The 144,179-nt window shown below is 46.2% G+C and overlaps 2 protein-coding genes across 2 annotated transcripts; one reads left to right on the plus strand and one right to left on the minus strand.

Moving 5' to 3' along the window:
- Nucleotides 1-356: 356 nt before the first annotated feature.
- PTGFRN (prostaglandin F2 receptor inhibitor) lies at nt 357-83,998 on the minus strand. Its single transcript, XM_032360602.1, has 9 exons — nt 83,587-83,998; nt 44,534-44,902; nt 40,455-40,868; nt 35,529-35,909; nt 22,992-23,417; nt 17,790-18,209; nt 9,765-9,872; nt 5,273-5,578; nt 357-3,754 (listed from the first exon to the last, which is right to left on the minus strand). Exons 1-9 carry the CDS (start codon nt 83,981-83,983, stop codon nt 3,588-3,590), a joined length of 2,988 nt encoding a protein of 995 aa, XP_032216493.1. The 5' UTR covers nt 83,984-83,998; the 3' UTR covers nt 357-3,587.
- Nucleotides 73,371-74,245, plus strand: LOC116600552 (ferritin light chain). The gene has a single exon (XM_032360604.1). The coding sequence runs from the start codon at nt 73,577-73,579 to the stop codon at nt 74,102-74,104; it is 528 nt and encodes a 175-aa protein (XP_032216495.1). The 5' UTR covers nt 73,371-73,576; the 3' UTR covers nt 74,105-74,245.
- Nucleotides 83,999-144,179: the final 60,181 nt, after the last annotated feature.

Raw genomic sequence — 144,179 nt, forward strand, 5'->3', positions numbered from 1 at the left:
GACCCCGGCCCACAGCTTTCTGCTCGGCAGGGATCCAATGCGGCTCCTGTTAAATCCACTCAGGGAGAACCTCCAGCGTGATGCCAGCATTCAGAGAGCCTGCAGATGTCCCCTGGAATTCAGCCATGGTCCCTCACGCAGAGGAGAAGAAAGGGCAAGGAGACCAAGATCAAGTTCCTCACACAATTTCAATTTAAATTAAACTTCCTTTAATGAAATAAAAAACAGATGGTGCATTGCATAATATTTGTGGTCACAGTATAAAACAATACAATTAGTTCATATAACATCGGATATGGACAAAAATACACAAGACCCTTTCTTTGTCTACGCGAAATCCGGCAGATCCTTATGTGCCACGCTAAGAAAGACAGAAAGTCACCTTTTTTTTTTTTTTTTTTTAATCTTAGTGATCTGCACACAATATTTATCACTGAGAATTTGTTCCAACAGCAGAGGAGAACTTACCCAAATTCTAGTTCCCTTCTTCCTCTGCTGTCCTCGGTGAAGCTAAAAAAAGAAAAAGTTTTCTGAAAGTAGCAAGTTGTGTAGTATTGCTTATTATTCCTGCCAAAAAGGCTCAGTCTTTGGCTCACAGATGTCAGTGACAAAATCATGGCTGCAGACGGTCTGCAAAGCAAGAAGCAAGAGCCACGGGGGAAAACAGACAAGGGTCTGGGTGGCAGGGGCGTCCTTTGCCAGGATCTTAGGGGAAATGCCACATGGGTGGGGAGGGGAAAAATACACAAATAAATAAATTTCTAAATTAAGATTTAAATCCAGTTGGTGAATCAAGAGTTCCACCGTCCCATGAAAAAAATCTGAAAAGTTGTTAAAAAGTCAGAGTTTGCTTTTTTTGCTTTTTTTTTTTTTTTAAAGCGAAAAGTGTATGTAAACATTACAAAGTAAACAATTTAAAGTAATTTCAAGGCTTCTATCTGAACATAGCTTAGGCTCTTTCTGGGGGTATTTTTGTGATTAGGAAAAAAAAACAACAACCCAAAATTTTTAAAAGTTTCTTTTTGTTAAGAAGTGCAATCTCATCCATGTGAATTGTGGCTAGGTTCTTCCATTCCTACGAGTGCTTCTGGCAGGAACAACTTCCAGAAGAGCACTTTGTGGGGAGCCCTATTTGGTACAGTGATAGAGTGTATCTAAGACTTTAAAAAGGACACACATTCCAGGCCCTGGGATCTTCTTCCTCCTCTGGACCAGCCCCTCCAGGCGACTTGCTGTTGGACCCGATGATCAGAGGACGGGGTTGGGGGCCGTGCCTGAACAACCCCAGCCTTGAGCTACAAGGTCAGTTTGAAAGGAGAAGGTAGAGTGCATGAGCACAGATTACTTCTCCTCCTGCCAAGTGTCTGCTGTGGCCCATCGATGGTCTCACATCGACCTGGGGCCACCTGGTCACATGCACGGCTAGGTACCCTTTCCTCTACCAACGAGGGCTTACACTACAATAATCCTGAACCTTCTTATAGGACTGATAACTGTGTGGGCTCAAAGGGCACTGGTGTCACTAACATAGCACCTGTGAATAAGTGTTCTCTCTTTAATTCCCGTATATACAATCACCTGTGACCCACCTCCTCTGACTTCGCATAGGCAAGAAATGACAGGTGGACAAGACCCGAACCTAGCGCTGTCAAGGCCTCCCCCTCTTTCTCTGGCCGTCTGTGCTCTGGTGGGGCAGATGCTGGGCCTGGAGTGCATCTGTGCCATTACTCTTAGCACAGTGTCCACCATGAGGGGTCCCCTAGGTGGACAGAACCAAAAGGGGAAGCTGGGTGGTGATCTGCACCTCCCCCCTTCCTGGGGTGGGGGGAGGGGAGACTTGGTGACAAGGACAGAATGGATTTCGGGCAGCACAGTGAGGGAAGGGGAGGGGGACGATGGTGAGCTGGGATGGGGGCGTGGGGGAGTGTGGCTCGTCCGGCCCATTGTGACAAAGAGCCACACATGAATGGCCATCATTTTGTATGACTTTATTGCTCAAAACAAACGAATCTTTTTTCCCTTGGGAAGACAGAGCAGTGTTAGACCCGTCAGAGCCGGGACAAAAGCAGAGAGGATTGCAATGCGGGCCGTGAGTCACCAGTGGGCCTCAGAAAACCCCACTGGGATGCTTCTGAGAGGCCAGTGCTGTGCAGGGGCAGAGGCCTTGGGGAGCGGAGGATCTCTTTTGGTCGGTGTCCTACTCCTGGTACGAGCAATCGGGCAAAACAGATTGCTCTCAGATCTACTTTGTAGGCTGTTCACACAGCAGTAAATTGCTGGTTTCCTCCGTGCTCCTAACAGGAAAGCAAACCTATCACAAAGCATACCCTTCCTCGCTAACCCCCTGCAGGGGATCTTACAAAGACTTGAAGGACTGAAAAGGTCATGGAAAATGCATGGTTTTCTTCCAGGTAATTTCTGATTCTGTGAAGGCAGACAGTCTTGCAAACAGCAACACACCTTCACGTGAAGGAGCCCAAGCAGCCCGTGAAGGACATGGGGCATCTGTGGGGGCCACAGGCGGTCCCTGGGTGGCCAAGGCCTCTGCCGCCCACAAAGGGCGGGAAGGGGGGACAGGGACGGCTCCCTCTCTCCGGACAAAGCCCTGGCACCACCACCCCGCCCGGCACGAGCTGCGGACATCTAATTCCCAGGACCCTGTTCCACTCTCCCTGGGGCCCCCTGAGGCACAGTGGCCTCGGAACCACTGCAGTGAGTGCCTCCTTCCCTCGTTCCCCAACCTCCCCCCCTCCTTGAGGACCTCCTTACTGCCCTGGACAGAGGTGGCTGTGTATTTTTCTTCATATTCATACTCATTCTTAAGGCTAAGGTGGCAAGATAAGGTGCTTGGTGGAGAGCCAAATTCTAGATTCCAGGGCCATGCCAGGGCCATGTCAGCACGCTCGCATAAAAGCAAATACCAAAGAAATGGAAAGGGGGCAGAGAAGCATTAAAAATGTTAAAAAATTAAAAAAGAAAGAAAAAAAAAGGAAAGCATTTGGGCTCAGTAAGAAGTTACATACTGCAAGTTTAGATTTCAAATGTCGTCTAAACCCCTGAAAATCCGGGGTGGGTAGGGTGGTAACAGCCACCAGTCAGCCTTCTGCACAGGCCCGTGTGGGGCAGAGGGCGGCGTTGGCAGCGCTCCGAACACAGGCCCCCCACGTGGAAGCTGGCTCCCGGCGGGCGACTCCGTCCTCCACCCGCCCCAAGACCAAGAACTCTGAGAGCCATCAACCTTCCTCCCCGCAACCCCTCGAAACCAAACAGACGAACACACACAGGTCAGAGATCTATAAACCGGCAGGAGAAAAAAATTAGACGAAAGGGGTAACCATTAAAAAGCCGCAGCTGGGAAAACACACACGCGATTGTTCTACCAGAAAGTGCCGTGGGGAGAAGAGCCGTGTGCTGGTAAACGCGTCCGCGCTCAGGACTGGACATGCAGAGAAGAGAGCGCGCCAGGTCCCACCTGAGATTAGAGAGGACTGGGTTTGAGTGTCACACACTGCACGTGAAAAGCCTGCTGTCCTCTTCCCGCCCCGAGGGCTCCGACGCCGGGCCGGCGGCCGCTCCCTGGCCGGGCCCTAGTCCATCTCCATGGACATGAGCCGGCGGCGCTCACGCCTCGTCTCCTGGACCTCCTTCTTGCAGCACCAGTGCGAGCTGCAGTACCCGATGAGGCAGGACAGGAGCCCGATGACGGTGGACAGGCCCACGCCGATCAGCAGCGGGTACTTGAAGGCATTCAGCACTGGGAGGGACGGAGCAAGGGGATGCGAGGTCAGTGGTGCTGGAGGCAGACACCAGAAGCCCACTGCCTGCCCCCCTCCCTCCCCACAGGACAGGTAACCACCCCCCAAATACCCACCCCCCAGGGGACTCAGGCTCCATCCAGCACTTAGCACAGTGCTCTAGGAGACGGAAGCACCCTTATCTATGCACAAAGTGAACAGATCACACCCCACCCAGATCTGTGGGGAAGAAACAAAAAACCAGGAAAAAGAATTCATTTGATGTCTTTGAATGTCAACTTGCTTTTTAGGGTTTTGGCAGGAGATGGATTTTTAAAAGTCAGGATAAGGGCATCGCGCATACAGCAGCAGATGAAGCCTTAAAAAAAGTTCATAAATCAATTCTCTGCATCAAATAACTGAAGTGTACTCGGGGAGCTATTTTAAGTAACACTACAGTAAATTCTCTAGCAAAGTGAATAATCGCTCCCTTGTTTGGGAATCTGGGTTTTCGTACGGAGCTACTCCATGCGAGGAATTTCTAAGATGCAAACAGGGTCTAAGCGATGAAGTTTCAGGAAGGCACAGACACCGTACAGATCGCGTGCATTCAAATCCCAAGTCTCTTCTCCCAGACGCACCAGCCCTCCTTGGGCGGATGCTGGCGCGCCGACGGCTGCCTGACATTTCACGCGGCTCTCGGAGCACCTTTCGGAGCACCTTTCGGAGCACCTTTCGGAGCAGCCCGACGCGAGACGGCGACCCCATTGTATGAGAGAGGAGACGAGGGACCACAGAAGTGGCGTCACCTGCGGACGAGCTGGGTTCGATTCCAGCCTCCCCCACGCTGACAGCCCATCAGGGAAACACACTCTAAGGCCCCTCCCAACCCTCGGAGGCGCTGGGGCTTTAACGCTCTCCATGGAATTTCCCTGTTAACTTGGACTCTGACGCTTTTCACAGAGAAGACCGGTTTCTTGCTAGCCAAGGAACAGCTGGCCCCACTCTGGGATGTTTGGGGAACAGAGGGGTGGGAAGGGGGCCCTCTGACAACTGAGTTAGAATGAGTCTGGTGGCAAAGCCCCCCTCCCATCTCTGGGGTTTGGAGAAAACCCCGTCTATGCTAATGACAGCAGGTGGAGCCTCTCTCGTCCAAGAAGCAAAACTAGGAGGACAGGAGGGGCAGGAAGCCACTCACTGCCTCCGCTGGGGACCTGAACCCACTCTCTTGATGATGTTCTCTGCCTCTGCCTGGCAGAATCCAGGCCAACCCTCTGACAAGGAAAGTGGGTTTGCAAAGAATTTAGAGAAAGCATCAGAAATCTCTCTGGGAAGTCTCAAAATCATTTCCCAGGGGTGCCTCCTGTGGGCGATATCACAGCTGGGGAAACAGCACGGCCTGTGTGTGCTCCCTTGGGGTCCAGGTCCGGGCCAGGTCTAGAGCAAGCAGGCTGTGTGGTGGCATGGTCTCAGATAGTGGCCACCTGATCCCATGAGCTGCGGCCCAGCCCAGAGATTTCGCTGCATATCATTCTTACCATCCATCTTCACAGTTACAAAGATGGGCTTGGAGTAGATCTCAGCCTCCTTCTGCCAGGAACCCGTCGGGGACTTGACCCACGGAGTCACAGAGCAGTAGTAGTTGCCAAAGTCCTGATCCTCAGAGCCATGAACTTGCAGCAAGAATTCGAGCACGCTCACACGCTCCAGGCTGAGCTCGCTCTTCCCGTCTCTCTCCGCCGTGGTCACGATCCCCTTCCGATCGAGAGCAGACAGGAGGACGGGAGCCTTGTCCAGACCGAAGGAGTGCACCGCAAACCAGGACACATCAAAGGCCATGTCGTCTGTGGATGACAGACCAAGCCGGAACCCTGGGTCAGTGCAACCGGCAGAAATCGCACGTGTGGCTAACACACGCATCACATCACTGGGGGCCAGCATGGCTCACCATGCCTTAGGCCAGGCCAGCCCCACGATGAAGGTACTGCCACACTCCCCACCATGGTGGGGCCCAACACCTCTTCCAGGTCACAGAGCCAGAAGCAGCACAACATGCAGCTTCACCCAGGGACTGAAGCTCCAGAGTCCTCCCTCTTAACCACGCTGCCACCATCACCCAACCTAAGACACACCCAAAACCATCTCCCGCAAGGAACACAGGACATAAAGGGCCTAGGTGGTGACAATCCCAAAGCAGGGTCCTCTGACATGTCAGGCAGAAGAGCCCAAGACTCTACATTAGGACACTAATGTAGTCAAGAATGAAAAGTACATGGAGTGAACCAGACAAAATTTAGAGTCATAGCAGTTTAGGGGTTTCTTATTTGTTTTGGGGTCTTGGGTTTTTGTTTGTTTGTTTGTTTTTTAAAGATTTTATTTACTTACTTATCGGAGAGAGAGAGAGAATGAGTGCGCACAAGCAGGGGGAGCAGCAGAGGGAGAGGAAGAAGCAGGCTTCCCGCCGAGCAGGGAGCCCAATACAGGGCTACATCCCAAGACCCTAGGATCACGACCTGAGCCAAAGGCAGATGCTTAACTGACTGAGCCACCCAGGAGCCCCAACAGTTTGGGTTTTATTGTTCATTGTGTTTTTTCCCCTGCAGATGTGCTTAAGTTCAAAACAAGAGGAAAACACGTCCAGCTGAGAAAGTGGAACACCGTTAACAGCCCCAGAAAGGAGGCTGCTGCCTCTCAAAGGACTCTGCGAAGTTAAGGTTCTAACAGCTTCAAACAAATGAACACGGGCACAGGAGGGGCAGACTCTGGCGCATGAAGACGGAGGACACGCCGTAAGCCCCTGACCTCTTCTCTCAGCCATTCCCTGCCACGGTGGGCCTGGGGCGCGTTCAGCAGGCAAGGGAGCACGGCAAGGCCACACACACTTTCTATCTTACATTCACCTGATAAGGCTTTTTATATAAATGTTAAATGATACCATTTTTGTCACACAAAAAGTAATATTTATTCAGTTTGTGAAAATACACTAACAACCTCAAAATCACTATACACCCTCACACCCTCAGGGTGTGCTGCCTTCACGGGCAGGGGCTGCGTGGATCCGGAAGGCAAGAAGTCACAACTGTGTCGCCAATACTCAGGCGCAGAGTCCAGCCCCAGTCCTGCCAGGTGTCATGGAGCTGTGGTCAGTCTGCAGGGCCAGGCTAGCGCGCTAGACTCCTGGCACCAGCCCCTGCTGGCCGTGTGGCCTGGACGAGTGACTTGATGCTCTGTGACGTAGTGTCCTCAGCTGGAAAAGGAATACTAACACCTTCGCCCATGGTGAAGTGAGTCATCTCTGCGAAATGCTTAGAACCACACATGCCTGGCGCACAGCGCTCACTGTCTGCCCACCACGAGCATCCTTATCTCCACACTACAACACACCCAGTCCATGACGCTGACAGGGAGAGCCTTCCCGCCAGCAGCAGAGGTTCCTGGTGCCTCGAACATTCTCACACCCCTACCCTCTTCCAGAGGACTGGCTTCCATGGATGGGAGGCACTTCCCGAGATTAAGAAACACCCCTGCTCCCCAACCATCTGGACTGTGTGCAGCGACTGGGGAATGGTGGGGATCTAAAAGCCCAGTGCCTTACCTCCCGGAGGCTGTCCTCTGCGGTGCCACCGACGCTCCAGAGCTCCCCGGGGGAGTCAGACTTGCTCTGAATTCACATCTTTGCCTGGCTTCTTTCCCTGCTCTGTCTCGACTCCCTCACTCCCTGGGAGCACATCATCAATTAACCACCTGCACGCTTGTTTCAGGCTTTGCTTCTGGAGAACCTGACCTAAGACACGGCCTCTAAAGGGCAGTGATATGCCCTGTCCCTCCCCTCTCAGCACAGGAGTGCCCTGGCGCTCGGCCCACTTGCACGGTATGCCCTTTCCAAAAGAGATTTCCTTCACAGCCCAGCAGGTGCGTGAGGAAAAACTAAATTACAGCGTGTGCTTCATTATTCAGAATCTTCTACCCACATAGTCCAAGAGGGCAAAGTTCTGGAAAACTGTGATCTGCATGATAACAGCCACCTATACCTTCTGTAATCACCCAGGAGGAAGACTTTTATATTAAGGCCCAAACCGGTGACCCATTAATTTACCAAGAAAGAACATGTAAATGATTTATTTTTGTATATACCATCCATGAGATTCAAGGGTAAACATGGTTCCAGTTTTTGAACACGATTCCCTCCCCCGTTTTCTGGCAGCCTCTTCTACTCTCACTTTCGTTTTCTCTTCCTAACCCCACTCTGTGTCCCCGATCCTCCACACCCCAGCATCCTCAAGACCTGAGCTACCTGGGTACCTTTTACCCTTAAGAACACAGCTCACCAGTGGGTGGCTTGGATGGATGGATTCCTTCTCCTTTTCTTCTACCTTCTCTTCCCTACCTCTGTAGCTCAGCCATGTTTGGGTTCCCTGACAGAGCCAGTTTGGGACCCATCAGCTCATGCAGGGCTCAGCAGCCTACATCCCGCAGGGCAAATCCAGCCCACCAGCTATGTGTGTCAAAAAAGGTTCATGGAGGGGTGCCTGGGTGGCTCAGTGGGTTAAAGCCTCTGCCTTCAGCTCAGGTCATGATCCCAGCGTCCTGGGATCGAGTCCTGCATCGGGCTCTCTCCTCAGCAGGGAGCCTGCTTCTTCCTCTCTCTCTGCCTGTCTCTCTGCCTACTTGTGATCTCTGTCTGTCAAATACATAAATAAAATCTTTAAAAAAATAAAAATTAAAAAAAAAAAAAAAAGACTTCATGGGAACACGGTCAAGCCCATTTGCTTACATCCTGTCTATGGCTACTTTCACACCAACAGCCACAAAGCCGAGTAGTTGCTGTGGAGACCATCTGGCCCATGAGGCCAAGACATCCTACTGGAGTAACTGCCAACCCAGAACTAGTTACTACCTACACCTCTGATCCGAGGTCCCTAAGAAGCTGGATCTCAGCTGGTGGCCACCTGGGCCTTTGTTCCTTGACGCCAGCTCTACCCAGTCCCCTACTCATGCTGTCCACTCTGGTTTCACTGCGGGCCGTCCTCACTTTGCTTACAACCTGCCCTTGCTACAGAATGAACACCCGCTTCCGCTTTCCACCCCAGGGCCACAGGCCCAGTGGTCTCTGCACAGAATGCTGAGACTTTCGTATACTTTGGCCTTTGCAAGGTGCTGATCGGTGGGAGGCCCGGGCTCTGCCCATGCTGGGGTGGGCAGTACGAAGACACCCAAGGACAAAGCATATGGGAGAGAGTGCAGGTCCCACGCAGCAGATCAGGTTCTCAACGGTCTCATTAGGAGAAGGCAGCAGTGGGTACTGTCCTGCTCGGCAACAGACACCTTATGTGCCTTCAATGTCTTTTCAAACCCCAAGGGTCTACAAGCGAGGTGGGGACACCAACTGGTCACTGAAGAAAAGGTGTAAGATTGACAGCCCAGGGCTCTTAGGCATCCTATGGGCAATGCTAACATTTTTTGCAAAGAAAAGGTCCACAAAGATTTCCCAAGAATTTAAACTACCAAAGTACCATCTGGTCACTTGCTGCTCGTTTACTCTGCTCCATCCTTCACCAGAGAGTTAACACCATCTGATAGTATATTACATGAGGATTGCTTTTTTGTTTATCTCCTTAACCAGGCTGCGAGCTCCACGATATAGGGCGTCTGGCCCCTCCTCTAGAACAGTGCCTGTTACTAGAAGCAGCTCAATAAATACCTGAATGAATCAAGGCTTAAAAGACAAACTAACGGAGCTGGACCCTGCTGATAGGTTTCAAACCAGCCTGAACTTGAATCAGCCCTGGAAGAGGCCTTGGACAACTATGATTCCAATACCTGGATGGGTTTCCAAATCATCTAACAGACAGAGGCGTTCATCAGCAAGGATTTACTCAACACCTACTGAGTACCAGGTACAGAGCGGGGCAGTTCGGGGATTCGCACCATCTAATCCGTGACCTCGGCGTCCGGGTCACACAGTGGGGATGACACGAGAGGCATTTACAGAAAGTGACATGGGCAAGGGGAGAAGACAGAGCGAAATACCTGGATCCAGGGCCGCTCCTTCAACAGTGATGATACAAAACAATTTGATCAGATCTCCCCGGATGACTGACGGTGTGTCTGAGTGCACGGAGGCATTAAACACTGGCCCTGGAAGAGAGTGAGAGCCCCTCATTATTTCCGCTCACGCTTCTGTTTCAATTCCACTCCTGGCGCTCTCATGAGCAACTGTGGGCGGCCCCCCTTCCTTGGACCTGGGCGAGATGGTGTTCTCAGGCTGCTTTTCTTCTCTTCAGAGAGACAAGTGTGTCAGGCACAGCCAAATGAGCAATCACCTGAATTACACCCACAACAGAACTCTTTGTTTCTGGCTTTTCCTTTACCCCTTCTCTGATGACAACCATGGACCCCTTGGAAGGCCACCCCTGCCTGCTGCCTGGGTGCCGCTTCTGGTTCTGTGTGGTTCACTTCCAGACCGAGGTGGCAGGAGAGCAAAAGGCATGGGACTGAACCAGTGACACTTCTGGCCCCAACGGAGTGAGAGGCCTCACTGTGCTGTGGACAGGGGCTCTGCCACTGGGAGGCTGAAATGCAGTCAGGAGACAGACATGCCAACCATGACAACATTCTGTAGGGGACAGTGGGAGCACCAGAGGCCCGGCTCCAATCTGTCAGGGGAAACCGAGGCAGCACGGGTTTTGCTTCAAAACACTACCCAGACTCACACACCTGCCCCGAACATCCCCTTGATATTCAGTTCGTTTTAAAAAACACTCTTTCGGGGCACCTGGCTGGCTCAGTGGGTTAAAGCCTCTGCCTTCGGCTCAGGTCATGATCTCAGGGTCTTGGGATCAAGCCCCGCATCGGGCTCTCTGCTCAGGGGGGAGCCCGCTTCCCCCTCTCTCTCTCTGCCTGCCTCTCTGCCTACTTGTGATCTCTGTCTGTCAAATAAATAAATAAATATATAGATCTTTAAAAAAAATAAAAATAAAAAATAAAAAAGGCTCTTTCCTTCTTCCAGAGACCAAAGATGTGTCTACCCAAACTAAGCTAACTATGCAAGGCAGAGATGTTCCCACTGTTTTGAGTTGTGAGCACAAAAATGAGCAACAAAATAGGAAGTATAAAGATCAAACACACAGAGAGAATTTAGTGCCAGAATTTAATAATATTTACCATACAGTCTGCTGGATGCATTTGACTGTGGGTACGATTATTATTATGCTATTTGATGATGGAGCATAAATAAGTAAATTTATTAAATTTTTTAAAAAGTATGCCTTGGATGGAAGGAATCTAGCTCCTATCCCCTTCTTAGAGAGAGGGGCTACGTACTACCTTCCTTTTTTTTTTCTTTTCTTTTTTTTTTTAAAGATTTTATTTGTTCATTTCACAGACAGAGATCACAAGTAGGCAGAGGCAGGCAGAGAGAGAGGGGGAAGCAGGCTCCCTGCCAAGCAGAGAGCCCGATGCAGGGCTTGATCCCAGGACCCTGGGATCATGACCTGAGCCGAAGGCAGAGGCTTTAACCCATTGAGCCACCCAGGCGCCCAACCTTTTTTTTTTCTTAAAAAACCTTTTACTCCTCAGTTTCAGGCGACAGCATCGCATAGCTTTAAGTCAACCCAATCCTAAGAGCCCGAAATTTACCTTATCCTAACAAGAACAGGCAAACCTGTAGAAGGTTCCAGAATACCAGTGCCATGGGATGCTCCTTGGGTTCCCCGGGAAGCAGAAAGAGATGGCCCTGGACACTGATTCTGAGACTCATTAGATGCTAACAACACAAGTATTACTACCTTTTAAATCAGATCACCAAGAAGGAAAAATAAGTGGACTTTAACATACACAAAAATGACTAAGAAAGTGTGTAAAAGGTCATGCAAACCAATGAGGCAAAGAGCTAGAAAGGCTGTGTTTTTACTTCACTGTGAGCGGTAAGATGAACTCATCGGACTCTTTCCTCAAACCAAGAGTGGGAGCAGTTGGTGTTCTGCTGGGAGAAAGGCAAACGGTGAATGGAGGAGATGGCAACCTAGGGAGGTGGGGCAGCCCTGAGCAGGTTGTGGTGAGAGTTCAGACTAACCAGAGAGCAGCAGAAGGGCACCAACTCCGGGCACAGGGGAGAACGTAACAGGACGGTGGTCACAGAGCAAGGGGGAAAGGAAGGAAAACAGAGGAGACAAGGAAACCTGACCTACTTGTGGGTAGCCTGCCCTTCAATCAACCCCTCTCCCAGCCACAGTTCCCACAGGTCCTGACTACCCTGGATTTGCTCTGCTTATTGGAGTGAGGTGGGACAGGATTAAGCCAGTGGCTCTGACTTGGCCCAGCGTTCATGACTGCGGAGCACTTCATACCACATATGGCCACCTGGGAGCACAGGCCAGTAGCGACCCAGGTGAGCAACAAGGACCATGTTTTTTTTTCTTACTAAAAATTTTGCAGTCATAAACAGAGCTACACCAACAGGTTTCTTCCAAGCGTTCGAGAGCCCTTCTAAGACCCCACAAAATGATAAAACATAAGGACCCTTATAATGGATTTAGGTTCCTAAATTTGAAACAGCACACAAAGACTTACCAATTTGGACACATTTCACTTTCTTTTCTTTATATTTCCAAAGAAAACCCCAAATGCCTTCTAGGTCACAAATTATGGTTCTCATTTCCCCTAGTAGCTGTGGCTGTAGGAACAAGAGAGCATCTATGCTATGGCTTGCCATGTGGACATGGGTCTGGGAAAAGGCCGTCGCTGTAAAATATTCACAGCAGTGGATTTCCTTCTAATGAAATCAATAACTCACTGTTAATGTGGGTCATTATCCCAGGCTTGGAAATATTTTTATTATGGTCAATTTCTGTGTTAATGCTCTTTTTGTGAGGGAATTTATCTGGTTAACTTCATGGATGACAGACTACGGCACAGAGAATTTAAGTGAACCAGAGTCACTAGATGTCCCCCGATTCCTAGCCTCTGGAGAATAGGTGGACCACATTCAGCTTTCTAAATACAAATGTTGACAGAACATGTTCTAACTCCAGCCCCTAAAAAGGGCTGTAAACAGCAGTCCTCTTGTGAGAGCCAAAATTGCAGACCATCTGCATGACCATCAATAGGGTTAAATGACTGACTAAATTCTAGGAGGTGTAGTCATTACAATTATTTACCTAGAATTTGTTTTAACACAAAAACTACTGATCTTAGAAGGTTAAAGAGGGGAAAGCAGGTCACAAAATTGTATAGACAGCCTGATCTCACAGCCATGAAGAAAACATGCACGGGAAGATTTCTAGGAACAAAAACAACACAAATGAACAGTGTCCGGTAGGTTATGGCTAATTCTTTTCCTTCTTTCTACTCTACCATATTTTCAAGCTTTTATCCATTAAGGAGAAAAACTTTGTTCTTATTCTTCTTTAAAGGCCAACACCCTGAACACCATAACATTTTATTTGTATTTTCCCCCAACACTTTGGGTCAGTGAAATTCGTGACTCAGCTGCGCTCCTTTGGAAACACGGTCTGCATACCAAGAGGCAAGCACCCCAATACCGGGGGAAAGAGAGGCAGACACCAGGAAGGACCTCTCTGTTATGGGTATCTTATGGTGCTGTTGCTGATTTTTAGGAAGTGAAGACTTTTCAGTATCAAGTCAGTATTTGCTGGGAGCCATTCAGGGCGAGTGGATCGGACAGCCACTTCTAATGAAACTGTGAACTGACCACGACAACTCCGTGGACTAAAGAAAATAAAAAAACTCAGCCAGTCTATTCAACCTGGAAGCTCTAGTCATTTTATCTGTTATGCAGAGATGTAAAGAATTGAGAAACAGACTCAATGCCCATTCCTCACCCGGAAATACAAAAGATTTTATGTCTCCCCTGTTTCCCATAACAGTTCTAGCGAAACATCAAATAACAAATGTAAAACAAGATGGAATAAACTCCTACAGAGAATAAAACAGTGACACAAATAAAAGACAAAAACCCCATAATCATCTAACTCTCAAAAGACACAGACAAAGCATTTAACAACATCCAACATCTCTTCATGGTGAAAACACTCAACAAACCAGTAAGGAAGGGAAACTTCCCCAGCTCAATAAAGGGCATCTATGGAAAAAAATAAAAATCCAAAAAACCAGTTACAATGATTTTTAATGGGAAAAGGTGGAAAACCTTCCCCATAAGATTAGGAACAAGACAAGGATGTCCACTTATGCCACCACTATTCTACATATTACTAGAGGTGCCAGCCAGGGCAATTAGGCAAGAAAAAGAATTAGAAGGTATTCACTCTAGAAAGGAAAAAGTAAAATTGTCTTTATTCACAGATGTCATTTTATTATATTTAAAACACCCTAAGGAATCAACCAAAAAACAATTAAAACTAATAGTAAGTCCAGCAAGGTTGCAGAATCCAACATCAATATATAAAAATCAGCTGTGCTTCTATATATTTGCAAAGAACAAACGGAACAGGAGACTGAGAACAATTCCATTTACAGCAACAACAAAAAGTAAAATACTTAGGAGAAATTTAATGAAAGAAGTTCAAGATTTGTGCACGGACAACTACCAAACACCACTCACAGAAATTAAAGAAGACCCAACTAAACAGAAAGATGTTCCATGTTGACACATTAGAAGGCAATACTGTGAAACGGCAATACTCTCTAAACTGATCTACAGATTCAACACAATTCCTAGCAAAGCTCCAGTGGTCATCTTTGCAGAAATCAATGGGTGATCCTAAAATTCATACAGAAATGCAAGGGACCCAGCATAGCCAAGACAATTTCGAAAAAGAACAAAGTTGGAACTCTCATACTTGCTGATTTCAAAATTTACTACAAAGCTACAGTAATCAATCAAATGTGGTCCTGGTATAGGAAAAGACATACAGAGCAATGTAACAAAACTGTGAGTCTATAAAAATCCTTACATTCATGGTTAAAGGATTCTTGACAAGTGTGCCAAGACAAGTCAAGGGGGAAGGAAGAGGCTGGGCCACAAATGGTTGACTAGAAGAACCAATGGGTGTTCACATGCGAAAGAACAAAGCTAAATTCCCATCCTCTGCTACACACAATAATCAGGGCACCTGGGTTGCTCAGTGGGTTAAGTGTCTGCCTTCAGCTCAGGTCATGATCCCAGGGTCCTGGGATCGAGCCTCATGTCAGGCTCCCTGCTCAGCAGGGAGATCTCCCTCGGCCCTTACCCACCCTCTCCCCATGTTCATGGACTCTTCTCTCTCTGTCTCAAATAAATAAAATCTTAAAAAAAAAAATTAACTAGAATGGGTCATAGCACTAAAAGTAAGAGCTGAAAACTATAAAGTTCCTTAGAAGAAAACAGAGGCATAAATCTTCACAACCTGTGATCAGGCAATGGTTTCTTAGCTAAGACAGCAAAAACACAAGCAACAAAAAGAAAAATAAACTGGACTTCATCAAAATTACAAGCTTGAGTGCTTCACGGGACACCATGAGTAAAGTGAAAAAACTACCCACAGAGTGGGAGAAGATATTTTTAAACCATGTGTCTGTTAATGGGCTTGTATCCAGACTCTCTGAAAAACTTGACTACTCAACAATGAAAAAGATGAATAACACAATTTAAAAATGGGCCAACAATCTGTATAGACATTTCTCCACAGAAGATACACATACGAACAACAGCCACATGAAAAGATGCTCAACATCAATAGTCATTAGGAAAATGAAAACTAAAACCACAATAAAATACAACTTCACACCCACCGGGTCGCCTATGATAAAAAAGATGGAGAATAACAGGGTTAGTGAGGATGTGGCACACTTAGAAGCCTCACACATTGCTGGTGGGAATATAAAAGGGGGTAGCTGCTTTTGAACACAGTTTGGCAGTTCCTCAGACTTAAACAGAGCTCGTATGAACCAGCGTCACTCTTGGCTGAGAAATGAACTCTGATGTCCACCCCCAAGACTTGTACACTAATGTTTATGTCAGCATTATTGACCGCAGCCACGAGGGTGGAAACAACCTCATGTCCGTCAGCACATGAATGGATAAACAAAATGTGGTCCATCCGCACCACAGATACTGCTCAGCCATAAAAAAGAACAGAGTACTGACACGTGCCATCACTTGGATGGACCTAGAAAACGGTACAACAGATAGAAGAAGCCAGCCAGAAAGTCCGCATATATGGTTCAATTTATGTGAAACATCCAGAAGAGACAAATCTCCAGCGACAGAAAGATTAGTGGTTGCCAGAGGCTAGGGATGGGAAGGCAGTACTAATGGGTACAGAGTTTCTTTCTGGAGTGGTTAAAACCTCGGGGATAAGATCGTGGTAATGGCTGCACGACTCTGTGAATATACTAAAAGCTACTCAATTGTACGCTTGACATGGGTGAATTTTATATGTTAACTATAATTCAATAAAGCCATTATTAAAAAACAAATAAGCGGATACACAATAAAAGAAACCTGTGCTTTCTCTGCTCTTTCCAAATCTAAGGGTTTAAATCTCTAGTATTTTTTCCTTATTCAGCTAAATGTTAACAGACTTAGAGCATGCTAGAAGATATTGAAGTTTATATTAATACAAAATAATAATAAAAACTTCAATGGAAAAAATACACTTTAAGGTCTAGTTTACCTGTACTCTAAAAAGTAACCACGTAATTCAACAAATATCTTGTATTCATTATGCTGATTCAATGAATACCTGCATTTTTACAAGTGATTATAAATTTACATAGTCAGAAACTTCTAATTGGAATCCATGGCAGATTTAGTGAAAACATTCATTATTAAGCTCATAAATGATGATCCTTCACCTTGATAGCCTAGATAAAATTGAGGGATCAAAAACTTCTATCTACCTGCTGAAACACACACACACAGATTGCTTCAGAGGAGTTTCATGAATTACACCGACAAAGAAGAAATATTTCTATTTAAGAATATGTATCCATACCATTAAAAAAAGTTGACCTTTCTGTCTTATGGCATAAAAATGTTTTACTTAGCCAAAAACAAAATCAATTAAGAATAGACATAAAAATGCCCGTTTTAATTAACCTTGCCATACATGACCACCACCAGGAACTAGACGTAACAAGCTGGTTGACAGATATATTCAACCATACTAGCACAGCTCTGGCAACTCGACTAATTGACGGGAAATCTTTTTCCAGTCCTAAAGCAAGATGAGGCACAGGGATGGGATGCTCAACCCCTGTGTGGAAATACCACTTTGTAAGTCAGGCCAAAAGTAGTGCCCATCACCTTCAGTCCTAGGGACCCCTGATGAACTTGGCTTGAACCTTGCACGTGCAGCAAATCATGTAACCCCTGTGGAGGTGCAGCGCCCTTTTCTCTTTATTTATACTCCACAGTGTTCTCTAAAGAAGCTAAATTGCTGAGTTTTGGTTCATCTATTAAAAAAAGGTTATGAGGGTAGTATGTGCATACAAAAATTTGTACAGAAGAGCTCCTAATGGTCCAAGAAGTGGAAACACCCAAATGGCCATTGTTTATCCAAACAAAATGTAGTGTCCCCACACCGTGGAGTACTATTTGGTCATAGAAAGGAATGAAGTACTGATACATGTTATAACACAGACGATCCTTGAAAACACTGTACAACAATTAAGAATAAAGACCAAGAGAGAAAGAAAGAAAGAAAATGATGGGTTACAGTGACAGAAGACAGACGTGAGGACCACGTATTACATTCCATGAATGCAATGTAAAATCTCCACCACAGGCACGCTGACAGAGACAGAGAGTAGATAAGTGGTTGCTGGAGGGCTGGGAATTGAAGGGTGTCAGCTAAAGGAGACAGGATTTCTTCGGGGGAAAACGAAAATGTTCTACAAATCAAATGTGGTGATGGTTTGCACAACTCTGTGAATATACCGGAAGCCACTGAATGATACCCTTGTAATGAGTAAACTGCATGGCTTGTGAATTACATCTCACAAAGAAAGCTGTTTAAGAGAAACGAAGCCACTGGCTCAAACTCCTAGGGTCACGTTCTAGTTCAGTCTGTGTTCAACAGGATCCCCGCTCACCTGCAGTTTGGAAGTCAATCTCAATAGGATTGGAGAGACTGGTGGCTGCTTCTCGCCACAGGCTGCCCCTGACAGGAGACCAGGCTGTCACCATGCAGCGGTACAGCCCTGCGTCGGAGACCTGAGTCTGGTACATTCGGTATCGAAATTCATCTTCCTGCACTTTCTCTAACACGACGCCATCCACCCGTGACGCATCTGTCCAATTCTCCAGCTTCACCACAGAATCCTGGTCCAGGGAGATGATGTACTTGGTTTCATTGGGACTAGAGAGGTCCCCCACAGGCTTCTCCGCGGTGATGAGAACAGAGTAGCGTGGTGATTTAATATTCTTGGAAGACACTTTGCAAGTCATCTCAAATGTATTTCCTGCGGCAAAGAAAGGCTTCGGCTGCCTTGCCTTCACCACGAGCACAGAATCTGGAAGGAAGTACCAGAAAGAGGTGATTCCCAACAGGACTAGTGAAAATGGATATGCATCTGAAAGCACAATGACACGGAAATTGGAATTTATTTGCAAATTGCCGCACAATAGCACTTAAGAAAATCTGGAGACTCAGAAAGAAAATCATGTGTATCTGTAAGCAGGCTACAAACCACCCCGCTGGATGAAGCAGAACAGTCTGAAATGATTTAATGGGTGTGAAAGAATCCGGCAGACTGCTGGGATCCTTAAGGATGTGAGGCAGGACTCATGGTTCATGACTAGGAGGAGATGCGCCAGAACCCAACTCCCAAGTCCGGCCCTAGACCATGCCAAGACCTCTCCCTGATGTTCTGCTGGGGAAAGTGCAGGGAAAGTCTGCTTGGAAGATCAGGGGAGGGAGATATGGGTTCTTTCTGTTAAATCTATATGACAGTCACAATACAGAACAGATTGTGGGTCAGGGGAATGGAACACACACCTGTCCATCAATGATTTCCACAGAGAGGACATTTTAACATTTTGAGCACGTGTCCATGGCTACGTTAACTTTAGGTTTAAGTATGTTACCTCCGCTTCTCTGTGAAAAAAGAAATCGCTAAGCATATACAGATTAAAAGCCATCTATATTCTAATGGCTCACTGTCAGGCACTTGGAAGGTACTTAAATATTTGTTGAATGGATGAATAAATGAATTAAACACAGGCTTTTTATCCCTTAATAAGATTATTAATTCTATAATCTGTCTCATTATAAAACAAAATTTTTACATTAGGTTTGGTAGGAATAGCTGTTCTGCCAAACCTATTAAGCAGAACATGTATGTCGGAGTGTCTCTCCATGCTCACGGATGCCTGAGGTTCCACTGAGCCCCCTACATTCTTTCCTGATTCTCCTGTGAGTTTGGTAATCCATCCAGTCACTGAACAAGTACTAAGTGAGAGCCTCCCGTATTCCAGGCACTGGGAATGCCACAGTAAACAAAGCATACAGAAGTCTCTCCCTTTATATGCTAGCGAAGGAAGATGAACACAACAGGGAACAAAAATGGCAGGGTTAGATGGTGATATGCTTGAGAGAATAAAGCAGGGAAAGAGGAGAAAAAGAATGTGTGTGTGTGGGCAGGGAGAGACATCATAATTTTACACAGAGTGGCCAGGGATGGCATCCCTTGTGAGGCATCAAGGAGCTGCGAAGGTGAGGGAACGAGCCCTGTACCCATGTGGGGAACAACTATCTAGGCAGAGGGAAGAAGGGGCAGGAAGCCGAAAGGCAGAGGTCTGCCCAGCATGCTGGAGGCACCATGGGCAAGGCGGAGGGGCTGAAGAGGAGTGAGCATGGGGGAAAGCTATGCATGCGGTCAGAAGATAAGGGGAGCTAGATGCCCCAGGGCATGCAAGGCTACCAAGAGGACCCTGGGTTTTGCTTTGAGTGAGATGCAAAGTCTTTGAAGGTTAGGGCAGAGGAGTTTCATCATCTGACATCCCGCCATGTGCATGGGCGGGAGCAAGAACAGTGAGGAGGGCGGTGATGTAATCCAGGCAGGAGGAGGTGGTGGCTGGCTAACAGGGAAGCGTGGCAGGGGCAAGACTCTGAGTCCCCGGAAGGAAGAGGAATTGAGGATGAATGTTTTGGGCTGAACCAGTACAATGAAGGTGCCAGAGAAGGCCAAAAGGAGACCAGAAGCGCCATTCTGAACGGGAGTTGGAGAAGCCCGTTAGACAAGCAGAGGTGTCAACGAGGCAACAGAGTGCTGAATCTGGCATTCTGCGAAGGAGTCTGGGTTAGAAATATACATTTGGGAGTTCCGGGTGTGTAGGCAGTGTTTCAATTCATGAGGTTAGAAGACATCACCAAGAGAGGGAAGTCAACTAGAGAGGAAGTCCGACAACTATGTCTTGAGGCAGTCCCAAGTCTCAGGCTCAGGAAATGAAAGATCCAGCAAAGAACATGGAGAAGGAGTTGCTGTGAGGTGGGAGGAAAGCTCGGGGAAGGGGCGCCCCACAGCCAAGGTATTTCTGGGAGGAGGGAACGACCACCTGCACTAAATCCCGCTAAGTAAGATAATGAACCACGGGATTTTGCAGGATGTCAGTCACTACTGATTAACACCGGGACCAGGGGCGGAAGTCTGGTCAGAAGCAGGCGCCAGAAAGAAAGGAAGAGAGAAAGTGAAGACGCTAAGTATAGACAAATCAAACACTTTGGCTATAAAAGGAAAGAGCGAGCAACGGCTGGGGGCAAATGGCTTTGGGGAAGTGAAGACAGAGGGAGAAGTAAAGTGAAAATTACTTTACAAAATACAAAAGCAGGAACAGGTGTTTAGAGGCCAACAGGAAAGGTCCAGAGAAGACAGGAAAATTGATGACATAAGAGAGACAGGCCTCGTGCTCGACCAGTGAGAGGGCCTGGCCTTTACTAGGACACAGGCTGCGGGAAACCCTGTAGAAATTCTCTTTAGGGAGAGAGAACCCAGGACCAACAGCTGAGGGTAAGGCTGGGAGAGAAGGTTTTCAGTCCAGGAAGGTGGTATGCAATAATCGTTTTGGAGAGCAGGGAAGTAAAACAGATTATGGAAATGCAGAATGACTGCCAGGCAGCCACAAGAACCCATTGACAGAAACAATCACAGACTTAAAGTGAAGCCAGTCAACACGTTTAAATGTTTTTATCCAACTACAAATGTAGGTAGGCAGGTAGCAGAAGGTTGGCTTTGGACGGCCTTGTGGTCTGGCCAGAGTGTAATGCAAAATTAAGTGGGGCAAGGGAGACCGGGGTGCTGGGGGTTGTTATGGCCAGGAATCTAAGCGGCATGATTGCCTGTCTAGTCCTCTCTTCCACCCCTGGACATAATCTAAGAATGGAAGAGGGTGCTAAAATGACACGGGAACGGTGCCTGGGTGGCTCGGTCATTAACTGTCTGCCTTCGGCTGGTAGGTCATGATCCCAGGGTCCTGAGACTGAGTCTTACATCAGGATCGCTGCTTGGTGGGAAGCCTGCTTCTCTCTCTCCCACTCCCCCTGCTTGTGTTCCCTCTCACTGTGTCTCCCTGTGTCAAATAAATAAATAAAATAAGTCTTTAAGAAAGAAAAGAAATGACACGGGGCAGCAGGCACAGACTGGACTGCCCTGGACAGCTGGTCCAGCTACATGAGAGAGAAATGGAGGCCAACACAAGGCGGTAGGGTTCATGGTGGGCTGCAGGGGTGACGCTGGAGGCGTACAGGAGTGATCTAGAAAAACAGACGGTATGTTTAGAGAAGAGGATTCATGGAATTGAGAGCATGGAGGGCTTTCAGCTGTCACAACTGATATGGTCTACTATAGGGTGTGAGACGGGAGAAAATGACCAAACCAGAGGGAAGACAAGATGACTCAAGCGGAGGATGGGGGACCAAGAAGGAGACGTTGATCTTCACCAGGGTTCCCAGCACCGGCTGCTCGGGAGAACTGGCTTAAAACTTCCAAAGCCCGGGGACGTCTGGATGGCTCAGTCAGGTAAGCGTCCAAATTTTAGTTTCTGCTCAGGTCACGATCTCAGGATCGTGGGATAGAGCCTCGCACAGGGATCCACACTTGGCTGGAGTCTGCTGGAGATTCTCTCCCCCCACCCGCCCTGTTCCTCTCCCCATCTGAGTGACCTGCTCACTCACTCACAGACACACATACATGCGTATGTCCATAAAATGTTAAAAAGAAAAAAATCCCAACGCCCAAAGCTGTATACACCCTCAGACCAACTAAGAAAGACCCTCTGGTGGGACTCAAGCTTCAGTGTTTTTTTTAAAGCTCCTCAGATAATCATGAGGTGCACGGTCCGAATGTGGGCCAGCATTGTGCGTGGAGAGAAGCTACGAGTCAGCGAGAGCACCAGAGAGCACGGCTGTGACACAGAAGTTAACCACTTCCCCGAGGGAATGAGGAGGACCCAGGAGTCCAGTGAGTGGAGAGGGGCACGAGCTGATGAACAGGTCCTGCTGTATGAGGAGAGTGGGAAGGAAACCCCTCCGCTCAGGAGACCCCAGGGCCAACAGTGGCCTCAGCGGGGGAGCGAGGTTGGTCATGTTTACTGTGGGAAAGAGCAAGGAAGGTTCCAAGCTGAGTGTCAGGCAACAGGAGATTCTGCTGAGTCCCAGAGAGCCCTGTTTGGGGTTGGGGACAAGGAGAGGGTGGCAATGAGTCAACTGAGGCATGTCAAGGGGCATGTGGTACTTCACATCCAGGGGCTCAAGGGGGACCTAGGAGGCCTGGGCTTCCTGTCGTGCTGGACTTAACAAGTCTGATGTCCCAACACAGTGCTCCGAGGATCAAGAGGAGATATAGCAAAGAAACCGTTTCCCTTGAGTTCTTATCACCCCTCTCCAGAAACAATTTTTCTGACGGGGTGACCAGCACCTCAGGGGTATGTGCAATAGTCTGGGCCCCCCAGCCTTACCCCCTACCCCCCGTTTGTGGCACTGCACTCAGCAGGAACTCCCAGACATGAACACACCCCCAAGGCCCAAGAGCACCCGGCAGAGCAACAGTGACAAGGGCTGTGGGCACCGTCAAGACGATCGTCTAGCAGCCACCAAGCACCAGCTCTCTCCCTGGGACTGAGCCTTCACTGGCGTCAGCATCTCAAAGGGGTTCATGCTGTTTTTACAGCAGTAGTCACCTGAGCTCGCATTTTCTTGGATTCCTAGCAGGGAGACCCAGCATATAAAACCACACAGTGGGGCGACGTGGGCCACAACAAAAACCCCGAACCTCAGCCAACAAGAATATAGCGCCCACCTTCAGATGCCCAAAATATGGTGACGGGTTTGGAGAAGACATCTTTGCTCTTCACCCAGCTGTCGTTACGCTGTCTGGTCCACGCAGACACAACACAGTAATAATTGCCTCTGTCTTCCTCTGTAGTCCTTTGGATTCGGAAACTGAACGTGTCCGTGTGCTCCTTAGAAAAAATGAAGTCTCCGTCCTGGGCGCGCTGCTTGCTCCGGTCCCCATACTTGAGTGTCCAGTCCCCGTTCATGACCGCCAGGAGCTCGCTGGCCACCACGTCGTCACTGCGCCGGTTCACCCTGTAGTACCAGGACACGGTGAAGCGGACGCTGGCCTCCGAGCTCTTCACGTCCACTATCCGGCACTCCAGCTCCGTGAGGTCATCTGAAAACTCAGGGACTTTCGAAGCGTTCAGGTACACTTGGTAGTCTGGTTCTGAATGAGAGAGGTGCCAGGATTAAAACAAAACAAAACAAAAACCCCAAAAATCAGACAGCAGCACACTAAGAATGAGCAGAAGGAACAAGGCAAGCGCTACTCTTGTCCAGACAATCAAATGCCTGTCCTACTAACTACAGCGATGGAATCGGAAGTCTTCACCCTGGATAGGAAGGTTCCAGGAGGAGTCTGTTATGGAAAAACTCATACAACACGGCACCACCGTGGTCCCCAGGACACCTTCCAAGGCCAAAGCCAAATATCTGCAATCCGAGTCTGGTCCTTTCCATAGGGTTGGGAGCTGCCGTCAGTGACCCTGGGGGTTAGTCCTCTGAGAAGGATCTAAGATGCTCAGTGCTCACACTCCACCAAGGTTTTGCGTAGAATGCCAAGCAGAGCCCACAGACCTTCAAAGCCACCTGCTGGGGCAGCACAGGAAAACCCCATCCCAGAGTACATACCAGCACTTGAGGCCAGTCCCCACCCAGTGGTATGCAATAATCGTTTTGGAGAACAGGGAAGTAAACAGATTATGGAAATGATCTGAGCTCCCGGCATCCCTGGCCAGGCTCCAAAGGCAAGGCCCTCGGGTCATCATTCCCCTTGCCAATTCTCATTCTCACCTTCCTGGTCCTCTGACTTTTTCGGCTCAGTCTGTGCTCAGTGGTCAATAAACAGCCATCCTCACACTCCCAAGATGACATCTCTTCGCGGCCACACGTAACCCTCTCACACAATTCTCCAACCCTGAAGCTGGCTCCCGCGGATGCCGGCTCCAGTAAAGCCCGCTCTCTTAGGACCACCCCACTCCCCTGGCTAGGACAAATTCTGACAGCGGTGCAAGGAAAGCCAGCCCTCTCCTGGCGTGCTCTGCCGCCGTCGCAGCCTGCTTCTCTTCACTCGTGTGGAAACCCCTTCTTCCTCTGACATTCCCTGCACCTCTTTCATCCGTTTTGGGGACTCTACATTTCTGTCTTCGCAGACCCCTAGGCCTTCCTCCATGCTTGCCAAGAACTGGTGCTGGAACCTCTCTGTCGCCTTCCTCCCTCTGTCCCCACCCCCTCCCCAGGTCATGACCTGAGGAACTCCAGCCCCCATACCGTGTTACACCACTGTGGTCACCTATCAGCAGTGGCCTTCTCCTCTTGACCACCCTGCAAACTTCTACTCATTCTTCGATGTAACCTCCTCTGGGGTCCCCTCCTAGGTCCCCAGAGCACGGCCCCCTTTCTCCATGCTCCCACAAGCCGTGGAGGGACACTTGGTCAGCAGCAGCCCCTCCCTGTTTTTACAAGTCGGGTCCCCAAGCTGCAAATACACAGTCTTGTATGCAGTAGGCACTCGGTCAGTGTGTGCTGCCTGGCTTTTAGGGAAAGCTACATTTTTCTCTTGCAGCACATGGCCTACTAGAACATGATTTCTCCCTGAACAGAACTTTCCATCTGCCACCACTATCTTTATTCCCAACCCCTCAACCAGTTTTGTTTTATTTAACATTGCTTTTATTTATGACTCATTTGGATTATAAACTGCTGAGGTCAAGGAACGGTTCTTTTGTGATTTACGCTTCTAATAAAATGTGTAACATCGTGACTTCTCTAAGAATGATTCAGTGGCCAGGAAATGGAGAGAACTCAAAATCCGAACTCCTTCAAATGTCGTCCTCAAGAGCATTTAGTGCCCCGAGGGTGGTCCGCGCGGCATACATGATAGTCAAATCAGCGGCCAGGAGCCCGCAGAGTCATGAGGTGGACACTGTGCAGGGACACCACGCACTGCTGGAATGTCTCCCTGCCTTCTCCCTCAGCAGGTGAGCATGCCAAGGCTGTACAGCTCAGGGGTGTCCTGCCTCCTGGCCAGAGGGCTAGCACTCCACACTGCTTCTGAGGTGACACCGTCTACGGGATAAATACCACCGAAATGCCTTGACGCCATCACGTGCAGAAGACAAGGTGCTCCCCGTGACCCCACATCTCAGGCTTTAGACCCTTCTCTCCTGGAGAGCAACCCAAGGGCAGGCAGGACACCCAGGTTCCTCCCACGTGGCAGGGACAGCCCCGTGGGCTGGCTGTGCATGGGGCACAATGGCACCCCTCCATCAGGGCTGGCCGGGGATGCCACACCATCCCAGGAGCTCAGGACACAGCGGCGGCTCCCGCTGCCACTCACGGAGCCCACCTCCCGTGCGGAGCATCATACGGAGACCCTTCCCGTGCTCCTGTTACCCTGAATGACAACCCGAAGCCGTGAAGAGCAGTGGTGAAGAGCCAGGGACCTGGAGCCAGACTGTTGGGATCCCGCTCAGCCAACCACTTGCTGTGTACTCAGGCACATTCCCTCACCTCTCTGGTGCGTCACTTGTAAAAACAGAGGGAGTAACAGTAACCAGCTCACAATGCGGCTGTGAGGATTAGGAGTCAAAACATACAGGGGTGCCCAGCCGGCTCAGTCAGGAGACTATGTGCCTCTTCATCTTGGGGCTGTAAGTTTGAGCCCCATGCTGGGTGTAGAGATTACTCAAAAAGAAAGTACTTACACATGAAAGTGCTTAAACTAGTGCCTGATACATGTCCATATGTGTATATTCACACACATATATACACACATACATAGGTACCTCTGAACTGCTGTTCACCACCCGAAGCTTGGGAGAGTCAGTCACATGCTCATACAGCTCAAAAGTGGCAAATCTGAACCCAGTGCCATGCGTCTCCTATCACCTTTCAAGCATAGCTGCACCTCACAGATGGGCCAAGCTCCCTGTCTCCTGAATTCCTTATTTTCTCCCACCACTGACTGGCTCATGACCTGGAGCAACACAGAATGCCATGACTGGCAGTGACAGGTTTGTGGTCTGCCAACAGGGATTGGACCCAGGAAGACCACGCCCCAGAGGCCATCCTCTCAGCCTGGATGACGAGCACCATCCAAATGGCCAGGAGGCAACCTACGAGATTTCCCTTCTGTCTCATCGGTCACCAGCTCTTAGGAAGAAACCCCTCGGTCCTTCAGGGTTTACTTCCTTTCCCTGAGCATAATCCTCTGAAGTGGCAGTTTGAAAATTAAGGCTGTCCAAGTTAGCAAAAAAGATGGTAGAGAAGCGGTGACCTCAGTGGTCAGACCATGGGACACACGGAGGAGGCGGGCAAACCAGCTCCCGCACCATCCACCTGAGCAACTCTCTCCCTCTCCTCCTATACCCTGGCCTGGAAACACCCAGGGTGCACTCCCTGGACCAGAACCCAGATGCTCCCCTCGGTTCTTCCTTAGGCTCAGACCCTAACACAGGCACAGAGTGGGCTTCTAGGCATCTCGGTTTCATGCTTCCTTGGCATCACCAGCACAACTGTACCCTAATCCCCTCGCTCCCCACCTGCCTCTGCCAATGCACATGTGCATGCACACACATGTGTGCAGGTATACAAACATGTGCACACATCCACACATGTATGCACATACACGTGCAGGTATACACACGAGCACATGCACGCATGCACACATGCATGTGCGCATATACACACGTGCACACATTCAGACTCGTACATGCATGCACACGTGCGTAATTCACTCATTCGTACATGCATGCACCCATGTGCACGTATACACGCGAGCACACATTCACACACTCATACATGCATGCATGCGCACACAAGCACATATTCCTACACAGGCACACTGGTTCACACACGCACACACACATACACACACACACAAGCACACATCCATACACACGCACACAGCTGACTCCCACTCCAAACAGACATGGCCAACTCCTCCTCCTAACTCCTCAGCCACTGTTCCTGCTGCCACACCCAGCACTCACTCTGGTGGTCACTTCTGCTAGAAATGTGTGCCATCCCCAACTCTCCACTCTGAGGGTCCCTAGCTCTCACACAGCTCCCACTCCGAGACTTGTGCACAGGAGATGATTTATAAATAATCAGTGAACAGAAGTGGGGACTTCATGAACACCGTCCTCATCTGGGCTCTCTTTGCCTCCAGCCAAGACGATGATAACCGCCCAACACAAATCTAGGCAGACACAGTTATCAGGTCACCTGCACAATAAACCTCCCGTGGCTTTTCTTCCCACCTCCTGAGTAAGAACACACTCCCCAGTCTGGCCCACAAAGTGCTCCTCAGTGTGAGTCTAACTCATCCGCCCAGCCTCACCGCCTCCTGCCTTCTGATACATACTCTACGCCCCACTGAGACCACAGCTCTCACCATTCCCTCACCACCCCTATGGTTCCTGGTTTTCTGCCTCCCTTCCCGCTGTTCCTTCTGCCTCAGCACCTGGGACACCCGCCCAGTTCATTGCTGAACAGAAGACTGAACAGACTCTCCCATTCTACTCCAGCCTCTCTTCCTCCAAGTGAGTCCGTTTAAACCCTATGGTTCCAAATACAGAGAAAGGTGAGCGCAGCGGGGTCATGGTGTATGCGCCTCTAGTGATAGGAACCACAGCTTGGCAGGAGAGGAGAAGCGCTTCGCTGACTGATGTCTTATTTTCTGTTCAGTCAGTATAGACTGAATCCCAGGCCCCCCAAAGGGAGGATTTTTGTTTGTTTGTTTGCCTTAATGCAAAGGCAAACAAGGATCAGTGGGTTCTTGGCTTGGGAACTCATAACGCATAGGTTCCAGGGATTTAAAGGATGTTCGAAGGTCATCTGGACCACCCACCAGCCTTCCAGGTCGACTTTGGTCTTGTACTGCTGGAGAAGCTGTGGCTCCACTATGTCCCAATGGCAGGAGTACAGGGGGGTTCTTCTTTGGTTTTTGTTTTACTGCACGTGTAGACATTTTCCCTTATTGTTGTTTTACAATTTTAAAGATTCTGTTTGGAAACTGTGCCTGTTCCTTGAAATCCATCAGGCACAGACGTCACTATAGGATATAGTGTTTCCTACTTAACGGAGAATGCCTGCTTCGAATTTACCTGTCATTATCTCTACTGTGTGCTCAACAAATCTTCACTCTACCACCCACCTGGCTTCCTGCTCTTTAAGGATTTTATCTGAATGCTGCCTTGAACTTTGATGATTATTGTATATGTGTCTTGTGGACCTTCTATAGGACTCTTCCTGGGGTCAGTGATCCCCTACTTAAGTCATCTGTATGTGCTATGCCTGCAATGCCTTATACGTAAAAGACATTAACACGCTTGCTGAATTGGAGTAAATTTAATATTTTGCATAAAAATGCTCATTTTTGGCATAAGCATTTCATCACTACTGATTACCGCTATATCCTGCTTGATCTCATCAAGAAATCAGCTAAGAATGCAATGGTGGTTAGATTCAAAAAATGCTTATCAGTTAAGGATGCATACTAAAGTACTTAATGTCCAAATGACATGTGTCTGGGATATGCTTTAAATTCTTCCAGAAGAAGAAAAAAGAAAATATGGTGTGTGTGTGTGTGTGTGTGTGTGCGCGCGCGTGCGCGTGCCCACGTGTTTGTGTGTGTCTGCAGGAGGGAGGAGAGATGAAATAAGATTCACAGAACACTGGTAATGATTGAAGCTGGTGCTTCTTTCTACTTCTGTGTTAGTTTTTTTTTTTTTTTAATTTATATTCCAAAAAGTAAAAAACAAAACAAAACAAAAACCAAAACACAAACAACTCACCCACATTGCAAGCCCTTTCACAGAATACTGAGACCAGTCTAACCATGACATCATCATTTCTACTCTTAGAAATAAGGGTCTACTCCCTAATCTGGCTCCAGGATGCTGTCTGCTTATATATATGCCACCTCCTGAAGCTACAGCCTCCAACACTACAGCCCTCTCCCCACACCCTGCCCAAAGAAAGACTTGGTTTTTCTAATACGGGTCATCACATTCCCATGTTACAACTTTCAAAAACAGTGTAAAGCTGTCAGAATCCTTGGCTAATTTTGTAAAGCAGATACTTTGTGCCTACTGTGTGCAGAGACCTGCACTGGAGATTTTCACATAGATTGCCTCCTTCTTCTCTGACAATAATTCCACAAGGATGGTATTAGCACCACCCCTGTTTGACAATGACAGTTACAGCAGCTGGCATTGACTTGGGGGCTTCCTACATGCCAGGGGCCGTGCTGTACACTTTCCTTCCTTCTCACTTAACCACCATTTGACAGAGGCACCTGGGTGGCTCAGTCAGTTAAGCGTCTGGATTTGGCTCAGGTCACAATCCCAGTGTCCTGGGATCGAGTCCCGCATCCGGCTCCTTGCTCAGTAGGCAGCCTGCTTCTCCCTCTACCTGCTGCTCCCCCTGCTTGTGCTCATTCTCTCTCTGACAAATAAATAAAATCTTAAAAACAAACAAAACAACAACAACAAAACCAACCTTATGACACAGGTATGATTTTCATGTACATTTCTTAAATGGGGGAAAAAAAAACAACAACAAAGCAAAACAAAAACCCAGAGGTGTCAGGTCGGAAGCCTAGCATCTTGCACAGCGCATGTGAGCAGAATGATGGCGTGGGTCCCACCAGCACCAAACTGCACAACCCCCTTACATACCCAGTTATTAACGCTTTCTCAAAGCCGACTCCATCCCAGAAGGCGAGAGTGGTAATCACAGCCGAGGCACTAATCCTGAACTGTGTAGAACAGGGCCCTGTTCTAACACCCGCTTTGAAGCTTCGTTAACTTGGGAGAGCTCATCAGAGGAGCAGGCTGCATGCCCAACTTAGAGGAAACCAGGAGAGGGCGGGCCCTTGTCTCTGCTGATCCCAGTTCTACTCTCTTGAACCAGGCGGGTACGCTCCATAGCTGAGCAAGTGGACTTGCTGTCAGAGTTGCTACTCTCATCATTTGTTGAACAATTAAGTGTTCTCTCCAGCTTAAACAGACAAGGCTATAAAAGCCTGTTGTTTGGGGGAGACACTTTTCCCCACCTGAGTTGAGCCTTTCTTATGAGGTTGTTTTCAGCATTCACCATTTCGGAGGAAACAGCAGTATCATTCGGACAACCCTAGTGCAGTTCTCTCTTCATCCTCACTCAGTGCTCCCAGAGGAGGAGGAGTGAATTCCCAGGTCTGGGAGCAGGGGCAGAAACGGGGCTGGGTGTGGTCAGCCCAGCCCCTTCTCCTTGGGAGCAGCTGCTTCCAGAACACACACCCCTAGTCCCTCCATGCCTTGAGACAGACTTGCATGTCTTAGTTAGGTAAGAACTTGGGTGCAGAAGGATATGCTACATACTGACCCTGCCTTCCCCCAAACGCCAATGTCATTATCACCACCCTGCGAAAGTACAGAGACTAAAGTACAGAGACCTCGGGTGCCAGACACTGTGCTAAGCACTTCATATGCATTCTCCCATGGAACCAAGGAAACCAAAGCAACACACCCAAGCTAACACGCCCAGAAAGCAGTAGGCCAGGACCCCAGGACTTGCCCACTGCTACTCTGCCTTCCGAGATAACTGCGGACAGAGAGTTGATAAGAGCTGCCGGTAAGGTTCTGCAGATCTGAACCTTATCTCCTATGGATGGCACAGGACTCTGAAGTCTCTACCAAGTACTGAGCAGATTAGCAGCTCCTTTTAAAGAAAAATAATTACCTTCCTCACTGGTACACTGCTGGAAGAGGGGACAGTCCTCTAGTGGGGAAGAATGCAAATCAGGTTCTTAAGACTAAAAAGCCCAACTCAGCTCTGCCTCCTCCTGCTCCTGTAGCTGAAACCCTGGAACGCCCTCCAATTAACACCACAGAAGCCTGGTACTTTGGGCAGAGAGCTCAACCATAAACTGATTAGTATCCAACTCGTGCCAAAGACTCATTTGAGACATCTGATTGCAGAGAGAGATGGCCTACTATGCAGATTAGGTAGCCCTGCCTCCTTAGATTCTCTAGTTTTAGCCCTAGACTAAATTGGATCGACACAATGCAACGTTTGTCCTCCATGGTAACTCAGCTTCTTACAGAAACTCCTTCACACACTCAAGATTTACGCCCTCAGCTTTTATAGAGAGTGGATATGAGAAACGTCCATTTAAACAATCACTCAGAGCCTTTCATAAAAGAACAGTTGAAAGCACTGTCCATTATGTTACCCAATGCCCTTAAATAAAAAAAGTGCATGATAAATTCGGTGCCAACACAAAGTTTGGCTCTCCCGGTTTCCTTCATCAGAGGTGAACCGCGCAACCACGTTTCTCTTTGCCCCAACTCTTCAGAGCTTCCAAGACAAATTCAGTGCTCCAGTGGGGCTAACTAAACGCACCCCAGCCACCTTGCGATATCTCCTCTTTGATTTGGTTTTATCCCCTTTGATCTTGATTTTATTTTTATGTCTCTTACTTTAAATCGGTCTTCATTTTGCAAGCCAACTGAATTTTTTTTTTTCCTCCTGCAAAAGTAGGACATAAATCCTAGTAAAAGAAGCTTTTTCTTACCCTCTACAAAACCGACACCGTCATCCCAGCTGCTGCAAGTGCTCTTGGACTCGCTGGACCCGTGTGTGTCGCTGCCCTGATCTCTGTCTGGTTAACACGATGGAACGTATGAGAAGACCCCAATTAGCTTCGGCTCCCTCATCTGTTCTCTGCACCAACCCCAAGCAAATAAGGACAAGAAAGCCTCCTCTGGGGCTTTGAGGACTCTATGCTCTAGCATTTCAGGAATAAAGTTGATTCCCAAAGCCAAAATGTTTCCACACAAGAGGACAACACTTGGGACAGGCTTGACGTTGGGGCATCATTTTCTAAGTCACTATAAACATTTCTTATGAAATAAAAGAAACAAGCATTCACCATTTGGTATATTCTATTTTCCAAAGACATCTGCAGTTCTGTTTCCAATCCCTCATGCCCTTTTGCTGTGTGACCTTGCCACTCTCTCATTAAGAGATGGGATGGGGTCTCCCTCTGTGTCCCTGAACTTGGGCAGACACTGTGATGGCTCAGACCTGTAGAAAACAGCCAAAGTAACACTGTGCCAGACCCCGGGACAGCTTTCAGCTGGCTGGGCACTTCTACTTCCTGCCTCTTGGAAGCCAGTCACCACCTAAGAAGTGTGACTGTTCTGAGCACAGCATGCTGGGAGAAGCCCAAACCATGTGGAAAGGGCCCGAATGACATGCCATGTGGAGAAGGGGAGAGGGCGGTGGACATGGCATCATGCATCATGAGAATGCCATCCGGAAGAGGATCCCCAGCCGTCCCTGTGTGCCTGAGAGAGGAACCCTGTTGAGTCCTTCCCTAAATCCTGACTGTCAAAATCATAAGCAAAATAAAAATCAGTGGTTTTCAGATGGGAATAGGGGCAGTACCTCACTCATAAGGTTATTGTGGGGATCAGATATTTAACATGTGTGCAGCCCTTAGTCCAGGGCCCAGTGTACAGCAAATGTTTGATAAGCAGTAATTATGATTTTTAATCTATCAAGCAGCAAAACTGAAAGTTCTGGATAACACCTGCACAGGAAACCAACTTCCTCCAGAACTCTTTTGTGCCAACATCCCATAATCACATCAGGTAAGATGACCAAATAAGCAGAGTCCTTGGTCGGTCATCTGTCTTCCTGTCTCTTTCGGAAACTTCTCAGTCACCTCCAACAGGCCCCAAGACGCAGGCGGTAATGTACCCACATACATGTGTATCTGGAGACAATCATGTGGCATCAGGCCAGGCCCACCCATCTTGGCACAGAATTCAGACCGGAGGTCCTGGAGAAAGGTCAGCTGCTGGACTCACGCCCCACTCACCTCCTGAACAAGTGTCTGAGCAGCTGTACAGTGTGAGGCGCGGGGAAGGAGGAGGAAATTTAAGAGGAAGAAAGAAAAACGCGGGCAGTTTCTCTACCGCTTCTACGCCCAGGAGGCTTACCCAGGTGCAAACATCTCTGCACAGTCTGTAAGTTGAATGTGATTGCTTTCTCTGCAGTTCTCATCTTCCTATGCACACACTTGCACACTATCCAGGTTTATCTACCCATTCAGCCAACATTTACCGTGCACAACAGCCGTGCAAGGTGTGGGTTCTGCGCCCCTTCCAGCGGCCAAGGTAAAACCCGCTGCGGACTTTCGCGACAGGGGTGATGGCACTCCACAGGAAAACCAGCAACTGGGTCCTCAGGATCATAATGGAGCCTTTCCCCACAATTTAGTCCCTTTATGTCTTCTCACTCTCTGAAGAACAGAGCCACCAACAAATTCTTTCCGTTGAAAAGAGCCCCATTCCCTCCCGGAGCAACCCTTCCGCTTTCTGACAGTCCCCGCGTCTCCCCCGGGCGACGCCGGGATCAGTGCACCAGCACTTCAAAGAGGCCCTCACCCTGGAGTGCAGGCAGCGCTTTCTTAAAAAAAAAAAAAAAAATCCACGGGAGCTGTGATTCTATGTTGGGGGCTGGGGGCGGGGAGGGGGTACCGGGAGCCGGCGCTGGGATTTGACGGCACCGCACAATGCACCGAGCATCAGAGCCGAGAGACAAATTCAGCTCCAGAGATGAAAAATCTTCTTTCGGTGCTGACAACATCTGTTTTATTTTGAAGGTTGCTAAGGAGAGTTCTAGCTGGGCCAGCATTGTTCCAGTTCAGTACTCCATAGCGAGACTCTCGCACAGGGTTCAGACGGCGGGAATAAAAGCTCACCAGATAAATCCTGCTCCCTTTACTGTGCAGATAGCAAAAAATCACTTTGCTACCAGGGATGATTAACACCCTGCCTGGGCTCACTCGGAATTGGCCATACCTTCTGCTCACTCTCTTTTTCCTCCTCTTCTCCCTGCCCCCTGTCCCCACACTTGCCAACTCCCCCTCTCTGCCAAATAAAGGCTCATTAGGAAGAAACAGACAGCGAAAGGGCCACTAACCCAGGAGTTTATGATGCAGGAATGAGGAAGAGTGACCTGAGAGACGGGGGCGGGGGTCATGGTGGGAGGACACTCAGCACCAGATGATGGAGGAAATGATTTCCTGGCCTTTAAAGGTCTGGGTTACCTACTAACGTCAGAGCGTTGCCAAATACCCACATCGGGGCTCAGAACAGCCACGGGATAGCAGAGAGGTCAAGCTCAAAACAGAGGAGTCTCCACCTTTGTAATGGCGTGGGAGGTGAAGCACCCCATTCTCCACTCACCCCTATCCTGCTTAAGCTTACCAGCAAGTCATTATAAGACAATAGCAGAAACTATGAGCGCCTGGGTGGCTCAGTGGGTTAAGCCTCTGCCTTTGGCCCAGGTCATGATCTCAGGGTCCTGGGATTGAGTCCCGCATCAGGCTCTCTGCTCAGCAGGGAGCCTGCTTCCTCCTCTCTCTCTCTCTGCCTACCTCTCTGCCTACTTGTGATCTCTCTCTGTCAAATAAATAAATAAAATCCTTAAAAAAAAAAAAAAAAAAAAGACAGTAACAGAAATTAGAAAGTTGGGCGTGAAGGGCAAGCACTTAGGAAAATAAGGGCCAGGGAAGATGAGAATAAAAGAAAGGCACGATAGTTTCACATATAGACCAAGTTGTTCTAAAGTGAGGGCCGCAGGAGCCAACAGCTGAGAGCCGCTCTGCTCCCCCAACTGGGGACTCGCAGATGACTGAAGGAGCCCACCACGCCAGCCTGGGGTGGCAGGAAGGCCTTTCCATTTAACTGGTATCTGCATATAAAATCATTTTGGGATTCCAGGGCCCTCAGGAAAAAAAAAAAAAAAAAAAGAAAAAAACAACAACAAACCACCAAAAACACCACATTCTGTTTACTGAAGGAATTCTCTTTTCTGTTCTGGGCTCTAGGAAAGCACCAGCTCCTGCCAGAGAGCACCTCAGAGTCTAGGAAAAGGAAAGGAAGAATGGAAGTGTTCTCACTCCAACAAAGATCCATTTCAAAGAACCATTCAGCAGGGCCGACCCTGCAAATCTTGACAACAAAAGGAAACTATATCCTCTCAAATGAGGGCATTGAGACAACTGAGTCCACATTATCTAAACATTTCCCTTGCCTGCCAGATTCTATTTCAGCCTGCTTTGCTCTCTCCCCACCCCCCGCCCCCCAAGCTTGGGATCTCTCCAGGCTGAAGCATGCTTGTCCTGATGTAAAGAAGACCAAGATGATGCAAAAAGGCGCAGTGCCCAGAGGAGGGAGGAAAGCCCCAGAGGCTAAGAGCCATCTTCCCAGCCACTCACCTAGCCAGGTCACATCCACGCTGGCCGGGGCAGACCTGGCCTCTGCCACCTTGTGCCAGCTCCTGTTGTGTCCGGGTGCCCAGAGTGCCACGTGGCAGAAATAGTAGCCGGAGTTTTCTTTGCTAACATCTCGGACCAGTAAATGGTAGGAGCGTGCATCCGCATGGCTCAAAGCAATGTGGGGAGAGCTGTGCACCAGGGAATCCCGGTCCAGCCGTGCCAACACGGGCGAGCCAGGCAAGATGCTGTCGGGGGACCTGCTGAAGTACCACGTGACCTCGGGTCGGACATCATCTGCTCGGTCTGTTGTGATGTTGCAGGTCAGATCCAGTTCCTTTCCCTCGGCCACAGACACACTCCTGGCCACAGCCGCTCGCAGAACTTGAAGAAAAAAAAAATACATCTAGAGCATCTGGGTTACGTTTGCCCCTCCCCTCCTTTAGATTATCTCCTTCTATGTTCTTATTTATGGCATTAGAGTTAGAAGGCTTTGTGCAATTCTAAGTGCTTGAGAAATATTTACTGAATAAATTAAGGAAATTATAACACATTTCTTTTCATTCCATGGAAATACTAACAGCAGCAAATGCTTACATACACTTACTAAATGCCAGGCACTGCTCTAGAGTGCCTTGGAAATGTTAACCTTCAAAACAACCCTAGGAGTTAAGTACGATTATTATCTTCATGTTACTGATAAGGAAACTGAAGCACAGAGAAGCTAAGTAACTTGCCCAAGGTCACACAGGTAATACAGAGGAGGGATTCAGAGGATGTATGCAGAGCAGGGATTCAAACATAGGCTCTCTGCCTCCAGGGACTCAGCTCAGGACTGTTAAACATTTGTTTGAGAAGAAGTCAGAACATCACAAACTAGCATTATATTTTTTCTCCATGTGTACGGTTAAGCCTTGGGTGATTTTAAGGAGAAAGGACAGCTCAGTGCTGACTGGCATGGGGGTTGCAGGGGTTGGGGGTTGAAGGCTGGACTGCAGGAGGTGAGGGTGAAACCATCTTCTGGGTAAAGAGGAGAAAATCCTAAACAGAAGGACCAGGAGGATGAAACCAGACAATATGCTTTATGAGTCAAGCCTTCAAAGTGCAATGTAATGGAATAAATGAGAAGCATCATTTATTCCATTAGACATACCCACCTTAAAGCCAAACATCAAGCAGATATTCTAAAACCAAACCACAATGACTTTCGGGTTATCCATGCCCCTGCCTTCTTGCAAGAGTGTGGATAATTAAAAGTAGACTATATTTAGAGGAAGCATTGAAGTATTTGGTGTTACAGTCTCAAGGCAGATCTGGTTTCAGCATTCCCCTGTCAAAGCTTTTTACATGGAAACATTTTACTTTATTCAAGTGTTTGTTGTTGTTGTTTTTTTAAAGAAGTTGAACATCTGTAATCAGAGTAGAAAAACATTCAATTCGTGGTAATGCTCTGGGAACTACTGCTTAGATGAGAAATAGCTAACACCTCCCAGGGGATTCGAGTGGAAGCACAGCCCTGGTCTTCCAAAACTGGCTCAGCAACAAAGGCTGGTGCCTGGCTCAGAAAAGGCCCAACCCCAAAGCCCATGCCCTTTGGAGCAAGTTGCTTTCATAGGAGTATTTCCAAAGCCCGACAACATCTCCAACACGCATTTCAGGCCAAGGTCAAGATCCACCTTGACGAAGACAGAAAATCAGATGGGTACAGTATTATAAAAGATAATTTAAAAGTCTGATTTCTCACCTATACCCACCCTCCAAATTCTTCCTCCTCCTCCACCCCTTAAAAGGGCCCAAAAGGAACTTGAGGGCCTCTTGTGAGAGTAGTCAGTATGGAAACTGCTGCTCTGAGCCTGCCCTGGGGTTCAAACCGCCCCACGAGCATTGCTTGTGATCAGAGACTCTGGAATCCTGCTGGAGTCCCTGTGTGCCGGCTAGAGGTAAAAGAAGGCTCAGGAGGGAAGCAGGTTGAATGAAGAAGGGGTAAAGACACAGCTGTGGACTGCATGTATGGAGAAAATGGATTCTTAGCTTGAGGAGTATCGGCAGAAATGTCTCTTCAACTGAATAGTTCACTCTATAATCGTCTCTCTGCAAATTGCTAAAAAGCTTGCCACAGCACTAACCATTGCTCCCAAATGTTCTGGACTGGGGGGCAATTCACAGCTGGGAGAGAGGATAGAGGGGAAAATAAAAAGAATAATTTCTAAGGACTCGTAATACAAGGGGAGACCCTGGACAAAGCCTATAGTGGGTTAGCTTTCTCAGGTTGGGTCAAACTGAAGCCATAAATAGACACCAAGATCTGCATGAAGCAGACCACTCCTAACATGAGGGGAGCGGATTACTGCTACATCCACCACACAGCCCCAAGTTTAAGTAGCTCTGGGCTGTTCATCATAACAAGACAGTAAGAGTATTTAAGAAGCTAGCTGTGGTTAGTGCAGGTATTGACAAAAAGAGAGAGGCCAGCAATCCAGGGTGGTGGTTCTTAACCTGGGGTCCAAGAAGATAATTTAGGAAGTCTGTGACTTGGGTGAGAAAAAAAAAAATCTAATCTTTGTTTTTACTAATCTCTACCTGAAACACAGGATCTCCTCTCATGATGAAACTAAGCAACAAATCACTATAGTATTATCTGTCCCTGGGACTTCAGCCCCATAGAAGTAAGGGAAATTTTCAAATCTCATTGCAAGTAATTGCAGTTATCTTCAAATATCATGTGCACTCATTGCTACTTGGGAATTACAGTGGTTTGTTAAGCCTGCCAGTCTGTATTATTTAATCCATTAATAAAGCATAATATTACTATGTAACAAATTTGTCTTAAAATACTTCAGTAACTATTTCAATAGAATCACTTTCCTTTGTCATCTTATGTACATTTTTAATGAATTAAAACATGTGGGTTGGGCCGCTGCCTTCAGCTGGGGTCATGATCTCAGAGTCCTGGGATCGAGTCCCGCATCGGGCTCTCTGCTCGGCGGAGAGCCTGCTTCCCTCTCTCTCTCTCTGCCTGCCTCTCCATCTACTTGTGATTTCTCTCTGTCAAATAAATAAATAAAATCTTTAAAAAAAAAACAATGTTAATTCCGAGAAGGGTTCTGCGGGCTTCAAAGCTGTCAAAGAGGTCCATGGCAACAAAATGGTTATGAAGCCCAGGCTCAGGAGAGAGCCAGATGTTATTACATGCCTAAGAGGTTCAGTTTCCGACTCTTACACTCGATATTATGGGTTTTGTGGCTTGTCTGAAATAAAAAATACCTTTACAATTAAAATTACGCAGAAGAAGATAACTTGTTGCAAATCTGAACCTCTTAATCATTCTGTCCCTAGGGAATAGTTGTGTGATGCAAACTGAATACCCTGGTTTCTTAGGACAGATTGCAGGCAGATCACATCCTTAAAGGAAGGTGACCTGAGTCCACTTAGAAAGTGAGCACCTGGGGGCACCTGGCTGGCTCAGTGGGTTAAGCTTCTGCCTTTGGCTCAGGTCATGATCTCAGGGTCCTGGGATTGAGCCCCACATTGGGCTCTCTGCTCAGTGGGGAGCTTGCTCCCCCAACCCCGCCCCCACCTGCCTCTCTGCCTGCTTGTGATTTCTCTCTGTCAAATAAATAAAATCTTTAAAAATAAAAATCTTAAAAAGAAAGAAAGAAAGAAAGAATGAATAAGGAAAAGAAAGAAAGTGATTTCTGCAGCCACTGTAAGACTGACCAAGATGGGTAGCTCCTTTCCTCCGCAAGAGCACCTCCCACCTCACTGATGGCCACAGTCGCTCAGGAACCTTAGTCCTGCTTTTTACCAAACCCAATTCCTGTGCAGTGATACAAATGCAGAGTAAAGTGCCCAGGACCATGCTGCCTACAGGGGAAAAATACTCCCCGTGAGGACTGTCTCCTGCTTTCCATCCCATCCAAGCAACAGAGAGGCCACACATTCACATTGACACTCAGAAAAGGAGTCTGCCCAAGGTCCTCCCAGTTTACAAAGCAGGAGGCGGCAGCAACAGATCTGAAGATGTTAGCCTCCCAGAAAACCTAGGACAGCCATCCATCTACAGCAATGACCTCATCCTGAGATAGTCTCTTTATACTGTTTCTGCCAAAGCCCAAGGCTCTACGGGGCCCAGGAACGTTTCTCAAGCACCTCTGACCCCACGGCCCAGACAGAGCTGATTACCCAGTAGTTTCTTTACCAATACTTGTTGGACACTGAATCAGTAATAGCTTACTTTTGATGGGTTTTTTTAAATGTATCTTGTATTTTCTTACTTTCTAGGAGGAGTAGGAAAGTACATTATGTGTTTTTTTCAAAAACAAAGGCTGGTTCCAAGTGAGAGGACAGAGAACTTCTCACAGGGAGACCCCAGGGCTGGAGGCACACTCCTGGGGAATGTGTCATACACAGCCCGAGAAGAGGCCCAGGCCTAGAGAAGTCTCACCTAGCTGGGACCGCACAGCTAGAGGATCTACAGTACACCAGACGTCGGGTGGTGAGCCAGATGCACTCCAACAGTTGTGCAAAAGAGCCAAGCCAGAAATTCGGGAAACACCCAAATAAGATAAAACCAAAACAAAATAAAGAGAGCAGAGTGGGGGCAGCTCGGCCCCAAAGTCTCACGAACACCAGATCAGACCTCATTCTGGCACCTGAAGGGACTTAATCTTGGCATCAACAACTGTCTTAGTATTTTATGCAACCTGCAACGTCCCAGGAGTAGGAATCCAGAGGAGAAGCCACTGTAAAGCAAAGCCGTAGGCACCCGGCACAAAACGCATACACACACCTTCCTCAAACTCACCACCACCCCACTCCCCCAGGCCCTCGACGGGAGGCCTCACGCGGCCAGCTCCAACAACCCTGTCAGCAGAGGACCGGGCTCCCGCCTGGTCCTATGTGTAAGCCAGACACGTTCCAGAAGCTCACCTGTGGGCTGGATCAGCACGGTGGCCACTTCCAAGGCTTTCTCTTGAATCTCTTGCCAGCTGCCCTGCTCTCCGATCCACTCACTGACCACGCACCGGTAGGAGCCCTGGTCCGAGGCCAGGGCGCGGGCCACCGACAAGCGGTAGCCGTCGCTGCCCACGGTGTCCAGACGCACGTCGCCGGCGCGGTAGCGCTGCTCGTAGCCGGGCCCCGGGTGGAAGCGGCCCTCGTGGGTCAGGGCCAGCACGCTCCGCCGGGCCGCGCCACGCTGCAGCTCCCACAGCAGCGCCAGGTGCGTGTGCAGCGGCGACGCCGTGGAGGCCACGCAGCGCAGCTCGAACGGCTCACCCAGGCGCAGGCTCAGGTCCGAGGCGGGCGACGGGGCGGCGGCCACGTGCAGGGCATCGGCCAGCACTGCGGGAGGAAGCACAGCCGTCAGCGTACCGCGCCATGCCCCCTCCCCCGCCGATCCCCGCCTCTTCTGGGGGGGTTCTCCGCGGGGGACTGTGTGGCGTGGTGCCCTTGCCTTGTTCTAATGCCCATGTGGGAACGCTCTCCCATTTTAATTCGTGCGTAATCCCAACTGACTTTCTGACCCGGAAAAAAAGAAAAGGGAAAAAGCAAAGGGGTGGGGGGGATAAAGAAAAAAGAAGAGGCACTAAAGACCACCCTCCCACCCCCACCCTCACTCCAGCCAGTCTAGAACTGAGTGGAGAACACTCCCTAACTCTCTTTTGGGAGCTGTGTCTGGGGGGTGGATTTCTGCCACCCCTGAGCAAGTTACTTCACTCCTCTGAGCCTCAGTTTCCTCATCTCTAAAAAGGGATGACAACTGGACCCATAGCAGGGAGGCGACAGAGTTGAAGGAATGATAAGCCAAGGTGAATGGTGCTCAGCAATAGGGGTAAAATTCCTGTTAGGGTACCAGGCTCCAGAATCTAATACCAGTTAAAGCAACATGATCCAAGGAGGGCAGAAGCTGGCATGAGCTGCCTGTGCCCCGAGGCCTGGGAAATGCTTACAAACAACGAGTGAGAGTAGAATGTACAGGCAGAAAAGAAACTGGTCAAGGAAAATTGAACCCTCAGCTATGTACCCTATTAGGGCCATTTGGGAAAAGGTGGGCTCTTTACTAAGTCTGGAATGAGGGGGCCAGAAAGCCAGAAAGTATTGGTAAGTGCTAATTAGGAAGGGAAGCGATAATCAAAATAATTAGAGAAAAGGACTCTACGAAGGGGCGTGGACCATCTCTGAGGCTTGTCTACAAAGCTGGATAAAAGAACCCTCCAATACTACTATTCGTGACGTCTTTCGTTTTTCTCGAAATTTCACACTTGGAAACTAATTCAGTGTCCTTGAGGAAAAAAAAACTGCTCAGTCCTCAGAAAGACCTATCCCAAAGACCCATCTCTACATCAAAATGAATATAATGACCTTCTAGTATATCCATCAGTCTGGGAGTCCAGTTAACAGGACTCACTTCTCATGGCCAGATATCTGTCAGCACATGGCTGAACAGTTTCAAGACCCACAAAGCTGAAGGCCAGAAAGACCCCGGACCCCACCAGAGGCCCCACCTGGGCAGCCAGCCAGTCTCATTCATGGCCATCTATCTGCTTTCCTCACCCAAGAAAAGCCTCTCCTTGCTCCTTCCTTCCAAAGACTGGAGAAGAAATAGGAAGACACTGGGGGACACAGTCGCAGGAATTCTCCAGCTGCCCCTAGTCCTCAAAATGAGAATTACAGGGGAGGTAAGTGTGCACCTAACCTAATGAAGGTACAGCATGGGTGTGATAACTAAAAGCAACACATTATTTAACTTCAGTGCAAGAATGTCTTGCAGGACTTTTTTCTAAAAGACATCTTTAGGGGGCGCCTGGGTGGCTCACTTGTTAAGTATCTGCCTTCAGCTCAGGTCATGGTCCCAGAATCCTGGGATGGAGCCCAGCATCGGGCTCCCTGCTCGGCGGGAAGCCTGCTTCTCCCTCTCCCACTCCCCTTGCTTGTGTTCCCTCTCTCACTGTGTCTCTCACTGTCGAATAAATATATAAAATCTTTAAAAAAAAAAAAAAAGACATCTTTAGGATTTCCTACAAAGAGGTAGATTTGATGTTTTGATACCTACATAATGGATATGGCTGTTTTATTCCCTCCTGAGTTGAATGGAGGGAACAGCCCCTAAGACATGCCGGGGTTCTGTACATCATTACAGAGGGGGATAAACACCAGGATCATCCCCTTCTTTTTATTTTTTTCATTTTTTTCTTAATATATAATGTATTATTTGTTTCAGGGCTACAGGTCTGTGAATCATCAGTCTTACAAAATTCCCAGTTTTCACCATAGCACATATCTCCCCCATGTCCATTACTCAGCCACCTTATCCTCCCCACCCCCCTCCACTCCAGCAACCTCAGTTTGTTTCCTGAGATTAAGAGTCTCTTGTGGTTTGTCTCCCTCTCTGTTTTCATCTTTTTTCATTTTTCCCTCCCTTCCCCTATAATCCTCTGTCTTATTTCTCAAATTCTTCCTGTCACTGAGATCATATGATAATTGTCTTTCTCTGATTCTCTTAATTGGCTTACCATAAAAACCTCTAGTTCTAGCCGCATGGTTGAAAAAAGCAAGATTTCATTGTTTGATGGCTGCATAGTATTCCATTGTATATCTATACCACTTCTTCTTTACCCATTCATCTGTTGATGGACATCTGGGCTTTTCCCATAGTTTGGCAATTGTGCACATTGCTGCTATCAACATCCGGGTGCACATGCCCCTTCGGATCACTACATTTGTATCTTTGGGTAAATATCCAGTAGTGTGATCACTGAGTCATAGGGTAACTCTATTTTCAAATTTTTGAGTAGCCTCCCTACTGTTTTCCAGAGTTGCTGCACCAGCTTGCATTCCCACCAACAGTGTAGGGGTGTTCCTTACCAACATCTGTCGTTTCCTGACTTGTTAATTTTAGCCATTCTGACTGGTGTGAGGTGGTATATCACTGAGGTTTTGATTTGTATTTCTCTGATGCTGAGTGATGTTGAACACTTCTTCTTGTGTCTGGTGATCAGCCCCTTCTTTTTAGATCATCAAGTACATCTTCTATTGTCCCGATCTTTACCTACACTCCCTATTCTGATATAAATGCTTTTTGGAATAAGGCAGGATACAAAGAAAGGCATCATTAAGTAATAATAACAACAATCAGGCTTCTATTTTATTGACCCCAAATTACTTTGTTCTTGCTCATTTACCAATTAGCTATATGATTTTTGGCCAAGTAATTAACCTATGCTCTTTCATTTTCTCATTTGTAAATCAGGGAAATAGTCTGCCTGATCTTCTTCACTGGGTTAGAGAACCAGTGGGAATAAATCTAAAAGGACTTAGAAAATGGAAAAAAAACAAAAACAAAAAAACCCCACAAAACCCCAAACCTTCCATATATATAAGGCAAGATTCTCTGCAGAATCAGGCCAATAGGCTAGTAGGATTCCATCATAAGCTAGCAGTGACGACATCGTTCTTTCTCTACCTATAACCCCCCACAAATTCCAGAACAAACTGCCCTTTGTGAAGCGCACAAAGACAGACATGAGCTTCAAAGCATCTGATATCCCCATAAAAGTAAATGTCGTCATGACCATCACCTTCTGAGGGCAGACCTTACGGGTGCTTACTATGGAACTGCTCTGAGGCCTGACACACGCTAACTCACGTTGTCCTCATAACCTTTAAGGGAAGCCCTGTTTCACAGAGGAGGAAGCTGAGGCACGTAACATGCCCGTGGCCAGTTGGTGAGAAGCGGTAGAGCCAGCAATCAGACTGAGTGCAGGCAACCTGGCTCAGAGCTGGGGCTCTGCCACCACCCCAGCCACGGTTGGTTCAGAATCACAGGGAAGAGAAAGGGCCCTCAGAGGGGACCTGGCCTTTCCTCTCCTTTCAATCAAGTAAGACACTTCTGTTCACTGGACAGAGGAGGAGGGCAGAGACCCAGAAGATTAATAAGTTTCTTGACAAAGCAGAGTGGCCGAGAAAAGTCTGGCCCCTGATGTGATGATCCCTCCATGAGGACGTACCTTTGACCTGCACTGTGTCCTCATAGTTGCCCTGCACAGTGGCGTCTGTGCTGGGGGTCGAACATTTGTAGTGGCCCTCGTCTGAGGTCTGGACGTTCTTGATGTGGAGCTCCACAGCATCGTTGGCAGTCCTCCTCAGGGCGATCTCGCCCCGCTGCAGGCGTTCACGGTACAGCTGGGCTGCAAAGCCCGCCTCCCAGGTGCTGGCAAGCTCCACAAAGCTGCTCCCCGAAGACGAGAAGCTCCAGTCAAAGTTCTGCTCGCTGGGGCCGTCATAGTCACTGACATTGCAGGGGATGACCAGCTCAGTGCCTACCACCCGCACCAGGCTCCCTGTGGGGACTCTCACCACGCGTCCTCGGCAAAGAGCTGCAATGACAAGAGATAAGAGGTGGGACCTGAGCCATGGAAGGTCATCCTGCTACCAATGTGTCAAACCCGCGGGTGTTCTGCTCACAGGCTCATGGCAAAAAAAAAAAAAAAAAAAAAAAAAAATGGGACATCTGGCCAGCTGGGGAAAAAAGGGTGTGCTTTCTGGGGCTCAATAGAAATAGGGTAAGCCCCTCCCTAGAACCATGAGCCAGGAATACGACCCTGAAATGAGTGCCTCTCGCACAACAGTTTCCTAGGATTGACAGGGAAAAAGACAAGTATTAAAAGTAGGCTAACCATGAACCTGAATAGCTTCTTCCCTCCCGTTACTATTTAACATACCATTGTCACTCAGTGTGATGTAGAAGTATTTTAGGGTTGGTGTGAAAGAAAAGGACACAGCTAATCAAGTATTTACATTTCTGCCCACCCTAGATCAACCCTCATCCCTAGAGACCATTCCCCAGGGCTCCTGAGACCTGATTTACAATGATGGATGCCAATTTTTAAACCCTAGAGCAGCCCGCTGATAAAAAGATTTAACTCTGGTTATCTGACATTGCCTATAAATTAATATTAAAATATGACGACTCCACCAAGTATTAATTTTCTATTTTCTGGCTCATTTCCTTCTCTCTACTCTTCGCCCTGATCTAAATTCAGAATGAGGATAGGGAAGCACAAAGGGAGACAGTGCCTTGTCTGGCTGGTTGCTGGGCGTTGTTAGGAATGCGGCAGTTTGTGGGGAAGATGAGTTCAGGGGACAAAGCCAGGAGTTTACTGGCACTCCCTGCCCCAAGAGCACATACCTCCCAGGCCTCCGATAGGGCCCTAGGGACCCTCACCTGTGCGTCCTTTAAGGGGTCATCTTTGCCATGAACTTCAGTGAGATTTTGTAGTATATTTATTACCTGTGCATAACATTTCAATTTGAACCAAATGAGTTTGTCTGGCTCCTGCATGATGTTCTATGAAGAGGTACAGCACGAAGGCAAACAAGGAAAAGCATGGGTTCTGAAATCCAGAAGACTCAAGTTGGTTTTACTTTTTTAAGTCAAAAATTCATTTTATTTTGTATTTGAGTAACATAACACAAAATAGAACACCCACATTCCATACATATTCCTTGTACTGGGATAAGGGTACATTCACTAAGTTTCTCTAAATTAATGTCTTCAATATTAACATCAGGCATAAGCTATGTCAAAAGAAGTATCACTCAGGGAGCCTGGGTGGCTCAGTTGGTTGAGCATCTGACTCTGGAGTTCAGCTCAGATTATGGTCTCAGGGTTGTGAGATCCAGCTGACATCAGGCTCTGCACTCAGCACGGGGTCAACTCGAGTTTTCTCTCTTCCTCTTCCTATGTCCCTCTCCTGCGCCTGTATGCTCTCTCTCCCTCTCTCTCAAGATAAATAAATTTAAAAAGAAAATTTGTTTTAAGATTTTAAAAAAATCTATCTGAAAAATGGGGCACCTGGGTGGCTCGGTGGGTTAAAGCCTCTGCCTTCGGCTCAGATCATGATCCCAGGGTCCTGGGATCAAGCCCCACATTGGGCTCTCTGCTCAGCAGGGAGCCTGCTTCCCCCCCTCTCTCTGCCTGTCTCTCTGCCTACTTGTGATCTCTCTCTCTCTCTCTCTCTGTCAAATAAATAAATATAATCTTTTTAAAAGAGATTTTTTTTTTTTTATCTGAAAGAGTCGGACAGGGAGCACAAGCAGGAGGGAGGGGCAGAGGGAGAAGCAGACTCCACAGTGACCAGGAAGCCCAACATGGGGCTCAATCCCAGGACTCTGGGATCATGACTTGAGCTGAAGGCAGATGTTTAACCGACTGAGCCACCCAGGCACCCCTAAAAAAAAATAAATAAATCTTTAAAAAGTTTTCAAGGGGCGTCTGGGTGGCTCAGTTGGTTGAGCATCTGACTCTTGGTTTTAGCTGAGGTCATGATCTCAGACGTCCTAAGATGGAGCCCTGCCTTGACTCTACACAGCACAGAGTCTGCTTGAGATTCTCTTTGTGCCTGTCCCGAGCACACCCATGCTCTCTCTCTCTGTCTTGAATAAAATCTTAAAAAAAAAACAAACAAACTCAAAAATTATAGGAATTTTGAAAAATACTCACTGCTTGCAAAAACTGAACAAAATCAACACTATGCTAACAATTATAACGAAAGGAAAAGCAAGCATGAAGTCGTTAGAACGACTGGGAAGCACTCATTCCTGATATGAAGAGGTTATATTTTTATAAGGGAATCAGTTATGTTTTATACAGAAATCACACACAAAATCGATGCATTTGCCCAAAAAGTTTAGTTTCAAGAGCAAGTACCATGTCAGATTTACCCTCAAGGATGCCCTCTGAAGGAGAGTTTAAATCTGGGAGACTGACCTCTCTCAGCTTTGGCTTCCTCAACTCTCCTATGGGGCAAGGAAGATTTACTGAGTTCATAGAATAAAATGCCTGGCAGAGAGTCTGCCATGTCGTAAGAGCTCAGTAAGTTGGGAACTTCTATTATGACTTTTCAATTTTGTATTTTTATCATTTCTTATGGGTTGAGTTCTGCTCCCCCTGCCCCAAAACGAAACTCATATGGAGAAGTCCTAGCCCCTAGTACCTAAACATGTGACCTGACTGGGGAACGGGGTACCTGCAGATGTTATCAGTGGTTATTAGACACCATTGGGTCAGGTTATACGAGAAGAGGGTGGGACCCTAATCCAATGACTGGTATCCTTAAAAGGGAGGAAGCCTGCACACAGACAAGCACGCAGGGAGAAGGCCATGTGAAGATGAAGGCAGGAATGGGGGTGAAGTCTCCACAAGCTAAGGAACATCAAAGACGGCTCACAAATGACCAGGAGCTGGCAGGGAGGCCTGCAGCGGACGCCCCCTCCCCCTCCGAAGGAAGCCACCCCGCCGACAAGTGGACTGCTCGTCCTTGGAGCTCTGAGAAAGCACATTTCTGCTGCTGAGGACACCCAGTCAGTGGGTCTTTGTTACAGCAGCCCAAGCAAACGAATATACCATTGTTGCTTGTTTTTCAATGATTTAATTCATTTCTTTTTCAAAGTCTGAGCTGCCATTTAGTGGTTGTGAAATGAATTTAGAGCCGTTGTGACCAGCATGTGTGTGTGTGTTAATACAATGAAAAAGAAGAGGAAATATTAGAGCCCAGCGCATTTTTAAAGAGTAAATACTCTTTCATTAAATCTTAAGTACACAAAAAGGTGTGTGTACCAGAATATGATGAAAACATTTATCATAATTTGGGTTGGCGTAGAAAAGAAAAAGGAAGGTGAACACTTTTTAAAAGCCATCTTTTGTTTCCTCCACCCATTATCACTTCCCTGGAAAAGGGAAATCATCCACAGGAGAGAAAGGGTAATAAGGCCAGCATGTGCTCTGAGCATGGGGCTATGGGCCAGCCTGGCCAGGGGCAGTTCGTAGAAAAGATGCTGCACCTGGGGCGCCTGGATAGCTCAGTGGGTTAAGCCTCTGCCTTCAGCGCAGGTCATGAACTCAGTGTCGTGGGCTCGAGCCCCGCCTCGGTCTCTCTGCTCAACGGGGACCCCGCTTCCCCCTTTCTCTCTCTGCCTACCTCCCTGCCTACTTATGATCTCTGTCTGTCAAATAAGTAAATAAAAAATCTTTAAAACAAAACAAAAGATATTGTACCTGAAAGCACTCTCCTTAAAAATAGAGTGACAACTCAGGCCTGGGGTCACATCTCTTCCTGCAGACAACAGAACCAACCCCAAATATTCTTGCGGAGTAGGGCTGAAACATGCTGCTTTTTTCTTCCTAAGGCAGCTCAGTGCCAACAGGAAAATGCCCATGACCTCACACCTACTACTTCTGACAAACATGCGGCATACGCGTTCCTCAACCGCTCCTCAGCTGGGGCTGACCCTGAATGCCCCAGCCCCAGGGATGGACATGGCTAAAACCAGGTCACTCGGGGTCCTCTGGGTTCATTTTTGCTGAAGCTACTGAGAAATTTTCAATTCCTCCCGAATCAGGGTACTATAAAGATGATTTGCAAAAAAAGAGTCCAAGATGGTTGTGTAGGAAAGTACTGAACTCCCCTCCTGCCAAGGACACATGAAATCAACAGATACATACGGATCATCTCCCTCTGGAAAAAAGATTTGAAAACTAGATGAACTGCTCCCCACAACAAAAGATAAAAAGGACTGCACTGAGATGGATGGGAGAGGCAGGGACAAGGTCCTGCCAACCACCCCCCCAACTGCCGTGACCCACCAGAGGGAAGGATCTCACTGGACAGACACTTCTCCTGGAGGAGTGAGGGGTCATAGTGCCCCATATCAGGCCCTCCAGCCCTTGGGATCTGCATCAGAGAGACAAGCTCCCAAAAACATCTGGCTTAGAAACCCAACAGAGTTGACATCCAAGGAACCCAACTGCCATAGGAAACTGAGATCCTCCTTTTAAAGGGATCACCTGCAGTCTCACTTTCTGCAGAACCTAGCAAAAAAGCACCAATTTCAAAAGCACCTAGACTGTACGTAAAGGAGATTCATCTGCTGGTCTGGGGGCATTTGCTGGAGGGGCAGGGTACAGTCTGTGCTCTCTCCAGAGCTGGAGGCACTGGAGGGCACCATCTGTAGCTCTCCACTTACCCTGCTAGTGCAGACTAGGTGCTTGGGCACAAGCACCCTCCCACTGCCTCACCAGGTCCGGCAGGGGTGAATGGTTATGGCACATCCTGCCGCCTTGCTGAGGCTGCATATCTTGGGAGGCTGCAGCAATTCCTGGCTTCCTGGCAGGGGCAAGTGAGCATAGACAATCACAGCATTCTCTCCCTAGCCTTGCTACTCCAGTCCGTGAGTGTAGGTGGCAGTTATGACACCTCCTCACCCCCTGGCTGGGGCTGGTGAGCACTCATGGTCATGGCATTCCCCCATCCCAAACGTGGGCCAAAGCAGGCATGCAGACAGGGCCCACTCCTGCTGCACTGCTAAACCCCATAGGCATGCATAGTGAGGGCATTTTTCCACTGCCTTTCTGGGGTTATTGAGTGCGCCCCGCCCCTACATGTCCAGCTGCCCTGCTAAAGTCAGCAGAGAGGCAGAAACCACATAGCCCCTGGCCCTGGTGGCCATGGGGGCTGGCATTCCTGAGCTCCAAGGGACTATAAGAATCAGAAAAACAGTTCTTAGCAGGCCAACACCTACAGGGCACTGTACAGACAGCAGACTGAAACACACAGACCATCTTCCTATGAAAAAGCCCTATTTACTTATCCAGAAGCTTCAGCCTGAGGGACAACCCTCTGGTTTTCAACACATCTAGAGGCTATGAAGGTACTCCCTGGGAATTACCTGTGTATCTCCCAAAGAGATACCATCCCCATGTACCTCACTGGCCTCACTACAGCCTGATGAGATTATATGCTCCTTTAGAGTCCCAATTTTTGCAACTGTTGCCCAGAGGACACCTGCAAATCTCCTGGTCTGGAGGCCAGCAGGGTCTACAACTGCAGTCCCACAGGGCTGGTATATATTTGCATACTTTAAAAACTGCTGCCTAAGGGTCTGGCTTCTAATCAACCTAAAACTAGGTGATAAATGAGATTCGTCCCCTTGGAACACTGACAGGTCTTGGCACAACCTCAACAACAGGGACATATCAAGAATAAATCAGGCTACTTAGACAATCACAAAGGTTCCAGAGACAACCAAGAGCTGGGGCAAGGTTGAACAAGAAGGATCATTATCCACAAAACCACACCTTCAAGACTGAGAGAGGTAGCCATTTCACCTAATACACAGAAACAAACAGAAAGTCAAGCAAAATAAAGAAACAGAGAAATATGTTCCAAACACACACACACACACACACACACACACACCCAAAAAACCTTGGAAAGAGACCTTAATGATATGGAGATAGTCATCTACCTGATAAAGTATTCAAAGTAATGGTCATAAAGCTGCTTGCCAAACTTGGGAGAAGAATGTATGAACCCAGTGAGAAGTTCAACAAAGATAAGAGTTAAGAAAATACCAAGCAAGGTGCCTGGGTAAGTTGGTTAAGTATGGAACTCTTGATCTCAGCTCAGGTCTTGATCTCAGGATCATGAGTTCAAGCCCAATGTTGGCCCAGTGTGGAACCCACTTAAAAAATAAGAAAAAAGAAAATAAAAGAAAAGAAACGAAACCAAGCAAAAGTCACAGAGCTGAAGAATACATTAACTGAAATGAAATATACACTATACAGGCTTAAGAGCAGACTGGATGACGCAGAAGAATGAATCAATGAACTGGAAGACAAAGCATTGGAAATCACCCAGACAGAGTGGCAAAAAAAAAAACAAAACAAAAACAAAAACAAAACACACACACACACAAAAAAAAAACAACTAAAAATTTTTTTAAAATGAAGCAAGAGATCTATAGGACACTATCAAGTGGAATAACATTCACATCTTAGGGGTTCCAGAAGGAGGAGAGGCAGAAAAAGGGGCAGAAAACTTACTTGAAGAAATAATGGCTGAAAACTTCCCTAACCTGGAGACAGAAACAGACATTCAGGTCCAACAAGTCCAGAGAATTTCAAATAAAATAAACCCAAAGAGAGCCACACCAAGACATATTATAATAAGATGTCAAAAGTTAAAGAGAAAACCTTAAAAGCAGTAAGAGAAAAGCAACTTATCACATAAAAGGGAAACCTCATAAAGCTATCAGAAGATTTTTCAGCAGAAATTTTGCAGGCCAGAAGAGAGTGGAGGGACATATTCAAAATGCTGAAAAAACTTCTGACCAAGAATATTCTCCCTGGCATGGTTATTGTTCAGAACTGAAGGAGAAGTAGAGTTTCCCAGATAAGCAAAAGCCAAACGAATTTATCACATAAACGAGCTTCACACGAAATGTTAAAGGGACTTCTTTAAACTGAAAAGATATGTCACTAATTAACAACAAGAAAACATACAAAAGTAAAAAATCTCACTAGAAAAGGCAAATGTATAATAAAAGTAGTGGATTAACCACTTATAAAGCTACCACAAAAGTTGAAAGACTGAAGTAGTAAAATTAAAATTATGATAATTAGTTAACAAATGCATAAAATAAAAAGAGGTAAAATCTGACATCAAAACCAAACCCTGGGGGTAGTAAAAGTGTAGAGTTTTAGAATGTGTTCATATTTAAGTTGCTGTCAATCCAAATAGACTGTTACATACATAGGACAGGAAATATGCACCTCAAAGTAACTACAAAGCAGAAAATTACAGTAAATACACAAAAGAAAATGAGAAAGGAATGTAACACTAAATAAAGAAATCATACCACAAGGGAAGAGAAAAACAGAAGACAGGAACTACAAAAACAGCCAGAAAACAATGAACGAAATGGGAAAAAGTACATGCCTCTCTATAAATGTAAATGTAAATGGACTAAATTCTCCAATCAAAACACACAGAGTGGTTGAGTGAATTTTTAAAAACAAGTCTCATCTATACACTGCCTACAAGAGACCCACTTTAGGGCACAGACAGACTAAAGGTAAAGGGATGGGAAAAGATATTCTATGCAAATGGAAATGAAAAGAAAGCTGGTATAGCTATACTCACATCACACAAAATAAACTTTAAAACAACGACTGTAATAAACAAAAAGGGCCACCACATAATGATAAACGGTTCAAGCCAACAAGAAGATGTAACATTTATATATTTTTATGCAATCAACATAGGAGCACCAAAATATTTAAAGCAAATATTAACAGATGTAAAGAGGGAAACTGACAGCAATACAATCAGAGGAGAGGGCTCTAACACCCCACTTACATCAGTAGATAGATTTCCTAGACTGATAATCAGTAAGGAACATCAGCTTTAAACAACAGATTATTGGGCCAGTTGGACTTAACAGATATACAGAACATTCCACCCAAAAGCAGTAAAATACACATTCTTCTCTTGTGCAAGTGGAATATTCTCCAGGACAGCTCGCGTGTTAGGCCATGCAACAAGTCTCAATAAATTCAGAAAGACTGAAATAAATCATGTCGAGCATCTTTCCCAACCACAATGCTATGAAACTAGAAATTAATTACAAAAAGAAAACTAAATAAAAACCCCACAAATACATGGAGATTAAACAACATGCTACTGAACATCACTGGGTCAACAAAGATATCAAAAGAGAAAAAAAAAAATACCTAGAGAAAAACAAACAGAAATGGTATACCAAAATCGACAGGATACAACAAAGTGGTTCTAAGAGGTAAATTCATAGCAATGCAGGCCTGCCTCAAGAAATAGGAGAAATGTCAATCTAACTTTATGCCTAAAGCAACTAGAAAAAGGAGAACAAAAGAAGCCCAAAATTAGTAGACGGGAGGAAATAATATAGATCATAAGTGGAAATAAATGGAATAAAGAGAAAAAAAATCAATGAAGCTAAGAACTTTGAGAAGATAAACAAAATTCTTTAATAAACAATGCTGACAAGTCTTCAGCTGGACTCACCAAGAAAAAAGAGGAATCAAATAAATAGAAATGAAAGAGGGACGCCTGGGTGGCTCAGTTGGTTGGACGACTGCCTTCGGCTCAGGTCATGATCCCGGAATCCCGGGATCGAGTCCCGCATCAGGCTCCCAGCTCCACAGGGAGTCTGCTTCTCCCTCTGACCTTCTCCTCGCTCATGCTCTCTCTCACTATCTCTCTCTCAAGTAAATAAATAAAATCTTTAAAAAAAAATAAATAAATGAAAGAGAAGTTACAACTGATACCATAGAACAAAGGATAATGAGGCTATTGTGAGCAAATATATGCCAACGAATTGGACAACCTAGAAGAAATGGATCAAGTCCTAGAAATATTCAATCTTCTAAGATTGAATCAGGAGGAAATAGAAAATCTCAAAGGACTGATTACTAGTATGGAGATTAAATCAGTAATCAAAAACTTCCTAACAAATTAAAGTCCATGACCAGATGGCTTCTCTGGTCAAAGAAGCTTTAATACCTATCCTTCACAAACTCTTCCAAAAAACTGAAGAGGAGGGTATCCTTCTAAACTCATTTTATGAGGCCAACATTCCCCCAATACCAAAACCAGACACCACCGCAATAAAAAACAATGAAAACTACAGGCAAATATCCCAATGAACACAGATGCTAAAATCCTCAGTAAAACATTAGCCAAGTAATTCAACAATATATTAAATGGATCGCACAGCATTCACACACACACACCATTATATACTACCAACAATATGTTAAATGGATCCCCACCGTCAAGTGGAATTTATTCCAGGGAGCAAGGCTAGTTCAACACCCACAAATCAATCAATATGCTACACTGTATTAATAAAATGAAACATAAAAATTATATGATCATCCCAATATATGCAGATAAAGCATTTGACAAAATTCAACATCCATTTATGTAAGCATTAAACCACCAAGCTCCTGGAAGAAAACATAGGTGGTAAGCTTCTTGACATTGGCCTTAGTGATGTTTTTTGGAGGATCTGACTTCAAAGGCAGGGGCAACAGAAGCAAAAATACACAAATGGGACTCCATCAAAATAAAATTCTCCTGCACAACAAAGATAACCACTAACAACATGGAAAGGCAACATAGTGAATAGAAGATACCTGCAAATCATATATCCAGTAAGGAGTTAATATCCAAAACATATAAAAGACTCATACAATACGGGCGCCTGGGTGGCTCAGTGGGTTGAGCCGCTGCCTTCGGCTCAGGTCATGATCTCAGGGTCCTGGGATCGAGTCCCGCATTGGGCTCTCTGCTCAGCAGGGAGCCTGCTTCCCTCTCTCTCTCTGCCTGCCTCTCTGACTACTTGTGATCTCTGTCAAATAAATAAATAAAATCTTTAAAAAAAAAAAAAAAAGACTCATACAATAACAAAAAAAGCCCAAACAATCTGATTTAAAAAAGGAGTACAAAATCTGCATAGACATTTTTCTAAAGAAAATCTTATAGACAGATGGTCAAGATCCCTGATGATCAGGGAAATGCAAATCAAAACCACAATCAGTTATCATCTTAAATATGTCAGAATGGGTATTATCAAAAAGAGAAGAAATAAGTGTTGGCAAGGATGTGCAGAAAAGGACCCTTCGTGCACTGCTGGTGGGAATGTAAATTGCTACAGCCGCTGTGGGAAACAGTACTGAGGTCCCTCAAAAAAATTAAACAGAGAACTACCATATGATCCAGCAGTCTCACTTCTGGGTACCTACCTGACCTTGAGGGATAGTATCCTGCTAAATCAAAGAAATCAGACAGAAAAGGACAAATACCATATGATTTCACTTATACATGGAATCTAAAAAACTAAGCAATCAAACAAAAGCCAGACTCCAAGACACAGAGAACAGACTAGTGGTTGCCCAGAGGGGAGTTGGGGGAGGTGAAATGGCTGAAGGGGATCAAGAAGCACAAACTTCCAGTTATAAAATAAAAATGTCATGGGGATCTACATGTGGGGGATACAGTCAATAGTATTACATTAACTCTGTGTGTTAACAGACGGTAACTAGACTTACTGAGGTGATCATTTTACAATATACACAAAGGTTGAATCACCACACCATACACACCCGAAACAAATCTGACACTTTCTGTCAATTACACTTCAATTTAAAAAAAAAAGAGAGAGTGATGATTTGCTCTGAAGCTGCACTTGGGCAGCCCTCCTGACTAGGTGAGGATGCCATCTAGAGCGAAGAGAGCCAGGCCAGCACCTGGATCAGAGAGGTGGAATGTACGTGACCTAGTGACCCAACAGCGTCACACGTGCCACTGGATCCAGCCACACCATTTTATCATTCCACTCACACACACACACAGGGGCACACATTTCAGTTTCTTGCAATTTCTCTCCTGCCCACTTACATTCCTTTGGTGAATTTCTGTCACTGGCAACCCAGGGCCTGAAATAACACAGCTATCTGGCCCTGAAGCCGACCTCACCAGAGTTCACAAAGGAAATACGCAATCTCTTTTTTCCGTTTAATTTTAGCCATGAGCAGACAATTCTGCATCTCCCTGAGAGACCTTTCAGAAGGAACTGTCGTGGGGGGAGACCCTTCAGAAACAGTGTGGCCTACTGCTTAACCTCCTTGGGGCCCATGTTCCTCATCTGTGAAGCGGAGACCGCCGTAACCCCCACCCCCAGACTCTGCACCCTTACCACAGAACCCTGCGCAGGAACGAGCTGTAGCTAGCTATCTGCTTTGCAGACTGTACCAGAATAACCTGATCACAAGCCCTGCACTCTGCTTTCTTGGCAAGGTTGACAAAGGAATTCCCTAATGTGTAAATCTTGTCGATTCCTGTCCCCTTGTCAGGAAGTCGACCAGGGTTAACAAGCTGCTCACAGCGCCCTGAGGCGGGAGCCTATGGCCTTCATAAGGTCTCTCTCTCTCTTCTTAGTGATCCGAGCTTTGGAACCTGATCCAGCCCCTAGTCTCAGCCCCGTAATCCTTTCTCCAAATGGCTGCCAAAATCATCTTTTTAACACACAAATCATATGTCCGTTCCCTGGTCAAGGTCTGTAATGGCTCCTCATCACCTCCAGGATACAATCAATTTTCCCAGCAGCCCCCCACACGATCACCCCAGTTGGAGCCAACATCCCTCTCACCTGAATGATTACAGCCTCCCAACCGGCCCCTGGCTCCCGCTCGTGCCCTCCACTCCCAACACGGCAGCCAGTGCGCTATTTAAACACTTAAGCTCCATTATGTCATCACCCTGCTGCACACTCGCCAATAACTGCCCACCTCAGGAAAAAGCCCAAGCCCACAGAGGCCTCACAGGACCCGGCCCTCTATTTCCAGAACCTCCTGCTCCTCTATCCCCTAGCCAGCCATGCTTTCCCCCTATTTCTGGAACAAACCAGATCCACTTCCCTCTCGGGGCCCTTACACATTCCCTGAGTTGTGGCACACTCCCCCTGCAGGCCCCCTCCCCACCTTTATTCCTGGGTCAGCCTCCTACACGCATGCATGTGCGTGCGCACGTGCGTTCTTGCACGGCCAAATTTTCTTATCCCGTATCACTAATACACTTAATGGGTATTTGTTTATTTTTACTATTATTGTCCATCTCTGAGCTCGCTTCGGCAGCACATATACTAAAATATTGTCCATCTCTCCTTACTAGAATGTGAGTTCTACAAGAGCAGTGCTTTCGATTTGCTTTGTTCACAGCTAAATGCCAGTGCCTAGAACGGGGCCTGGTACATAGCATTTGTTAGGTAAATACTTGCTTAATGATGGAATAAGAGACCTACAAGATCATTCACAGTCTGGCCCACAGCAACCCCCTCACCTCCTCCCATTCCCCCACCCTCTAAAGTTTACCCTCCCACAAAACAAATGGCCCTCACATTCTGGAAATGCCCTGCTTTCTTTCCCACACCCCCTGCTTCTGTGTCCCCTTCACCTGAGATGCCCCTCATGCCCCCACAAGGAACTGCTCCAGCACCACCTCCTCTAGGAAGCCTTCCACATCTCTCCTGGGATCATCTGAGCGCTCCTGCCTCCATGTTCCAACTCAACCTGCAAAAATCCCTCCAAAACTGACTATGTTATAGTGCCACTGGGAAAAGTAAAGCAGGTAGGAACAGATGCTTGAAAGATCAAATTCTAATCTAAAAAGATATAAACCCAAGCAATGTCTTGCATGCAGAACAGAGATGTCTCCTTATCCGTACAAATCAAGATTTAAAATTTTGGGAACAGAATTTCAACTTGCCATGAGCAGTCTGGTATTCAGCACAGATTTCCCTTAATATTGTTAAATAGCAGCTAATAATATTTTTAAGTAAATAGAACTTGTAAAATATTAAAGCATATGGCTCTTTTCAAATCAAAAAGAGTATCTGCATAGCCACCCATTGCCAATTTTGGTCAAAACCTCTTGTAACAGTTGATAACTGAGGGGAACAAGAACGAAATTTTCCTCTGGTTTTCCAAATCATACCAGTATTTCAAATTAGGAGCTCCAGACCCTTAAAGGTAAGCGAACTGTATTAATTTAGCTCTCTATAAATATGTCTTTTCTAAGTAACAATTTTAAATTGTGGTTTCATTTGTTTTTAGGGGTCAATATAAGAAAACTTCATATGAAAAGCATTTTTTTTAAAGATTTCATTTATTTATTTGACAGAGAGAGCCACAGCGAGAGAGGCAACACAAGCAGGGGGAGTGGGAGAGGGAGAAGGAGGCTTCCTACTGAGCAGGGAGCCTGATGCGGGGCTTGATCCCAGGACCCTGGGATCATGACCTGAGCTGAAGGCAGACCCTTAACAACTGAGCCTCCCGAGCGCTCCATGAAAAGCATTTCTTGGGGCGCCTGGGTGGCTCAGTGGGTTAGGCCGCTGCCTTCGGCCTAGGTCATGATCCCAGAGTCCTGGGATCGAGCCCCGCATTAGGCTCTCTGTTCCATGGGGAGCCTGCTTCCTCCTCTCTCTCTGTCTGCCTCTCTGCCTACTACTTATGATCTGTCAAATAAATAAAAAAAAAAAAAAAAAAAAAAAAAGCATTTCTTTATCAGCCTTAGAAATACTATTGGGGACACAAGAATCCATATGATAAAATGCCCTCAAAATTTTAGTACCAGAAAAAAATGTACCTATTGAAGGACCACTGTACATCCTTTCCCCAGAAAACAAGAAGTACGTGGGTATTTTCTACATTCATGCCAGTTAGCATAGCCCCAGAGTACCTCTGAAACTCAAGACAAAATAAGGACACTCTAATATCACATCTGTGCAGTGGTATGAAGGCTTCTAGGCCAAATGCATTAGCACTCCCAACTCCTAAGTGGCCCAGCACCACATCCCAATGCCCTGATTAGACCCTTATAGATAAGTCTCAGCATCTTCTACAGTCTCCAACTCCTGTTTTTTAAAAAAAAAAATTCCCTAAGCCTACCAAAAAAACCCCAGAACAGGGGCACCTGGGTGACTCAGTGGGTTAAGCCTCTGCCTTAGGCTCAGGTCATGATCTCAGGGTCCTGGGATGGAGCCCAGCATCGGGCTCCCTGCTCAGCAGGGAGCCTAATCCCCTACCCCCCTCCACCTTCCTCTCTGCCTACTTGTGATCTCTGTCAAATGAATAAATAAAATCTTAAAAAAAAAAAAACCAAACCAAAACAAAACAAACAAAAAACCCATGTAATCATTACTGCTAACTTTATCTCCTTTTTCTATCCCAACTTCCAAGTCCTGTTCCCTAACTTAATAAAATTCATGAGTCATTTGTATCTTAGCTTCAAGACTAGTACTAAAGATGATGGTCAACTATGGAAACCATACATAGTCTAAATTTCTAATAATTTCCTTTCTCTATTTCTATATTATACCTTCCTCTGTCTTCCCTGCTACCCTTGCACTTTTTTTTTTTTACCATTATTTTAAGGTTTTTCTTGCATGTGTATGTGTATTTCATTGCAAATTGCCTCAAACATTTTTTTGGAAGGAGGAGAGGTAAGTAGGTATAAATTTCAAGAGATCACTAATTCAGCTTTCCTCTTCCAAGAGACTTTTGCCTTCTGCTATGATGGAGTGGCTTGCATCAGATCCACTTCAGCTCTGAAAACAACTACAAAAGATGGACAAAATACAAGAAACAGCTAATTGAATGCATTGTGAGTAATTAAGGTATGCAGGCTCAAGGTGCCAAGATCACAGAAAAACACCAAGGTGGGCCCCACTGCTTTTTCTCTTGAAATATTTGCCAATTTTTAAGCGATGGAGGCCAGAGAAGTTAGCGTAGCTCCAGAGCCTTCCAACACCTCATGGGGTCCAGAAGACAAGTAAAGTTAAGGACCCTTTAGAAAGTCATAGTTTGAGAAGTCAGGACTCCAGAGAAAAAGGCAACAGCAGAGAAGCAAGCCTGACATGCTGCACTGCTTTCTCCTGAAGGCAAACTGATATTATGAAAGTTACACTGGGAGGGAACGGACTGGGATTGGGTAAGTGGTCAAGAAGCTAAGAAGAAAGTAAATAGTAAAAGGTTAAAAGGTTAAGAATTTTAAACCATCTCCCAGTACTGGGGAGACAAACATTGGAATTCTGACATTACAAAGGAAGGTAGATGATAGTAAACACCCCAGGCTTTTGGTTACAACCCTGGTAGGGCCATGCCCTTGGAATGAGAGCAAAGCTGAAAACACTAGCTCTCATCAACACTGAAGTCCAGGCTCAAAACATCTTAATTCCTCATTGGATCATGGTAAGTGTCTCTTATTCTATTGGACCATCAAAAAATAAGCAAATCTTTTTAGGAAAAAGAGGACATCATGCAGAGTCTCCACAGTTTTCCAGTATCCAACCAAAACTTACCAACATTGCAGATGACAGGACCAAATGGCTGAATACAAAAGAGAGAAAAAAAAAAAAAACAGACAATAGATGTTGGTGTTATCAGTATGGACTTTACAATAACTATGATTAATTTACTAAAGAAACAGGTAACGGAATTTCACGCCTTAATTAAAATCTCTTGAAAGAATCAAACTGAAACATAAATATATTGAGTCTCTGAAATTAAGAGCTCAAATTGGTTTGAGAGCAGATTAGATGTAGTAGAAAAAAAGTCAGTACAAGCTATTCAAACTGAAGTCCAGGGTGCAAAAAAAAAGAACGAAAAGTACAGAAAACAGCATACATAGAATCAGTTAAAAGGTTAAATACATGTGTGAGAGAATCCTCCAGGAGAAAGAAAGAATGTGGTAGAATTAGGCAAAATTAACTTTTGAAGAAATAATGACCAAGATATTAAACTGACTAAAGATAACATGCCACAGATCCCAGAAGTCCTACGTACGCCCTACGCAAGGTACATACAGGTACATACAGAGAAAACCAGACCTAGGAACATCATGGAACTCTAAAAGGACAGAGAAGGGAGAAACAACACAACTGACAACTGATTTTTTTTAACAGACTCTGCTCGTAAGACAACGGAATGACATCTTTAAAGTAATGAAAGAACAGAACTGCCAACCTACAACTCTACACAGAAAAAAAAATTCCTTAAAAGGCAAGCAAAATAAATATGCGTTCAACCAACTCTGAATAAGGGAAAGAGAATTAATTTAGAAAGTACTAAAGAAATACCAAAAAGGAATACTAAAGGGAACTATTCAAATGGAAGGAAAATGATCCCAGATGGAATCATGGAAATATAAGGAAGCATAAAGAGCAAGAGAAAGAATAATGGGGGGGGGGGGTGTTAAAGGATAACTCTGTGGTAAATCTACTGGATACTGACTGCATAGTTGAATATTACTAATGCCTTCTGGAACTTAAAATAGAGGCATAATTAAAATATATGACATCAACGGCACAAAAAAGTGAGAGAAGGGAGTGGAATAAATGGAGTTTCGATGTTCTAATTTCTTTCAAGATTCTGGAAGTGACAAAAGGACCACCAGTAGACACATTACTAAGTCAACAATGAATACTCAAATCTCTAAAATAACCACAAAAATGAAAGAATGTGTAACAAACTAATGGAAGGAGGGGAATAATACAAAATACCTAATAATTAATCAAAGAATCCATAAGGGCAGCTAAAATCATGTAAGCATTTCTCATTTATTTTGTGACCGTTCACTTTGATTCATCAGCAACTATCTCTCAACAATAACGCTGGGACAGAGTATAAGCAGGAATAATATACCGCGTGTCTCTTACACCATGCACTGAGCGAGGTGCTGTTCGTAACTCACTTCAGAGCAGGATACTACCTCCCCTATCACAGACCTAACGAAACTAGGAACTGAAACAGAAAACTGAGATTCAGAGAAGTTACAAGAGCTAGCAAATGAGGGACCAGACCTCAGATGCCTCTGGTCTCTATGTTGCCGAGTCAAGGCAAAGGTGGGCTAGGCTGGTCTGCTTTCAATTGCACTGTTGATGTTACCACCTTCTATTGGTTTTGCCCTTGCTCTTAGTAGGAAGAAGAAACAGCTTCCAATTCCCTAACTAGACGGTATAGCTGCTACGTGAAATAAGTCGATCAGAGAAAGACAATCATCATCTGATCTCACTGATAGGAGGAATTTGAAAAACAAGACAGAGGATCTGAGAGGAAAATGAAACCAGATGAAAACACGGAGGGAGACAAACCATTAGACTCTTAATCTCAGGAAACAAACTGAGTGTGTTGCTGGAGGGGAGGGAGGGAGGTGGGGTGGGGTGGGGTGGCTGAGTGATGGACATTAGGGAGGGTATGTGCTATGGTGAGTGCTGTGAATTGTGTATGATGAGTCACAGAACTGTACCCCTGAAACAAATAACACATTATATGTCAATGAAAAAAATAAATAAATAAATAAATAGCCCCCCCCACAAAAAAAATTTTTCAAGTTCTCCAAGGGCAACATGAACCAGACAGGCAGCAAAGTAAAAACAATGAGAGCCTAATAAAGGAAATAGTATACATCCTCAGTATGAAGTGGAGAGACAAGAGAAACAGAATTGTTAAAGATAATTTCCAGTTTCTTCAAAACCTTTTCTGACCTATAGCCTTTACTATTTTAAGTGAGACCAACTCTAACATCTCACACATTCGTATTCAAAAAAGGTGAAAGGAACTTTATCCCCAAATCCAAAGAGGAAGTGCTCTTGGAATCCTACTGCTGTGACTTTTCAGCAGCAGGAGTAAGAAAGCAAGAGGTAATCGTTTCCAGAGTCCCATTTCCCTCCCTTTGAAGTACTCAAGAAAATAAGTGAATGCCTTCAACTTTCTTCTATCACGTAGAGTGTGGATGGGGACAGGAAAGAAAGGCAGGCAAGTTTTTCAAGGTAAGCTATTCCTGCAAAGCTTATTTCAGTAAGTGCTTACTGGCAACCATGAGGCATCATTAAGAGAGACAAGCTAATGAAGACTAAACTGTATTTATCTACCCTCTTCCACCCCTTCATGATATCCATGGGAAATATGTAGATTTTATTTCTTGGGTTATCATCAACATTATTCTAAATCAAGACCCGCAGAGTACAGCCTATCTGAGAAGGATTTTTCGCAACTGTTTCTATTATGGCTCAAATTTTATCATCTCGCAGAGCTGCCTAGAAGCAAACAATCCCACTCTCCAACCTGAACCATTTGTAAGATAAATATTGGCAGTTCCTGAATCCACTGGTACAGGTAGAAATACTGCAACAGAGAGCTTATGGTATTTCAGCTTGCCTTGTCAAAGGACACCAAAACCCTCTTTGTGAGTCCTTGCGAGGCCATTAAAAGAGACGGGGGGGTTGGGTGGGGCTGTGGATTTCCACACGCGGTCCCCATCCACAGGCAAGCTAGAGATGAGCACACGGAAGGTCAAACTTGTAAGCTCTCACAGAGCCTTAACTGGAGTATTGGACGCAACAAATGAAAAACCTTTTCTCTTCACGTCTGCCATTGAGAGGTCTGGCAGGAAGAGATGGTGCCAGCTTTCCCTAAGTGAGGAAAATGCAGCAATGTACACATTAAACAAGTCCCAGCCAGCAGAGAATGTGTAATGAAGTCACATATGGCCGTGCTTCAAAATCCCATCTGAACGCAAATAAGGTTCTACTAGAGCAGGCCGTATAATCATTACAAAGAAAAAAAGAAGGTTCAGCTAAGACCTCACAGAGGTACACTGGACAAGTGTAAGACGGTATTACTCATTCAACAAAGAGCTATGGAGCAGGAAGCCCATGCACTGGAGGATGGGGGAGAGAAAGGTTAATCAGCCTCCTGATCTTCTTTTATGAAATTTAGAGTACATTAAGGGCCACGTGGGCCACGTGAGAACGGCAATTAAAGGAAGCACAGAAGAAACCAAAGAGAGGTACCAACAAGTGCCATGGGGTTCGAGAGTGATGTCGTGTTCATCCCAAGGGATCAGTGGAATGCTTCATGCAGCGCCAACATTTGAATGAGGCCTTTGAGAAACGACTGAGGGGGAGCACTGGACAGGGGACACTGAGCACTGGACAGGTGACTAGAGCTGAAGGGAGGAGCATGAGCAAAGACCTGGAGTCTGGGGGGAGGGGGGCCTGTGGGGAGCACGGGGGGTGGTGAGGGCAGTGTACCAAAGGCAGACTGGAACAGACACCTGGAGGTCCATTGGGAGCCCTCTACAAGAGGACAGGGGACACGTAATAAGAACCCAAACTGGAGCAACGTGGGAATGGAAAGACAGCAGCTCTGAGGGCCACGCTAGATGCAGCCCCAGTTGACAGACCCGAGGCATGAGAGAGACAGCGAGGGGAAGCTAACAGCTGGAGGGAAGAGAGCCAGTGACATTTAGGCAAGTTGAAAGGTCCACGAGGCCATGGGGATGGAGACCCCCAAGAGGTATCTGAGCCCAAAGTGAATGTGGAGTCACACGCATGGGGGGAGGTGGGTAAAGAGGAGGTCTGCCTAAAGGCAAAGATGTGGGATCGCGGTGGTCACTGAGGGACAGGGTGCAGAGATGAGCTGGAGGGACAAGCCTTCATGAGCTCCTATATTTCAGACACAAGCCGAAGGAAAAGACTTCGCAAAGAAAAAAAAAAAATCTCAGGCAGTTAAGAAGAAAACCAGAAAAGGTTTATATCCTAGAAGCCATGGGATGCAAGGATCTCAAAAAGGAAGGGCTGAGAATACGTCTGCCATTGCTGCTGGACACACCCACTTACTTGCTCCCGGTAGCGCGCAAACTCATCAGGCAAGACCTGCTTCCTACCCCCATGGCATCTAGAGCGGACTCGTGTGTTCAGGCTGGAGGAAGGAAGAAGGAAGGAAAACGAACAGAGAAGTCAAGGGAGAGAGCTGCTGAGAAAAGACGATGGAACTGATGACCACTGATGACCGGTAACCACAGCGGGAGTGCACTTGCAGGGACGAGGCCAGGTGGAATTGGCAGAGAAAGAGCCGGGGGAAAGGGCACCAATCAAGGAGGCAATGAAGACAGGGCACAAGCATGAAAAAGGTCCAAAGCAGGCAAGAGGAGATGAAGGGCGCAAGTGGGAAGTTTATTCCGTAAAGTCAGCTCATCGGTTCCCTAAGCACATTCTAGGCCCTGCAGACATGCAGCTCAGGGTCCTTGCTTCTCAGAAGCTGGGGTTCTAAGAAGGAGGAAGCCAGGAACGGACCCATAGGACTGATAAACGCTATCAAGATAAATAACCTGATGTGATAGTGACTGGGGGGTTTAGGCTGCTTTAGCCAGCATGGTCTGCAAAGGGGACCCTCTCACAAGGTCACCTTGAATTTGAGTTCATACCAGAATGCGGAGGAGGCAGGGGGGCAGGGATCTCTGTGCTCTAGGCACAGAGAACAGCTAATATAAAGGCACAAAGATGGTGCAAGCTTGGTGTGTTCACGCCATAGGAAAAAAAGATCAGCATGACGGATTATGAATGAGGGGCAGAGGCCTTGGACTCTGGCTGAAATGGGAAGCTTATGAGCGAGGGAATAACAGACACTGCTTTTTTGCAGAAAGTTCGCCCCAGCTGCTGTGTGAAAGATGGATTATGGCGGCGCCAATTTGGAAGCAAGGACATCGGTATGGAGGAAGTTACTGTAGACCAAGTATGAGACGCCGGACCTCAGGCTGTAGCGGTGGTGATTGTCAGGAGGGGCTGGAGTCAGGATACAGCTTGTACAGTGGATCCTTAAACTACATGGGGATTAGGGGCACTAACCCCCCCACACACACAGCCAAAATGTACATATAAATTTTTGACCCTCCAGAAACTTAGCTACTAATTAGCCTACTCTTGACTGAAAACCTTACTAAAAACATGACGTTGATTAACACGTATTTTGTGTGTTTTATGGATGATATATTATATTCTTATAATAAAGTAAGCTAGAGGAAAGGAAATATAAAGGAAATTGTAAGAAAGAGAAAGTATGTTTATAGTACTGTAAAAAAAAATCCCCATGTGAGAGAATCCGCGTATATAGTTCAAACCCATGTTGATCAAGGTCAACTGTGTGTGTCTGGAGCTAGGGGGATGCCCAAGCAGAGACCTTCATTAAAGAGTCATCAATACATAGACGGTGTTTAAAGCCACAGGTCACGTGGGTTCACACAGGGAGAGAGTATGTACGTAAAGAGGAAAAAGGAGCCAAAAATAGGCCCTTACTTTTGTTAGAATTTAGGAGAAAAGGATAGATAAAATTACAGAAAAGTTTTGAGGCAAAAGCTTGAGGCACATTAGGTTTGTCTCCAATGTCTCAGTAAAGTAGCAGAGAGGGGTCATGACCCTTATCACAGAAAATGTTCAGAACAAGCATCAGAAGGAAGGTAATAGGAAGCCACCACAGAACGAACACAAGGGAGGGCTGACATGCGGCAAACACACCCTGACTTTTGGGCAACTCATGTGGGCAGGGTTTGAGACTTTCCCCAGCAAGATGATACAGCTCAGGCTCAGAGACAATGGTCGGTGGGGATCACTCAACCACAGCGTGACCACAGTGTGAGGACTGGGAAAGGAGCACGGGAGAGGGTCCTGGGATGCTACAAGCCCCCTGCTGAAATGCACACTGAGAGTAGAGCCCGGGACAGTGAGAGTGGCCTGGTGAGCTGGACAACGGAACATTCAAGATCAAGGGATCCCAAGGGGGATGAAGAGTGGGTCTCACAAACACGGGGGAATTTGAAAAGAGTAAAGGGAAAAGACTGTGGTCACAGAGGAAAATATCAGAGATGACAAAAAGGTGAAGGACTTCTGAGTGACAAGGTCCAGGTATGGCCATTAAATCTCACAAATTCTATTTCTTTCCCAGGGGCTAAGATTACCATAGTAGGCACTCGCTGGGTCCTTGCTGGCCCAGGCTGGCTGCGGAAGCACGAGCGAGGGCTGGTGTGCCTAAGAGACCATGGCGTGGAGAAGGGTGGTCCAAAGATCGAACCCTGGTTCTCACCTAACCTCTACATGACAGCTTCTGCTCTAGTCTGCAGCCATTCGTACCTGGAAACCTTGGGGCCTTCTTACAGGGTGAGGAGCAGTAAGTATCTGCATTTCCTGAGTCAAACAAGAACTCCGTAATAGAAAGGAGACTGATTCCACCAGAAGAGACAGGCTCTCCAGGACCTAGCCACCTTTACTTAGCTTTTGGTGCCGAGATAACCGTTGCCTCCCGCACCATAGACAGGATGGCAAGGAAGACAGGAGAGGTGCAGAGCCACCAGCAACTGAACAACACAACTGAAAGTCACCTCTGAAAAGACTGGATCATTAACTGACCTTCTCACTGGTAAAATGCTGCATCATACAGCCATGACATTGCGTCCAGTTCTGTGGGCTCTGAGAGATCCTGGGAGGCTGGAATCTTTAATTCTCTATTATGAAATTGTGAGGCTGGGTACCATGTCAGCTTGGCCAAGTTGGAACTACATTTCCCAGAATCCTCCTCCCTGTGCCGTTCCGTGTTAAGAGTCAGACTAAATGGAAGTACACTTGAGATTTGGGAGGTGGAAGCAAGGAAGCCTGCAGCCATTGTGCTCTGCTGGTTGCCATGGTCAACGGTGGTGAGCCGGAGGCACAGGTGCTGGTGGGCACTAGTTTGTCCTCATTCTTCTTTCTGCTCCATGTTTCTTCCTAAGAACTATCCTTACTGGCCAAGGATAGTGACCCCAAGACCACCAGATGCTTGGCTGGAGAGTTGGATGGTAGCTCTAAAGAGCTCTGAAGAGGTGGTAGCTTTCCATGGACTCCTATGCCATCCCCCTTTCCCTGCCCTACTCTGTGTGGCTCCCAGCTCCTCTGCAAGCCCTAACCCGTCCACCCGTGCTTCTGGAGGGCTAACTAATGGTTTTCCTTGGCTCCTCCAGCTCGCCTTCCCAAGCTATCACTTCCCCAACTCCTCCCATAATTGTGTAAAAATTAATTCCTCTAACACATACTTTATTCCATAATATTTATGGCAGCTCTGCTTCCCTGATGGAACCCTAACCGATACAGTAAGCCAAGTATTGAGCAGACGGCTTTGCCCTCAAGGACCCAATAATTGACAGAAACCACCTTACATTTATAGCACTGCTTTACAGTTTGAAAATCCTGTTCACATGATTGAATACTCAACCTTGAGAGGATTAAATAAGGAAACTGAGGTTCATAGAAGTCAGGTGACCAAAGGACAGATGTGAAAACCACTTGGCAGCAATCCGTGCTGATCAGTCACCAAAATAACTCAAAATGCATGGAATGACTTAAACAATTCTCTGTCTGAGGACCAGAGACCGAAAAGGCTGAGACAAGATCTACCCACAAGGATTACTCTAGAGCGTTCTATGAAATTAACAGCTGCTAACGGACCAACCACTGCCCACCATCCCTCACTACTCAGCCATTTTTAATTCTCCCCATGTTCGAATTAGCCTACGTAGTCTGCCAAGTTCTGTGTGAACACCTGGTCCTCCTTTCAGCCTCTAGTTTAGAGAGAATGGGGGATTCAGGCTGGGTTTAAACTTGCATGTGGGCCTGAAAGGCACCTGAGGTAGTAGTTGAAATTTCCCCCCACTCCCTGCCATGGGCAGCTTTGTCCTGTCTCCCTATTTTACTATTTCCTGTACCCTTTTCCTGTTCTTCCCTTGCCTTGACCACCCTCCCTCCCCAACAAGGCCTTAACTCCACCCTCCACATCTCCAGGCATGTTGCCAGACACCACGGGTGGTGTGGAGGTCTCTGCCCAGCTTCCCCACTAAGGCCCAGTGAGGAATAGTGTGGTAATCTGGCTTGAACAGATGACTCTGGATTTACATGCCCTTCAGAGAGAAGGCTTTGGCTTCATCAACCTGGTGTTTCATTCCTCCATTCAGCACTCCTTTACTGCACACCCAGCCTGTGCTGAACCACATCACCAGGTGAGCTCCTGAGCATACGCCCAGCCCAGTGTCAGAGTCAGGAGGGAACAGTGTGGCAGCTATGCAGAAAGGCCAGGAGGAGATGAGTTCTTCAACAATGGGAATCTTAAAATATAACTAAATAAAGGACATGAAAGGTTAGGGTCACTCTAGGGAAGACAGACCGAAAAAAATAAAACAAAACAAATTCACCTATGACATCAGGTTTAAAGTCCTCCAGGTGACATTCAAAGAGCTTCCCAATCTCACAACTTTCTCCCCAGTCCCAACTCTTTCCCTCTGAAGGACCTGCAAAACAACGCTCCACTCCAACCACAAAAAGTTCTCCTCATGCAACACCAGCATGCTCTTATAAATAGGTCTATTTCTTTACCCATATTCTTCCTTCTGTCTGAAACAAATAACCCTACCCCTTCTCTGGCAGATAAAACCCCCACTGATCGATAAGACTTAGGGAGCTCAGGTGAGTCCACAGGAAGTCTCCTGCTCCTCCCCTCCCTCCGGCCCCGGCCAGAACTCTGAATGTGTCTGCTGGGGATCAACTTGGCTCCACCACTGCTAACAGTCTGAGCTTACTTGCTTACCTGCCTCCCTCACAGGATTGTGAGCCCTTTGAAGGAGCAGATCATTCCCTACTCATCATCACATTCCCAGCCCCACAACATGCCTGGTGATAGAATGATGTGATCACTGCAATCTCAAGGAGCTTCTGCAAACTGGAATTTTAGAACCAAAACTGACCTTTGGATCATTGTCTAGGTGGGTTAACGGGCATGACTTCATCTCATTTATATGAGAAAGGACCCCCAATCAACCATTTTCAAAAAAGCTCTTTGCTAATAAGGTCATCACAGGAAGAGAAACACCCACAACTAGAGCCACCATGAACACATAGCATCAGCCAAGAGACCCCAGGGTAGGGGACCTCAGCACCTTGGGATGGGACACAATCACAATATTCCAAATCCCAAAGTCTGACACATTGGTTTTATTATCACTGTTCACTGGGGCTAGAGAAGCCAACATATCTGGGTGCTTTGGAAACTTCTAGAAGGGATTCATTCCAGACATGGCACCAAAGACTAAAAAAATGTATAGACAGGTACAGAGGAGACACGGGTAGTAATACAACCAAGTAGAGTGGATTATGTCCGTCATCTTACCTCTTCTGCAAGAGCACCTCTGTCTAAACTAGTCCCTAATACTCTCCCTTTTCTCCAAATTTTCGACATTGTTCTGTCTCGAACCATCCTGGGCGCTTCTTCAATGCCATCTCTCCTCCTGTGCATGTGTCCTGCCTCCACCAACAGACTGGCAGCTACAGGAGTCGAGGGACTGTGTCTCGGTCCCTATGTGCCCAGAGCTCTAGAACAATGTTTGGCATAGTGTGGATAACGAGGAGTTGCGAAATCGGCAAACGGAGAGACGCGGCTTATGCTCCCTGCAGCACCATGGCTGTCCCTTCACTCAGACGTGGCCAGAGCTGGCTGCTGGCCGGCCGGAGCAGGGATGACAAGCAGACAGTCTGCGGTCAGGGCTAACACAGACTCAAGGCATTTGCAGCCTGTTCTGCAAGGAAGGATGGCTTCTCCACACCGGGAATGACCCAGACAAAGCTGCGGAAGCGAGGAGGATGTTGGTTTGGGTTGGGAGAGGTGGTTTCAACCCCACCAAGGGAGGAAAGGGTGGAGGGAGCACGGGGACAATAACGAGGACCTGTGAGTCATGTGTCTCCCATACCAGCAGCCACGGAAGTAACTGGGGAAACGCTCATGAAGGGGGACTGGACACGTTCCCATCCCTTCGTTTCCGTGTGTGGACTCCCCTGCTCCACAAACCTCTGCCCTGGAAATGGAGTCACAAGTCAGTCTCTCAGAAATCGTGTGGGAGTAACAAAAGGGGAAAAAAGCGAGCAAGGACACATGGATAACCTCTGCCTCCTTTACAACTTACGGCCCCACAACATAGACTTTACATGTGCCTTTCACGTGGGTGTTGTGGGTCCCAGACCGCACAGACGCTGTATGTACCTGTACAGAGATCTACAGATGTCCTCTATGCACAAAAATGAGCCTAATTATTCACAGACTCGAATTCCTAAGTACTGGGATAAACAAAAACGGACACTGTCGCATTTTCGTGGTGCTGACAGCTGGGATGAGACCAACAGCCCTCCTAATAAGCAGATCACTATCAATGGAAGGGCTGTGCTCTCAGGGGACGCGGCTCAGTGAGAGCCCACGACAGAGGAATGGGCCACGGGCACCCTTGCTCCGGATCAGAATGTGCTGTCCTCCCGTCCTCTCAGGGCAGCGGCGCTCCACCTGGGCTCCGGAGACTCAAACAAGTGGAAATAACTGACAGATAAACAAAAGAGGGGCCCTGCCTACGGAGACTGGATAGTTGTCTCTAAGGGCAAGGAGAGAGGGTTACTTGGGAAAACTTCAGGAGGCGTCCCCGCAGCTCGATCATGCATCCCGTTTTCACACTTCTCTGGAGGGCCAGAAGCCTCCACGAACACGCTGGGTGGAACAAAGAGCTTGCCTTCGCACTGCTGTTTTCTTAGGACCAAACTCAGAGCCGGCTTCGTGGAAGTCCCTTTAGGCCCATGGCTCCTGAGGCTACAAATGGGCAGCTCGCCTGGCCTCGCTACCTCTGTGAGAGTCCAGAGATGGGCTAGTTACTTACACGCCAGGTACGACGCTAAGCTTTCTGGAAACTCGTACTGCTGCTCTGAGCGCAGCTTATTGGTGGGATAAATTGTTATTAAAGTGGGACTCTGATGAACAGGCCACATGATTGCATAGATCTCGTTTCCCCAAGAAACGCACCTACAATTTCCCATCTTTCCTCTAAAACTTATCTGTGTCTCTTATCAGGTGTTAGTCCTTCGAAGAAATGCTCTGATCAGCTACCTGAGGGGAGTATCAGTAATTGTTTTGTGAACCATTTTCCTTGTAAGAAACCACCCAAAATAGGATTATGGCCTGACTTATCACCTTAATTTAGCCCATTAGCTTCCTGTAAGCCCCAGCAGACCTCACCAGCCTTATGCACGTGGGCTCTTAGCTGCTCTGTGGGCGCTGACAATGCTGCCAACACCTTTCAGGGTGACTTTGCTCACATTCTGCCTCTCCACCAACCTCCCCCTCCTCAGAGTTTAATATCCACATCCGCTGAGGTCTCCCTTACGGTTCCAGTTTAAGTCAGCTAATTCCCAAATGGAATGCCAACCTGCACACACTGATTTACTCCTACCTCTGAGAAACTGTGCTAGTCATTTCCTCCCTGAAGTGGTCTGCCTGCTCCAGGCTCAAACCGCTTTCTAGTCCTACCTGCTCCATGGGGCCTTTCCCCATTAACAGCTCCTGGCCTCCCTATGATTCTGACAGCCCCATATGCACAGCTATCTAATGATTCAGCTACTTCAACATTTAAAAAGCACCAATGATCTATTCTGTTATCACTGGTTCATTTCCTAATTCCTCTGTGATCTCCCAGTGGTAGAAACACAGTAAACAGTCCCTAAATGCTCCCAAAGTTCTAAAAGTTAAGATCATGAGAAAGAGCAAAAATGTCATAGATTGGAAAGTATGGTCGTAGTTGGGCATGAATTATTTATTCACAACTGTGTTCACTTTGCCCAAAGGAAGCGCCCACTGTGTGCCAGGCTCCAGGCAAGACACTATGGCCTGAACTTGAAACTTACTGGATAGATTTCTCAATCAAAGATGATGGACTATATATAATGTCTTCTAATAAATAAGAAAACATTTGGATATGCCAGCCTTTGGAAAATGGAAAAATGAATAGCTGTGCCAAAAGTGGTTTGGGTTTAGGGGTTTTTTGTTTTTTTGTTTTAAAGTCCTCACTGCAACCTAAGCAAAGCAGTGGCACACTGGACAGACACCAAATCGGCCACTATTCTGCTCTCAGGACATCCTAGGGGGACAGTGCATTTATAAAAGGCTCTCCACCCCTTCACCTCCAGAACAGCGCAAGCCAGCAAGGCACTTTGAACATTTGCAAGAACTCACTCCTACAAGGCTTTTTCAGGCATCCAAGATGAGTAAAAGAGAACATGTGGGGTCAGCACTAAGGGTTACATCCCAAAGTAGTCAGGCCACAGTGAAGACCAAGGCCATAAACACACGCCCTAGTAATAACACAGAGGTTCTCCAGGCTACACCCTTTTCTCTGGTGTTGCATCCCACATCATTCTTACCTCCCCTCTTCAGATGAAGAGAACGAAAAGGAAGAAAGTCCCCAAGCCCTGGAAACACATTTCTTAGCCAATTAAGGCTATTGATTAGAAATGTCTGAGTTTCGACTCTCCTATCCTTTAGGAAAGTGGAAAATCCAAACTCGTGTCAATATTTGGACACTTTTAAAGATATCTTTGTCTCTTTTCATGGTAGCATGGAGAGTATTCGGGAAAGGAGAGCCTGAGCAGCATAATCACCTGCCGGGCGAAATGGGGAAGAACACACAAGTCACATTTCTGGGGGCTGAGACTCAATTATCTCAACCCCAACTTACTTATGGCTGATTTCCTCAAACATAAGTTGTTTTTTTTTAAATAATTGTAATAAGAAAAACTCTGGGCAGTGCGCCCGGCGGTCCTGCGGATCTGTCTCTTGCTTCAACAGTGTTTGGACGGAACAGACCCAGGGACGCCCCTGCAACCAGCCAACGACCACCCTCCAACCTCTTTTCCAGTCGCAACTTTGGGAGCCATCTTCTTGGCCGCCCGCTGCCTCCGGGACCAGCCCACAGCCAATTTCGGGCTTACCTCCTGATCTTCAATCAACCATGAGCTCCCAGATTCGTCAGAATTATTCCACCGAGGTGGAGGCCGCCGTCAACCGTCTGGTCAACATGCATCTGCGGGCCTCCTACACCTACCTCTCTCTGGGCTTCTATTTCGACCGTGACGACGTGGCTCTGGAAGGTGTGGGGCACTTCTTCCGCGAGTTGGCTGAGGAGAAGCGCGAGGGTGCCGAGCGTCTCTTGAAGATGCAAAACCAGCGCGGCGGCCGCGCCCTGTTCCAGGACGTCCAGAAGCCGTCCCAAGATGAGTGGGGGAAAACCCTGGACGCCATGGAAGCTGCCCTGGTTCTGGAGAAGAGCCTGAACCAGGCTCTTCTGGATCTGCACGCCCTGGGTTCTGCCCGCACAGACCCCCATCTCTGTGACTTCCTGGAGAACCACTTCCTGGATGAGGAGGTGAAGCTCATCAAGAAGATGGGCGACCACCTGACGAACCTCCGCAGGCTGGCCGGCCCCCAGGCTGGGCTGGGCGAGTATCTCTTCGAGAGGCTCACCCTCAAGCACGACTAGGAGCTCCGGAGACCAGCAGCATCCTTTGAGGGGGCCTCGCTGACATCCGTGCCTCAGCCTCTCCCTGCAGCCAGAGGCAGCTTTGTAACCACCCTGGAGCCCTCTCCCAAGCCCTGGACCAAATGGAAACAATAAAGCTTTTTGCAGCAAAAAAAAAAAAAAAAGAAAGAAAAACTCTGCCATTTAGAAACGCCTATTGGTTTTACTGTTTCTGCAACTTCTCCCACAAGTTGGTCTGAAGGTGTAGTTAGCCTGGGGGGGAGGGGGGGGACACCTCCATAACCTGAAGAACCACAGGGATTATGCCCTGTTTCCCAGCAGGGGGAGCAGTCTGGAAGGAGGAAGTAATTGCCGATACGGAGACTAAACAACGAACTATTCCCAGAGCCCTCTGAGGCACCAACCAACCCTCTGTGGAGGGGTGTCAAGCAGGTGAGACATGAGAGGGGCAGGCTGCGGACAATGGGCCAGCAGCCAGGGACTCCAGGGTTGGACCAAGCAGCCCATATGGCCACCAGCAGGGGTCAGCGTGGACTTAGTGAGTTCTGGAGATGGAAGGGAGCCTTCAGGAAACAACTAGCCCAGACCCCACTTGACTGAAGCTAGTTCGCAACTTGTCCAAGGTCACAAAGCTAGTGAGTGGAAGGTCAAGGGCCAGAATCCAAGCCTCCTGATTTAAAAGACAAGGAAACAAATGTTACCACATTCTGGCTAATTGTATCAATTCCTCTCCTAAGTATTCAGACACATGTTTGCCTCTGAGTGCCTATACTGACACAGAGATGCAAAACAGCCTACTGTGGTAATGAGCCCAGACTCTGGAGCCAGGCCCTGTGGGTTTGAATGCTGGCAGTTCTGTCAGTTACTGTAACCTTGAGCAAGTCACTTCATGTCTCTGCAACTCAGTGTTCTCATCTGTCAAATGGGAGTAACCACCACCCACCTCATGCGTTATGAGTTATGTGCTAAATGCAATTTCCAGCACAAAATAAGTGGTATGTAAAAGGCAGGAAGGAATTTCTTTGGGAGGAAATAATCCCCATACTGGTTTCTCCCCAGCCCCTAGTTCATCTTAGTCACAGGTTACTGCCTTTTCCCTACAACACCTGGACATAATCCATCTAAAATCTCACACCGCTGTCTCTTCCCCCTTTCAGGCCAAACCCAGTCAGTTATTAGAAGTAAACTGGCCAAAATGCCCCAAGAGGTACGAACTCTAGCTAAGGGTCTACTTTGGCTACTGCCTGCCCAGCCTACTGCACCCTCAGATTTCCACTTTCAAGATCATGGACTCAAAACTTACCTCTTCGGATCCTCGCCTCCTACCTTCTGAACCCACCCACTCCTGTGAGTCTTGGGGTCTGCTTTGCGACCCTCATGATACGCTCTAGTCCCTCAAACCTGCTGTAATCACAAGCCTTCCAACCTCACTTACTTGCCTGTCCTACCTTGGACTCCCTGGCCATCCTTCTCTGTGATGCTGTCACCGACTCCCTATAGATTCCTGCATCCCTCATCCCATGGAGAGATCACACCACATCCCTCCCAGGCTGCCAAACTGGTGGAACAGTCCAGAAACCGGGCCAACTGCCTCCAGGACAGACTACGCTAACCTCACCCTTCAGGGCTAACTGGAGGTCTGCCACATTTCCATGGAGCCCACCCTGGCCCACTCTCCTGTGACTCTGACCATGGCCTCTGCCTCAGAGTTCACCACGGAAGCCAAGGCCACCAGAGAACAGAGATGACAGGCTCTCTTTCAGACTAGGGCTTCTCAGACATTAGCAGGCATTCGAATCCCTTGAGGATCTGGTTAAAATGCAGACTCTGATTCAGTGGACTGGGCTGGGCCCTGAGCTTCTCCCCAGTGCTGCCAATGTTGCGGGTCCCCAGATCCGACTCTGAGTGGCGAAGTTCAAGGAATCACTTAAAATTCAGTGGTTACGGGGAACCTGGGTGGCTCAGTGGGTTAAGCCTCTGCCTTCGGCTCCGGTCATGATCCCAGGGTCCTGGGATCGAGCTCCACATCAGGCTCTCAGTTCAGCAGGAAGCCTGCTTCCCCCTCTCTCTCTGCCTACTTGTGATCTCTGTCTGTTAAAAATAAATAAATAAAATCTTTTAAAAATAAATAAATAAATAACAATAATTAATAAAATTCAGTGGTTACACTGTTGCAGATCTATTCTTTTTCATCTTCATGACAAACCTGCAAGATAGTCATCCCAGTTTACAGATGCAGAAAACTGAGGTTCAGAGAGATTAAGAAACCTGTCCAAGGCCGGGGGGCTGCTGGAGAGAAGATTCCAAAACCTGACACCTACTTTTGCTCTACATAAGGGATTTCCACGAGCAGAAATCATTAAGAAAAGCACATGGAATGGTTTATTCGTAATACGAAATCTTCTTAGCTGATGAGGATGAGATAAAGATGGGTTATAAAACGGCCACAGCGTCCCCATGCTGGAGAGTCCACCTAACAGCTGAAGGCCTAAAAGCAGCTCTCAGAAAGTAGGTTAATTCTACCAGTCAACATGGAAGAAGACATCCAGGGGAACAGAAGGAAAACTTTCCATTTGTGCAGGGAATGTAAGGGAACGCACAGATAACCTCTAACTGGCATGTTGGGGGCTTTGTGGCCACTCTTTGGGCTAAAAAGGTTGAGAGCACGGTGGGGACCATGTTTCCTACACCATAGTGCTCCCTGCACGTTTGACCTCCACCTTGCCCTTCCCTCCTCTCTGGGAGACCGCCTAGCACTCTGACCTCCAAGGCCAGGGGTGCCCTGGGAGCCCCCACCCCACACCGCTCCACCTTCCCCAGAAGGCAGACCCAGCGGTCATCCTCCCTGTGGGCACACTGGAGGCCCCGGGTACTGTCAGGTCCCTGACCCTGCCATGCTCTAAGCTACTCCCCTCATGGTGGTCTCCCACATGGGACCACCTGAAAAGGTGGGCTGAGGTGTCTGATGGCGACCCCACTCCGCTCACTCCTCCCCATCTCCACGTCGGTGATCCTCAGCCTCCTCCTTCTGACTACTGAGTCCGACTCAGTCTCCCAGTCTGGTCCTTCTCCTCATCTTGATCTTCCTTCATTTCAGCAGCATCTGCCCAATCCCTTTAACGGGTCTCCTCGAACCCCCTCTGTCTGCTTCTGACAGAGTGCTCTCCTGGGTCTTCCTCCGTCCTGGACTACACCTTCTAGAACTCTCCTTTCCCGGCCCAGCCCCCTCACTGCCCTCATTCCCGAGAACATGCCCTTGACCCTCACCTCGATCATCCAGGTGGTGCCACACTTTGTACTGACACGACCCGCCACACGTCCACCCGCCACACGTCCGAGACACACCCTGTCCCACGCGGGATGGGAGCCCCAGGTCAGCTTGGGTCACCGAGGAATCAGCACTCAGAACAATGCCGGGGCTGGACTAGCGTGCACTCTCTCGGGGCCACTGGCTAAATAAATGACGTCCTCGCCAGATCACCAGGCTGCCCAACTTCCACCTTCCAACAGCTTATCCCAAGGCCAGGCCAGGGCCCATCCAGAGCAGGCTGTGGCTCACCGGGTAAAAGAAAAAACCAGCAATCTCCATCAAATCAGAGGATACAGGGGAAGTGATAATAACAGTACAACTGTCTTCAGTAAACAGAGTTTCTGGTTTTAGGAGCAGCTCTCACCTGTGGGCTCCGGAGGCTGAGGGTCTCAGCGTCCTAGCACACCTCCTATCCACTTGGGTCCCCTTACTGAGGTCCACAAGCTGTGAAGTTCCGGCCCTGTCCAGGTTGAAGTAAGGATAAAGAAGAGCCATTGTCAGGATGCTCTTGGCCTCGCATCCCTTTTGAGGTCTGAGGAGTAACCCAACTCTCTGCACACCACTTGTAGTTCATTAGGATTCAAAGGTAGCACCCATTCTAAACTCTGCCCCGAACCTTAATCATAATTCTGTTCTTTGCAGTGCTAAGTGAAAACTCCTCCCAGACACAGCAACACTGGCCAGTGTTTCTCAATTCCCCTGAAATACCCTTCGTGATGTAAATGCTCACGTCCCAGCTGCTTATAAAGGTGCGAAGCAGGATGCAATTAAGGTCCCAGAACATCATACTTAAACTCGAATCATGCCGCTTAGCAGCTCCATTATCTCACACAAACACTTACGGAGTATTGTAGAGGAATCAGCATTCGAAGAACACAAACATGGACACAGTGCCATTATCTCTAGCCTCCTGAAAATCACACCGCTGGTCTGCAACAGTGTTAACTACTGGGTCTAATTCTGTTGCTCTGCGAAGACTATCCAGTTGGTGTGGGGGAAAAACAGTCCAAGATCTAAAAACCACTGACTGTGCCAACTGCAGCACTTTGCCTTTTCCAGAAGATAAATTATGAAGAATTTTTGCCAGTTCAAGTTATTTTTCCCAAAGCTGAGAGTCGAATGGCCTTGGTACCCTGCCTTGAAGACACAGATGCAATTACACTGAATAGCTATGAACTGCCCCGCCAGCTTCCCCCCAACTTCATTTGATAAAGTGAGACGCAGACACACACTGACAGACAGGCACACACCTTCTTTAACTGCCAGATATAGCACCAACAGGAAAATGTACATCCAATCTACAGGGTGAAAATCAGCTCTGCAGCTCATCACTGAAGCAAAATAGCCATATACACGCCGACCAGCCTGAATGCCTTGTAAGGAACGATCGTTGACAACTAGGGTTCCTATTCAGCAGGCTAATAAGAATAATTATAGCCAGGGCAGGCATTAATCAGCTTGGCAGATACAGGAATTCTGTTAACAAGGCTAAAATGAGTGCCAAGGAATCTCTGAAGGCCACAGCACTTCAAAGACTGTTAAGCTGGGGGGATTCACTAAGGTTCCTCCTGCCAGCCTTCCCCCACCTTCTGCCTTTGGGTCCCACCCCTCAGAGCAGGCGCAGGCGTGGGGACCTGCTAGGAGTCAGGGGTCACCACATGTGGGAATAGGGGTCCTTGGTCTGGCCCCTCCAGGAATTGTGCCTGGACTGCGCTCACCCCAGACTCTCTTATTTGCAACTGCACTCTGGCTGTCAAAACACAGCCGTCCTTTTTTCTGCCAAAACTAGTCTCAGGCAACACACAGCGTGAGGTTACGGAGAGCACCAGTCAACGCGTTCCTGAGTGCAGGCACAGTGGAGCCCCGTGATCGCATCCTGGCTCGGCCTCGGAACAGCTGTAGGACTCCGGACACGTGATTTAACTTTTCTGGGCGTCGCTTTCCTCGCGTGCAATGGGCAGGAAAGAATAGCACCTTTCTCAAAGGGTTGTGAGGATTAAATAAGAGAAGGCACAAAAACCCTGGTGCTTGATATGTACTCTCTAAACAGCAGCTATCACTTCCGTTCCATACAGAGCCCTCTATAGAAACTGAGAGAAAAGAAGAAACCAAACATTTGGTATCACGGACACGCGCATGTGATAGGAGCGGCTTCGCCTGGGCTAAGCTTTTTACCTGACCTCCTTCAGAGCTGACAAAGAGACTGCTTAGCTCTCCCAGCAAGTCCACTGTTTTCGCCCACGGATGTTGGTCCTCGGCAGCCGCCAGGCTACATGGCATTCCTCGACCTCCCTTGCAGCTAGTGTGACGAGGCTAAGTTCTCTTGAATGGAATGTGTGTGGAAATGATGCATGCCCCTTCCAATCCTGGTCTATGAAACCTCCATGTGTTCTCCTCCAGGCTCTTTCCCTCTTTATGGGGCAGGAGAGGGGATGAGGACAACCAAAGTGATCTTAGATGGGCTGAAGACAAGGGAGTTGCTATCAGCCTGGGCACCAGGCTGGCTGCAAGGACCAGGCATACCACGCACCCTAGTCATGTGAGGCCTCCCCTTGGTACTGTTGTGAGAGACCTTTCTATTGTTTGAACCCTGATGCTTCTGAACTGTGAAGCTTCGAGTCTCTTCCTTTGTTAAAGCAGTTTGGCCTACCTAATTAATATAAAAGTCTTCTATCTAATTTAAATTTGAAAATGCAGATATAATGCTTCCGTCACTTAAAAACCATTTCAGTGGATTTGAAAGTTGTTGTGTGTTTTCTTTAAAGACACAAATGAAGAAAAATTCCTCCCCCCTTCCTACCTTTCACTAATTCATGCTGCACAATAGTGAGGACTCACCTCCTCCCGCATATTGCTGTGTTGTGTTAATTTCACCCAGAACCAATGAGCTTTTTCTTTCACAAAGAACCAATGAGCTTTTAATGGCTACCCAATACCCACAGAGAGAGGGATAGATGCATGTATCTACTCAGTTGGCCAACATTGACCAAATACCTACTACGTGCAGCCCACCAGGAACCCTATTAGTAACAGGACTACTACAGTGAACAGGATGAATGTGTGGGGATTCAGACCGGAAACAGACAAATATTATATACAGTGAGATAAGAGACATGACAGGAAAAGTACGGGCTGCCTGGCAGCACCCCCAAAACCAATGAACCCACCCCTCACAGCCCAGACTGCTCAGCCCAGCAAGAAAAGCCTTTAGGAGATACCCCAAACCCACCCTTCCAGCTTGCTCTCCCATTAGAACCTCTCCGTCCCACCTCCAGCTCCATGGACCTCACATGCCCTTCCTGAAAGAGCCTAGCACTTTCACACGGCCCCACTCAATACCCTTCCACAAATGTGCTTTTCCTAGAACTCTCTTCCACTCTTTCTTTCAAAATTCTAATCATCCTCAAGGCTCAGCCCAAATGTCACCTCTTCAGCAAAATCAACCCCAACCCCAAGTCAAAACTAATCATTCTCTTCCCTACTTCCTCTGTCAGGTATCTCATTTGGCCTTGGAGTTATCTGTTTTTATTATCTGTCCATCTACCTGCACTGACCACTCAGGGAGGTATTTGTCTGCGATATTCTGTGGACTCGGATGGATTTTCAAGAAATGCCGTAGTGAATGGGTGGACGAGACAGGTCAGACCCAGGGACCGGCTCCGTGAAGCTGAGTGAGTTCTGATGTGATTGCAACCTTTGAGAGGGAGACTTAGGAAAATGTTGTGGAAGAAGCGAGTTTTGGGGGAAACGGGAATACGGAGGTGAGAGAAGGGAAGCAGGAGGGACATTCCCAGGCCATGGAAAAGGGAAAGGCCGGAAGGTTCACACAATTCTCTGTAAGGACAGCAAACAGATTCCTTGGAATGAAGTATTTGATTCAGAGGGAAGCGAACACGATGGGCAGAATATCCTCGGAAGAAAAACCACAAAGAACCAATGAGCAAAGGTGAGACACTCCCCGAAACGGATCCTTCTGGAAAATGATGACCTAAGAAGGGAGGACAGAGGAAAAGATCAGCCAGGAAGACGTCCGAAGTTAATCTGGGCAGGGAATTACCAGAACCCGGGCTAGGGTAGCAGCTGTAGAAACTGGAAGAATGGGAAGATGCCCAAGTCTGTGCTCGGAGAAAAGCCACAGAACTGAGGGACTATGTGAACGTGGAGGTCACAGAGGTCAGTGATGGCAAGATTATGCCCAGGAGGCAATACAAGAGGAAAGATGAGCTTGTTGATTCACATATTAAGTTTCAGGAGCCAGGAGAACATGGAGGGCTTCCCAGAGGTCACAAAGAAGCCACACTGGGTGAGTGCTGGAGGGCAGAGCTGTCATCTGGAACACCAAGTTCAGAAGCTGTTAGGTGGAAAGGCATTGGCTGGGGATGCCTCAGATATTTATGTGTAGTTAACATGAAATGTCCTGCCAACATACAACCAAGACTTCTCTGAGCTGTGCTTTTCCCACTTCAGTTTTTTTCCCTTTGTCCATCTCTTTGCCCCCGATCCCTTTTTCTCCCTCATCATAATTACTCAAGGGCATCCTTTTCAGACTTCTTCATGAGCCCACCATCTGAGCTGGTACAAGGGTTGTCAAGAGCACAACTCTAGGGGGTCATTCATCTTGGCTCCAAAGTGAAGAGCAGCTCCTGGAGTAGTGCAGTGCACACTCTGTGTGACTATAGGGCATGGCCTGGTGTGACCCAGACACATTAGCCAATTAACGTGTATAGACTATCACAACAAACGGAGAACTTCAAGGGTCCCGGTATGAAAGGGAAAGCTCTGGGGCCTGAGACCATACAAAACATGCTACAAAACCAAGTGAAAGATCTGGAAGCTTTCTGCATGTGGTTGCAGCTAAAGCAGCATGGCTGGATGAGCTCTCTTGGGGAGTGAATTCCAGAAAACCCTTCAAAGAAAGAAAACACAGTATGGGCTAGAAAGGGCAGCGGCAGCCATGGGGGTGGGGACAATGTGGGCCCTGGAGTGGGCAGGATGGCAATGGCTGTGGAAGGCTTCCACTGGGACCCTCTGACTGTAAGTGCAGAGTAGTCATTTGCCCTGTGTGCAGCTGGGTCCTGGCTTGGACAAACGCCACACACCAAGCATTCTGCAAAAGATTCAGATCTGCCTTCTCTAGGGGCTTGGAAGAGAACCCTGGGTCAGGTCACAGGGCTCCTTCTGTTCCGGCTGACACAGACCAAAGGGATCCAAGAATATGAAAGAATATCAAAGCACTGGGGTCAGTCCTCCAGCACCTCAGAGGGCATTTAACAAACATATGTATTTCTATGGCTGATAACTGCATAGTTACGTTAAATAACCATATTACCATAATCATGTGTATCTACACGAAAATGGTGTCTGTGTGTATGGGGTAAAAGGAAAATGGAGAGGAGGGGAAAAAAAAAACCCACCAAAGATTCCTTGGGTAGGGGGGACCCCGCTGGGTCAAATGATCAAGAGGCACCCAGGTTTGGGGAGGGTGGAAGACGGGGGCCCTAAAGGGAAGAAAAGTAACAGGTAGGAAAAGTTAGAGAAGCCAAGGCGCCCGGGTCTTTGTGTGCAAATGTGCAGCTAGGCAGCTTCAAGAAGAGCTCAAGGAAAAGACTGAGGAGGCAGAATATCGAGCCACCGCCAACATGACGAAGGACGCGCACACCGATTTTTTCCTTTAGCGCTCCGGGCCACCCCGTGACCTTCGTAGAAGGAAGTTGGCGGATTGTCTCCCTTCCCTGGAAAGGCAGCTCGGCGTGGGCTGGCATGGGCCAGGGACGACTCGGCCGGTCTCGGCTACGGCGGGCCACATCAAAGGCGCATATTTCCGCCCCCGAGCTGGGGACGCGGCCGGGGACCGCTGGCACCTTCCGGGCCCGGAGTTCAAGGTGAGCCGGGCTCCCGGCGGCCAACAGGTAGGGAGGGCTGGGGAAAGCCGGCCACCGGCCACTCCCCCCAGCACAGGTGGGGCGAGGCGCGGCCTGGCGAGGCGGCCCGGCCGGATTCGCGCCCGGCTCCCCGATCCCGCGCCGCTCCCCGCCGGCCCGCGCCGCCCGCGGACCCCGCCGCCTCTCCCGGGAGCCGCCCGGCACCTCGGCGCCCCAGGCCGCGCGCCGCAGCTGCGCCCCGCCGAGCCTCCCCCGGCCCCCGCGCCCCGCCGAGCCCGGCGCGCACTCACCCAGCCCCAGGAGCGCCAGCAGCAGCGGCCTCGGCGCCAGGCGCCCCATGCTCGCCGGGCGGGAGCGACTCTCCCCCGCCTCCTGCGTCCCCGCCGCCTCTCCTCCTCCTCCTCCTCCAGCTCCGGCTGCTCCAGAGTCCGCGCTCCCCCGCCTGGGCCGCGCGCCTGCTCCGCTCTCCTCGCGAGCCGAGAAATCCCAGCGCTGGGCCGTACGTGCGCCCCTCGCTCCGCGCCGCCCGCCCGCCTGCCCCCGCCCGCCGCCCGCCTCCCGCCTCCCGCCGGCCGGGCACCGGGAGCCGGGCGCCGGAGCCGCCCCGCCGAGCCGAGCGCGCAGTCCCGACCGCTTCCCGAAAGCAAAAGGGAAGAGCCGCAGCGCCCGCCCGCCCGCGCCTCCCATCCGGCGCTCTGCCAGCTACAAACACAAACTTTCCCAAGCCCCTCCCCGCTCCAGGTAACGGCGGCAGCGCCCGGCCACCCGCTTAAAGGGGAGGAGGCGTCGGAGCCCACCCCGCTCTCCCCTCGGGCCCCCGCCCCACGACAAACTTTCCTCCGACCTTTAAAAGTTGGCCTGGGAAGGACTCGTCTGGAAACCTCATCGCCTGTGCTCCATTCCGGGACACCCCGTGTTCCCGTCCCTCTGGAGTCACCCACGCGTGTCTGCTCTTCCCTCGGCTACCTCCCCGCCGTTCACCCCACTCGTCTCAGGCTCCGCACCCCACCCACCAGCCTCTGGGTTCTTGCTAAAAATTGCTCAGGTAGGACTTTCCCCGGAGGTGAAAGGACTTTAAAGGTCATGAGTTCCAGCCTCTTCGTGGTGCAAGGCCAGAAGTGACCTACCCAAGGGCTCACGGCAAAGTGGCAAGAGCAGAACGCCGATCTCACAGGCTCTGCTCCCTGCCCTGCGGCCGGTGGGCCTCCCTTCCCTCTCCAGGGTGCCTATGGCATTGATTAGAACGCGTCCCACAAGTACACCCACGGGGAAACAAACAAACAAACCAAGTGTATTAATAGCTACAGTTCTTCATATGGAATGTACTCTGAAGTCTAAATATGTGTTGCTCTGAGTGGACACAACTAGTTGCCAATAAAGACCCCTTTTTTCCCCCACAATAGGGTTTTGTGCTTCTACTTTGAATACAAAAGGCCCAGTATTGGAAAAAAAAAAAATTAGAGTTCATTGTTTAAAACTTCACAAGGGTTCTTCACAAGGTGCTCCCATAGGGAGCCATCCTGATGCCCAGTGACTGCCCACCCACACCCCCTGGGACCACAGCCTTTCATTAATACATGCAAAACACATTGCAGATGTGAATGGCCAAACTGCCCAGACTGGGGAGAGAAGCACTGCTTGAACTCTGATGCATCATTGCTTCCACTAACAAGCATTTCTTATTTCTGCAAAAAAAGTGTGATTAGGGGCACCTGGGTGGCTCAGATGGTTGGACATCTATCTTCGGCTTGGGTCGTGGTCCGCAGGGTCCTGGGCTCTGGCCCGAATCCAGCTCCCTGCTCAATGGGAAGCCTGCTTCTCCCTCTCCGACTCCCACCCCTTGTGTTCCCTCTCTTGGTGCATCTCTCTCTGTCATATAAATAAAATCTTTAAAAAACAAACAAACAAACAAACAGGGGCACCTGGGTGGCTCAGTGGGTTAAGCCGCTGCCTTCGGTTCAGGTCGTGATCTCAGGGTCCTGGGATTGAGCCCCGCATCGGGCTCTCTGCTCTGCAGGGAGCCTGCTTCCCTCTCTCTCTCTCTCTCTCTGCCTGCCTCTCTGCCTGCTTGTGATCTCTGTCTGTCAAATAAATAAATAAAATTTTTAAAACAAAAACGAGTGATTGGCCAGATAGGGACCCCTTTGAAAGGGACTCAAAAACTCTTGGTGGCACAACAATGGGAATGTCTTAATGCTACTGAACTATTCACATAAAAGCAGTTAAAATGGTAAATTCTGTTTTAACACAATAAAGAAACAATTTTTTTTTAGAAACGATTTTTATTTCATGTTTGCCACGAGCCTTTCTTCATACTGTTCACCCACCCTGAAACCCCTTTCTGCTTCCCATCTCATGGAACCCTCTAGAATTTTTCTGGAAAGTGTTTAATTTAATTCAATCGACCTCAAATGCCAGGCCTAACATTAGGCCTTGGGAGATGCTGGATCTACAGAGAAGGGTAGGGCCTGGCCCCTATGGAAACTCAGAACTTTTCCTTTCTTAACTACCCACAGCCCTTAATGTCTGGACCACACATTTTGGCTCTTCAAGGTTACTCATGCTTGGACCGAATGTTTGATTGCCCCCCCCCCATTCGTATATTAAAACCCTAATCCCTAATGGCATTTGGAGGTGGGGACTTTGCAGGGGGCGGTAATTAGGTCCTGAGGATGAGATGGAACCCTCATGAATGGGATCAGTGCTTTTATAAGGAGAGGTGCCAAATATGATCTCTCCACTGTGTAAGGATACAGCTAGACAGTATCTGTCTGCAAACCAGGAGGAAGGCCCTCACCAGGAACTAAATCTCGGGCTTTGTTTAAAGAACTATGATAAATAGTTTTTGTTTGTTTTTGTTTTTGTTTTTGCTCCAGGACTATGATAAATAAATGTTTCTTGTTGAAGCTACCTAGTCTATGACATTAGCCATGGCAACTTGAGCCGAAACAGCACAACATACATACCACTCCCATTTTTGTCTAATATAGAAATGAGGCAATGCTAAAAGCTCTTTTATTTAACAGATAAGTACAAGTCTGGCGGTGTGCCTGGCACATGATAGGTCTTCAATAAATATTTATAGGCTGAATGCATGCCAGGTGCTGGGCTGGACCCTGGGAATACAGAGATGGGTAAGACAGTTCCTGCCCTTAAGGCACTCACAATCTGTGCTTCATGACTTGGTAGGTGTGACAGCATATGCAAGGTACAGGTGTGACACAGGGAGTGGTCAGTCCTGGGTCAGTCCTGGGAAGGTTGCCCAGAAAAGCTGCTCAGAGAGGAGGATGTCCATGAAATGAGTTTGGAATGACTGCGAGGTCTTTAGCTGTACAGTGGAGGGATGTGCTTACTGTCGATGTTGTATATTTAATATGATAGGGATTCTTCTCCCCTCCCCTCCTCAACCCCAGGTGTTATTAAATTAATGGTGCATTTTCAATCATGGAAGTAACAGTGGATAGTAGTTGAAATGGAAATAATAAATAAGACTGTCCAGGCAGGGCAAGCAGAATGAGGACTAAAGTGGATAGCCTATTGGCGGTAGGCAGTCAGCTGTGTCGTGAGAGTCAGCCCAAGACAGGCGTTTTGTAGCAGAAAATGAGTGTCAATTAATAACTCAACTCTAGACACTTGCTCATAACCACCACCTTTTGCATAGCCCTGACTACCAAAGGATAAAATCCTAAAGAAACATAGTACCTGCAAGCAGACCAGCACACTTCGTTAATTCACGACTCTGGAATCTGATGATGCTTTTATTATGAAAGATATTTATTTGTCAGAGTGAGTAACCTCCTACACAGGTAAGGCTTTTGCCCCAACCAATTGTTCTCAGTTTGGTTAGTCTTCGGGCTTGCCTGGGGCAGAAGAGCTCATTTTTCTAGCAACTCTGACCCACGCCCATTCCTAGGGAGGTGAGCCCTACCCTGGGTTTCCTTTGCCAGATCACAGTGACCCTGGGAGGCTCTGGTCACAACAGCCAAGCCTTGTCTCTTAATGACACATAACTGCCTACACACACTGCTCCTGAAAACCCCAGGAAGGTCCTCATACTCTCACTCCCGATAGATTTTCCTGCTGAGATCAGGAAAGTCACCTATTATTTAAAGTCGAGAATGGAAATATTAGAAGGTCCCAATGAATGAATTTGCTGATTGGTCTAAGATTCACCAGGGCCTGGTGCATTAGTTCTCCCATCCTAACAACCCATGCACACACGTACACACACACACACACATACAGTCTTCAGATGACCCTGACCCTATTTCAGCAGAGTGGGGAGGCGAGTATTCAACCTTTCATTCCATTAATCATTTTCATTAAAATAAGTCCTTGTTTTTTTTTTTTTAGGTGTCTTTTCCCTATGGAAATTAAGGGGATTACTAATTAAAAAGAAATGTAAGATTTAATCATAGAATTAGAAGTTGGAATTAAGAGTTAAAAGTGGGGGAGGGGGGACACCTGGGTGGCTCAGTGATTCTGAGCAACCGACTCTTGATTTCAGCTCAGGTCATGGTCTCAGGAGATGGAGCCCCTGGTCCTCCAGCTCTGTGCTCCGAGTTTTGTCTGCTGAAGAGTCTCTCCCTTTTCCTCTGTTCCTCCCCCTGCTCGCTCTCTCTCTCTCTCTCTCTCTCTCTCTTGCTCTCTCTCAAATAAATACAATCTTTTTGTAAAAAGTTACAAGGGAAGAGTGGGGAGAGGAGGCTTTCATTTTCTGATGAGTGATAATCACTCACCGTTGCCGGGGAGCCCACAGGGAAAGTTATGAAATGCCCAACTGACCAACTTAGAAGACAGTAAGGGCCTTATTTGTTTGCACTGTGTCAAACAGGGTCCTGCTGAGGGCTGTGCACTGTGACCTCCGTTCTCATGCTGGCACAGAAGCAAAAGGTGGCCTGTCCTGGGAGAGGCAGCAGGGTCTGAGGGTGGTGCGGGGTCTCTGGGAGCTGGACTTCAGGATGTCAGCGGAGACTCTTTACCCAAGGCCAGAGGTGCCCCACCAGGCCTAACCTTGTACCTGGCAGCTGGAGTGGTGGCCAGTGGGTGCGGAGAGGACTTCATGCCCTCCTGGGAAGGCACCACACCGTAACATTCACGCATGCACTTGGAGGGGCAGGAGGTGAAGGGGGGATGTCCTCCTTTCTCTTACGGGTTCCCCCCACCAGCCTTTCTCATCCCACTTGAGCTCTGCTTTGGGGTTCAACTGGAACATGAACACTACACATTTAAAATATTTGCAACCTAAAAGGCATTCGGAATAGGGCTGCTAGCTAAAATACAGGAGGGCCCGTTAAATCAAATTTCGGATAAACAAGGAATACTTTTCAGGATAAGTATGTCCCAAGAGTGCACAGAGCACCCTCGTACTTAAAAGTATTCCTCATTTATCCGAATCCAAGTCAACCAGGCATCCTGCATTTTTATTTGCTGAATCTGGAAACCCTTGACCAGAGAGAAGTTTCCATATATGGAAATAGGTTCTTTCTAGATGACAACGGGGAGCTCTAAGTAGTTATCTTCCAATTATTTTGGAGTTTTGCATTTCAAAGGAGGAATAGACTTGCTTCGGGGTGTTATGTTGAGTCACTGGGTAAAAATTGCCAAGAGACAGAATCAGCCTCATTTGTCATAACCAGAGTGAGCTCGATGATGAGGGGACCTACGGGATTTGTTAGAATCCTCTCCTCTCTAAAAATTATTCGGCGAGACACTAAATGCCTACCTGTAAGCGCAGTCTCGGGAGAATTACTGCATTGGGTAGGGGGTTACAGAGAAGCTGATCTCAGAGGCAATGCTTTCCAACCTCAAGATCCTGTGAATTGTCCAAGGCCAGCCATCTCTTTCCTAGTCCCTCTTCCAAAGCCAAATCTTTGTCCATGCCACTTCTCCCTTTTCTGGAACGTCTACCCCTTGGGGCTAGGCTGGCTGTCTGTCCTACAGCGTAGAGCACATTGCAAATTCATGCAGATGCCAAACCTACCGCCTCTCTACTGGAGAGTACTCAGGTGAGTTCTTCTAAAACCCAGCCACCATTTTTGGGAGACATCCCCCATTTTTATCCACTCCGTAGCCCATAATCCCCCTCGGCAAGTCACTTAGCAGAGGGGTCCATCTGGCAATTTCGTCTATCTTGGAAGGTGCGTAGGGAATGGCATTTTGCCAGCCAGCGACTTCATGGAACTTGACCGTATGACTTTTGTCCCCTATATCCGAGCAGCTTTGTAGCACCTGCTTCAGTATTTTATTCTGGCCTGAAACTGTATCCACGCTTTGGGACATAAAGCTTGTGGGGGTCTTAATCAACAGTTTGCCTCCAAGGTAGGAAAAAGGCAAAGTTACTTTCTGAGGAGACCCTTGGGCACCTTGCCCATGAAAACACTGGAGGGCCACTTCTGAACCACGGCGACTATCCTGGCGTGGCTCCAGCATCTTCACGAGGGGATGTCAGACCTGCCCCGAGAGGGCTGATGGATTGGAGGGTAAGTGTGTCTGGGCTTAACCAGCCACCCAGAACAGCCACCATCCAGGTCATGATTGCAAACTTACTGCTCCTCGATATTTTTAAAAGCCCAACTGAGAGCAACAATATTTATGGAAGATTACCTGAAGTAAATGCAGCCTGTACATTCTTCTAGATACCCTAAGATCCCCCTGAATTATGAATTAAGGAGCCCATCAGTAAGCTTGATACCTAGCTATATCATATTGGCACCCGCATAAAGTTGCTTTTACTGAATTCCATTTTGTCATGATGCCATCAGTTTCTATTGAGGGATGAACTAATAAACAGTCCTGTGCACTTTGTCACTGTCTTCCCTGGAAGGACAGGTTTACAGATGCTCTTCTTGACATCAGGCAGCAGCCTCTCTACTTGGGATCCTTGGAACGTTTTTACTCCGTCCTCAGTACTACAAATGACTGCACTTTTCCTTAGCAACTGGTTTCATTTTACCGTATGGACTCTGTAAATGTTATAAGTGGCGGTGTTTTCTTTTCATGTCAGTGATTAGAAAGCTTCTGGTCGGGGCACCTGGGTGGCTCAGTGGGTTAAAGCCTCAGACTTTGGCTTGGGTCATGATCCCAGAGTCCTGGGATCAAGCCCCACATAGGGCTCTCTGCTCAGTGGGGAGCCTGCTTCCTCCTCTCTCTCTGCCTACTTATGATCTCTGTCTGTCAAATAAATAAATAAAATCGGTTTTTTCTCTTTTTTTTTCCAAAGATTTTATTTATTTGACAGACAGAGATCACAAGTAAGTGGAGAGGCAGGCAGAGAGAGAGGGGAAGCAGGCTCCCTGCTGAGCAGAGAGCCTGACATGGGGCTCGATCCTAGGACCCTGGGATCACGACCTGAGCCAAAGGCAGAGGCTTAACCCACTGAGCCACTCAGGTGCCCCAATAAATAAAATCTTAAAGGAAGAAAGAAAGAAAGAAAGAAAGAAAGAAAGAAAGCAAGCAAGCAAGCAAGCTTCTGGTCAGATCTCTGACTCCGTCCCTCCCTACCCCCTACCCCCAGGAAACAAATAGGTCAAAAAGCCCAAATTTTAAATAACCTTACTTGCTGCTGTTATTTTCCCTTTCCCTCATTTGACTCTTGTCATTTTCCTTTCTTTTAGGTTCATGCGTATGCACAATATGGGAACCCGTTTCCCATATTCCTACTACTGCCCTATTCTATTCCACACCTCCTGCCCTTCAAGAGACATTTTACGTTCTCAGTCCTCATTTGCAGATTAAGTGCAATAAGGTAATAATCACAATGAACTCTGCTTCCAGGGAAAGGCTGGAGTAAGATGAACCTGAGCCTGGGGCTGCCCTGGAACTTGAGGAGACACGGGGAGTCCCATCAGGTGCTCCTGAAAAAGGACCTCATTTCTGAGAGCAGCAGACTCTCTTCCCCTCACCCTAGCACGGGGGCACTGGGTCTCTGTCCACCCTGGCTGGCAAATACTAGAATTCACTTGCTTTCTCTAAGCACACGATGGGTGCAGGGTTGAGGGGGTCCGAGCAAGTCCTGAGCGGATGGATGGTAGCTCACCACGAGTTCTACATAGTCAAAGGCTCAACCGTGAAGGTCCAGCCAGCTCTGAACTCTCGGGGTTCCCCACACTCTGCGGCTTCTCACTTCCATTTGCTGCCACCTGGCCCAACTTCTGAAACACTCTTCATACTACTCCATTCCTCTGGTCGGCACCTGTCCTCGCCTAGAGCAGGCAGGTTGAAAGACATGGGTGTGCGTGAGGTGGGTCACTGATGGCATTGGCTGGACAGTCCCCCACAGCTTGTGGAAACCCCAGGAGAGGCCAAGGGATGTGACTCGGGGCGTCACTCCTCTCTCTAGGCTTGTGTCCTCCTTCCCAAGATGCCCTGCGGGTAGCTCCCGCTCTTCATTTAATATGTGTCTTAGGGTTCTACAACAGTTGTGCAAGTGTCTGTCTCCCCACTAATGAGAGCAGAGGCTGCATTTTACTCAGCTTTGGACCCCAGTGCCCAGCACAGCGCCTGACACAGAGTAGGTTGACTCCATAAATGTATCATTTCTGACTAGTGTGGTTTGTGTCTCTTTCAAATGTTGGAGTGTCAGTAACAGTTTATTTGGGAAAAAATAATCCAAAACCACTTATTTAGTCCAACCCCCTTGTTTTACAGATGAGACAGTGGAAGCCCAGAGAGCCTGAGTAACTTGTCTGAGATTACATAGTATATTAAAGTGATTATGGAATATTAAAATGATTCCAAAAGTATGCCAAATGCAGACAAGGGAGATGGCGGGAGTTACAATGTAAACTATTAGCACTTCAGATGGAGGGTATGACCACTCTGTGCTGGATTTCTAACAGGAAATTGCTTAAAATAAATTAACTTGGAAAGTTCCTGAGCTCCGATTAAAGAGGTGAATGGCTTGAATGGGGCTCTCTCTTGGAGAAGAAATTCACCCTTTGTAAACACATTTTCAAGTATTGTACCCAGGACTTTGAATCAGAATGAATTTACTTAGCATTCTCTTCCTCCAACCCATTCATCCGACAGTGGCAGCTATAGGGAGAGGCGTTTTCATTTTTAATAATAATAATTAAAAAATGGGATGTGGATAGTACTACTTAATAAATGAAAAACGCTCTGAAGGCCCCCTCTTCACCTGTCCTCCCTCCTACCCCTAAAAAACCTGCTGCAGTCTTCAGCACATGTGTGAGGTACAGAATGCCAGGGATGGTCAAAGATTATGATGAAAACCAAGAAAAATAACAGTTTACCACTCCTCATTGCATGGTAAAAAACAAAAAAATGCAAAACCAACAAAACAGTGAAAAACTTTAACTTGAGCGGGCAGGAGGGAGATTGTGAGTCATGGGAACTAGTCTTCCTGCCAAATGAGAGAGAAGGACTCATTTGAACAGACATACTTGTACTCAACTTCTCATTTGCCCGGACATGGGCCAAGATCAGTCTAGAAAAAAGGGGCTCATTTAGTGTTTTCAGAGTCCATAATACCGGGACAAACCCCCTCCCCCCACAAAACCAAAAAAACTCAATTGGATGAGTGTAAAGCAGATTCCTGCTTCTTATCTGCGTGGCCCATTTTTAAAGTCTTCCTTCTGACACTCACCTGGCTCAGAAGCTCCAAAAGTCAAGTGATAAAGGAGTAGTGACACTTTCCTTCAGGCAATGTAGAAATGAAGGTTAACAGGACTGAAGTCACACAGTGTAGGTGAACATTCAACCTCTGCCGCTTACAAAAGCCCTCCAACCTTGCACCAGTTATTTAACCTCTCTGGCTCTCAGTCTCCTGATCCGTAAAATGGGGACAATAATAATATTTATGGCAAAGTGTTATTTTGGGAACTGAGAAAGGGTTCGTTACATATTCATGAGGTAGAAGCTATAGGTTTGTCACTCAACAGTGAGTGGCCCCGCCTCCACCATGACTGCCTACCAAAATGTGTGCCCCATTCTCCATTGTGGAACCATCACTGGAAACTCATCCTCCCGTGGAGAACTGCATTTCCAGCTTCCTTTCTGCCTAGATGACATGACAGAAATGACACATGTAACTGGAGGGGAGCAGGTTAAAAAGCAGTTATGTGGCTTTTCCATACTCTCTTCCCATCTGCTAGTTGGAAGCAGAGGCTTAAGATGGTAGAGACTCAAGATGGGAAAGAAACAAGAGTCCCCAAACCACGACATGGAGGAAAGCTTCCCCCATCCAGGAGCACCGGCATTGTCCTATTAGGTGGGGAAGAAATAGGCTTCGATGGTGTTAAGTCACTGGAACGTGGGCCGTACTTGTTCCAGCTGTTCAAGTTACCCCAAGTAGTACATCTCCCTCCTTTTTTTCCAAGAAGCTTCTCTGTTGCTGAGTCTGGCCACCTCTGTTGAACCATATGCACCAAGGGAGGCTGGCTCCTTCCCCAGGGGAATTCTTGATTACTCTACAACTCCAGGTCTCTAAAGCTCTACACTCCAAGATTTCTAAGTTTAATTCCCTGGTCAGTGATTGATTTAAGCATGACATGTGAGAAAACTCTGGCCATCGAGATGTAAGGCGAGGTCTTCTAGAGGAGTCTTGGAAAGATCTCTTCCTCACATCAGTGTTACTTCAGCTTTTTTATGATTATCGCTTTTTCTTTTGTTTTCCTCTTATCATTTTTAATCTTTATTGAGATATAATAACATTCATCAATTTGAGGAGTGTTTATAAAGTCATGCAACTACCACCACAATCATGATAAAAAGTATTTCCAGAGCACCTGTCTAGCTCATTGGAAATAGCATGTGACTCTTGATCTCAGGATTGTGAGTTCAAGCCCCATGTTGGGTATAGAGTTTACTTAAAGAAATAAATTCTTTAAAAGGGGGAGAACATTTCCATTTCCCACTAAAGATTCCTATGCCCCTTTGTAGTCAATCCCCTCCCTTCACAAACCCAGGCCCTGGCAGCCACTGATCAATTTTCTACCACTATAGTTTTACCCTTCTAAAATTTTCTGTAAGTCAAATCATACAGGTATAGTCTTATATGTCTGGCTTCTTTCACACCACATAATGCTTTTAAGATTCATCCATGCTGTTGTACAGATCACAGTTGTATGGATAAGTTCACTTACTACTATTTATTGCTGAGGAGTATACCATTATGCAGATATAACCCAATTTGCTTATCCATTTACCAGTTGATGTGCATTTGGGTTCTTTCCAGTTTTTGTTTATTATGAATAAAGGTATTATAAACGCTTGCAGGAAAGTGTATGGATATTCATTCCTTTTTGTTTCTCTTGAGAAAATAGCTGGAAATGGTATTATTGGATCCTATGGTATTATTGGTATCCTATTGGTATTATTGGATCCTATGACAAGTTTTATGTTTAAATTTATAAGACACTGCCCAACTGTTTCCAGAGTAGCATTTTGGACTATATTCCAAATTTGGGCATCTCTACCCATAACATATGAGAGTTTCAGTTCCTCTGTGCCCTCGTCAACACTTGATATTGTCAGACGCATTTAACTTAAGCTATCCTAGTGGGTCTGTAGTAGAATCTCATTGTGGTTTTGTTTTTGTTTTGTTTTTTTAAAGATTTTAAAAATTTATTTATTTGAGAGAGAGAACATGAGAGCTGAGAAGGTCAGAGGGAGAAGCAGACTCCCCATGGAGCTGGGAGCCGGATGCGGGATTCGATCCCGAGACTCCAAGATCATGACCTCAGCCAAAAGCAGTCACCCAACCAACTGAGCTACCCAGGCGCCCCTCATTGTGGTTTCAATTTGTATTTCCTTAGTGACTAACAATGTGGAATATCTTTCCACGCACTTATCTTCCAACTGTATATATTCTTTGGTAAAATACCTATTGAAATACTTCACCCATTTTTAATTGGGATGTTTGTCTTCTTATTCATGAGTTATAAGGGTTCATTATATATTTTGAATACAAGTTCTTCATCCAATACATGTTACACAGATTTATTTTCCAGAGTCATGTTTTCATGGTTTATCTTTTGTCATCCTTTTACCTTTACCTGTTGGTGACTTTATATTTACAATACAATTTTATTAGATAGCATATTATTTGGGTTTTCCTTTCTTATCCACTCTGACAATTCCTGCCTTATAATCAGGATATCTGAAACATTTACATTTAATGCAGTTTCAATGTAATTGAGGTTAAGCTGTAATCTTTTTTTTTTTTTTAAGATTTTATTTATTTTTTTGAGAGAAATCTAGAGACAGAGAGCCTGAGCAGGGGGCGGGAAGAGGGAGAGGGAGAAGCAGACCCCTGCTGAGCAGGGAGCCCAGTGTGACACTTGATCCCAGGACTTCGGGCTCATGATCTGGGCCAAAGGCAGATACTTAATTGACTGAGTGACCCAGGAACCCTGCTATTTGTTTTCTATTTGTCTCATCCATTCTGTTCTGTTCTTTTTCTGCCTTTATTTGGTCTGAGTTTCATTTTGTTTTTTAGTATTCTTTTTTATGCCTTCTTTGGGCTTTTAGCTATACCTCTTTGCTACTCTTTTTTAAAGTAGTTTCTGAGTTTCCAATATGGATCTTCAACTTGTCATGATCTACCTCATGTAAATATGAAAATCTTTTTTTTTTTTAAGATTTTATTTATTTATTTGACAGAGAGAGATCACAAGTAGGCAGAGAGGCAGGCAGAGAGAAAAGAGGGAAGCAGACTCCCCCCTGAGCAGAGAGCCCAATGCGGGACTTGATCCCAGGACCCTGCGATCACGACCTGAGCCGATGGCAGTGGCTCAACCCACTGAGTCACCCAGGCGCCCCTAAATATGAAAGTCTTACAACACTGCACTTCCATTTCTTTTTCTCCTCCTTTGTACTATTTTTCCCCATTAATTTTGTGTGTTATATGTTATAAATCTCAGACTACCTCACTGTTATTTTTGCTTCGGACAATTACTTTAAAAAATTTTTTTAAATAAGAAAAATATCTCCTATTTGTTTACATCCTTACACTTCCAGAGCTCTTCATTTCTTTGTGTGGTTCCCAGTTTCCATCTGGTATTGCTTTCATTCCACTTCAAAAACTTTCTTAACATTTCTTGTAGTGTAAGTCTTCTGGTGATAAATCCTCTCAGCTTTTGTTTACCTAAAAATGTTGTCTTCATTTTTGAAGGATATTATTTCTCTCGAATAAAGAGTTCTAGGTTGTAAGCTTTCTTTTTCTCTCAGAACTTTAGAGATGTTATTTCCTTGTCTCTGGCTTACAGGATTTTTGACAAGAAGTCAGCGTTACTCTTATCTTTGTTTGCTTATTTACAACGTATCGCTCTCTCTTTAGGTTTTTCTCTTTAGCACTGATTTCCTTCAATTTTATTATGATGTGTTCTGCTGTGATTTTCCTTGTGCTTGTCCTGTCAGGAGTTTATAAAAATCTTAAGATCTGTGCTTTTATAGTTTTTAGTAAATTTTGAAAAATTTTGGCTACTATTTCTTCAAATTTTTGGCTCTCATTGTCCTTCTTTTTTCTCTTTCTGAACTCCATTTATGTGTATATTAGTCACCTGGTATTATTCCATGGGTCACTGTGGCTCTGCCCATTGTTTTAAGAGATTTTCCTGCCTGTGCTTCAGTTTTGATAGCTCTTATTGCTATGTCTCCAAGTTCATTCATCTTTTCTTCTGCAATGTTGATTATTCTGGTAAGCCCATCCAGTGAATTTTTTATTTTCAGTTCCAGAAGTTCTATTTCATTATTTTTATAGTAGTTCCCATTTCCATCTTTATTATTTTCATGTTTTGGTCTTGAATTCTTGGACATGTTTATAATAGCCATTTAAATTCTTTTTTTGATAATTCCACCGTGACTATCACCTTTAAGTCTGATTTTTCTTCTGATTAAGAGTCACATTTCTTGGGTACCTGGGTGGCTCGGAGGGTTAAACCTCTGCCTTCAGCTCAGGCCATGGTCTCAAGGTCTTGGGATCGAGACCCACATCGGGCTCTCTGCCCCCGCTCCCTGCCTGCCTCTCTTCCTACTTGTGATTTCTCTGTGTGTGTGTGTGTATCAAATAAATAAATAAAATCTTTATAAAAAAAAAAAAAGTCACAATTCTTGGGGGTGCCTGAGTGGCTCAATCAGTTAAGAGTCTAACTTCAGCTCAGGTCATGATCCCAGTGTCATGGGATCGAGTCCCCCCGTTGGGCTCCCTGCTTAGTGGGAAGTCTGCTTCTACCTCTCCCTCTGCCCGCTGTGCTCTTTCTCTCTCTCTCTGTCTGTCAATAAATAAATAAAATCTTAAAAAGAAAAAAAGAGTCACTTTTCTCTGCATCTTTGCATGTTTAGTAACTATTGGATGCTAGGTATTGTGAGTGTTATGTTAAGTATCTGGATTTTGCTGTCTTCCTTGAAAGAGTGATAGGCTTTGCATGAGGAAGCAACTAGGTTACCTGAAGATCAGCTCAGTTCTTTTTAACTACTTTAAATGTTTTTATTATTAGAAGTAATGTTTCCTTTTTACACAAGAGTTGGAAATCTGGAAAGTATAAAAAAATCAAATAAAGCAGTCCAGAATATAATTATCCAGCAATAACCACTGTTAATATTTATATATTTATTTTCAATTATTTTCCCCTAAGGATACATTTTATTTTAAAAAATACATAGATATTATCACAATGAATATACAGCTCTGTTTCTTGCTCCTTTTCATGTGAGAACATTTTCTCATATCATTAAAAATCTCTTATGACCTTGGGGTTCCTGGGTGGCTCAGTCAGTTAAGCATCTGACTTTGGCTCAGGTCATGATATCAGGGTCCTGGAATCGAGGCCCAAGTCGTGCTTCCCACATGGCATAGGGTCTGCTTCTTTCCCTCTCCCTCTGCCTCTCCCCTGGCTCATGCTCTCTCTAATAAATAAATAAAATCTTCAAAAAAGGGTGCCTGGGTGGCTCAGTAGGTTAAGCCGCTGCCTTCGGCTCAGGTCATGATCTCAGGGTCCTAAGATCGAGTCCCGCATCGGGCTCTCTGCTCAGCAGGGAGCCTGTTTCCTCCTCTCTCTCTCCCTGCCTGCCTCTCGGCCTACTTGTGATCTCTCTCTGTCAAATAAATAAATAAAATCTTAAAAAAAAAATCTTCAAAAAAATATTGTATAAACTTGTTTAGCCTTTATTTTGAGATAATGTTAGTTTTACAGAAGAATTAGGAAGGTAGCACAGAGTTCCTGTGTTTCGTTCCTGCAGCTTCCCTGGATGTTAACATCTCTATAACTGTAATATACTCATCCGGTGTTGCCAGATTTAGCAACTAAAAACACAGAAGGCCCAGTTAATCTTGAACTTCAATGAGCAATTTTTTAGTACAAGTATATCCTGAGTATTGCATGAGACAAAACAAAAACAAAAACAATCCCCCCAAACAAAAAAATCTGATTCTTTTGAGCATTTAAAAACTATTATTGGGGCACCTGGGTGACTCAGTGGGTTAAGCCTCTGCCTTCGGCTCAGGTCATGATCTCAGGGTCTTGGGATCGAGCCCCACATTGGGCTCTCTGCTCAGCAGGGAGCCTGCTTCCTCCTCTCTCTCTGCCTGCCTCTCTGCCTACTTGTGATCTCTGTCTGTCAAATAAATAAATAAAATCTTTAAAAAAATAAAATAAAATCTTTATTTTAATCTAATAAAATCTTAAATAAAATTAAAATAAAATAAAAATAAAAACTATTATTAAGCAAGTTGCTTTTAATCTGGGGTTACTCTTAAGGCATGACCCTTCCAGAGTCCTTAGCCAATGCCCAGGTAGCCAGAGAAGATTCCACTCTAGCCAGCTAGAATATAAACAACTGTCTTTCCTGTGTGAACACAGAATTAGGAAGCTTCAAGAGTTGTTTTATTGCCCAGCCCCTGCAGTTTTACTCTGAATTTATGCAACTTAGTTTCAAGCAAAGACTCAAAGTTTCCCCTCAAGCAGATTGCTATGCAGTTCTTTCTGTGTGGCTTTCATCTCTCTAGGGCTCTGACTCCCCCATTCTAAACTCCATGGCCCCAAACTCTGATCTCTGTCTCCCATGCTTGGAGAGATTGTCATGTTCCATGTATGTCCCCCTCCTGCTCTGGGATCCAGAAATGTCTGCAGGAAGAAAACCAGGGTGATTGTAGTGGTCATCTAATTTTTCCACTTCTCTTGAGAATCATCCTGGATTGCCTGTGTAGAATGATAGAAAACAGTTTTTTTTTTTTTTTTTAAAGATTTTATTTATTTATTTGACAGAGATCACAAGTAGGCAGAAACAGTTTTTTAATATATTTTGTCCAGTTTTGTAATTCTTTATGGTAAAAGGTAATTCCATTATGGCCAGAAATGGAAAAGTCTCTTTTTTAACAAAACAGCATTGTGTAAGACTGATGAATCACAGACCTGTACCCCTGAAACAAATAATACACTATATGTTAATAAAAATAAATAAAATAAAATAAATTTGGGACACATTTAAAAAAAAAAAAACCTCACATACACGTATGATTTTCTCTTGAGTGGATGCTGCTGTGCCCGACTGTGAGGTTAGCTACGTGTAAGCCAATTTAGAGACATGAGAAGAGCTGGCCTACACACAAAGCCAACACGACGAGAATGGCAGGAACAGAAGTAGAAATTACCTGGGTCCTTGGTGACATTGTTGATCTGCTGATCCAATTAACCCCGGAGCCCCTGCCCCCCCCCCCCCCCAACTTTGGAGACTTACCCCTATGTGAACAAATTTTTTTTTCTTAAATTTTAAGACAGTTGGGTTGGGATTTTTGTGACTTGACATTAAAAGTACCCTCATTAATACAAGTTAGCATACTAATAAAACCGTGATTACTTAGTAATTGCCAGGAGGTAATTTTTAAAATAGGATTGTCTAGCACTGTGTGCCAACTCGGTGGAGTGCTAAGAGTCTCGTACATGTTATCTCACCTACTATCATACCAAACCTAGGAGGTAGTTAGGGGTAACCCCATTTTACACGTGCAGAATCTGAGGCTAAGAGAGCAGTACATTTTTCAAGCTTACAATGTTTAGTCTACGGCATGGCCAGGATCCAATCACGGCCTCTCTGCTTTCAAAGTTACATTATTTAGTCTTCCAACATTGGTTTTTGGGTCCTTGTACTTAATCTAGACCACAGTTCTTTTCACTAAAAAGGAGAAAGCTGATCAATGAAAAAAAACAAAAAACAAAAAACAAAAAAACAAAAAAACCCTTTGAGACAGGGATCCAGGACAACAAGTGTTAGTCCAGACTCAGTGGATGGAAAGTTCCAGACCGAGTCCTGTGTCCTAACTTCCCCTGCCTGCCCGTTTCTGAGATATTGGTTTGCACATCTTCTGCTAAGCCATGACAGGTAGGGGAATCATAATACAAAATACCCCAAGAGAAACCCTAAGCAAGCCAACACCCAGGAAATAGCTAGGCCCCCTGAAACAAGAGGCCCAGATGTGCAGCGAGGTTGGAAGGAGCAGCGGGGGAGCATCATTGGGGGTCTCAGAACTGAAGGAAGAACTGGAAGTGAGCAACACAGGAAGTGGGAGACAGAAGTTGTGGGGATAGGGAGGGGCAGGAAGCCCCCAAGGCCTGTGGCATGGTCCTATTACGGGCAGGAACCTGAATGGTGTTAGTAGAGAGGTACTGCAAAGAGCCACAATCCTTAATCATACCCAGTGCCTGCTAGGAATACCAAAGTCCTAGTTTTAAGATTTTGAGAAATGAAAAAGATGGGCTGCATTATGATGGTGTACAAACACTATAAATCCTTTCGAAAACCCTTCCCATAGTCACTTAATGTAAGCACAGGCTCTGAGAGCTGTTATCAGTGGAGAGAGAGAGAACTCTGGAGCAGGAAGGAGCCTGAGGGGCAATCTTGGCCCAGGGCCACATGCCCAGGCTGGGCTCCAGGAGGTCAACTGTACTGACACATCCTTCTGCAATGACACGCTTTGGGCAGGCTCACAACCAGACGGGGCAGGAGGCTGAAAAAGCTCATTTCTGTTCCTAACAAGTGCCTTTCCCAAAGAAGGTGGGCAAAGTCCCGGAGTCAGCTAGTCATTGGAGATACATCCCCAACAGAAAGGAGGCACCTGGAGGGAAGAAGGAAGGAGAGAAGGAGTGTATGTGTGTGTGTGTGTGTGTGTGTGTGTGTGTGTGTGTGTTGGGGGAGTGAGCCAAGAGACACAGAGAAGGAAGGAAAGCCATTGCTCTTTCCCCCTCTGATCCCAGAAACGTGCAAATGACAACATTTTGGGTAGAACTGCCTTCAGAGGTGGGGAGGAGACAAGAGAAATCCAGGCATGACTGATGGAGTAAAAAGAGCAATAAAAATTGCATTAGCTGTGGAGGAGAATATGGAAAAATGAAAACAGTGAATTTGCTGGGGGGGTGGGGTGGGACTCTGCACAATTTTCAGTCTGTTATTTCAAAAGAAGAGCTTTTTAAAAAACGATATCCTGTGTTTGAGTCAGGATTCTGTCTGGAGAGCCCTGAGTCCCTGTTCCTGGAATTGAAGTCCCTGCCCAAGAGGCTGGTAGCACTTTAAATCGATCCTGAGAACAAAGAAGAGAGCCTTTGCCACATTTTAATGGCCTCCAGCTGTTGAACCAGCCCTTCCCTGGGGCCTTAGCCACACCCTCAGTGCGCTCTCTTTTTGGGCGGGCTGTGCTTCCCGAGGTTTGGCTGTCTCTGAGTTAGACTGGCTCCCTGGAAAATGTTACGGCTAGAGTCACCAGTTGCAGAAACCATCCTGCCTTTGGCATAAAGAACCTTGCTGGCTTTGCCTTCCTTAGGCTTTCCCGTGGGAGGAAAGCCACGCAGCACTGACACGGGGCCATCTCTCTTCTCTGCGCTGGTGGGTGGGCAGAGGGACTTCCCAAAAGGCATGGGCTGGTCGGTCAAGAAATGCAAAGGCCTGACAGTCCCCTTGCTAAATGGTCCAGGCTGGGTGAGCTGATGTGACCTACAGCCCTCCTTCCAGCTTTCCCTTCAGGGTATCTTATAGGGGATGCGAAGCAAAGCTGTCATTTTATAAATCACCAGATTTGAAGGTCATTCCTCCTTTCTCCCAGCCAGGAGAACCTAGATGTTTAAATTGCTTATCTCCTGTGCTACTTAATTAAGGTTTTAAAATTTAAAATGAAATGAAATGCGATGGAGCCTCCTCAAAAAAGTTAACCAGAAAAATACCATATGACCCAGGAATTCCACTTCTGAATCTATATTTACCCTGAGGAATTGAAAGTAGGGGCTCATACAGAAATCTGCACACCCACGCTCAGAGCAGCACTATTCACTTAGCCAAAAAGATGGAAACAACCCAAATATCCATGGACAGGTGGGCGGACAAGCATAATGTAGTATAAATACACAGTAGAATATTATTCAGCCTTCAAAAGGAAGGAAATTCGGTACGACACGCTATGACACAGATGGACCTCAAAGATACTATGCTCAGGAAATAAGCCAAACACAAAATCCACAAATGTCTTATGACTTCACTTTCCTGGGATACCTAGAGTAGTCAAACTGAGAGGGACAGACAATAGAGTGGTGGTTGCGGGAGAGACGGTGAGAATGGAGAGTTAGCGGTAATGAGTATGGTGTATCATCTTGGGACTAGGAGAAGCTTCCAGAGATGGATACTGGTGTTGGTTGCACAACAGAGGTGAGTATACTTAATGCCACTGGAATTGTTCACCTAAAAATGGTTAAAATGGCACATTTATGTTTTATATATTTGACCCAATTAAAAAAAAGAAATGAAGTGGAATGAGTAACTGAGTCATTCATTCATTCCGTCAGCATTTATGAAGACCTCGGACACCAGTGCTGTACTAAACGGAATATGAAAGTGAGGACAAAATAACTACAGTCCCTGGGGCGCCTGGGTGGCTCAGTGGGTTAAGCCTCTGCCTTCGGCTCAGGTCATGATCTCAGGGTCCTGGGATCGAGTCCCACATCAGGCTCTCTGCTCAGCAGTGAGCCTGCTTCCTTCTCTCTCTCTCTCTCTGCCTGCCTCTCTGCCTATTTGTGATCTCTCTCTGTCATAAAATAAATAAAATCTTAAAAAAAAAATACTACAGTCCCTTTCCAAGGTGCCAAATACAGCCATGCCCAACTGGCCTGCTCTCCTTCCTTGCCCCAGTCCGGATGGAGAATCCGTGGATAAAAATCCATCTAATTCTGTCTGACCTTTTCTTTTTTTGTTGTTTCCAAGTCTTTGTGCCCTTCTACTCTGTTTCTTTCTCCCCTCTACTTGCATGCACTTACATAACCCTTTGTTAACACTCATTACATTATAAAGTAAACAATGGCTTGTGTATTTACCAGCTGCTGTAGGCTCTTATTTCCCTGACTTGCCCCTGTGCCTAGATTCTTCTGCCGTGAATGCTGTGTTCCTGTGTCAGAGGTTCGGGAACCTCCCTCCTCAAAGTGTGGTCTGAAGACCAGCGGCCCCAGCGTCCCTGGGCAATTTATTGACCATGCAGACTCTCACACCCTCCCCTCCCAGACTGATTTAGTAGGAATCTGCCTTTTCTAGAATCCCCAGGCGATCTGTATGCATGTTCCAGTGTAAAAGCCCTGGTTTGGAGGCTGATGGAGGTGAATGGTGAGCCTGTGTTTTTGAATTCACAGGCACCTTTTACGGGTCTGACTGCCCCCAAAGGAGGCTTTGATTGGCAGCCTCTAGAAGCATCTCCTCTGATCACTCAAGCTGGCTCTTGCCCACAACTTTCCTTGTATAAGAAGTAGCGAAAAATGAGCTGCCTTGGAGAGGAATCCAGCCGGCCTGGGTGGGGCTCCATTTGCCACTATGAACGTCACTCCTCCTTCAGACCAAATCTTACTACCGCAGCAAAACCAGCGTGGCAGAATCCCTAGAACCGGCATGGTTTCTCCATTCCAGCTGACTGTCGACTTCTCCTAAGGAAGAACTTCAAAGATCCATGTGTTTTTTGTTTTATTTTTAAAAATATTTTATTTATTTATTTGAGAGAGAGAGAGCGCGCAAGCAGGTGGGGAGGGGCAGAGGAAGAGAGAAGCAGACTCCCTGTCAAGGAGGGAGCCCATTTCGGGGCTCGATCCCAGGACCGCAGGATCCTGACCCCGGCTGAAGGCAGCTGCTTAACCGAGTGAGCCAGCCAGGCACCCGATTCCTATGATTTTTAAAGGTACTCAATTAATCAACATTTGTTAGGCTTCGACTTTCATTCTTTCCTTTCACAGGACAGCAAACCAGAGGCCAACCAAGGCTGGAGAGGCCTGAGCGGATTCACCCCGCAGGATCAGTGCGCGACCAAAATTGTCGGCACCTGGCAGGCTAATGAGCTGTTTTGAAATATTGGTTCAACATTTATTTAGTGACTCAAGGAATAAACTGATCCTTCTATTAATAAAAATTGCATCTAGAAACAGATTCTCTTGTTCATTTACACCCACTGGCCAAAACAGACTTGATGTTTTTGCAAAAAAAAATAAAAAAATAAAAGAACTTGGCAAAATATTTTCCTCTCTTCTGATGTTCTTGTTCTTGATTCAGTTTTCTTTCACAATTTTCTAAACGAGGCAGCTTCATGATAGGAATACGAAAGGGTTTAAAATTGAAACAAAAAAGAATTCATTCCTTCAGTCTCAGTAAGTAGCGTTATGTTGCCCCATTCCAGTTCAGAATTCGCTTAGTGGTGACTTTTGGCTTCAGGTTTGGTTGCATCAAGCACATGGAGGTGGCTTATCTGAGTGTAGTCCACAGAGACAGGTCAATCTGGCAGGGTTTTTCAATTTATCACTCAAGCATGCTGTGTGTTTTCAGCAAAGAGACCAATGTTCGCATGACTTCAGTGGGGGGGATATCTGAATTAAGTGGCAATCATTCCCATTTATAACAGTGGTATTCTGCTACCCTGGGTAGTTGCTTGGCTGGATCATCTTAATCTATCTCTGATTGAAATTCAGATGTGTCTGGGCATATCTGGAGGATTAAAAGCACAAGCTGTCAGCAGACGATTTGCATGAAGGGGCTGGGAGTGTTTAGACTATTAGAAAAAAAGAGTCATCCCAAAGAGCGAGATCTACAGTCTTGTGTCAAGACCTCCCATTCTCTAGCGGTGCCCCTCTGCCCCAGGAGAAGACTAGGGGCTGTTGGGTTGTTCCCTGGCTTCCTCCCCTTCCTCTTTCCACTCCAGAATGGTAGACTTGACCCAGAATGGCAGCTCTGGCGCTGGCATTGAGGACCGGCTCCAGGGCTTCTCACTGTCCGCACCAGCAGCAGAGCACCTCGGGACTGATGGGAGAGCGGAGGAGAGGAGAATGGAGGGTGTCACATGACAGCTGAAGCTTGTGCAGGAGCACACACAAGTCTTCCAGGGGCTCCCCAACATAAGGGCGATAGACTTCGAGGTGGACTAGAGAGCCAGCTAGCACTCGTGAGGGTAATTCTGTTTGCATCCTTAAAGCTCCTTTGTCTGATGGGGTAAACAATAAACAAGGAAAACGTTTTCTTAACTGTAAGTGAAAGTAAGCAAGCTGTATTTCTAAGCAGAAGAAATGTCAACACCCAAGGTCACAGCCTAGGGGAAGGGACTGTTAGAAGAGAGAGACGCCTAGGAATCCAATGTCAGAAGTATTGTATTTGTACCAAGAGAACTAAGAAATGACATAGGAGAGCCCGCTCCAAGTTGTTGGCAGAATAATGTGCAAACAGCGCCCCCTGGAGTTGTGCAACCCAGCCGCTCGGGTTCTTTGGATCCCCACATTTTTTCGTATTTTACTAAAATTGATGTGTGTTTGAATCACCTATCCTAGACTTCATGGGGCAGAACTGTCAGGACGGTACCTTAATGGGGTTGGGGGAGTGGGGGTGGGGACAACCTGAGGAAGGTTTAGAAATGATGGACCCAGGGTGAGTGGACATACCGACCTCCGTATTTCCCCCGGATGGTGGCAGAAAAATTTAACCCTAGATCTCCCAGACCAATATGTCCTATGCTGTCTGAAAGAGGGCTTTCCCAGGCAGAGAGGAGACTCATTCAGCGTTCTGTGGAGTACTGCCATTATGTCACAGTCTTGGGCTTTCTGATAAGAGGTAACAGACTGATGAGCACAGGTCAGGGCATGGAGTGCTCCAACAGGTTCTGGCCCCGCAAACCAAGGTGGAGCCTTAGGTGGGTAGTAGAAACCTTTCCGTGGGAGATTTCAATGGCCTGAGTTATGTCCATAATTGAAGTTAACCTCACCCTGGTGGATCCCATCACAATGGAAATTTGGGGTGTTTTCCCAGCCTACGTAGGGTGTGCTTTTCTTGGGAAGGAACATTGCAGAATGCTGTGTTAATCACATTTGGACAAAAGGTATTGCAGAGATTTCCTCATTCCATATAGAAAGCTGTAGCAGTTCAACCAGAAAATGCAGTCTTGGCAGGGACCGCTGGGGTTCCTGGAAAGCTCCCCAGTGCAGAGACACCTGAGGCCAGATCTCGGAGCAACAGAGGTGTTCCCTTCTCCTGGGCAGTGACAGCTGTTCTGTGGTCCACTCCCAGGCTTCTAATCGGTTCAATTTTCAATCAAACAATCTTCCATCAGCTATCAAGGTCCCTTTCAGCTTTAAATGTCTACAAGTCCGTCATCAAATATTGATTGTGCAACTAAGTGTTCAGCGCTCCGTCCCTGGCACTGTGGAAATTATGTGCTTTTTTTCCTTCCCAACACCCCCCTCCCTGCCCCACCACCCTCCGAAGAGCTTCGCTATCTGAGAAGCCAATGAAAAAACTAGAGAACACTCGCGTTTACTTAACATCTTCCGTTAAAACATTGTGAGCAAATTATTTTTCCAGATAACTGAAGCTTACTCCATTAAGTGCCAAGATCTGATCTGAATCTGTTTTGATGGAAATCATTTGAAAATGTATTACACAGGCCTCTGTTTTCTTAAAGTGATGGTGCTGAATATTATGTAGCTATTTGGGGTTTTATATTTTCGGGTTCCTATTCGTTTGCAATCATTTGTTCAACAAATGTTTATTAAGTAACTATTACTCTGTGGAGAATGTCCTGGTGAACAGGACCCAAATCCTGCCCTCCCAGAGCTTTCAAGTGCTTGAGACAGAGAAATCAGCAAGCAATTGCCATATGGTGAGCTCCTGTCACAACAGAGGAAGCAGAGTGAGGACTTTATCTAATCTTGAGGTCAGCAAAGTCTTCTGAAGAGGTGCCCTCAAGGCTGAGAATGGAAGTCCCGGTAAAAATTAGTTGAAAGGGGAATGAGGAGCTAAAGGGAATCCCTCAGGAAAAGCGAACTGTGAAAGCCAATGCCAAGAGCCAACATGGAGTTTTGAGGGAAGACACCTAGAAGCGTGGGGGAGGGGCGCAGCAGTGGAATGCTGTGTAGGTGGGGTGCTCCGCCAGGGGCTTGAGCCTGGAGGCATTACCAGAGCTAGGACGCAAAGAGCCTCCCAGTGCCTTTGGATACAAATTGGATCTTTATCTTCTTTTCAGTCAGTGGATAGCACAATTTGATTAATTAGTGCACAAGTGTTAGTTGGCCACTTACCAATTGGCAGGTGGTGATCGTAAGGATTGCTAACCATGAATGCCAGACATTACACGAAGCAGTCGCGTGAATCGCCGTATTTCATCCTCATGGTGCAGGCGTTAGTATCATCCCCATTCTACGGATGGGGAAATGAAGGTTCTCAGGATTTAGGCAGCTTGCCCACAGTCACACAGCTTGACTGGTGCATACCATGGGAGGTGCCACAGACGATGAAATGCCTGGGGAGATCCTCGTAGAAGTGCATGGTATGTTTATGACCTAGCTTCAGAGGTCCCATGTCTTTTCTGCCATCCTCTGTTGATCGAAGCAATCACAAAGATCTACCCGTGTTTTTTTGTTTTGTTTTTAAGATTTTGTTTTATTTATTGGACAGAGAGAGATCACAAGCAGGCAGAGAGGCAGGCAGAGAGAGAGGAAGGGAAGCAGGCTCCCTCCCGAGCAGAGAGAAAGCCCAACTCGGGGCTCGATCCCAGGACCCCGGGACCATGACCAGATCCGAAGGCAGAGGCTTTAAGCCACTGAGCCACCCAGGAGCCCCAGATCTATCCATGTTTAAAAGGAGTGGATTTCAGCCTCACCACTAGATGGGAGGAGTGTCCAGATCACGTTGTCAGAAGAACAAGACAGATAGGAGATATTGAGGCTGCCATTTGGAAAATGCAGTCTGCCAGTGCGGACCTTGGGAAAAGGTAGCAGATTGAAAGCTGATCTACCACCCCACTGAGCAGCGTTGTGCCATGTACCTGTTGTAGAAACATACATGACACCCTTGGCCTCAGGGAAGACCCCTGACTGCGTGAATTGAAGGAGATGAAAGGTTTTCCGGATCCGCATACTATATCTCCCGGAATTATTTTTACTTCATGATGCCAAGATCTCATCATCAAGGCTGGTGTGGCTAGGTACACGGCTGGTAGTCGTTCCTGTGATGCTGATGCTGGGCAGTCTACCAAGCACTGGGGGCAGCTGTGAGTGGGGGAGGCAGTAACTGTAGCATTTGTCCATGAGAGTTGATTATATCTGAATCACCGCCTCCCTGGACGACGGTGGGCCCTGTTTTGTTCTTCTCTGAGCATCTTAGCTACCCTTGGGGAGCTTATTTAGGACGGGCTATTCTAGAAAGGACTGGAGTCTCTGTTGGTAAAGCGGTCGGAGGGTCACTGGATCCAAGCGAACACAATCTCATTTGAGAGTGTTTGAGCAGCCAAGACACAAGAGCAAGAAAAGTGTTAAAAACGAACGCAGACAAAAAACTCTGGAATCTCTGGTTGATCAGATTCACTTTACTGAGGTGGGTGCGCTGAGAAGTCAAATAGTGGGACAGGAGGTAGAACAGAGCATTGCGGGGGACCGTGAACGGCAGACTGAGGTGGTTCATTTTGCTTAGACCAGTACCTTCCAAACCTTTTTGCTCATGCAACCTGTTAATATGACACCTTTTGCACAGCCCTTGCTGAAATGAAGAGTCATCACAGCTGTACTAATATACAACCTATTTAAGACTAGACATCGAGGCAGAGGCTAAATAATTGTTAAAGATAATCTTTAAAAAAAAAAAAGATTTTATTCATTTATTTGACAGACAGAGATCACAGATAGGCAGAGAGGCAGGCAGAGAGAGAGGAGGAAGCAGGCTCCCCGCGGAGTAGAGAGCCCGATGCGGGGCTCTATCCCAGGACCACGAGATCATGACCCAAGCCAAGGCAGAGGCCCAACCCACTGAGCCACCCAGGTGCCCCTGATTTGTCCGTACACATACATGCCACATTGGAGATTCAGTCACTGGGAAAACTTTGAAGGTTCTTGTTCCAGGGATAGGCATGGTCAAGGTGGCGTGTAAGGAAATCTAAACTAGTTGAGACTCAAGAAGAGGGGCTTGTTATCTCTGGACCTGGGCTGGCCCCACCCTTCTCTGTGATTTGGTTACCAAGAGATCCTCTTATTCAAGCATGAACTCACCTGGCTTCCTCCATGCCCTTCACATCTCTCCTTTCTCAGCTGTTCAGGTGGGAAGACTCGTCGCATTGTTCCATACATGGAACAAATTGCACCGAGTTCTCTAGACCCGCAACATTTCAAATAAAGGCAAATCATATCTCATCCTGTCAAAGCTTTTTCTTGATCCGTCCTGAAAAGCTATCTGGTCTACCTTCTTTTGTTACCACGTGCTCCAGTTTCTCTCATCACCACAATCTTGATAGGTCTCTTTCCCTGGCGGCTGGTGTTGGAACCTTGTGAATCACCCAGTGGGCCAATAATGCTGCTCTGCGTAGGAGAATGTCTGATAATATTGTGTAATACGCATTTAGCAGTGAGAATATGCACAGCTGTTGAATGTTAATTCTCTCGGCAGGCTTAAAACCATGAGTATCAGTCCACCAGAAGTCATGCTTTGGGTTGTCTGTACCTCTTGTTTGTCTAAAACTCCTGGCCGGCAGTCGGTTGGAGAACACAGGCTTATACTTGGAAACGGGGCATGGAAAGACTGTCAGCTTATCCCCTTCCATTATTGTTACCTTTTAGTGGAAGTGAACTTTTTTTTTTTTTTTAAACATGCCATGTTTAATTAGAGTCTAATGGGGAGGTAGGCTGCCGGAGGGTGGCAATGATCAAGTCAGAGCCTTGCTGTGATTTTAGAGCAGGGCCAGGTCTAGGGTGAGGCCAGTGAGGTGCCTTTTAAGAAATGGGGAGATGGGGGGGCACCTAGGTCGTTCAGTTGGCTGGGTGTCCAACTCTTGATTTCGACTCAGGTCATGATCTCAGGGTCAGGAGATTGAGCCCCACATTGGGCTCTGTGCTCAGTGGGGAGTCTGCTTGTGATTCTCTCCCTCTCTTTCTGTCCCTCCCTGCCCACCCTGTTCACATACACGTGCACGCACACTCTCACTCTCAAATAAATAAATCTTAAAAAAAAAAAAAAAAGATATAGGAAAATGGATCATTTTTTAACCAGGGTTTAAGCTGAATTCAATCTGGTCTAAACATACACTAGATCCTGAGAGGTTTTCCTATCAGTCCAGAGGAGTTGAGCCCAGATGGAGTTGGGAATGCAGTCGGTGGTGATTCATAATTTTAAAAGCCTCTACCTGAGGCTAGGAAAATGAAATAGCAGAGATCAGGGAGGTTAGAGGAGCAGAAATAATTCACATCTCCTGCATATTCACACACGGCATTGTGGCCCTTGGCAAGTGGACAGTGGCAGCTCCTCAGCTTGCAAAGAGCGTTTGAATCCTATGCCTGCGTCCCGTTGGTTTAAGGAGCCCCGACCTTTTGAGCTCTGGCCAGTGCGCCATCTGTTACCAAGTTAAAAATGTCACTTCTGTGAGGCTGCGGCTCAGCCTGCTCTGCTGGTCTCTGCTATCCACAACCACTTCTGACACCTCGGTGGCAACATTCCATTCCAGAATGAACGGCATTTTGGCCACTCTTCCACATCTTCCGAATCCTTCCGTAAAGAAGAGCACCTGTGAAATCCTTCCAGCTCACACACCTCTAACCTTCGAGTAAACCTTGGGTGCAGGCCTAAGGTTATCAGAATGGCTCCAACTGCACGGATTCCTCGGCTCTCCTCTGTCTCAACACAGCTGATGCAGTCAATAAAAGGGAAAAATGGGAGCCGAGATGGTTTTGTTTTGTCTTTTCCTTTTGAAATGGTGACATCCTGGAAACAATCTAAATGTCCGAACGAAGGGACTGGCTAAGTGAATTATGGTACATCATCCCGAAGGAATGCTGTGCAGCATTTAAAATCAGTAAGAAAATAACCTTATGAAAATATCCTTATAATGTCACCCGAAAAAGCCCACAGAATACAGAATTAGACGTTCACTCTGTGAAACCTGTGAGTTCCTGGACTGTGGAAACAGGCATGTGTGGAATCAAAGGGGTAATTTTAGCAGCCACTGCTTTCCCCCGCCATTCGAGCATGTTCTTAATGATGTTATTTCTATAAAGGTATTGGGGTTGAAAAAATTCCTAAACACTCTGAAAAAAAAAAATGAAGATAATCTGATGAAGACTGGTGGTTTGCGTCTCTCAGTGAAGGCTCAAGCCCCACTCTGAGAGGCTGGAGCGTGGCCTCCGGCTCAGACACTTGGCTACTCTCTAGCTCTGCGACCTTGAGCATATTCTTATCTTACCTGTCAGACAGAGATAAGAATGATGTCTATTTCATAGGCAAACGTAAGCCTAAATTAGTATATGTATAGTGCTTGGAAAAATTCTGCGCCCAGAGCGCGCACTCAGTAAATATTAGTTCTCTTGATTATATCGTGGATAAGCCATAAGCCTGAAGCCACATCAGCCTGGGTGAAAAACTAAAAGCACAATTAAAAAAAAAAAAATATATATATATAATATAAATATATATATAAAACACACAACCTAAAAGCACAGAAATTTCTTCTCTGGCTTGACCACAACCTGGTCTTGCAGATCTTTCCTGATTTTCTCCAGGAGGTTCGGGGTGGTAGGGGGCAGTTTACTGGCCATTTGGAGGGTCCTGGCTGCCTTAGTGAGCTGGCAAGAGGAAAGCCCTCCTGTGCTTGCTGCAGGCCAGCAGGGAGAGGCTGGTTATCTCCTCCAAGGACAGGGAGGTGCCTGCTGCTGATGCCGCGGGGTGGGCAGATAAGGCAGAGGTCACTGCGGATACCACAGCTGGTGCTATGTCCTGCGGATGGCCAGTCTCCTGCCAGCTGCCTCACACCCATCTACCCTGGGTCCTGCCACCCTGTCCTTGTGAAAACATGGCTTTCGCTCTCCCCATGCCCACAGCCCCCACACACTCAGCCCATCGGGATGGAGACAAGTCTGGGTGACAAATCCTTTATTTCTCTTCACGTTGCCCCTCCTCTGTGTAGTGCAGGGGTGGAAGTGTGTGTCTGACTGACACTCTTTCCCTGGAGGCACCACAGGCGGCCCCGCCTCCCAGCTCGACAAGCCCAGACTTGACCATATCCTCCCAGGAGGACAATTCTGCTCCTGCTAGGACCCCATGCGGCTCAACGCCGACTGACATCCAACCTGGAGAAAACACTGGGAAGTAGAAAGGAGGCGCAGATGCCTAGACAGCAAGGTCAGCGATGGCCAGAGTGGAGGGAGAGGGGCGCCTGAGGCTGCTGACTGGACACTAAAGATGTGGGGGGGAGGGAGGGGGGAGGGAGGCAGCTGCTGGAAAGGAAGAAGGGAGGTCCCCAGCAGATGCTAAAAAACCAAATCAAACTAAACCAAACCAAAAACAAAACAAAACAAAAAACCCCTGAGGCTGGTTTGCACAAAGCTGCTTCAACCTCTGCAGAGTGTCAGGAAGACCCCAAACCACTCCACTCCCCCATTCTTTTCTGACTTCTAATCTATACAAAAAAGGGTTTTTTTGGGGGGGGGGTTATTCATAAATGTGATGGACTCACACACCTCATTCTAGACACAGACCTCTTCTCTCCAGTGATGCTTTCTTTCCCCCTCGTGTGAGTGGGATTGGAAATGGGGACAGTGTTCCTTAATAAAGGGGGAGGGGGTGTCTGAGGAAAATTGGATGTTGCGTAAAGGGAAGAAGATACACGTAAAAAAGCCCTGGTGGAAATAAAGTGTTCAACCAGTCCTGTATCCATTAAAGTAATAACATCGTAGCCTGGCAGGTTTATCACCCCCTTGCAGCCCCTCGGCATGGGAGCTGTGGCTCTTTTTAAACATGAGAACAGAGTTGTGTGTTGCTGCTCCGATGTGGAAGGGCAGGTCTCCCTGTCCCTCTCCCCAGCCATCTTCCTCTAACCGCCCCCCACCCCACCAACCTTGGACTTCTCCCAGTCTCCAGAACCATCCCTAAAATTCATTTCACTCTTTAATTAGATTTCATGGAGTAAGGGATTGGGAGGGGTTTTGGAAAAGGCGTTCATATGACCTCTTTCTGTAGAAAGGGGTAATGCTGTTGATAGGGGAGGTGGGACAATGGTTGCTATGGAAACATATTCCCAGACATACAGACACACACTCATTTTAATGCCTTTTTTTTTTTTTTTTCCAGCAGGGGAAGGATCCGGTGCCCTATTTTTAGTGTCAGATTTCAGCAAAACAATTCACTTTCATTTCATCACACACACACTGCTGGGTTTTAAAGTAGGTCACATTTTCTCACCATATCAGGAGCTCAGATCTGTCTTGCTTGAGTAGTGCAAGGTTCCACGGAAGATTTTACTGATTGAGACGAAGATCTCAGACTTGCCTTGGTACAGCTTTCTTTCATCTCTGTTTGACAGGCTTTAGAATAGGCAGAATGAATAGCTGCAGGTAAATTTACATTTTAAAGACGAATGCAAAATGTCTAGGCAGCAATAATAGTAAGGGGAGGTATAGAAATTAAAAATGACAAACTGATCTGTTATTCTATTATCAGATTCTCACTGATTATTATAAAAATAGTCCTTGGGTGCCAATTTCTACACAGTCCATTGGGGAAGAAATAAGTCCTGACTGGTAACTGTCCAATTTAAATTTTTGATCTTTGTTTCAGTTCGCCTGGGTATGTCAGAATATGTAAATCCAGAGTTAGGGGTTTTCTTTCTGCCCTGTGCCGAGTGGCAATTTTTAAGTGTTTCTGTCTGCATTTCTTGCTTTGTGCTCTCTGCCAAATCTCACAACCCCTCTGAGACTAGAATACCCTATTGACTGGGATGAGTACTAGACGTTCCTCAGCAGAACTCGCCTGAGGCACTCACCCACGCCCCCCAAGATCATCCCAGAGCCTCCTAATTTAGGAAAGGCTACTCTCTAGTCCCTTGCAACATAGTAGATATTAACAAAGCCTTTTTGTTTCTAATGGGGGAGTTACTTTCACACTGATAGACTTCTGGCTTCCCTTCCGTAACACAGAGTGGGGAACTGCCTGCGAGTAATAGAATCAAAGGGGACGGCGTGGTCCACAGTCTTAAAAATAATAGCCTGATAGAAAGAGGAAGACTATAATGAAGTCATCAAGATATAATACTGACAATGTCATCTCCAGCAGTAGGAGTTCAGCTGAGTTTTATTCTCTCCTTCCTAACTATATCTTTTCCAAACTTGATTGAGCACCCATTGTCTTCTTAATAAAAAAATAAAAACAAAAGTGATAACCTCATCTTGACTGTTTCGTGCTAATTGCTGTGCTGTATGCTCCTTGTTCTTTTGCGTATAATCCTCATGACCACGCTCTGAGCTGGGCAGTATGATCCCCATTTAATGGAAGAGGAGACTGACAAGGAAAGTGTTGGCCCCCCGTGACACCAATTGCAAGGGGCAGTATGAGGATCCAAACACGAATTGTCCAAATTAAGACCCAAGTTCTAACATCGTAATCACCTGCTTCTAAATAAGTGTAGCTACTATTTATAGACACTTACTAAATCCCAAACACCATTTCATGTACATGTAAAAGTGTATATACGTACACACACATACATACATAAGTATACACATATACACACATAAAATTCTCTTCAAGTCTATGTCTAAATCTCTGCAAACAGGTAGTTTTGTTTTTCATCTCTATTCCACAGTTAAGAAAACTGAGATTCAGGGGTGCCTGGGTGGCTCAGTGGGTTAAGCCGCTGCCTTCGGCTCAGGTCATGATCTCAGGGTCCTGGGATCGAGTCCCGCATCGGGCTCTCTGCTCAGCAGGGAGCCTGCTTCCTCCTCTCTCTCTCTGCCTGCCTCTTTGCCTATTTGTGATCTCTCTCTGTCAAATAAATAAATAAAATCTTTTAAAAAAAAAAACTGAGATTCAGAAAGGTTAAGTAATTTGTCCAAGTCATAGAGGTAGTAAATAATGAAAGTAGGGACTATTTGAACCCAGGTTTGTGTAAAGCTCATAGGAGTTCCCTGGGGCTGTGGGTTCAGATTGGGGAATCAGAGGAAGCCAATCTCTCAACTAGGGAATAAGATATTCTCTTACATGGATGCTCTATTGTCACTCACATGAAACTCTATCAGTTGAAAACTTTTGAGTTTTGCCTACAGAGCGGTCTAGGTTCCCTCAAGACCTTTTCTGGGGCCAGCGTCTAGGATAAGAGACTCTTATTCATCCTCTTCACTAATACTAGTATAGCTGCTTTGTTTATGAAGATGGTCTCAGTGATGTGGGACCCTAAATCCCTGGAGCACCTATCCCCTACAGATATGTCAAAGGGAAATTCATTTCTCTTGTCTTAGAGAGATTAAATTATTAGGTCTACTTTCAGTAGTCATTTTGCCTATCTTAGCTAAAACATGAATTGGTATCAGGATTTGGGGTTTGTGGAGTATTGTCATTACACAGTCTTAAAATCTTTGAACAGCAGGAAGAGTAGAAAACTAAAGCTAAATCTATCCAATTTGTAACATGTTAGGAAAGTGACAAGAGATATGCTTCCTGCCTTTGACCTAGCATCGAAATTGACTAGCAGTCCAGGCGTTTGGGAACTTAAAAGTGAAAAAGATAGATGTTCTGAATGCCCCCTCCCCCCCAAAAAAACCTATCAGATTCTCACTGATTCACAAGCATGGCTAGCTCTAAATTTGTGTTAAGTTCCATTCTGGTAAGTACCATTAAAATCTCTGTGCTAGACAATGGGTGACAGCTTAGCGGTTAATATCCAATTAAACGTGTTGCTTTCCTTCCCAAATTTATGGTTTCAGGTAGCCTCAACAAACTGCCCTTAAATTGGGGGGAGGGAGGGACAGAGGACAAACGTCTGTAAGTAAAAACCTGAGTCTTCACATTCAAACAGCATTTTTAGACAAGATCTTTGGCTGTTGTTCCTTGTGCACGGTACTGATGGAAGGCAAAGGGAAGAGATGCTTACCGAGTTTTTCAAAGAACTGCGTTCCCAAAGAAACCACAGACCTAACCCACAAAAGCCTATGACTATTCAGTGCCAAAATAACCCTCGTGCCTCCACATCGGCATCTGCAGGAAACAGTTGCGAAAGCTGTGCGGAGGGCGCAGTCACTGCTCCTTGCCTCCACGAGTACCATGGAGGGTAATGGACGCAAGGGAACCTCCCAGAGGACGGTTGGCTGGCCTCTTCTGTTTAAGAAGTTGGCCTCCTCTACTCTTGCTCGGCACGATTTGGTAATTGCTATGGACGGCGACTTCTTGGGCTTTCCCATTTTCTGAATGGTAGTTTTAATTGTGGCTTTCCTGTTCTTACTCTGTCACTGTGGACAGAGTGTGGTAGGGGGCAGATAGCTAGTTTTTCATTGGTGGGTTGCAAGATCGTGGAAGATCACCTCTGGACGCATGCGAGGAGACTACATACCATCCACTGTTCTCAATTTTGAGCTGGAGGCAGTCCCTTCATAAAATTTTGGTGGTTCTCCTTTTTGGGGAGGTAATATGTCTTGCACATATATTCTGGGGACATCAAAGGGGTTGACTATGTCAAAGACTGCTTAATTATCTGAAAACATTTTTTTCCTTGATTCTATAGGATTGAACACTTCATATTTAGGCGGGCATATGCTGCTGTAAAGACTCCACTTCCCAGTTTTCCTTACTGCCTTCAAGTTAGGTGAGTCCATGTGGTTAAGCTTTCGTCAACTGGGTATAAGTAGTAGTGTGAACAATTTCTAGCCAGTGTTATTTTTTTTAAAGATTTTATTTATGTATTTGACAGAGTGAGCACAAGTAGGGAGAGCAGCAGGCAGACGGAGAGGGAGAAGCAGGCCTCCTGCTGATTGGGGAGCTGGATATTGGGCTTGATTCCAGGACTCTGGGACCATGACCTGAGCCAAAGGCAGCCACTCAACAATTGAGCCACCCAGGATCTTCTCTAGCAAGTGTTCTTAAAGGAAGGGAGAGTTTCCTTCTTTTTATTTTTTCTTCTGTCTGCTGGATGGAATGAGATGTAAGGGCTGGAGCTAAAGCAGCTGTTTTGGACCATGCAGTGATTTAGGAACTCAAGGTCATGCAAAATAAAGAAAAAGGAATCTGAATCCCTGATACTCCGAAACACTTTGCAATCTGTGATCTACTTACCTGGGTTCTTTGAAAGAGAAATAAACTTTCATGTTCTTTAAGCCACTGTGTTGTTGTTGTTTTTGTATTGTAGGGGAGAAGGGTAAGAAAAGTTCAACTTCCTGCAGCCAAACCTAATCCTAACTAATACATGTGAAATTACTTCCTTGAGTTATCCCAACTTCCCTATAATGAACATATTTTGGAGGCTAAAGACCAAAAAATGGCTTACAGAGGCCACAGATTGAGGTAAACAAGATATCACCTTGTCCTATGACACGTAAGTTTAAGGAGAATCCCACACTAAGGGAATTCACGTTCTGATATACCATAATTTACATTATTGTCAATCTCTCTAGGAAACACAAATACCTATCCCTCTGTATTGAGAAACTGGGGCTTCAGAAACCCAAATTCATTTACTTCTCTGGGTTTTAGCCAGGAAGCTTGTCTGCAAAGCTCCCTTATTAGACAATTGTCTGCCAGGTTGGTTTAGGAAAAATTTCCCAACTGGCACAGAGTATCTGTGGCTCTGGAAAGTGACTAAACTATTCCAAACTGTTTTAAAAGCAAATCCATTCTTAATATCCCAACAACTGCTTAAATTTTGTTCCATCTAGTTTGGTGTAAATCTATTTTTATTCCTTAATTCCTCAGATCTCCATTGGCTTCAGGTTTTACATGGAAATTTTCATATTCCATTTCTTCCAAATTCTGTTTTGTTAATTTGATGCAGTTGAAGCCTGCCTCTGATTCCACATCATTATTTAATCACCTCAGTAGAACACTGATTCCATGATTTTGCTATTGGTTACCTCAATGTTACTAGCTCCCTTCCGTTTCCTCTCTCGTACAATGATAGTGCTTGTTTTTAAAACTGCTTTGAAATTACCAAGGGGAAAAGCTACATCAAGATGAAGTGCTGTGTTGTTCTTCCCTTGGAAATATGCCTTGGCTCAAATTGGAACATGGGGTATAAATCGTTAAAGATTCTGCCAAGAGCACTCCAGTTCTGATATGCAGTGTTGGATGAATTTCTGCTTCCAAGCCAGGTCATTGTGCAGCTTGAGGGAGATAGGAAAGGAGAGGCAGGCAGGAGAAGGATTTCATTCCACAGCTATCCATACAACCATCACACTCAGAAATGGGAGTAGAGCTCTGTTTCCCCCCTCTGCCCCCTTTATGCCTCCCTCCCTCCCTCATTTCTTCCTTTCTAAAGTTTCCATTCTTCTTCCACCACCCCCATACTTCTTGAATGCTGTGGTAGATGTCACTCCCAAGGTACCGGGAGAGGTCACATCACGTGTAGGCACTCGAGACCACAGCCCCAGCGGAACTCTTAGCCGGCAGCGAGCACCGGGTGTCAGACGTATCTTTCAGGTGACTCAAGCTAAGATACTGTTGACCCCAACCACGCAAAAGATTCCCAGTGAAGAACCACCCAGCCAAGCCCAGTCAACCCACAGGATTGTGAGATTAGAATGTACTGTTGTTTTCAGTCACCATATTTTAGGTTGTTTACGATGTAGCAATAATTGCAATGAGCCAGGCACTGTTCTAGAACTTGGAGAGTGAACAAAATAAATGAAAATCTCTTCTCTCATGAACCCACAGGATAGCAGGAAAGAGAGTCAATTAAAAAAAAATCACAAATAGTAATAAAAGCCATGGGAAGAAAAATAAAGTAGAAAGGGGAGTCCGAAGCATGCAGGAGTGGGGGGTGGGGTTAGGCTTGGTGAAGGTAGTTGGGGAGGAATCACTGAGGAGATGACTTCTGAGTCAGAAACTCAGAGCAGTGGGAGGTAGCCATGCAGCTGTCTGGAGCGTGTCCTGGGGAGCCAACAGTTACTGCCAAGGCCCTGAAGTGGGGAGCGTATCTGGGAGAATTAAGAGCAGCAGAAGCAATTACAGCTGGGACAGAGAGAAGAAGGGCGAAGTATCTGGTGTTAGAGGTTGAAGAGGGGGAGGGGGGCGCTGCTGCAGAGCAGCAGGGCCTTGTGGGTCTGAAGGACGTTTGTCTTCATTCTGGATGAGATGGAAACCACTGGGAGACTTCAAGCTGGTGGGTGATATCATTGAACCCATGACTGAATGAGATCACTCCAGTTGCTGTGTTGAAAACAGAGAAGGTAAAATGCAGAAACACAGTCCCCTTAGGAGATTTTACAACCATGCTATAGAAACATGATGATGGCTTGCGTGGGCAGTGGCAGTGGTAAACGGTGTGAGGAGAGGCTGAATTCCAGGTGTATTTTGAAAGTGTGGGGGATGATGGTTTGAACTTGGGTTGGGGGAGAAGAGAGGCATCAAGGATGATACCAAGATCTGACCCATCAGAAAATGAAAATAACATTGATTGAGATGGAGGATTCTGTGGAAGAAGTAGTCCGAGGAAGAGTATCTGGTGCTCTTCCCCTAATTTCCTAATTTCTGTCCTTTGTTCCTTCCTGTTGAAGTGGGCTGTCTCTCTACCCATTTGGAGATGCAAAAAATATGTCCAACGGGCTCCCAGAACATGTCATTTAGGACCCCATAAGCTGGTAACATACAGGAAGTCCAAAGGGAGGAGCCAAACCTTCCCCCTCCATATCTGTAACCACCATATTATGTCCAGGGATCCCAGAAGAAGGCACAAGAGCAGAAATTTGGGCTGGGGAGCCATGTGGCCACAAGGTAACTGAGAAACTTAGTAGAAGAAAAGTTGGATCAGAAACATCATAGTGGTCGAGTCTTCCTGGTAGAAGGTAACAATTTCAGGAAGCTGAAGCAATTCCAGAATCTTTTAAGCCTGGAGAAAAGAGGTAGGACCTGAGCCCACTGTTCCACATCCTTCAGGGTCCTTCAGTTAGTGTGCTGGGTCAGGAGGACCCAAAGCCTAGCTGGTCTCATCCCGTAAAGGCTGAGAGAATGAGTAAGTCTCACGGGGCAGTCAGGGGTGTGCTGCTAAATGTCTGACAACTGGCTAGGGGGAAAGGAGGGAGTGCTAATTAACAGTTTGCCAATTCCCATGGTGTAAGTACCCCCCACCATGGCTGCTGCTTTCAAGCTACCAGCATTAAAGGCAGAGTTGGGGGTGCATAATAACCCATATTAGGTGTAAAATTTCCATCCACCATGCTGCAGCTATGATCAATATATATTATCTCAAGAGTTTAAGTAATAGTAACATGTGGTCAAATAATTAGTAGGTGATGACATTTGAGTATTTATTACCCTTGTTTTTAGTATAATGATTTAGTTGAAAGTTTACATCATTTAATATTGAATAATGGCTATATTGAACAAGCGGCTGGCAAAACTCCTGACAAGTTAACAACGAGTTCTTGCAAGCCGGTTTCCAGAACACCATTGGTTTACATCTCTGACCAGTCAACTGTTTTGTCCGCGCACACACACAGTCACTCCCTGGTATCACGCTGGCTGAAAGCAGTGAGTTCAGAACTGGTGCCGATGGAGGAAGGATGTTAGGTTCGAAGCCGATGGCCAAGAAAGAATTCTTGAGACGTCTTTGGTGCAAAAAGGTGATTTTATGGAAGCCTGGGGGACAGTACCTAGGGGCAGAAAGAGCCGCACCAGGGTCAGGAGGAGTGGCCCATTATACACTTTCAAGCTGGGAAGTGGTTAGGGATAGTTTAAGTCTCTAAGGAATTTTGGAAGCAAGGTTTCCAGGACCTTGAGGGGGCCTAGCTTTTGTTGGGAAAAGGTCATTCATTACCGTCTAATAAAACCTTAGTCATGAGACCCTTCAGATGTATATCAGTGGGCCACGTCCTTGGGGGATGATTGCCAGCACATAGCTTGGGGGGTTTAGAGATAAAGGAAGTTTCCGAAGGAGTTTTTATTTGTTCAAGTAGACACTTGGGGGAGGGAGTCAGGCTAGGATTGCCTTTTGCCTTTAGCAAAGTGTTAACATGGAGGCAGTGGAGCCCCTGGAGGAATGTCACTCTGCCAGTTTCAAGGACTTGTCAATGGGCTGTAGGCAGGAAGGAAATTTAGTAATTTTCTTCTGCCTTTGTTTCCCACATCAGTGTCAGCCTATGCCCCTGATGTACTCATATGACTGGAGAGTCCCCACCCTCAGCGGAGGCTTGCTACCGAGGGCTAGTTAGCGGTGCCAGGTGCACTGTCGCCTCAAGGGAGCTCTACTGCCTCGCCCCTGAGTCACCATGCTAGAGACTCTTGACTTTGAACCTCAGGGAGCAGGGTCTTGAATTTTAATCCTTTCCCTCCAAGGAGGCACTGGGCTCTCAGGAAAACAGGTCCTCCAGTTCCAGAATATCTCCATCAACAGATGAAAGACTGGAGACTGGTTTCAGAGGTGGGGAGAGGGGAGGGAGGAAAAAAAGTCCTATTACAAATTCTCTCAGGACAAAGGGCCTACTTGTCCGACATTTCTAGAACTAAAAGAGATTGTGGTGACTTTCACTGAGCCAGGGATATCTGCCTTAGGATAATTTAGCCCTCTACAGGACAATGGTCCAACCCTTCCACATTTGTATAAACAACAGCAGGAAACCACTTAAGAGAGTTTCACAGAACAAGGAAGATACACTTCAATGTGATTTTCTATCCTTGACTATAGAAGGAGGCAACTTCTACCACAGACAGAAAAGAAAACCACAAGTGTCTCTGTGGTGTATCCCTCTGGGGAAACCTCTGGCCCCCCTCTCTTCTTCGTTTTGTCTTCTCTCCTACCCTTCCTTCCTTCTCCAAACATTTATATAGTGCCTCTCTGAAAGCCTGCTACCGAGCGCTAGGAATGCCAAGATGAGTCAGCGGTGAATCTATTCTTGTTTACTTTCAAGTCTTTCTCCACAAATCTTCCAAAGTGCTTTTTCAAAAATGCAAATTGAAAGATGACCCACCTCTCTTCTTTTTCATTCCCTTCCCTTCTCTTCCTTTTCCTTCCTGTCTTGGGGAAAAAAAAAAAAAAAGTATTGGTTTCTTCGCTTTCTTTTTAACCCAAAAGCATGAACAAGGGAGCTGCAAGCTCAAGGAGGGATGCGGGGGGTGGGGGGGTGGGGCGCGGGGGCATGAGACAGTAGTGTTGGGACATGGGCCATGGAGAGGTAGGTTGAGCTAACACAGATAGGTGTTTTCTAGCTCTGTCCAGTGAAAGAACCTAGAAGGATTGACATCCCAAGCAAAAATAAGAATTCTTTGTGCTCAGATGTTGGTTTCCAGCACTACTCTCCACCATAAGGGACACTGGCTTCCTTGAACAAATGGATGATTCCAGGGGGGAGGCAGGGAAAGAACAAGATGCTACAAGGACAACGTTTGTTGCACCAGAATAGAATGTAAGGAATTTCTCCAAAAATGATGAGGATGTGTCAAAAGGACACAGAAACTGTCTCGAAGGGGCTTTTGTTGACCAAATCTGGGACAATTGGATGATCAAAATAATGATACCCCATTAAACAAAATGGAAGTCTTGAAGTCCATGTAGAGAGAATTATATAAAAAAAGTGAAGAAAATCATTCCTTATAGTAGAAAGCCACTAATAAATGCAGAAGAAATAATGGTATAAGGAAGTTACCATTTGACAATCATCAGCGTAATAATTTAGGCAGGAAACATCAATGGATGGTGGTGAATATGGGTAACAGGGGTGTGAGGAAAGAACCCAGCCTCTCCACCCCCTATGTCTTGGCCATTCCTGGATCAGAGTGGGTGACAGTGCTCGGGCAAGGGTCGCTCCAACTTACACCTGCAGGGGCACCTGGGTGGCTCCAGTTGCTAGTGCCCAACTCTTGGCTTCAACCCAGGCTGTGACCTCAGGGTCATAAGATCAAGCCTCCCATCGGATTCTCTCTCTCTCTCTCCCTCTGCCCCTCCCACAGGCACTCACACTCTTACTCACTCTCTCTCTTTCTCTAAATAAATAAATAAATAAAATTATACCGGCAATGCTGACCAAGATGCATACCTCTGTCTGTCTGCGGGGTTCCTTCTCTTTCTTTATTGCCTGCAATCTAATTCACAAGCTTGAATTTTATGAAAGATTTTAAAAAATTGTTCCTTGGAATTAAGCACTGTCTATTTCATATGTTCTAATAGAATAACGACAAAGGTACAAAGAGGGAAGAAGAGCAAAATAGGGGAAGGAGAGTGGGAGACCCAGGTTTCCGGCCATGGAGTGAATAAGTCACGGGAATAAAAGGCACAGCATAGGGAATACAGTCCATGATAACAGTAATAGCATTGTATGGTGACAAACGGTAGCTACATTTGTAGTGCGCGCAGCTTAATGTATAGACTATGTTGCGCAGCTTAATGTATAGACTATGTTGGACACCTGAAACTAAAGTATCGTTATGTGTCTACTATACTTAAGTTCAAAGAACTCACACTGGGGCGCCCGGATGGCTCAGTGGATTAAGCCTCTGCCTTCGGCTCAGGTCCTGATCTCAGGGTCCTGGGATAGAGCCCACATCGCATCAGACTCTGCTCAGCAGGGAGCCTGCTTCCCCCTCTCTCTGCCTGCCTCTCTGCCTGCTTGTGATCTCTCTCTCTCTGTGTCAAATAAATAAATAAAATCTTAAAAAAAAAAAAGTAAAAAAATAAAAGACCTCACACGATTTAAAAAATAATAGCAACAAAGAGATGACAATTTAACCATACAGTATGCCTCCCATTTAATTAGTTACCATTGTTTACAAATATAAGGTGAAATCTGTGCTTAAAAAAAAAAAAGAAATTAATAATAACAGCAAGTAACATTTTTTGAGTGCTTACGTATATTCTCCTGTTTAATCCTTACAATAATCTTTCCAGGAAGGACTGTTCTTTCGTTCGTTCTTTTTTTTTTTAAATTAGGAAGGATGGTTCTCAGCCACACTCTACACGTGAGAATACTTGAGCCCAAAGACATGGAATAATAACTTAACAAGGAAAGAAGCTGGCTCATACGTGCCAGTAATGTGACTCTGGGAGTGAGGGTGAGGGAGTGCTTCAGGCCCCACACAGATCAAGTCCCATGCACTAACACTGGCATTAACCCACCAGAGGAGCTCAAGCCCAGTCAGCTAGGGGTCCGTGTCTTCTGGTAACATTTATGTCTTCAGGTGCAATTTTTTTTCCCTTCCAGCACCTTCTCAGAGTACTTGTGGTTGCAAGCAGAAGGCTATGGCGAAGGAGCCGGTGGGAGAAGTCAGCCCAGGTGCAGGCAATAAGGGGTGTATTAGTCTGTAGAGAGCTTAAAAATAATAAAACCGACTAAAAGCCATCTGGTTTGTATTATCACCATGTACCATGGCAATTCTAAACAATGTCAGTGACATAACGCTCCTCCCAGCCCAAGGCTGACTCCACCACCCTCCACCACCCTGGAATGCCCCTGGTGGGATGAGATCCATCTTCCTAGATCGCAGGTTTTATCTCGTTTTGAATTCCCGGAACTTGCAGAGCCCCAGTATAATAGATGCTCAATAAACATGAAACTGACTGACTGTAAACTTCAACTCAGATAGGCCGGTGGCCCTTTAAAACGGGCTGGCCATCCCCAAAAGGCTCTGCCTCGGGTGTCACCTATCACAAAGGAAACTTGCAGCAAAACAGGCCCACTCTGTTAAAGCACAGAGGAAAATGGAGGCAAGCACCCAAGATATGTAGGCGAAGTTGGGGCTTTGCCGGGAAGATATAAACAGCTGCCTTCATTTCTCGCTCTGTGTTGGCAGTGGTTATCAGGCACGCCAGCGGGTGGTTTTATTTATATATTTTATTTCCTTTTTTTGAAAACCTGGTGAAAATCACCTCATAATTCAGAATATTAAAGGATCCATTAGTTCTAGCTGGGCTTGGGATCCTAGTGCTTAAGAGAACCCTCCTCCTACTGCACAGACACCCTCCACACTCTTAAATTACCCCAACCAGCTCCTAATTGGGACCAGCTGGCAGGAGGAGAAAAGGGGCCCCTGCCCCGAGCCAGGAATCATGTTACAAATTTCATCCCTAGAAAGAAACTTGACTTGCTCCTTTAAGGGTTAAGATGTGGGGAGGTCAAAGGCACAGTGCTGAGTGGCTGAAATTTAAATGGGCTACAGGAAAAACCTGCAAACAAAGGGTGTTGGCATTAGGAAGCGTGGCTCCTTGCTTTGTCTAGAAATGAAATAATAAGGCAACGGTGTCAGGCTACAGCATCAGCCGAAGTTCAGCTCGCAGTCTGTCTTTCTAGAACGGGCATGACTGATTTGCGTACTGCCCCAGAGCTTTTCTTTTCCCAAAGTCCTCCCCACAAAGCAGAAGAGCAGACCTCCAGTCTGTGCACCAGAACGAGGGTGGGTTGGAAGCAAGTTGTGTCTGTGACACTGGGAGTTTCCGACCCGCTAGTGTTTCTGGAGATCTGCTTTCCCCAGCTTTCTCATTCGAATTCTCAGCCCCCGTTTCGTGTTGAGCCAGAACTACAGCTCTGCTTTTGGAGAGCAACACATGAGGCCTGGCCTTCTTCCCTGCCTTGGCATCGGGCTCTCTGGCCTGGACGGGGAGTCTGGAGGGTTTGGAGTGAGTGCACACTCATTCCTTACGGTCAAATGGCAGTGGTGGCCAGTGGCTGTTAGTGGCCAGGGGCTGTGGCTCCGGTGGCACTGTCCCAACTGAGTGGTTTTTAGTGGTGTGACCTTGGCTATCTTCTCTAGTGCCAGTCTCCTTTGGTTCTTGCCTCTTGGCCAAGCCAGATTCTGTGGGCTTCCTGTTGATTCTGTGAACTACTTGATCACTCTCCAAATTTTTTTTCTTTCTGCTTAACAGAGTCAATTTCGAGTGTCAGAAACCAAGACCCCTGACTGGTACAGCATCTGTCCCTGCAAGACTTAGGAAACCAACTCCAGTGCTTGAGACGGGGAAGGAGAGATGAAAGATGGGAGAAGCAGAATAAAGAAGAGGAATTAGCAGAACAGGGGGAGGCATTGTAGAAGTGCAAGGAGAAGGAAAGGGAGTCACAGTAAGGGGAGGAATGGCGGGGGTGGGGGAGTTGAGGGGCGGGGGGGAGGGGATTTGGAATCCCGGGATTGGCAGGTGAAACAGAACAGCCTAGAGGGGGTCGCCCACCTTGTTAATGCTTGTAATAGGAGCCCTGAAGGAAATTGCCAAAGTGGCCTCCCTGAGGTATTTCTACATTTCTATTTTTGGCAGACAATGTGGTTTAAATGGTTTTATGTGACTGTTTCTGGAACAACAGCTCCTTGATTTGGATTTGCTTCTGGAGAGAAATGAAGGTGTGAGCTTTTAGTTCATACATTTATCAAATGTGCTGCATGCTTGGAAGCACACAGATATATGGGTATGCATATGCTTACTGTGATACGATAAATATATGCATGAGGAACACGGGTCTTGGGCTAGTTATATAGGTGGGGAAATTTTATGTAACAAGCCTATTTAATATCTCAAAGGAAAAACATTACTTACTATGCCATATTAGCATATCATTCATCTTACCAGGAAGACAGAATGAAGAATATTTAACAATTAATAGAAATCATAGGAAGAATTATGATTAAGTGCCATCTGCTGGCTTCTGTGGGTTTTATTTTTATGCAGCTTCAAGCGTGTCCTCATAATTATTGAATGTTTCTCTTGTGCTGAGGGTGAACTTGGTCGGTCCATATTTGGCTTATTAGTGGATGCCTCATTTTGTGGCATCATGTTTACGTGTGTGTGTGCGCGCATGCGTGCGCATGCCTGCACACGCACACACGGGTATGGATGTGTGTGTGTGTGAGAATGAAATTAATTTGGGAAAACAAATTCACCTTACAAAAACCCATCTTCTTCTAAATTCTGATTTGAGAGAGCAGACTTGGGTTTATTTTAAAATTCTGTTTTCGTAGCAGATTGCAAAAGCTCTGTGTGCTTAGCATGTGTATAGAGAGGGAAGGCAGGGGGATGGTTCTTTGAAAGTGACTTCTCTCTTCCGTTTCACTCCTCTCCTCTGAGAACGTATGTAGTTTGCATCTCAAAAGCTCTGTCTAGCTCATGGCAGGTGAAGCATTTCCATGTCTCATTTTGATGACATTGCAACAAGCAAGCGTCTAATCGCTTAGAAGTTAGTGGAAAGGGAAACAGGTTCCGTGTGAGCATATCTGACCTCTTCCCCTGTGAGTAGTTCTGGAGCTGGGGCGGGGAAGTGCTCAGCAGGAAATAGTTCTTGCTGTTAGTAAATTACTCTGGCTTGTGTTTACATGGTGAGTCAACAGGCATAGGTCAGCTCTCTTCTCCAACGAGACCCTTGAGCTGATTGTGTATCTGGGTAATTTATATTCCAGATCCATTGTTTGCCTGGGATTAATAAGACTGATGGTCACTAGTTCCCAAGTAATAGTAGCAGCCATTTAATGAGTGCTTGCTGTGTACTCTGAAATTGTGATGCACTATTTAGAAATAAATATGAATACTTATATTCAAATACTTATATATTTGAAATTAGTCTTAGAATTTCAACAATACATAATGTCAAGTGAGTGTCTTTCTTATGTTCGCCTTATACTGACACATAAAAACATGGGTGTATTGGAAAAGACAGTAATAAAACAACGTGAACCTATCACGTGACCCCAGATTAGAACCAGAAAGTCACCAGTACTGTTACAGTGTGGCAGATTCTTCATGTGCCTTAGTTTTGTTTTTCACGCTCAGATAACATAGGCCTTACTCGCCCCACTTTACGAATCAGTAAACTGAGGCTCAGAAAGATAAAGGGACTTCTCAATCCCTCCCAGCTGGTAGGGGAAAGGTGGTATGGTAGATGATATTAAGGCACAGCAATGTCCACTTCTCCTTCCCTCCCTGAGGTCCAGGCCGACTCCTCCCAGCCCCACACAAGTGGCCCAGGTGACTAGTTCTCTCACTTCCGGGCTGAGGCCGACTATCCCCTCCCTGGTGTGGCCGACCCTGTGAGCGCTCATGGTTACTGTTCCCACCAAAGGCTTCTTTCCACAGTCACCCAAGCCTCTGCTCCGGTGGGCCGTGGAGGTTGGAACAGGCATGGAAGGGTGACCTCCGGGAGTGGCCAGGAGTCAGGATGCCAAAGATTTGGTGATTAAATACCGCCCCTCCTTCAGCACCGGAGTGGGGCAACTGCAGGCCTGTTTTATTGGGTCTCGTAGACTCGCCAGCAGTGCCCTGATCGTGAAAGCCCTCCATATTGATTTCCTTTCCTTCCCCAGCTCACTCCCATGTTCCTAAGTAAGCTACACACACTTCCATCCCAGGCTGGGGCGTGGCAGAGGGGGAGAGGCCTCAGGAGAAAACCCAAGCCCAGATGGCCTGGTGTGGGTTCCAGAGGTGCACCAGCTACTAGATGACATGGACCGTCTGTGGGCTCGCTCCTTCCTGGTTTGCAGCCCCTTCCGTGGAAGACATGTGGCTCCCTTGGGGCTGAGAGTGCTGTCTGTCCCTGCGGGGATCACCTCAGCTGCCCAGAGCCACCTCGCCCGTGGTCCACCCCTGCCTGATATGGAAGTATAAGGACCCAGCTCTCCACTTTTTTGTGTCTCCAGCTCCGGACAGCTCTGGGGGTGCTCTTCAAGCTGCAGACATCCCCGGGGATTAGGCCAAGATTGCAGCAGGCCTGCACTGCTACTCATCTCCTCTGGCGAAATCCAGGCTCCCTCTGCTCTTTTTCACAGGTGTTGATCCCAAGGGTCCTTCCCAACACCCCGCCCACCCCCCCCATGTTCATTTCCTTTCAGTGTCCGCTTCGCCCTGGTACTTCCCCACTCCGTCAGCCAGCGTGGGTCCCCTTCACGGACGCTTACTGGGAGTGAAACTAGCCTGTGCTGTGCTAAGTCGGCGATATTTGGGAATTAATTTGTTAGTACAGGATAACACTGTGATTTTGCCTTTTGGGACTCCCAACACCTGGGTTCTGTCCAGGCAACCTTTTGCCTCCTAAAAAATGATCATTCTTCTCCTGACTTTGGCTAGCAAATCTAACGTCTACTTACATCTGGGCTGTATTTCAGCTTCTCACACATTACGTCCTTTGACCTCAGTAGTCTGGGAGACTGCTGAGGCCAACATCTGGGTCTAAATGCAAGGTTTCCAAGGCCTGGGGTTACTCAGCTAGCGTCATGCCTTGGGGCAGGGACCTGGAATCTGGACCTGGGCCTCTAGCTTGCAATGAGTTTTCATGACACTTCCTGACCTTTATTGGATTTCTCCAGAGCTCTAGAAGAAGGCAGGGAGGGGAACAGTGCTTCTTTACACACAGAACATGTACACTCCATACACATTTTTAAAGGAACTCTTGTGTACCACATGCTGAGAATATAACGACAGGTAAGAAACAGCTCTTATTCTCAGCCTTGTCCCAGAGACGGGCAGGTAGTCAAATCATTGCAATGCAGGGTTGTAAGTAAATAAAAGGTACAGAGGGGTGCCTGGGTGGCTCAGTGGGTTGAGCCTCTGCCTTCGGCTTGGGTCATGGTCTTGGAGTCCTAGGATCAAGCCCTGCATTGGGCTCTCTGCTCGGAGGGTAGCCTGCTTCCTGCACCCCCCCCCCCCCCCCCGCCTGCCTCTCTGATTACTTGTGATCTCTCTCTCTGTGTCAAATAAATAAACAAAATCTTTAAAATAAATAAATAAATAAAGGGTGCAGAGAAGGGGCCCAGGAACCTGGAGAACTTCAGAGCTGGCATCGTGGGGAAGGTGCTGTTTGAGCTAGATCTTACAGATGCACGTGTGCTTATTAGCAGTGTGAGTGGCGGGAAGGGAATTCCAAGCAGAGGGAATAGTCTATGCAAAGGCACAGAGACAGGACAAGTGAGGAATTTAACTGAGTAGGGCAGAAACGGGGGTCAGTAGGTCAGGTCCTTATTTGGTTTTTAGACTTTATTATGCAGCCAGAAGAAGGATTTATATGACCAGATTTGCCTTTTAGGAGGGAGGTAGGAGTTCTAATATGTATTGAGGAATTAGCATGAGCTATATATTTTACATAGATTATTTTACTTATTCCTTGTAAGAGCCTTATAAGATAAAGAGCATTACCACCATTTATGGATTATTACGCTTACTAGAGAAGCTACTTCTGGCAGGAGACTGGGGGATAAGCTAGAGTGCGCAGATCCTGATGGCAGAGAGAATAGGAAGTGTGTGACATTTTGGGCAAAAAATGACAAGGCCCGGAGAGAAGGGGCAGCAGAGGGAAGGAGAGAGAAGTTTGGAAGTCTGTGCTGTTTCTCCACAATCTGGTGATAGACTGGCTGAGGCTGGGAGGCCAGAAGATCCCCCAAGAACCATGGAAGGGATCACTAGAGGGGCAGCTTCATAGGAAAGTCTATTGCCTTTGACGTCCAGGTAGGGATTTCTACAGAGGAATGGGGTGTATGGGTTTGGAGACCATGGGAGAGGCCTGGAGTGGTAATCAGACTTGGGATTCTCTCTCCGTAGATGGTGCGTGAGGACAGAGCAAGGTGAGTGACAGAGAGGAATAGCTCTGACATCAAATCCCACTCCATCATTCACTGATGGTCTGACCTCAAGCAAGCGAATCTGTGACTTCAGTTTCCTCATTTGGAAATTGGGGTTGATAATGCTAACCTCAGAGTGTTATAATAAGCATTACAAGTCCAACATAATAAGTGGAGGAGATGAAATCACAGGGGGCTAGTGTGTGCAGCGGAAAGCAAGCAAGGTGAGGTTGGCATCATGGAGAACGGCACTATTCCAGAGGTAAGAAAAAGAAGCCAGCAAAAGACAAGAAACAGGAACCAAAGACTCAAAGATGGCAGTGTCCCGGAGGCAAAGGGAAAAGATCTTTTCTAGTAGAGGTTTTCTGCTGGTATCTGTACTGAGATGAAGTTTGCAGGGGGAAAAAACAATCAATGGCAAATAAATACATGAAAAGATGCTTAATCATACTCCTCACTATAGAAGTGCAGATTAAAATAATAATGAGTTACCGCTTCTCATTGTGAGACTGGTAAAGATGACAACGGTTAGTAACACTCAGTCTTGGCCACGGTGTGGGAAACAGATGGTCCCAGACACTACAGGAGCGTACATTCACGGACAGTCACGTCATTTTTTAAACAGCAGTTTGTCAAAATATACCCAAATTGTGAACGCAGATGTCCTTGACTCAGACACTGCACTTCTAAGAGTTTACAACTAACTCACAAGTTTACAAGGCATGTCTTCAGTGGTATTAATGATGACATTGTTTAATGGGGCAAGAGAAAACTGGAACCACCTACAAGTCCATCACAAAGGGACTGGTTAAATAAAATATGTTGCAACCTTATATTTTAACTGGGTTGGGAGAAGGTATGGGGTTGGGGTTGGGGTGCAGAGGCCTTGCAATAGGTATGGCAGAATTACTGAGATTGCGTACCTGTGTACGTGCGCGTGCATGCGTGCATATGTGTCTGCGTGTATGTGTGTTGGCAGTGAACAGGGGCTAAGAGGAGTATGCCCAGTAGGGGCTGGCTGCACTGCGGAGGACATGCATATTGAACACAGTTATGTTTTATTGGAGTGAGAGATGAGGATGTCAGACAACGAGACCCTTCTTCCCAACCCCATCGATCTTTAATACTACTTGAAACATCAGAATATATTTGGTATAATTTGGTATGATTGGATTTCTTGTAAATGCTGGTCAAGGGGCTGAGTTCTGAATCAAGCATGGCGTGGGACCAAAAGAGACTCAGTCCTGCTGATGAGGTAGCTGGCCAACATCTGGGCCACACATGTGCACATGTGAAATATTCTAGAAGCATTTGCCAAAATGTTATCAGGGTGACCTCCAAGACGGGAACCTGGGGATGTTGTGTGGATAAGGACTTACTTTTCAGTTGTTATTCTTTCAAACGCCTGGCATTGTTACTTTAAAAATTATTTTACAGGGACGCCTAGGTGGCTCAGTCAGTGAAGCGTCTGCCTTCGGCTCAGGTCATGATCCTGGAGTTCTGCTCAGCAGGGAGCCTGCTTCTCTCTCTACCTGTGCCTGGCACTGCCCCTGCTTGTGTGTGTGCACTCTCTTTCTCTAACTAAAATCTTTTAAAAAATAATTTTACAAATGGTATCGTTCAGACAATGCAAGAATGGAGCATAATGACAACTCCTCACCAGCTGAGCTTAGATTTTCAACTTTGCTTCTAACTTCATTTTTGGATGGCTGTAAAGAGAACAGTGATTTTCTTTTCTTTTTTTTTTTTTTTTAAGATTTTACTTATTTATTTGACAGAGAGAGCTCACAAGAAGGCAGGAGGGGCTGGGGGAAGGAGACTCCCCACTGAGCAGAGAGCCCGATGTGGGGCTCAATCCCAGGACCCTGGGATCATGACCCAAGCCAAAGGCAGAGGCCTTAACCCATTGAGCCATGCAGGTGCCCCGAGAACAGTGGTTTTCACAAGGAGGTGGAGGTGGAGGTGGAAAGATTATGCTTGCAAAGGTTGGAATGAAACATGTTCCTGGAATTACATAATCACACCTTATAGAGAAAGGAGTGTTTGCTCTACTCCCTTATATTGATATGGTATGAGTAGGGGTGCGACAGGTTTTATTGGCTTCAGTAATATTTAAAATATTTAAGCGTTTGTCCAGAGTTAAGATATACATGTATACTCTAATTTCACAAAATGCTAAGGGAACTGTTACTCAGTTGGTTGTGAACCGCGACTCTGATAATAAGCCCCCTGCTCTGGGTTTCACATAAATATGGCGCCATTTTTCTGACTGATACCCTGTGCGATCCATCAGACCGAAACATGACATCAGAGTTCCAACGAATCACCTGCACCACACTTAGAGGTGGTGCCCACACTCTTCATTTTCAGGACGTCTGAGGCACCCTTTTATGAGCTGTTCTGAAATTTCACCATTTCATTCTCGAAGAGTGGGGTGCCTCTCACCAGCTCCTGAAGTTTCTGTTGAAATCATGGGGCTGGAATTTTCCATCTTGAAGCAGAGGAATTGTTTGTAATGTGGCTCCCCCAGGCAGGCTGGAAGCAGAACTGGAAATGATCACGGCTCGGCTGGTGGGAGAAATCCCGCACAGATGTTCCAAGTGATGCAAACTTTCCTGGCTGCACCAGCAAGACCCTCTGGTTTCAGCCCCATGTCCACAGGCAGGAAAGAGCTGCTTCCTCCGCCTCCCCAGTACATCCCAACCCTTTTTTTTTTTTTTTTTTTAAATATTTTATTTATTTATTTGACAGAGAGAGACATAGAGAGAGAGGGAACACTGGGGGAGTAGAAGAAGCAGATTCCCCGCAGAGCAGGGAGCCCAATGCAGGGGTCCATCCCAGGACCCTGGGATCATGACCTGAGCTGAAGGCAGGTGCTTAATGACTAAGTCACCCAGGTGCCCAGTACACCCTGACCTTCAGCTCTCGGTCCCCACTGCCCGTGGGCTGATGGATCTGACAGTTGAGATCCCTGTACCTGGTCACGGCTACCCATGGCCATGAGAGCTCGGAAGGACCACACGATAAGATTTTTAACTTTACCTCCTAACATTTTGTTACAATGATTTTCAAACATTCAGAAAAGTTGGGGGAAAAGTGCAGTGAGCAACCAAATACTGAGCACTGAGATTCTAAAATTGACATCTTACACTGTTTGGTCACCCGTGCAGGCCTCTTGTTTTGAGCACCTCTGGTGTTCAGTCACTATACCAGGTCTCCTTCTCCGAGCTCCTATGGCAACTGTAGACCTAAATGCATAATTTAATAAGTACTTACATTCAAAGAGGCATTCACATTTAGTACCTGCCTTGTGCCAGGCCCTGAGAAAGGCATAAGGTACTTTTAAACATATGATATATATATTTTTAAAGATATTTATTAGAGAGAGAGGGCACACGCAGGGGGAGCAGACTTTCCAGTGAGCAGAGAGCCTGTCACAGGGTTCAATCCCAGGCCCCTGGGATCATGAACTGAGGCGAAGGCAGACGCTCAACTGACTGAACCACCCAGGTGCCCCTGTACATATGATCTTATTTAATTTTTAACCCATGAAATAAATATTATCATTGTTCCTAACTTATGCCTACAAAAATGGAGTCTGGAGACAATGGGACTTCCAGAGTTATTTATGGCAAAAATTATTACCATAAAATAAGAAATAATTATAAGGGAAATAGCTTATTACAGATATTTAAAACAAAATAGTTATACTCAAGTACTCTTTTTTAGAACTATTATTTTATTTATTTATTTGATAGAGCGAGAGAGGAAGCCCAAGCAGGGGCAGTGGGCGAGGGAGAAGCAGGCTTCCTGCTGAGTAAGGAGGGGGATCCCAGGACACAGAGATCATGATCTGAGCCGAAGGCAGACGCTTAACCACCGAGCCACCCACACGCCCCTAAGTGCTCTTGTTCGTATATAACTAATACACTGGCAGAATTACATTGCACTCCTGGCAGGTGTGTTTCGGAGCACGACATCTTCAGGGGTTGTTTGCAGGTATCCAACTGATGGCGGTGTCTAGATGTCCACCCCAAGTTCCCAGCGAGGTTTTGTTTTGGTTGGCCTCTGCAGTTGGTGTGGTTGTTATGGTCAGTGGTTGGTACCGTACCACTCCACTCTTGTCCCCCATCTGGAGAATCCGGAGTGTCTCTCGCGTTTCAGGGTTGCTTGATAAAAATTCATGAGTACGGATGACTTAGTGTGGATAATCTAATAGACAATTCTGGACAACAGCAGAAGACACTGCGCCATTTTTACTCATTTTCCTTGCCTAAAAACGAGCCATAAAACTTGCAGTTATAAACAGTTCTTGCCGAGCCTCTGCTCCCACAAGCTTCGTAACAACACAGTACACCAGGGACCATGGCAAGCATTCAAACGGGCCACGAGGAAAACATCTTAGCCATTGCCGGTGAGTACTGATGGGAGGGATAGTGTTTCGAATGAGAGGAGGTCTACAGAAAGGGGATGCAGAAGTTGCCAAGGGCAAGATTTGCATTGCTCAAGACCAGCCTCTGAAGCCCTCCCCTTTCTTCCACTGTTGCAGCGGCCCTGCCTGCTAGAAACCCCATCGGCATGTGACACATTTATAAGGCCCCCTACGATTTACAAAGCCCTTGTCTAGAACTTACCAAACTTGAACCTCCCAGCAACTAAGAAGGCAGGTTCTAAGTGGTATTGTTCTCATTTTTCTAAGCCTGGGAAGTTAAATGACTTAACCAGGAACATCCAGTCCTCTCCTACCTCACCAGGGAGAGAGCATGGGTGTTAGAGAGGAAGGACTTGAATCCGAATTCCAGCTCTGCCTTCTGCTAGCTCCAGGCCTCTGAGCCGTGGACTTCACTCCTCTGAAATGGCTACCTGTGAAATGGAGATAATAAAACCCATCTCAGAGGCCTAAGGTGAGGATTACAGTAAATTACGTACAGAAAGTGCTCTGTAAACTGCAATGTACGATATGAATCGGGCGATTCTTAATATGGAGGTAATATGCCACCTGTGGTAGCACGCACTTGATGTCATGAAACTTTTTATGACATTTTCAAATGCAGACTGCAGTGTGTTTGGATATAATAAATATATTTATAATGGACCTCTATGAACCTATTGCCCAAATTCACTGTTTACCAACATGAGATCATTTGCATTAGATAACCTCTACTATCTCACCCATGACTAGATTATTATTATTTTTTATTAATATATAATGTATTATTTGCTTTAGGGGTACAGGTCTGTGAATCATCAGTCATACACAACTCAAAGCACTCACCATAGCACATACCCTTCAATGTCCATAACCCAGTCACCCTATCCCTCCCCCACCCTCCAGCAGCCCTCAGTTTGTTTGCTGAGATTAAGAGTCTCTTATGGTTTGTCTTCCTCCCATCTTGTTTCATTTTTTTCCTCCCTACCCACCATGACCCCCCACCCTCCCTCTCAAATTCCTCATATCAGAGAGATCGTATGACAGTTATCTTTCTTTGATTGACTTATTTCACTTAGCATAATATGCCTTAGTTCCATCCACGTTGTTGCAAATGGCAGAATTTCATTTTTTTTAACCTCTATTTATTTTTTGAAGATTTTATTTATTTATTTATTTGACAGAGAGAGAGAGATCACAAGTAGGCAGAGCAGCAGGCAGAGAGAGAGGGGGAAGCAGGCTCCCCACTGAGCAGAGAGCCCGATGCGGGGCTCGATCCCAGGACCCTGAGATCATGACCTGAGCTGAAGGCAGAGGCTTAACCCACTGAGCAACCCAGGTGCCCCAGGATTTCATTTTTGATGGCTGCATAGTATTCCATATATATCTATACCACCTATTTATCCATTCATTTGCTGATGGACATCTAGGTTCTTTCCATAGTTTGGCTACTGTGGACATTGCTGCTGTAAACATTCGGGTGCACGTGCCTCTTTGGATCACTACATTTGTATTCTTAGGGTAAATACCCAGTAGTGTGATTGCTGGGTCATTGGGTAGCTCTCTTTTCAGCTTTCTGAGGAAACTCCATACCGTTTTCCAGAGAGGCTGCATCAGCTTGCATTCCCACCAATAGTGTAGGATGGTTCCCCTTTCTCTGCAACCTTGCCAGCATCTGTCATTTCCTGACTGGTTAATTTTAGCCATTCTGACTGGTGTGAGATGGTATCTCAGTGTGGTTTTGATTTGTATTTCCCTAATGCTGAGTGAGGTTGAGTACTTTTTCATGTGTCTGTTGGCCATTTGGATGTCTTCTTTGCAGAAATGTCTTTCATGTCTTCTGCCCATTTCTTTCTTTCTTTCTCTTTCTTTCTTTCTTTTTAAAGATTTTATTTATTTATTTGACAGACAGAGATCACAAGTAGGCAGAGAGACAGGCAGAGAGAGGGGGGGAAGCAGGCTCCCCGCCGAGCAGAGAGCCCGATGTGGGGCTCGATCCCAGGACCCTGAGATCATGACCTGAGCCGAAGGCAGGGGCTTTAACCCGCTGAGCCACCCAGGCGCCCCTTCTGCCCATTTCTTGATTGGATTATTTGTTCTTTGGTTGTTGAGTTTGGTAAGTTTTTTATAGATTTTGGATACTAGCCCTTTATTTGATATGAACTTTGCAAATATCTTCTCCAATTGTGTGGGTTGTCTTTTGGTTTTGTTGACTGTTTCCCTTGCTCTGCAAAACGTTTGATCCTGATGAAGTCCCAATAGTATATTTTTGCCCTTGCTTCCCTTGCCTTTGGCGATGTTTCTAGGAAGAAGTTGCTGCGGCTGAGGTTGAAGAGCTTGCTGTCTGTGTTCTCTTCAAGGATTTTGATGGGTTCCTATGTCACATTGAGGTCTTTCATCCATTTTGAGTCTATTTTTGTGTGTGGTATAAAGAAGTGGGCCAGTTTCATTCTTCTGCATGTGGCTCTTCAATTTTCCCAACACCATTTGTTAAAGAGACTGTCTTTTTTTCATTGGACATTCTTTCCTGCTTTGTCAAAGATTAGCTGACCATAGAGTTGAGGGTCTTTCTGGGCTCTCTATTCTGTTGCATTGATCTATGTGCCTGTTTTTGTGTTAGTACCACACTGTCTTGATGACAGCTTTGTAATAGATAGAGCTTGAAGTCTGGAATTGTGATGCCACCAACTTTGATTTTCTTTTTCAACATTCCTCTGGTTATTTGTGGTCTTTTCTAGTTCCATATAAATTTTAGGATTATTTGTTCCATTTCCTTCAGAAAAATTGATGGTATTTTGATAGCGATTGCATTAAATGTGTAGTTTGCTTTAGGTAGCATAGACATTTTCACAATATTTGTTTTTCCAGTCCATGAGCATGGAATGTTCTTCCATTTCTTTGTGTCTTCCTCAATTTCTTTCATGAGTACTTTATAATTTTCTGAGTACAGATTCTTTGCCTCTTTGGTTAGGTTTATTCCTAGGTATCTTATGATTTTGGGTGCAGCTGTAAATGTGATCAACTCCTTAATTTCTCCTTCTTCTGTCTTGCTGTTAGTGTATAGAAATGCAACTGATTTCTGTGCATGGATTTTATATCCTGACACTTTACTGAATTCCTGTATGAGTTCTAGCAGTTTTGGAGTGGAGTCTTTTAGGTTTTCCACGTGAAGTATCATATCATCTGCAGAGTGAGAGTTTAACTTTTTCTTTGCCAATTTGGATGCCTTTTATTTCTTTTTGTTGTCTGATTGTGGATTGCTAGGACTTCTAGTACTATGTTGAATAGCTGTGGTGATAGTGGACAGCCCTGCCATGTTCCTGACCTTAGTGTAAAAGCTCTCAGTTGTTCTCCATTGAGAATGATATTCACTGTGAGTTTTTCATAGATTAATTAATTTCATAGATTAATTAATAGATTATATTGAGGTATGTGGGGGTTTTGATCAAGAAAGGACGCTGTACGGGGAGCCTGCTTCCTCCTCTCTCTCTCTGCCTGCCTCTCTGCCTACTTGTGAACTCTGTCTGTCAAATAAATAAATAAAATCTTAAAAAAAAAAAAAAAAGAAAGGACGCTGTACTTTGTCAAATGCTTTTTTAGCATCTATTGAGAATATCCTGTGGTTCTTTTTCTTTCTTTTATTACTGTATTGTATCACATCAATTGATTTGAAGATGTTGAACCAACCTTGAAGCCCAGGAATAAATCCCACTTGGTTGTGGTGAATAATACTTTTAATGTTCTTTTGGATCCTATTGGCCAATATTTTGGTGAGAATTTTTGCATCCATGTTCATCAGGGATATTGGTCTGTAATTCTCCTTTTTGATGGGGTTTTTGTCTGGTTTTAGGATCAAGGTGATGCTGGCCTCATAAAATGAGTTTGGAAGTTTTCCTTCCATTTCTATTTTTTTTGGAACAGTTTCAGGAGAACAGTTTCAGGAGTATTAATTCTTCTTTAAATGTTTGGTAGAGGGGCACCTGGGTGACTCAGTGGTTTGGAGTTTCTGTCTTCGGCTCAGGTCATCATCTCAGGATCCTGGAATCGAGCCCCGCGTCGGGCTCTCTGCTCAGTGGGGAGCCTGCTTCCTCCTCTCTCTCTGCCTGCCTCTCTGCCTGCTTGTGATCTCTTTCTGTCAAATAAATAAATAAAAATCTTTTAAATAAATAAATAAATAAATATTTGGTAGAATTCCCCTGGGAAGCCCAATCTCTTTACTGATTATGGGTCTGTTCAGCTTTCTATTTCTTCCTGCTTCAGTTTTGGTAGTTTATACATCTCTAGGAATGCATCCATCTCTTCCAGATTGTCAAAGGTGCTGGTGTGTAGTTGCTCATAATCTGTTCTTATTATTGTTTATATTTCTTTGGTGTTGATTGTGATCTCTCTTCTTTCACTCATGGTTTTATTAATTTGGGTCCTTTCTCTTTTAAGATTTTATTTATTTATTTATTTGACAGAGATCACAAGTGGGCAGAGAGGCAGGCAGAGAGAGAGGAAGGGAAACAGGCTCCCTGCTGAGCAGAGAGCCTAATGTGGGGTTTGATCCCAAGACCCTGGGATCATGACCTGCGCCAAAGGCAGAGGCTTTAACCCACTGAGCCACCCAGGTGCCCCTTCTTTCTCTCTTCTTTTTGATAAGTCTGGCCAGGGTTTATCAATCTTATTAATTCTTTCAAAGAACCAGCTCCTAGTTTTGTTGATTTGTTCTACTGTTCTTTTGGTTTCTATTTCATTGATTTCTGTTCTGATCTTTATTATTTCTCTTCTTCTGCTGGGTTTAGGCTTTCTTTGTTGTTCTTTCTCTAGTTCCTTTAGGTGTAGGGTTAGGTTGTGTACTTGAGACCTTTCTTGTTTCTTGACAAAGGCTGGTATTGCTATATACTTTCCTCTCAGGACTGCCTTTGTCGTGTCCCAAAGATTTTGAACAGTTGTCTTTTCATTTTAATTTGTTTCCATGAATTTTTTAAATTCTTCTTTATTTTCCTGGTTGAGCCATTCATTCCTTAGTAGGATGCTCTGTAGCCTCCATGTATTTGAGTTCTTTCCAATTTTCCTCTTATGGTTGAGTTCTAGTTTTAAAGCACTGTGGTCTGAAAACATGCAGGGAATGATCCCAATCTTTTGGTACCTGTTGAGACCTGATTTGTGACCCAGGATGTTATCTATTCTGGAGAATGTTTCATGTACACTAGAGAAGAATGTGTATTCTGTTGCTTTGGGATGGAATGTTCTGAATATATCTGTGATGTCCACCTGGTCCAGTGTGTCACTTAAAGCCTTTATTTCCTTGTTGGTTTTTTCCTTAGGTTATCTGTCCACTTCAGTGAGGGTGGTGCTAAAGTCCCCTACTATTATTGTATTATCGTCAATGTGTTTCTTTGATTTTGTTATTAATTGGTTTATATAATTGACTGCTCTCATGTTAGGGGCATAGATATTTAAAATTGTTAGATCTTCTTGTTGGACAGACCATTTAAGTATGATATAGTGTCCTTCCTCATCTCTTATTATAGTCTTTGGCTTAAAATCTAATTGATCCGATATAAGGATTGCCACCCCAGCTTTCTTTTGATGTCCATTAGCATGGTAAATGGTTTTCCACCCCCTCTCTTTAAATCTGGAGGTGTCTTTGGGTCTAAAATGCATTTCTTGCAGACAGCATATAGATGGGCCTTGTTTTTTTTTATCCATTCTGATGCCCTGTGTCTTTTGATTGGGGCATTTAGCCCATTTACATTCAGGGTAACTATTGAAAGGTATGAATTTATTTGTTTTGCCTGTAGGGTAACTGTTACTGTATATTGTCTCTGTTCATTTCTGGTCTGTTATTTTCAGGCTCGCTCTTTGCTTAGAGGACCCCTTTCAATATTTCCTGTAGGGCTAGTTTGACGTTTGCAGATTCTTTTAGTTTTTTGTTTGTCCTGGAAGCTTTTTATTTCTCTTTCTATTTTCAATGAAGCCTAGTTGGATATAGTATTTTGGCTGCATATTTTTCTCATTTAGTGCTCTGAATATATCCTGCCAGTCCTTTCTAGCCTGCCAGTCTCTGTGGATTGGTCTGGTGCCAAACTAATATTTCTGCTATTGTATATTTCAGATCCCTTGTCCTGAGCTGCTTTCAGGATTTTCTCTTTATCACTTAAACTTGTAAGTTTTACTATTAGGTAACAGGGTGTTGAACTATTTTTATTAATTTTGAGGGGGCTTCTCTGTGTCTTTTGGATTTTCATGCTTGTTTCCTTCACCAAATTAGGGAAATTCTCTGCTATAATTTGCTCAAATATATATCTCTTTCTTCTTCTTCTGGGATCCCAATTATTCTAATATTGTTTCATCTTATGGTATCACTTATCTCTTAAGTTCTCCCCTCATGGTCCAGTAGTTGCTTATCTCTCTTTTTCTCAACTTTTTTATTCCTCATCATTTGGTCTTCTATATCATTAATTCTCTCTTCTGCCTCATTTATCCTAGCAGTAAAAGCCTCCAGTTTTGAGTGCACCTCAAATAGCTTTCTTTTATTTCAACTTGGTTAGATTTTAGTTCTTTTATTTCTCCAAAAAGGGATTTTATTTCTCCAGAAAGAGATTCTCTAATATCTTCCATGCTTTCTTCAAGCCAGCTAGCACCTTGATAATCATCATTCTGAACTCTAGTTCTGACATCTTACTAATTCTATATTGATTAGGTCCCTAGCTGTCAGTATGGCCTCTTGTTCTTTGTTTTAATGTGAGTTTTTCCTGCCTTGTCATTTTATCCAGACAAGAATAGATGAATGACAGAACAAAATACTAAAAGGGTAGCAATAACCCCAGAAAAATATACCCTCTTGATATTGGTTGTATTTTGGTCTGTTAGGAGAAACTGCCTCCCAAAATATTAAAGAAAGAAAAAATATATATATATGTGTAAACAAGATGAAGGGTTGGAATATGACTGTAAAGATGAAAATTTTAAAAAGATTCTAAAAAGGGAATTTTTTTTTTTAAAGATTTTATTTATTTATTTGACAGAGAGAAATCACAAGTAGATGGAGAGGCAGGCAGAGAGAGAGAGAGGGAAGCAGGCTCTCCGCTGAGCAGAGAGCCCGATGCGGGACTGGATCCCAGGACTCTGAGATCATGACCTGAGCCGAAGGCAGCGGCTTAACCCACTGAGCCACCCAGGCGCCCCTAAAAAGGGAATCTTTTGATGAGATAGGAAGTTGGTTGAAAAAAGGGAAAAAAAAAAAGAGGAAAGAATGTGATCAAGCTGGAGACTAGAACAAAGCCATGCACTAGATTTAGAGTATATTTTGATCTGTTAGAAGAAACTGTATCCCAAAATTTTAAAGAAAGAAAAACCTGTATGTATACAAAAAAATAAGGTTAAATACAATAAAGGCATAGAATATGACTATAAGAATGAAAATTTAAAAAGATTTTTTGAAAAGTACTGATAAGATAAAATAGTTTAAAAATGTTAAAATAGGAAAGAGGAAAAATTTTTCAAAATAGAATACAAAAAAAAATTTTTTTTAAAATTTAATTTTGAAAGGCTAAGGAATCGGGGGAAAAAAATGCATGAATTCTATGTGTTGCTCTCTCCTAGCTCTGAAGTTTTGTAGTTCTCATTGATCTGTGAACTTGGCCTTGGCTGGATATTCTTACTGATCTTCTGCAGGAGGGTCTTGTTGCACTGATTCTCAAGTGTCTTTGCCGTGGGGTTCCTGCTCAAAGAGCAGTGGTCAACTGTGACTAGGATCATGGTTTAAGATAGCCCCGAGCTGAGAGCCCCTACCCTGGCTCCGTCTCTGCAACCAGCTTCCCTGCTCCGATACCCAGCAGCTCTGTCACACTCAGACTCCCCTGGTCTTTCTGTGACCCCACGGGACCTGAGACCACACTGTCCCTGCGAGGGCTCCAGCCCCACTTAGCCTCTGGAGCACTGTCTCTCAGTGGAGCAGACTTCTAAAAGTTCCGATTTTGTGCTCCACTGCTCCTCCGCTTGCTGGGAGCCGACCACACCCCTACCCACCATGGTCTATCTTTCCATATATCAGCCCAGGTTCACTTCTCCCCATGTCCTACCTTCCAGAAAGTGGTCGATTTTCTGTTCCTAAGAATTGCTGCTCTTCTTCTCTTTGATCTCCGTTTAAGTTTATAGGTGTTCAGAATGTTTTGATAACTATCTCTAGATTATTTTTAAAAAAATCCCACACTTTATATCACTTCACATTTTATTTTTTTTAAAGTAAGTTCTACGGGTGCCTGGGTGGCTCAGTCATTGTCTGCCTTCAACTCAGGTCATGATCCCGGGATCCTGGGATTGAGCCCCACATTGGGCTCCCTGTTCTGCGGGAAGTTTACTTTCTCCCTCTCCCACTCCCCCTGCCTGTGTTCCCTCTCTCGCTGTGAAATGAATAAATTAAATCTTTTTTTTTATCTTTAAAAGAAATGAATAGTAATTCCTTAATACCATCTATTTATCCAGTCATTCTGAAGATATCATAAATTTTTTTTTAATCTGAATCAGGATCCAAACAAGGTGCACACATTT

Source organism: Mustela erminea, chromosome 10 (genome assembly GCF_009829155.1).
Source record: "Mustela erminea isolate mMusErm1 chromosome 10, mMusErm1.Pri, whole genome shotgun sequence".
Taxonomy (NCBI): domain Eukaryota; kingdom Metazoa; phylum Chordata; class Mammalia; order Carnivora; family Mustelidae; genus Mustela; species Mustela erminea.

Bases quoted from the DNA above. Each gene is read 5' to 3' on its own strand.
- PTGFRN (XM_032360602.1), bottom strand. From the start codon at position 83,983: ATGGGAGGCGCGGGCGGGCGGGCGCTGCGGCTCTTCCCTTTTGCTTTC. The intron at 23,418-35,528 runs GTGAGTGGCTGG...TCTCTCATTCAG, and splicing joins CGTGGATGTGACCTGGCTAG to AACCAGACTACCAAGTGTAC. The intron at 3,755-5,272 runs GTAAGAATGATA...CGTCCCTCCCAG, and splicing joins TGTAACTGTGAAGATGGATG to TGCTGAATGCCTTCAAGTAC.
- LOC116600552 (XM_032360604.1), top strand. From the start codon at position 73,577: ATGAGCTCCCAGATTCGTCAGAATTATTCCACCGAGGTGGAGGCCGCC.